At 31.5% G+C, this 108,005-nt stretch overlaps 5 protein-coding genes and 1 long non-coding RNA gene across 10 annotated transcripts; 5 read left to right on the top strand and 1 right to left on the bottom strand.

The window, feature by feature from the left end:
• Nucleotides 1–9,873: 9,873 nt before the first annotated feature.
• LOC141535425 (uncharacterized) lies at nt 9,874–10,872 on the bottom strand. The gene has a single exon (XM_074255349.1). The coding sequence runs from the start codon at nt 10,870–10,872 to the stop codon at nt 9,874–9,876; it is 999 nt and encodes a 332-aa protein (XP_074111450.1).
• A 4,630-nt stretch (nt 10,873–15,502) lies between these two features.
• Nucleotides 15,503–25,530, top strand: LOC141534582 (uncharacterized). The gene is made up of 2 exons (XR_012480441.1): nt 15,503–16,087; nt 25,230–25,530. It is a non-coding gene; the product is annotated as an uncharacterized LOC141534582 (long non-coding RNA).
• On the top strand, nt 22,716–24,746 carry LOC141534581 (uncharacterized). The gene is made up of 2 exons (XM_074254014.1): nt 22,716–24,130; nt 24,283–24,746. Exon 1 carries the CDS (start codon nt 22,723–22,725, stop codon nt 23,695–23,697), a length of 975 nt encoding a protein of 324 aa, XP_074110115.1. The 5' UTR covers nt 22,716–22,722; the 3' UTR covers nt 23,698–24,130; nt 24,283–24,746.
• Nucleotides 25,531–34,557: 9,027 nt separating the features above from the next.
• LOC141535542 (very long chain fatty acid elongase 7) lies at nt 34,558–107,722 on the top strand. 5 transcript variants are annotated; one of them, XM_074255509.1, is made up of 8 exons: nt 34,558–35,077; nt 35,146–35,208; nt 74,559–74,642; nt 74,753–75,024; nt 75,093–75,123; nt 104,625–104,819; nt 104,902–105,112; nt 105,221–107,722. In XM_074255509.1, the coding sequence occupies exons 3-8, from the start codon at nt 74,594–74,596 to the stop codon at nt 105,318–105,320; spliced, it is 858 nt and encodes a 285-aa protein (XP_074111610.1). In that variant the 5' UTR covers nt 34,558–35,077; nt 35,146–35,208; nt 74,559–74,593; the 3' UTR covers nt 105,321–107,722. The 5 variants fall into 5 exon arrangements, 3 of the variants coding, with proteins under 3 accessions (XP_074111610.1, XP_074111609.1, XP_074111611.1); XM_074255508.1 differs by having other exon boundaries at nt 34,558–35,083; XM_074255510.1 differs by lacking the exons at nt 104,625–104,819; nt 104,902–105,112; nt 105,221–107,722 and having other exon boundaries at nt 34,558–35,083; nt 75,093–78,814.
• On the top strand, nt 65,955–67,243 carry LOC141535418 (uncharacterized). The gene is made up of 2 exons (XM_074255339.1): nt 65,955–66,253; nt 66,350–67,243. The coding sequence occupies exon 2, from the start codon at nt 66,566–66,568 to the stop codon at nt 67,241–67,243; it is 678 nt and encodes a 225-aa protein (XP_074111440.1). The 5' UTR covers nt 65,955–66,253; nt 66,350–66,565.
• LOC141535543 (very long chain fatty acid elongase AAEL008004) lies at nt 100,010–101,566 on the top strand. The gene is made up of 5 exons (XM_074255511.1): nt 100,010–100,440; nt 100,515–100,705; nt 100,782–100,862; nt 100,943–101,126; nt 101,211–101,566. The coding sequence occupies exons 1-5, from the start codon at nt 100,380–100,382 to the stop codon at nt 101,537–101,539; spliced, it is 846 nt and encodes a 281-aa protein (XP_074111612.1). The 5' UTR covers nt 100,010–100,379; the 3' UTR covers nt 101,540–101,566.
• Nucleotides 107,723–108,005: the final 283 nt, after the last annotated feature.

Below are 108,005 nucleotides of genomic sequence, written 5' to 3'. Positions count from 1 at the left end.
ACCTGTACATTACGTTTACAGTATTCTTTCATTGACACTTAGCTTTTTATTTTTACCATAATTTTATCTACTTATTTTTCCTTTCCCTATAGTAAACCATATAACTGATATTGAAATCCTCGGAGAATTCCTCACCCAAACAGAAGACATTCAAAAAGAAGTAGTTCCAAGTGTTGGTTTACGTCTTCGGTTAAAAAAAAAATATGACGAATATGTACGTTAGATATTTTTCAGAAAGTCAATTATTAATTTATACTAATCTGATTATGTTTATCGAAATATTTTTATAGTTTACATTACGCAATTTCCATAATACTCATTACTGTTAACATTTTACTGCTTAATATTTTCATTAAACTTGACGCTTAAAATTAATATTACACTAAATTCAGCCAACGTTTTTAATTTTTTGATTTTTTTTTCATTTATTAAATTAAAACAAAAAAATTTTTTGAAAAATTCTACTTATGGTTTTTGAAGTTTTTACAAATGAAATTTTTTTATTTTTCTGTAATAATTTTCAATAAAAACAATTCGAACAATTTTCAGATGTCGGCTAACTTAATTCTTATAAAATATATTTCGAATGTAACTAATTATTAATTCTGTTTTCAGATCTCTGGTAGTCAAAATGATCAAAATGCCCCAAGTTGTCAGATGATTCCACTGATTCAAGTATCGTCAAATGATTTTACTGTTGATAATTTAATACCAGTGGAATTTATAAATTCAAAAAGTAATACAACTGTACTAGAAGAAAATTCTGTTTCCAACAGGAAAAAAAAAAAAAGTATCTAAATTTTTTAATTTCGATTTAAGAAAAGTGCTCAGTGATCACCCTATTGGCAAAGAACTTTTGTTAATTGCTAAAAACGAAAAGATTACCTTGGAAGCTCAATGGATCTCATATTTGTGCGAAATTATAGTGATTGATTGTTTAAAGAAAGGCTTAGTCCTTCAGAATGAAGATATTGAGGAATTAGCTGTAAAAATTGTTGAAGTCTTTCCATCGGAGTGCACTCAAACTTTCTACGTTGCTCCAGTGAAAAAAAAAGATTCCTTACGCCAGGTCAGCATTGTCGCCAAAGGAAAACTAACCGATAAACATCGTAATATTTTAACGCTTGTTAGAACTTTACGAAAATTAGGAGATACTTCTAGTGAATAGACTGAATTTGATGAAAATATTGGAAACAATCATCAAAATTCTGCTCTTGATAGTAAGGAATGGTTGAAGCACCACCGAGATGCAGTGAATGTTTTGTTACATTGAAAGACTTCTTATGAACTACGAAGGAGTGAAGTTTTATCAAATAAATATTCTAGTGCAACGGATATATTAAATGACTGGCCGATATTGAAAGAGTCTGTGTGTGCAGATTTAATAAACACTGATTTTGAAAAAGTTTATCCAGATAATCTGATAAATTTAAGTGATTGCTGGAACGAGATTTTTATCAAGCTCGAGAAGACTTTAAATAATAAAATAAATCCGGAGCATCAAGCTCATTTAGAAATTTTGGAGCAGAAGAGTAAAGATGTTCCATTGCTGAGTCGATTTATTCTTCAACTAGAAATCTTCCTTCATTTGTTGACACCAAAATCACGAAAGAGAACAAAAACGTCTCTTTAGCTGCGGAGTTAGATAAAAATATTAAAAATAAAAATACTCTAGAAAGTGTATGTATGCATGTAAAAATACCCGGCGACATCGAGAAAGCTTGTGCTGCGAAAGTATCTTTAAAAGCAACAGCGAAATCTACTATTCAGCCTTACTTGATAGTGGTGGGTCCAAATGTTTTGGATTTAAAAAAAATTTACGTTCAAGTTGATAGCTTCCGTTTTGAGGCTTCAAGCTTCGCTGCTGGATTTGATTTGTTATTTAAATTTTATGTATTGTTCAAACTTGTGTTACGTCGAAAACGCAACTAAAATTTAATTATTTTTATCCTAGCCGTTAGGCTAATAGATAAGGATCTGAAGCTTTATGGGAAGGGGTTGAAGTTATAATATAAGAAAATGAATTCAATTTAATAAATATATTATAAAATTATCATACAAAGATTTGAATTATTAAAACAAACATAAAAATCTTAATTAAGAACTTACTTAAATGTCATTGTTACCGTTTCTTTACATAATTGAAATTTACTTTACTAACAATTGTTTTTTTTTTAATCTGACGCGTGGTTTCATTAAAACTTATAAAAACTTTTTCGATGTTAACACTAGGACGTCAGGACAACGAGAGAGATATTTTTTTGTTGAAAAATCGTAAAGGTGTCGAATTTTAGGGCGTTACTTATTTTTACTAGATGGGAGAAATAATGTCCAATTATTTTTCTATTTCCTTGAGCCCTTGCCCTCTCTCTTAGATTTTTCTATAATGTTGCATGAGTCCCCTCTACTTGGGTCAGAGTACAATATCGCTTCTCCTTTACTCTTATGCTCTATTATACATCTATGTGTTTGTGTATACGTAAGTGCATTTATGCATAGACAAAGACATACATGTGTACTATTTTACATTAAATTATTTACTGTGACCAAATTTTTATATTAAATTAGTTAGATAAAATTAATTTGTGCATAGATTACAAATTTTCATTAGTTTTTAGATCTAAATTTTTCTTTTTTATTTAAGTCGTTATTTTATTCGAAAATAAAAGAAAACATTTATTTATTTTTTTTTGTTTAAACTTAAATTATAGTTATTAAATTTTGTTCCTTAAATTATCAACATATATATATATATATATATATATATATATATATATATATATATATATATATATATATATATATATATATTTTTTTTTTTTCTGTTGATACTAGAATTATCATAACATTCCTTTTATTTTTTTTTCTTTTATCATTATTTACTTTTATTTTATTCATGCTCACGTTTTGAAACATTTCATAAAAAATCGAAGCAACATGCTCAGGTTGTGAAGTGTCGAATTAATATACTATTTACTCTTGCAAAAAAATTACAGTTAGATTTAAGTAATAAATTTATTAATCGTGAAGGGTTTAAAAATATAGTTGAGTTAGAAAAAGTAACTTCTGACAGACTTAATAAGTTTATAATAAATAAGAATAATTTTAAAACTTTTGAATCCGTAAAAATTAATAAGATTCTGTACAAGCCTTTGTATGCTTTTCATCTATCAAATAATCTTGAAAATAATCCGGTATTTGGTATTATAATTTCGATTATCTCAAATTATCAAACTATTTATTTTTCTTATAGAAAATGTGTAACTGTTGGACTAAACTCTCATATAAAAGCATATCAATTAATACTACCAACAGCAAATGATCCAGAATTTCTTATTCAAATAAGTTTCGAGCAATTTATAAAACCATTAAAAACCCACGTATTATCGAATGGTTTTTATGTTATTTCTCAGCGAAGTTTAATTTAAACTTCATTAAATTAGGTATCATTTACAGAAATGTAAATTGTTTTTTTGTCTTTATGAATTTTCTTCTTTAATAAAATTGACAATTTTACATAATAATGGTTTTCATTATTTACTTCTATATATATATATATATATATATATATATATATATATATATATATATATATATATATATATATATATATATATATATATATATATATATATATATATACATACTTTTACCATTTAACATTTAATATTTATTCATTAATATTTCATAAATTATCTGCTTAACGTGTTATAAAGTAACTTAATTTTCTCAATGTATATATATATTCATGTATATTTAATTATTAACTATTAAAAAATGATTGTTTAATATTAAAAATTATTTCTTGACTAGAAAGAAATGATTTATTAACTATTAAGAAATCATTTCATAAATAATAAGAAATATTTCTTAAATATTAAGAAATGATGTTTAAGAAATGATTTCTTTGTATTTAAGAAATATTTTTTAAATACTGTTAATTAAGAAATGATTTCTTAAATACAAAGAAATCTTTTTAAATGCTAAGAAATCCTTCTATCAGTGTAAGGATGTAAAAATTCTAGTGTCACAGTGGAATGAGTGTAAAGATAAAGACAAAGGTAATCATATTGTTAATCATTCCATTTTGTTTCTCAAACTGGGTATTAATTTAAAATCTTAATTTTTTAATATAGACATAAGAAGTGCTATAACCTTCAGGCTCCTGGTATTATTATTACCAAATCCGTCAACAATTACATCTCCAAACGGATCTTGGTATCCTCGCAAGGATGAAGTTCAACATTACTTTCTATTACATGCAAAGGTAAGAACTGTTAGTTTTAACGGTAAATATTCACTAATCATTTCTTTGATACCAAAATAATACTATACATTAGGGTGGGTCAAAAAAATCGAATAATTTATTTTTGATTTTATACTCTGAAAAATAGGTTCGTAGACACCTAAAAAGAATTCTCTCCAAGTATAAGCTCTTAATTATAACGGGAAGGTCCTCCGCTTTGCGGGTTTCTATTTTTTTCGAATAATCAGATAAAAAAATTTATATCTCGCTTCCAACTGCTTGGAAAAATATTCCGTGGCATAGATTTTGTGAGAAATTGAATGCTTTACAAAAAGGTCTCTTATGACTTTTTCAAAAACTCAACCGATTAAAAGATATTCATAGTTGAAGTTTGGCTATTTTAAGGAAAATATTCGTTTTTATTATGAATTTTATAAGTCGATGAAAAAAATTATTTCGGATTGCGGAACTCATGATTTTGTAGGAAATTTACTGCTCTACAAAAATGGTCTCTTATGATTTTTTGATTAAGTGAAGCCGTTACGAGATATTCATCGTCAAACATTAACGAATATCAATATTTCCAGTTTTTGATCAATAATTCGATAAATTTTAATTTAAACTATGAGTTTCAGGAAAATTTACATAAATTTGAGTTTCGATCGATAAAGAAATGTTATAATAAGTTAGATAAAGAATTATTGGAATTATCATTGATTTTCCTTGGAGAAATGCCTCAAGAAAAGATTTCTTTCAAACGTCCTGGTGCTGTTCATCATGCTAGATGGATGGCTAAGGCCATTTATAGTTTGAAAATGTATCTATTCAGAGATGAATTCAAACTCTCTCAGAAAGAATTGCATGGTCTTCGTCATTTCTGTATTTTTATAGTCACATTGTATTTAAGCTTGGTTTTCATCAACTTCTGCAACAACTGCTGCTTATCATGACTTGCAGTTTATGAAAAATTTATTGAGTACAAACATATCAATCCTTTGATTTCTTCAGCTACGTGTGAAAAAATGATTTCGCACTTATGGTATTTGAGCGATGAACTTGCCATTTTATCACTGTTTGACGATGGCGTTCCATTAGAAGTAAAAAAAGTATTGTTGAAGCTGTTAATACTCGTGAAGGTACAGATTCTAAAGCTAAAAGATTTGTAATTGCTAAAAAAGATTTGAATTCATTGGCGCAGAGAACTCTGAGTGACTTTGTGTCTAAAAAGTCATTAAATCTTTTCAAAATCTTCGATCTACCGTATGACTTTCTTGATGTCGATGTTGAATTATGGCCTACTAATGAGAGTTATCTCGAAAATAAAGAATACTTTCAACAACTAAAAGTTGTCAATGATTCAGCAGAGCGAGCTGTTGCATTAGTCAGTGAATATAATCAATGCTTGACAAAAAATGAAGAACAATTCCAGTACTTATTGCAAGTTGTCAAAGAACATCAAAAACATTCCCAAATTGTAATAAAAGAAATTATTTATAGTAATAGCGTACTGTTATGTTAAAAATATAGACAATTATATTGCAATTGATAATTCAATAAAAAATTTATCTATAAAAAAGTTAAATACTCGTTGTTTCTCACTTGATTCAATACTTTTCATATTAAATTTGACAAAGAAATATGTCATTCACTTCAAATTAAACTAATCATTGGCTATATGTCGAAAAAAATGCTCTAATTTCTTGTTTTAATGCAATCAAACAAGCTCAAGACTGAAAACAATATTAAAAAAATTGTTTATAACATTTCTTTATCGATCGAAACTCAAATTTATGTAAATTTTCCTGAAACTCATAGTTTAAATTAAAATTTATCGAATTATTGATCAAAAACTGGAAATATTGATATTCGTTAATGTTTGACGATGAATATCTCGTAAGGGCTTCACTTAATCAAAAAATCATAAGAGACCATTTTTGTAGAGCAGTAAATTTCCTACAAAATCATGAGTTCCGCAATCCGAAATAATTTTTTTCATCGACTTATAAAATTCATAATAAAAACGAATATTTTCCTTAAAATAGCCAAACTTCAACTATGAATATCTTTTAATCGGTTGAGTTTTTGAAAAAGTCATAAGAGACCTTTTTGTAAAGCATTCAATTTCTCACAAAATCTATGCCACGGAATATTTTTCCAAGCAGTTGGAAGCGAGATATAAATTTTTTTATCTGATTATTCGAAAAAATAGAAACCCGCAAAGCGGAGGACCTTCCCGTTATAATTAAGAGCTTATACTTGGAGAGAATTCTTTTTAGGTGTCTACGAACCTATTTTTCAGAGTATAAAATCAAAAATAAATTATTCGATTTTTTTGACCCACCCTACTATACATAAATACTCAAAATATACATTTAACTATAAAAACTTGAAGTAAAATATCTCATTATGTGCTATTTTACACTTTATGTTACTTGAGTATTTATTTGTTTTTAGTATTAATTGATTTCTACTTATAACAAATAAACAATGAATAAATTATGTTTCAGGATGAAAATGATCTATGTGTGAAACTTGTTGAACGTAAAAATAAATTATTGAAGTATGGTTTAACAGAACAGCCTCTGCCAGTGATAATTGGAACAGAATTAACAACAATTATTAAAAGGCTTGTAATCATAAACGATATTCGATACGAAGCCAATTCGAACATCGAATGTATTGATTACTGCTTCAAAAGTTTTTTCGCGCTTCAACTTGAATACTCCAAAGAATCTTCGTACCCGTGGTTATTTTTACAAAAAGCCATATACAAAATAGATTCCGAAGATTCAGGAACCATTCCAGCTCTTGACACTTTCATTAGAGACTTAAATTTAGGTTAATATTAATGGTCTGAATATTTTTATTTTAACAATGTCCTCCAACAATGTGTCAAAAAATACTTTAGATTGTAATAGTACTGTAATCAATAACTTAAACCATTCACAATTATTTGACTTTACTCGTAAAAACTTAATTGAGTCAATATTCCAACTTCATAGTTCAAAAAATATATCATGGAACTAAATACAAAATTTTTTCGAAATTATGAATAACATAGTTGGTTCTGAGTTTCAAATGATTGAAAAAAGCCTCGAAAATAGTTATCAAAATAATCGTAACGGCAAAGTAGTAGTTTCAGATATTAAAAATCTTTTTAAAACAATCAATAACGTCTTTGGTAGTTTTTCAACTGATCATAATCGATTTCAAATTTTAGAAGAAAGTGGCTTTTATTTTGCTCCGATAGAATTCTTCATAGGTTACAGAAGTCAAACGACTCTGAAACGTTGTTCTGATGGTAGCATCAAAATAAATAAGCAGACTGCTACTGGATATCTGTATCCACTGAGAAATATTTTTAAAAAAGTATTCGAATTACCTAATGTATTTAACACAGTTTTGGATTATGTTAATCAGTTAAAAAATGAACCAGCACTTTCTAACTTTATACAAAGTAATTTATGGAAACATAAAATAAAAACTTCCGTTCCAAGTACGTTTTACCTCTTTTTTTTATTCAGCGATGATTACGAAGTAGGTAATGGTCTTGGTAGTCATGCTGGACAACACAAATTAGCAGGGACATATGTATCTATACCATGCTTACCACCATATTATCAATGTCTAAACTCGATATTTCATGCTGTTATTTATAGATCAAAAGATAGACAGGAATTTGGTAACCATGCAGTATATAGAACATTAATTGAAGAACTAAAATTTATTGAAACATATGGCATTGAACTTGATTTACCTCAAGGAAAAATAAAAATTTATTTTAAGCTAGGCTTAATATTAGGCGACAATTTAGGTCTTCACTCGTTATTAGGATTTGTTGAAAATTTTAATGCGAACTATTGCTGCAGGTTTTGTAAAATGACTAAATTACAACGATCTCTCTCAACCATCGAAGACAAATCGTTATTACGTACACATACTAATTATGAATATGACTTAAATATGAACAATATTAATTTGACTGGAATAAAAAAAAAATGCATCTTTAAATCACTGCCTGGCTATCACGTCACAGAAAATTTTGCCGTAGACATGATGCATGATCTGTTAAAAGGTGTTTTTCATTTTGACCTAATTGCGATAATAAATTACTACATTAACAAATTAAAATTATTTCCTCTAACCGAATTGTCAAGCCGCATGAAAGCGTATGACTACGGAATCTTAGAAACTAAAAACAGACCTCCTGAGATTTTACCTGCTCATTTACAAATTGATAATTTAAAAATGTCAGCGGGAGAATTATTAACTTTTATTCGTCATTTCGGTATAATTGTGGGTGATTTAATTCCTAAAGATGATATAGTTTGGCGAGTGTATTTAAACTTGCGACAAATACTCGACATTGTTTCCAGTAGATTTATTCAAAAAGACTGTAAAAGTATATTGGATAATTTGGTTACTGAACACCATTTATTAGCTCGACGGGTATTAAAACGGCAATTAAAATTTAAAGATCATATTCTCTTACACTATGGGTCTGTGCTTGCTGCATCGGGTCCTATTAATAATACTTCGTGTATACGTTTTGAGGCAAAGCATCAAGAATCAAAGCTAGATGCCAATATTTTTCATTCAAAAGTTAATGTATGCCAGACTCTATCAAAAAAACATCAAATGAAACTCGCTTATCAATTATATTCAAATACATTGTTTTCATCATTACTAACGACTGGTCCCACTTATAAGCAAATACTAAAAAATTTTAATCTTACTTTTGATTGTTCTTTTAAGAAATATCATTTATTATATAACTACATATAATTACATGTAATTTATATATAACTATATGTCATTACATGCATTTGTTTTTAATATTTGATCGAGGTAAATTTTAAAGTATTTTAATTTTAAATTATTAAAATTTAACCAATTAAATAATTGTCTTCGAATAAATTAATTTATTAATAGTTAATAAATCTTTTAATCAGTGTATATTGATAATTAATAATTTACAAACGAAATAAAAAATTTTGTTCATTACGCATTGATCGTGTATACGATTTGCATTACTTGTAGTTGTTAAAAACCCTGATATTCAAGTAATTCTCATCGGTAAACTGGTAAAGAATTAGTCTTTCAAGCGTCAGGTCCCAGATTCGATTCCCGAGCGTAATAGTTGTTTTTTATTTGATTCCACTCTGGCTTTAGTCTGGGTTCACTCTGGTTTCATGCTGGAAAATAGGCACAAAATCACTCTGGAACCATCATGATTCCATAACGTTTCCAGAATTTTTTCAGACTGATTTCAGAATGATTTGAAAGTCGCAAGGGGTATAAATAAGTATACAACTCCCATGCCGGATCATCTGGTGGAACTAAATCTCCAACTAAAATCCCAAAATAAGCAACCAAACACGACATCTCTGCAGCTGTAATAATCATATGTTCATTTTGAATATGATTTTCGCTGATCGAAGAAATTTTATTACCACAATCAATATCCGAATAATCGAAAAATTTTAATCTATTATTTAAATTTTCTAGAGTAAAATATTTTTGTTTAATACAATGTTTTATAATTTTTGCCATGTCATATCTACAGACTCCTAAGTACAAATCATGCATAATGTCAATGGTCAAATTGCTAATATTATGAAAGAATTCTATTTCATTAAAAACACAACTGTTTTTACACCATAATGATGATCTAACAAATCCAATTCGTAGTTTTGTTTAGTTCTTAACAGACATCTATTTTCTACGGTTAGTTTTCGTGCTTCATTTTTAGATGCTCGGCAGAACCGGCAGTAATAGTCACTAATAAAACATTCATTAAAGCCAAGAAGACTATTTAAAGCTAAATTATCACCTAATAAACCAATTAATACAAAATAAATAGTGTGATTTTCACCATCAACTTCAATTGTTATACCTTTTTTTGCTAAATGATTAAATTCGGTTTTTATTTCGGCAAAACACCGTTCAGCTCCGAACTCCTTGTAATCGGAATTGTATATTAATTGGGCTAAAAGAATATTATCAGTAGCTGATGCAAACTTAGGTGGTAATGACGCGATTGAACAATATAAACCTCCAACTTTATGGATTCCAGCTGCCGATGAAAGAGGATTGTTTATTTCAAAATCATCATAGTACAAATAGAGTGGTACAACTGTTTTTCCAGTAAATATTTGAGAAATATTTTTCCATATTGTACCTTGGAATAAACTAGTATAAACTCCTCCAATATCGTTTGTAGCAGATTCATTGCTGATAAAATTCCTCACAACTTTAAAAACGTTCGGCAATTCCAAAAATTTCTTCAGTGTTGCACGTAATGGTATCATTTGTCCATAGCAAGATTTTTTTGTGAAAACAACGGTGTTTCCGACTGTTTTATTGTCATCTATCTCGCCAATTTTGAATTGTTGTGGAGCAATATAATTATCAGAAGCTTTCAATTGCTGTATAGATTTCCAAGTTGACTGAAAATTATCAAAAATATCGCTTTCAAAACAAACTTCTATGAAATCATGGTACTCGACTGGTATTTCTTTCTTTAAATTTTTCAAGATAGCTGCCGATACTCCAGTCATTAACTGCTTAAAATCATTAATCATGTCTTGAGCCATACTTTGAGTAATGGCAGGATAGCCATACATTTTATTGACAAATTTAAAAACATCGTCTTTAATATTACGTTGCGGACTATTCATTTTTTTTTTGATATTATTAAAATAAAAATAAATAATAAATGTATAATATAAATATAATATAAATGATAAATATTTTTAACATGTAACTTTTTTCATTTGCTTATTAATTTTACTTTTGGTTAAGGTTCAATTTATTTAAAATAGTGAACATTGATGGTATGGGCACATCAGAGTCCGTTCGTATTTTATAAATACCACACTGTATGAAATACCAAAAGTGTTGAGTTTCAACAGGATAAGCAAGTGTTATGTCGGACTCAACGTCCGACATTGTTATTTTATAACAAATAGAATTTAATTATTCATAAATAATTTTATGTTCTTACAACTAATTACATACATTTATTTTATTTTTAAAATCTTGTTATCTTCAAATTTATCAATAGCATTTTCAAAAGAAACTTATTTGAAAAATTCAGTTTTAGTTGGGCCTGACCATACTAAGGGATTTGAGCCTGAACAAATACCCTAATGGAATTTTAAACTTTGTCGAGATCCGAAATAGAAGTTTTCGATAACAAAATAAATGTATCTATAAACAATAGTTTAAATAAAATAAAAGTAAATAATGATAAAAGAAAAAAAAATAAAAGGAATGTTATGATAATTCTAGTATCAACAGAAAAAAAAAAATATATATATATATATATATATATATATATGTTGATAATTTAAGGAACAAAATTTAATAACTATAATTTAAGTTTAAACAAAAAAAAAATAAATAAATGTTTTCTTTTATTTTCGAATAAAATAACGACTTAAATAAAAAGAAAAATTTAGATCTAAAAAACTAATGAAAATTTGTAATCTATGCACAAATTAATTTTATCTAACTAATTTAATATAAAAATTTGGTCACAGTAAATAATTAAATGTAAAATAGTACACATGTATGTCTTTGTCTATGCATAAATGCACTTACGTATACACAAACACATAGATGTATAATAGAGCATAAGAGTAAAGGAGAAGCGATATTGTACTCTGACCCAAGTAGAGGGGACTCATGCAACATTATAGAAAAATCTAAGAGAGAGGGCAAGGGCTCAAGGAAATAGAAAAACAATTGGACATTATTTCTCCCATCTAGTAAAAATAAGTAACGCCCTAAAATTCGACACCTTTACGATTTTTCAACAGAAAAATATCTCTCTCGTTGTCCTGACGTCCTAGTGTTAACATCGAAAAAGTTTTTATAAGTTTTAATGAAACCACGCGTCAGATTAAAAAAAAAAAAACAATTGTTAGTAAAGTAAATTTCAATTATGTAAAGAAACGGTAACAATGACATTTAAGTAAGTTCTTAATTAAGATTTTTATGTTTGTTTTAATAATTCAAATCTTTGTATGATAATTTTATAATATATTTATTAAATTGAATTCATTTTCTTATATTATAACTTCAACCCCTTCCCATAAAGCTTCAGATCCTTATCTATTAGCCTAACGGCTAGGATAAAAATAATTAAATTTTAGTTGCGTTTTCGACGTAACACAAGTTTGAACAATACATAAAATTTAAATAACAAATCAAATCCAGCAGCGAAGCTTGAAGCCTCAAAACGGAAGCTATCAACTTGAACGTAAATTTTTTTTAAATCCAAAACATTTGGACCCACCACTATCAAGTAAGGCTGAATAGTAGATTTCGCTGTTGCTTTTAAAGATACTTTCGCAGCACAAGCTTTCTCGATGTCGCCGGGTATTTTTACATTGTAACAGGGTAAATTACCCTAAATCGATAAATCACCTGAGATCGATAATTAGTCGACTCAGCACTGGCGCGCCCCGATCTTCCGGGTCTCCCGTGTAGTAATTAAGAGGGGAGTGGAATGGGTAAGTATTCGGTAGTTGGAGGGTGATAGAATCAGAAGAGGTTTGATAGTCAGCCGCACCGGTCACCACTACGGAATTAACAGGAATATACCAAATTTCAAGACATACCCGGAGTGAAGGATAAGGAAAAGGGAATTTACAACCTGCACCTGGAAGACTCACCACGGCACATAATATTCGTGAAAGGAGTAAAACGATTACCCAGGTACATTATTCATTCCGTGGGTGGAAGATAGACCGCGGTTCATACTCGGTCTATCATTCCTCTTCTTTTCTTTATTAAAATTTAATAAATTAATTGTGGAACATTTGCTAGTTTTTAGATTGAGTGATTTTTATGGGGGTTTATACCCGAGGATCACTTAATCGACCTTGCGGGGGAAAGTTTTAATATCTGGAAGTTTTCAGTTAATTAATTGACATCTGAAGGTTTGTTAAATTTATTTTCACAATATTTAACTTGAAAAATTGATTGATTTTTGTCATTGAAAATAATCGACGGGTTTTTATTCGTGGAATTTCCGTCAAGCGTCAATTTTGTGTGTCGCATAAATTCCAATACCCAAGGTCAAACAAGACTTATCCAGCGAATGTTCTAGCAAATAAAAAATTGACTGTTTCGACTCGTGTCGAATTTTTGTAACTGACAACCGAGAGATTATTATTAAGATTATTTTATTGAGAATTAATTATTAAGATTGTGATATTTAGAATTTATTATTGAAAACAAGATAGCTCGGGAAATTATTAAGATTATTTTGTTGAAAATTAATTATTAAGAATATTTTATTAAAAATTTATTATTAAAAACAATACCGATCGGAAAATTGATAAGAAAATTATATTGAGAAATTTTATTGAAATTATTTTATTATAAAATTATTTTTTTGTCACGTGTAAATTAAATAATTTTGGGGGATTAAGTCCGTAAAGTAATTAAATTAAAATTAATGACACTTGATAATTGTCGGCGTGGATATTAAGCCCAAGTAATCAGTGATATTGCGTCAAGGTCAATGCGAATAAAAGTTTAGTCAGAATTAAATCGTTAAATAAGAATTTTCGTTTCACCGATAGCCAATGATTGAGTAAAATAAATTTGAAAATTGTAATTAAATTAAAATCATTTAAAATTAATTAAACTATTTAAGCGAAGTGTGGGTTATGTGTGTGAAGAATTGAGCGGGTTATGCGTGATAGAGAGTGTTAATAGTGTTAAGTTCGGTAGTCCTGTGGACTTAATTTTAAGTGTGGAGTTAGTTGTGTTAGTCCGGTGGACTTATAGTTTTAAGTTTAGTTCTAAGACAGGTGTGGGAGACCGTTTGTTCGAAAAGCCCAATTAGTTCTAAGACAGGTGTGGGAGACCGTTTGTTCGAAAAAGCCCAATTAGTTTTAAGACAGGTGTGGGAGACCGTTTGTTCGAAAAAGCCCAATTAGTTTTAAGACAGGTGTGGGAGACCGTTTGTTCGAAAAAGCCCGTCTAGTCATCGTATCGTCAATTGGAAGGTTCGTTTGTAAATATCGTTTAGTTCGCAGTTGTTCTCCGCTTCGTTAGATTATAAGTTAATTAAAGTGTGTGTGTGAGCGCTTAAATTTGTTAAGTTTGTTATTTTTTATTGTTAATAAAACTGTACAGATTGTTAATTAAATTTTTATTATTTAGCGGCACCTTCCTCCACTCTCTCTACTCTAAGATTAAGATTTCTCAGCTCTGGACCGGTTCCAGGAACCGTGATTAATAATCCTGGTGGCGCCCTGGTAATTTTTATTGTTGTTAGTTTTGTTAGTTAAATTTAAAATTGATTAGGGTGTGACAGGGAATTTGAATTTCCGCGCGTGGCTAGTGTCACTGTTATCTTGTCGCGGTGAGTAGGGACTACTCCGTACCTTCTGAGGGTGAGTAGCTAGTTGTAAGACTCGTCACCGGGTCGTACGGGTCGCTAAGTCCCCACCGCGGTTCCCCAGAAAATCTAAGCGGGAACGAGATAATGGGAAAATTCGAGAACCTGATAGAGAGGTTATAAAAAAGCCGGTGAGCACCAAAACAGCACCTTTTGGCGGACGAGACTTGTGGTTGTACAGTGCTCAGTGATTTACCATCAAAATAACGTAAGTAGAAATTTGCTCGAGGCTTCACGAAAGAGGAACGAAGCGAGCTGTTATATTTTAATTCCTTGAAAAAAAAATTTCATCCAGTCAGGCCTTTAGGCTGACGAATTTATAATTGATCCATTATTTATTTATCGGCTTTTACAGAAAATTTGTACGAGAAATAACTGTGATCGAATAGACGAGGAAAAGAAATTTACGGACTCGAGAAGCTGAAGGAAGTGCTGTTGGCTAAATTTCACTTGCTCTGGGATAATTCCATCGTTGGCTGAAATAATTGGAACTTCAGGTAAATTGGTTATTTAGGCCCTTGTATTTCAATCAGGCTGAATTGACCAATATAAGTTTTACTGAAATTAAAATTAAGCGTCTCGAATAGTCTATACATAATTTTCAAATTCCAATCGGGTTAAGTTTGCCAAGGTCATTTAGAAATTAAGAAAATAGAATTAAGAATAATTATCAATTAACTGTCATCAAGAAATTAATTAAAATAAATTCGGTCTTTTGTTATAAATATTCAAAATTAGTTGACAATTAGTTTAGAAAATTTGGAAATTTCGGAAAAGTGCGTAGTTCAGAATAAAGGTCATTTATAGTTGTGTGTTAAATTCTTGAAATTGTGAGAATATAAATTAAGGCCGGTTGGCTAAATTTAATGAAACAATTTTAATTATGTAGTTTGATGAAAATTGAGAATAAGTAAATTATTAAGGGAAAATTGTCAAAAGATATTTAGTGAAATTTAATTGAAAAATTTTGATAGAATTTTGGAATTAAGAATTGAATAATTTAGAAAACCGACAAATGTTAAATTTTGTGAGATTGATAAATTGTATATTGAGAATTGTTAGGAAAATTTAATTGTTAATTGAAATTGAGATTGAGAGAATTGGCATATTGAATGAGAGTTAGAGAAATTGAGTTAACGTCCGGTGGACGATTTTGTATGGAATTTAGTGAGTATTTAGAAACGTTGTATAGACGCCCGAGTCGGGGGTACAACGGATTAAGTTAGGAAACCACTGCGTAGACGCCCGAGTCGGGGGCGCAGTCGGGAATAGGTTTTAACTGGTATTCCGTCAGGTTGACGAGGTAAATTATGTTAATTGGTATTCCGTCAGGTTGACGAGGTGATTAGTTGGTATTTTATGGTATTCCGTCAGGTTGACGAGGAAATTAAGATATTGAGATATTCCGTCGGAGTGACGAGGTTAAGAAAATTGGCAAGGGCCAACGTAGGTGAGAGGTTCTCACGATTAAGTTAGTTTAAGTTGTAAGGAAAAATTGGCAAGGGCCATTTAACGTAGGTGAGAGGTTCTCACAATTAAGTTAGTTTTAAGGAAATTGTTAAGTTTATAGATTGATTGAATAAATCATTTATATTTTCTAATAATTTTCTCAGTCTTATTTACAGCCTTTCTCGGACTTCTCACGACCCTGTCCTTTCCTTCTCATGCTCCTCCGGTTTCTGGGACACCGTGTCTAAAATCCCAGTGGCGCCCTTTCTAAAGAGGAAAGGGGTAGCTAACTGGACCTGGGAAAACCCCACGGTTACATTGGCGCCCAACTACTCTAACAACCCCTGAGAAGTTTGGGAAGGGTTACAAATTTTCTGAGAAAAATTTTTGAAAAAACATCTAGTTAGTTGAAAATTAAAGAAAATAAGTAGAAAGAAGAGATTAGAAAATTTTAGTTGTGAATAAAAATAGAAGAGAAAAACCGAATAAGTTAGGGATTAAAGAAAGTAATATTGGTAAAAGTAAAAGTGAAAAATAAAATATTTTAGAGATTAGAAATTTAAAAATAAATTTGGCGACAAATAAAATTAGAATTCAAAGACCGAAAATAAGTATTGGAAAATTTTAGCTACAAGCTTAGAGTAAATCTAGCAAAAGTTTCATTGTGTACTAATCCTCTGAAAAATTTCTTTAGAAAGTAATTTTGAATATAATTTTAAAATTTTCGTCAAGGCAGTATATTCTATCTACTTAAAATACCTTGAGGGATTAAGTTTATTTAATTGCACTCAAAATAGTCGATTGAGAAAATTCAACTTTTGTCAAGCTTTAATAAAATTTGTTTTTGTATTACTTAGTGAGTCAATTATGAGCAATCAAAATAATAATGATACACCGGACAGACGTATACAGTCTGCAGGCTGCGGGCAAGGCCGGTATAATGCCATGGCTAACCCAGGCTCGACAGACATGTACTCACTAACCCCAACGTTGACAACAGCAACAACTACGACCTCGACGATTATAACTACGATGAGTAGTAGAATTGCTGAGAGTTCTATGGGTCAGCACACCTCACAGGCCTATAGTGAGTTACGCCGACAGAGTACTCTGGCTGGAGGCGCTGTCCAGAACAATGAACATTACTTTGAACCTCCAGTGGATCATCGCTCAGACGAAACGGTAGTAACCCCAGATATGCAGAGAATTTTCAACCGTATGGATCGAGCATCAGATGCGGTTAGACAAATGGGCACGGACCAAAGGACAATAAACGAAGAAAATTCTCTTGTCATTGGTCGTTTGTCGCATATGCTGGAGGAGATACTTCAATCCCAACGTGAGCTGATGAACAAGTTTGACAGTCGTGACAATTCGGGGTGGTCACGTTCACCGGTTGATTTCAACGCTACTGATCTTCAGCTGCGTGGTACAACCCTGGCCCCTCCGGGTCAAGGTTTGGCAGGGGGGGAAGGAACGGTTCCACCGCCCAATTTAAGAAATCAATCGGAGAATAACAGGGTCAGGACTGAGGATGTCCAAACAATTCCTTTACCAGAAAGGATCAATTACCTTCAACAACAATTAAATCAGCTTCAACTGTCCCAGGGTCAACAACGAACATACACACGAGGCGACTCTGCGGTTCATAATCAAGACCACTCTGGACGAGGTCCAGGCCAACACTCCCAAGGCCAAAACACAGGGCCGGGGATGGCTCCACCTCCGTTCCAAAGTCAATACCAAAGCCCAAACATTGGCACCAGGTATTTCCTGCACGAAAGAAGGCGGAAGGACATTTTATCAAGCTTGAAGGTGGGTAACTTGATCTTCCCACAAGATGGAATTTCGGCCGAAGAATTTCTCCGAGCAGTGGAGAGCAGAGCACACCGCGAGGGCTGGACAGAGGACGAAATCCTGGGCTCCATGGGATATATGCTACGTGGAACTCCGGCACGCTGGTTTGATAACAACTACGAGCGATGGGGATCTTATATGCAATTCAAAATAGAATTTCGTAAGGCCTTAGGAAGCGCGTCAACAGATTATCAAATCATACACGATATCGGTAAACTGCGGATGAAACCTGGAGAGAACGTTACAGAGTTTGTGTTAAAGGTTCAGCAGAAATATTTGACAATGATGAATCCACCACCTATAGAGGATCAGGTGTCAAATATTAGAAACCACCTAACAGATGAACTACGAAATCTGGTTTTCTCCAGGCCGGTTTTTTCCTATGAAGATCTAGTGAACGCTCTACACGAAGCCACGAGGTGCCTTGGAGAGGCTACGCAGCCTTTTCAGACTCTAAAATCTGTAAAATTCCAGGATAAACCTAGATTTGGGACAATGGAGCAGGAGTTTGAGAAAGATGATTACCAGGAGGAAGAGTCGGAATTACGAGGTTGCAACGCGTTAGCATCACCGACCACATCATACAATAATAAGTATGGGGTTCGAGTAAGAGCTAACCAGAATTATTATCGACAGCCTTATAGGCCCCAGTCCCCGAGATTTCCTAGACCATGTTATAACTGCGGTCGCCTGGGACATTCTTTTGATACCTGTACTAATCCCAGACAGGACATATGTAATAACTGCCTCGAGATTGGTCACACCAGACAAAATTGTCCATTGTTGTCGAACGACATCCGCTCAAAGAGTTCTCAAAATAGTCCAAAACCTAGTGAGCATAAAAGTGAATCTCGGACTGAAGAGGAAGCAAAAAACTGACCTCACCTGTCCCGAATTCCCCGTCGGTCCAGGTCACTAAAAGAGCAACATTGGGGTCTAGTAATGACCAGTTACCGAATGAGACATCTGGCTGCTCAGAACCAGGACAGGCCAATCGGCTACCTCGCTCTGAAGTAGGCCCACCAACATCAACTACGAAAGTGTCTGCTGATACAGGCAGCATTAATCAACTTATCTCCTGGGTTGAAGATGATCTACCAGAAGATCAACCAGAATTTCTTCAGCAGGTTCTGAGGGTATTTGAAGATCCTGGTTTTTCTATAATTAATACTGATGCTAAAATAAATATTAACTGTAATTTATCTTCTTTAGAAGTTCATCAGGAAGACAATGAACCCGAAACCTTATGGGAAGATGAACTGGACCCAGGTTTTGAAGTTGAAGATGACAAGACTCGGCTGTGGTCCCAAAATACAGGCCCTGGTGGCTGGGTTTCGGACCAACAGGCCCCGAATAATACACCAGAAATGACATCTAGAGCAGCTTTCATCCCGAGAATACTTCAGGGTGGATCTTTGATAAATAAGATCAACTATAAGTTGGCAGAGAGAAAAATTTTTATTCCAGGAACAGGTCCTAGGCCTCCAAGTATTACGGCTAGGATCCCTGTGTCCTTGTGGATATTTGGAGTTACTCTGAGCGGTATTTTGGACACTGGCAGTGAAAGATCGTATATCAATAGCAAGATATATGACAATATTCAGGAACTTGCTTCAGGAGAGCTCAGGGCAGACGAGACTCAGAAACGAGGGATTTTATTGGCGAATCGCACTCGGTGTAAAAGTCAAGGTGGAGCGCCATTTATCATCCAGATCGGCTCTGTTGCTGGAGAACAGTATCTGAGTGTCCTAGAAGATCTCAGCCACCCTATAGTCCTGGGTATGGATTTTGTTCTCCAATTTGGAGTGATAATTGACAGCAAGAATAGGACCTGGCAGTTCAGCGGAAGTCCAGAGTTTCACCCATTCCAGTTGGTTTCCTGTAAAGAAGGACTCTCGGTCTGTGTTAGAATTTCCACAGAACCAGATCAGGGTTTCCAGGAGTTTCTTAGATGCGAGTTGGAGAAATTCAAGGACTTACCAACCCAAGGACTTACCAATATTGTTGAGCATGAAATAATATTAAAACCCGAGGCCGTTCCTGTAAGGATCAGGCCATATCGGAGGAGTCCAGTAGTAAATGAAGAACTTAATAAACAGATTGACGAGCTTTTGGAGAAAAAGTTCATCCGACCGAGCTGTAGCTTATGGTCGTGCTCTCCAGTCATGGTATCCAAGGCTAATAACACTTGGAGGTTTTGTGTGGATTATAGGCCTATAAACAAGGTCACCATACCTCCAGCTCATCCGCTACCCAACATGCTGCGGATATTGAGTGCTCTACATGGAGCAATATGGATCAGCACTATGGACTTAAAGGAAGCTTTCCACCAAATCTGCATGGCTCCCGAGTCCATTCCCCTTACCGCTTTTTCTGTGGAAGGACGAGGCCAGTTTGAGTGGCTGCGGATGCCCTATGGTTTGGTTGGAGCCCCTAGTACGTTCCAAAAGGCTATGGATGAGCTGAAGGAACGTTTTCACCGAAAGCTGTTAGAAAGATCTCTACCTATGGACTGGTTGGATAAAGTCTTTGCGTACTTGGATGACTGGATTGTCATCAGTACCACCTTGGAAGAGCATAAAAATATCCTGAGTTTGGTCTTCGAAGTATTCAGAGAGGCCAATTTGCTGATTAACCCGGATAAATCGAAATTCTGCCGCCCAGAGGTTAAGTTTCTAGGATTTATTGTTAACAGGGATGGTCTTCATCCTGACCCGGAGAAGATAGCTCCAGTCGTCAATTTTCCTCGACCAACAAATCGTAAACAGCTACGCAGTTTTCTGGGTCTTGTAAATTGGTATCATCGCCATTTACAAGATGTAGCAAAAGCACAAGGGCCGCTGAATAAACTAACAGGAGCGAACTCAGAGTGGAAATGGGGAGAGCAAGAGGAGCATTCTTTTCAACAGTTGAAGCAGGCCTTGGTGGACGCTCGTCCACTGGCTATTCCTCAGTTGGGACTTCCATACTACCTATATACAGATGCGTGTGACACTGGATTGGGAGCATTCCTGGTGCAAAAGGATCTGGATAGCGGTAAGGAGTACTTGATTATCTGCCTCAGTCGACCACTTCGGGGTGCTGAGACTAGATATACTACTACCGAAAGGAATGCTTGGCGGTAGTTTGGGCAGTGCGCAAACTCGGCTGTTATTTGGAGGGTGCCCCATTTACAGTCGTGACCGATCACGCGTCGTTGAAATGGCTACACTCCTTGCGTGATCCCAATGGTAGGCTTGCAAGATGGGCAATAGAACTCCTCTCTCACCGGATCAACATTGAACATCGCAGGGGACCGAAAACGAAGGTCCAGATGCTTTGTCCCGGATGTATGAGGATCAAGACCCGGAAGACTGGCTGGAGGTGAAGAAAGGCCTCGGTAATACTGGCTGTCTTCAACTCCAGTTAGCGGATTGGTATGAAAGGAAACTCAACAATGTCCGAAGGAACCCAGAAAATTTTCCTGACTGGCGAATAATAGATGACCGTCTGAATTACCATCGCCCAGATCTTTTAAAATCAATTGTCGGGGATGAGATGGCTTGGAAATTGGTCCTGAAGGACTCAGAAGTACCCGATGTTCTGAGAAGGAATCATGAGGATCCTGATGCAGCGCACTTGGGTCGCGATCGGATGTATGAGCGTATCAAAGTACGGTACTACTGGCCCGGGATGTACCAAGATGTCGGCGAGTTTGTTGAAACATGCGAAGTATGCAAAAGAGTAAAATACAAACAAACTTCGTCTAAAGCTCCGATGCAGACCAGACAACCTATCCGGCCCTGGGCCGTAGTAGCTGCGGATATTACAGGCCCGTTTACCAGGTCCCGGAAAGGAAACCAGTATGTATTGGTGATTCAGGATCTGTACACCCGATTTGTGGAACTACACCCATTACGTCGTCATACTGGGGCTACGGTTGTTGATGCGATAAAGCGTACCTTCTCTTTGAGAGGGTATCCGCTATTTTTAATAACGGACAATGGCAGAGAATTCGTTAATGATACGCTTAAGAAATATCTAAGAACTACGGGAGTAAAATTTACTCCCTTAGCAGTCGCTCACCCGCAGGCCAATCCAGTAGAGAGGATAAATAGGACTTTAAAGCCCATGATTCGAGCATACATTAATAAGGATCAGTCCAAGTGGGATGAACACCTGGGGACTTCCAGTTAGCCCATAACAGTTCATATCATGCTGCGCTGAAGCTTTCCCCGTATTTTTTGGTCCATGGCCAAGAACCCCGTCTATCTGGGAATTTGACTGAGTCCGAATTAGGAGACCTTGATTTGGACTAGGATGAATGGAAACAGCGGGTTGCTCGCCTAGATGAGCTTAGGCATAAGATTGAGAGCAATATGCAAAGAGAAAGTGAAAGACAGGCTAGGTATTACAATCAGGCTAGGTCGATACCGGAAGTTCAGGTCGGGGATAAAGTCTACTATCCGAATAGGAAGCTTAGTAATAAAGCTCAGGGTTATAGTGCTAGTCTGGGGAATAAATATCTTGGTCCGGCTACGATTTCTAGGGTAGTTAGTCCATTAGTTGTTGAACTAGTTAACGAATCAGGGAAATCCGCAGGCTTTCATTATACTCCAGATCTGAAAATTCCTCGTAGAAGTGATAGGCTAGCTCAGAAGACGACTAATTAAGAAGTTAAAGTATGCTACATCGGAATTTGCTAACATTAATTTTTTTCCAGATGGAGCGACAAGGACGCCGGTCTAGAGGGGCTGGCAGAGCTGAGGTGATGAGACGATTGGTCAGTCGCCGGGAAGTGCCCCGATTTGGTCGGGCATATGGAGTAGCGCGTCGAGCCATCAGGGTTCGATCTGGTTCGTTCCAGATCGGCGTAATCAGTGAACCTCCAGAGGGAAGAGATGTACTCACTGGCCGGTCAGTCTTTGATAGACTTGGTCCAGTGATTCCTCCGAGCAGATCAATTGCTCCAGGTCCAACTGAGCCGAGAGTGGAACGATTGCCGTTTCGTGATTTGGTAATCACTGTATGCCAGGATTCGGAGCAGGCCGCAAGGCTACCCGATACTCAGGCAGATGCCCCACCGATAAGTTCAGGAACGAGGTCCACTGAGATGCTTGAAGAAAAGTCACCACCGTCGACTCTAGTTCCACTAAAAGAGCCCGTCGCTGGTCCTAGTAAACGGCTTACTAAGGGGCAAAAACATCGCCAATATAGGAAGCGGAAGTTGCAGGAGTGGTTGGAGCGACCCGATGCTAGCCCAGAAAGATTACGAAACTTATGTAGGCATCTAGCTCATGGTACAGTTTCGGCACGAAATTTCTTGAGGAACGGACCATCTCGCCCTGATGCGGAGGGTCCATCTGCGGAGAAGCCTTGTCCAGGGGAGACACCAGAGCGTATTCCAAAATTGGCAGGCTGGCAGGATGAGGCCCGAGCTCTTCCGGTTTCTCCTGAAGCGGAGTCATCAGCGCCAATGCCTATAGCAGAGGGACTGGCTAAAACTTACGTTCAGGCCCCAGGTCCTCCTGCTCCAGGTGGATACACCCAAGGACACCAGGAGAAGAAGAAAAGGAAGCAAAAGAAGAAGAGAAAGAACCGAGAAAGGGGCCCCGATTGGGCCAACATGGAAGTGTTCGGGTTGGACTTGGCCGAGGAGGAGGATGAGTCCGCAGCGGACTCTGGATGGGAGTCAGACGATGTACTGAACATCCATCCTAGCTCGGATGATGACCGATTGTATTAACAGTGGTTGTCTGAATAAAGGGCTGTTTTCTAATTTGTTTCTTCCAGTGATTTTAATCCATGGCTATATCCTATCCTTAGAGGTCAGGCCTTCGCGATGCATACGCCCTTGGTGACAGTCTGGCAGGGGGGAGTGTGACAGGGAATTTGAATTTCCGCGCGTGGCTAGTGTCACTGTTATCTTGTCGCGGTGAGTAGGGACTACTCCGTACCTTCTGAGGGTGAGTAGCTAGTTGTAAGACTCGTCACCGGGTCGTACGGGTCGCTAAGTCCCCACCGCGGTTCCCCAGAAAATCTAAGCGGGAACGAGATAATGGGAAAATTCGAGAACCTGATAGAGAGGTTATAAAAGAGCCGGTGAGCACCAAAACAGCACCTTTTGGCGGACGAGACTTGTGGTTGTACAGTGCTCAGTGATTTACCATCAAAATAACGTAAGTAGAAATTTGCTCGAGGCTTCACGAAAGAGGAACGAAGCGAGCTGTTATATTTTAATTCCTTGAAAAAAAAAAAAAATTTCATCCAGTCAGGCCTTTAGGCTGACGAATTTATAATTGATCCATTATTTATTTATCGGCTTTTACAGAAAATTTGTACGAGAAATAACTGTGATCGAATAGACGAGGAAAAGAAATTTACGGACTCGAGAAGCTGAAGGAAGTGCTGTTGGCTAAATTTCACTTGCTCTGGGATAATTCCATCGTTGGCTGAAATAATTGGAACTTCAGGTAAATTGGTTATTTAGGCCCTTGTATTTCAATCAGGCTGAATTGACCAATATAAGTTTTACTGAAATTAAAATTAAGCGTCTCGAATAGTCTATACATAATTTTCAAATTCCAATCGGGTTAAGTTTGCCAAGGTCATTTAGAAATTAAGAAAATAGAATTAAGAATAATTATCAATTAACTGTCATCAAGAAATTAATTAAAATAAATTCGGTCTTTTGTTATAAATATTCAAAATTAGTTGACAATTAGTTTAGAAAATTTGGAAATTTCGGAAAAGTGCGTAGTTCAGAATAAAGGTCATTTATAGTTGTGTGTTAAATTCTTGAAATTGTGAGAATATAAATTAAGGCCGGTTGGCTAAATTTAATGAAACAATTTTAATTATGTAGTTTGATGAAAATTGAGAATAAGTAAATTATTAAGGGAAAATTGTCAAAAGATATTTAGTGAAATTTAATTGAAAAATTTTGATAGAATTTTGGAATTAAGAATTGAATAATTTAGAAAACCGACAAATGTTAAATTTTGTGAGATTGATAAATTGTATATTGAGAATTGTTAGGAAAATTTAATTGTTAATTGAAATTGAGATTGAGAGAATTGGCATATTGAATGAGAGTTAGAGAAATTGAGTTAACGTCCGGTGGACGATTTTGTATGGAATTTAGTGAGTATTTAGAAACGTTGTATAGACGCCCGAGTCGGGGTACAACGGATTAAGTTAGGAAACCACTGCGTAGACGCCCGAGTCGGGGGCGCAGTCGGGAATAGGTTTTAACTGGTATTCCGTCAGGTTGACGAGGTAAATTATATTAATTGGTATTCCGTCAGGTTGACGAGGTGATTAGTTGGTATTTTATGGTATTCCGTCAGGTTGACGAGGAAATTAAGATATTGAGATATTCCGTCGGAGTGACGAGGTTAAGAAAATTGGCAAGGGCCAACGTAGGTGAGAGGTTCTCACGATTAAGTTAGTTTAAGTTGTAAGGAAAAATTGGCAAGGGCCATTTAACGTAGGTGAGAGGTTCTCACAATTAAGTTAGTTTTAAGGAAATTGTTAAGTTTATAGATTGATTGAATAAATCATTTATATTTTCTAATAATTTTCTCAGTCTTATTTACAGCCTTTCTCGGACTTCTCACGACCCTGTCCTTTCCTTCTCATGCTCCTCCGGTTTCTGGGACACCGTGTCTAAAATCCCAGTGGCGCCCTTTCTAAAGAGGAAAGGGGTAGCTAACTGGACCTGGGAAAACCCCACGGTTACAAGGGGCCAGCCTGAGCAGGTAAAACTGTTACAACATGCATACATACACTTTCTAGAGTATTTTTATTTTTAATATTTTTATCTAACTTCGCAGCTAAAGAGACGTTTTTTGTTCTCTTTCGTGATTTTGGTGTCAACAAATGAAGGAAGATTTCTAGTTGAAGAATAAATCGACTCAGCAATGGAACATCTTTACTCTTCTGCTCCAAAATTTCTAAATGAGCTTGATGCTCCGGATTTATTTTATTATTTAAAGTCTTCTCGAGCTTGATAAAAATCTCGTTCCAGCAATCACTTAAATTTATCAGATTATCTGGATAAACTTTTTCAAAATCAGTGTTTATTAAATCTGCACACACAGACTCTTTCAATATCGGCCAGTCATTTAATATATCCGTTGCACTAGAATATTTATTTGATAAAACTTCACTCCTTCGTAGTTCATAAGAAGTCTTTCAATGTAACAAAACATTCACTACATCTCGGTGGTGCTTCAACCATTCCTTACTATCAAGAGCAGAATTTTGATGATTGTTTCCAATATTTTCATCAAATTCAGTCGATTCACTAGAAGTATCTCCTAATTTTCGTAAAGTTCTAACAAGCGTTAAAATATTACGATGTTTATCGGTTAGTTTTCCTTTGGCGACAATGCTGACCTGGCGTAAGGAATCTTTTTTTTTCACTGGAGCAACGTAGAAAGTTTGAGTGCACTCCGATGGAAAGACTTCAACAATTTTTACAGCTAATTCCTCAATATCTTCATTCTGAAGGACTAAGCCTTTCTTTAAACAATCAATCACTATAATTTCGCACAAATATGAGATCCATTGAGCTTCCAAGGTAATCTTTTCGTTTTTAGCAATTAACAAAAGTTCTTTGCCAATAGGGTGATCACTGAGCACTTTTCTTAAATCGAAATTAAAAAATTTAGATACTTTTTTTTTTTTCTGTTGGAAACAGAATTTTCTTCTAGTACAGTTGTATTACTTTTTGAATTTATAAATTCCACTGGTATTAAATTATCAACAGTAAAATCATTTGACGATACTTGAATCAGTGGAATCATCTGACAACTTGGGGCATTTTGATCATTTTGACTACCAGAGATCTGAAAACAGAATTAATAATTAGTTACATTCGAAATATATTTTATAAGAATTAAGTTAGCCGACATCTGAAAATTGTTCGAATTGTTTTTTATTGAAAATTATTACAGAAAAATAAAAAAAATTTCATTTGTAAAAAACTTCAAAAACCATAAGTAGAATTTTTCAAAAAATTTTTTTTGTTTTAATTTAATAAATGAAAAAAAAAAATCAAAAAAATTAAAAACGTTGGCTGAATTTAGTGTAATATTAATTTTAAGCGTCAAGTTTAATGAAAATATTAAGCAGTAAAATGTTAACAGTAATGAGTATTATGGAAATTGCGTAATGTAAACTATAAAAATATTTCGATAAACATAATCAGATTAGTATAAATTAATAATTGACTTTCTGAAAAATATCTAACGTACATATTCGTCATATTTTTTTTTTAACCGAAGACGTAAACCAACACTTGGAACTACTTCTTTTTGAATGTCTTCTGTTTGGGTGAGGAATTCTCCGAGGATTTCAATATCAGTTATATGGTTTACTATAGGGAAAGGAAAAATAAGTAGATAAAATTATGGTAAAAATAAAAAGCTAAGTGTCAATGAAAGAATACTGTAAACGTAATGTTCAGGTTAAGTATGATAATGCTAAGTATAAATTAAATAAATCAAAAAACTTACCACAAAAAGTTTCATGTAAATCACTTAACTTCCACGATCTCAACAAATCTTCCATAATTTTAATTTCATATTAAAATTCACAGTACTACACAGTATGATCTTTCCGAACAGAATTAATCGACATAATTATGATCAAGCGAGCTCGCCGACAGGAGTTCACTCCGTTATACGGAGTGAACAAAAAAACAACCAAAATAACAAGAATTTTTAATATGTATGTCTTAGATAATAAATTGTTGGTGGTGATTCGGCTTTGTCCACTTGATCATCTTCTTCATCTTGATTATCGGGTGTTTCCTGACTGTTTGACACTAAATCAACAATTTGTTCATCTGTAAGTGTACCAGTTGTGGCTACATCCTCATCTATATTTTCGTACGATTGTAGATCTTCGTTAAAATTGTTTGGTATGTTCAACTGGCTTATCCATTTACTCAGTGGTAGATTGTCTTCACTCCCAAATTGGTTCGTTTCTTGGCTACTACATAATCCAACATGTCGAAAAAAATGTTGGATAGTGGCTGCTCTTACCTCTTGCCAGGCTTTTGATAAGAAGTTCACTGCTTGTAGCAACGTTATAAAGAGTTTACACTGTAGTTTCATATATAATTATATGTAATCATACATGATTATATATGGTGTAACAGTTTTACTTCTGTCTAATTGGTCCCTAATTAATTAATCGATAAAACTAAAAATGAACAAAAAAAGACCAGAATAATTAATAGGGCACCACCAGGTTATTATGACGATTCCTGAAACCGGTCCAGAGCTAAGAAAACTTATCCTAGGGTTAGAGAGGGTGGAGGAAGGTGCTGTTGAATGATAAATAATTAATTAACAATCTGATCAGTATTTATTAACAATAAAAAATCAAAAATTTTAATCACTCATACACTCATACTATAATCACTTAAAACTATAGCCTAACTAATGGCTAACCAGAACAAACCACTTACTAATTACTAACGGAACACCTCACACAAAGACTGCAGTGTACGAGGGCTCGGTATTAACACACAGCTACAAAAGTAACAGCCTAGTGAGGGCAACATAGACCCAGATACTTCTGCAGCTTACACACATGTTCAACAAATGAATTGTATTGTATTGTATTTGTGATTTGTCCGGGCACTCAGCAATGAAGCCATTGTACCCGAGCCCTTTGATGGGCTGTCACATTCTTTCTTAAGGAGACAGTTTGTTTAATTATCAGCTAAATTCATAAGTTATAATTTTTTAACCAATTTACTCAAATTGAATATTTTTTAAAATCTTATTTTGCCTTCAAAATAAATGTAAAGTTAAAAATATCTTTATTTTCTCCTATGAGTTTTGGATGCCTGCATGCGGGTCGCTAGACTCATGTACCTACTTTTATGACTCTCTGGCCGTTGAGGTCGTATAAATGCAACCTCTTGTTCTCTTCGTAACCCGAACGCTCATCTGGTTTACATTCCAATATTTTCCGTTGCGACTTTCCCTCTTTTTTTTTTATATATATGTAATATTTTTGTCAACGCACTTTTCTTAATAATATTTCTCGGAACTATCCCACCAATAATAAAATGAAAAGAGTCTCCGTACTCTTGTGTACACTATATACGTCCAAAAGCGTCAGTCCGAAAGGATCTTTCCTAGCGACAGCTACGTCAATTCCCATCAAGTTCGCAATCCGAAAGTCAACCATAGCAACTCTTAATCAATCAATAAAAGGTTCACACACCAGTTTCCTTTAGCATTCAAATCGTCAAGTGGTTTTGTGTAAGTTCAAACGTGCCAATAACATTCTCGATCTGCAAGCTGACCAAAAGAGATACAATTGTCCATCCATACAACCCGACTAGCAGCCAACGAGCCCACCAGCTTCCAGAAATATCATCAGGCTTTCATCAATCTTTCATCACGGAGCAGTTTCGCTAAACGTAATTTGGTATAGTATTTTTATTGCATAAAAATACTAAAAGGTACGCACTCAATTCATTTATTCATTATTCTGAAATACACGCTATCTCTTTCAAAATCATTGTTTATCTGTAAGTTTATCGTTCAGGCTCTCGAACGTCCTGAACCGCTTACGGAACAATGTATTCAATTATCTATGCACGAGTTATCTGGAAGGTTTCGGTTCAGCAGCCTTCGCTCTGACTGAACCGCCTCTGGAACGCTATTCCTCACTTTCTGAGTCCGCATTGATGATCTGGAAGGTTTTCGTTCAGCAGCCTCCGCTCTGACTGAACCGCCTCTGGAGCAATGCTTCGTACCTACTCTTCAGGACGGAACTGGAAGGTTTTCGTTCAGCAGCCCTTGCTCTGACTGAACCGCCTCTGGAAAGTCCACCTAAACACTACCTGGTCTTTTGGGTCCCTCTGCCTTACAACCAGAGGAACCTCGAGAACTGCTAACTTACTTCTTTCCGGATCATACAGTCTTCTGATACTACAGTATCAAGTCCACTTAATTCTTATCTCTACTATTCAAGACAATTCATGCAAATCAATTACAATGTGAGATTCGATTCCTAGGAAATTATTGAACGAGCATATTAACGCAGTCCAGACCAGAGATCGAGTCAGATACCTCCGAGGAAGAGTTGAACCTCTCTTCATCAGACGTACCAGCCGACGTACCAACCTGATTCATCGACATCCTCAATTCCGAACGAGTTTCCAGTCAATTATACATCAGATCCTGCGGTTATCAGAGCCAGACATTTTTTTTACGATTGTTATAATTTAAAGAAATTTTGTAAAAGTCCAGCCATAATAAACCGGAGCTTAAACAAAACACAGTTGGATTAAGCCCGCTTCTCTAGCAAAGTGAAGCAGTCTTCCTATCCTCGTCTCCAGGAGTTCAGTGATGCTATTTATGTCCACCTTCAGGACTTCTTTGCGAAGTCTCTCCAGCGTCTCACATGAAGAGGTGTCTCATCCTCCTTGCCACATCTGAGGCATTTGGTGTCTTGTGTCAGTCCCAATTTGCCTAGATGCTTTGCTGTTGTCCGGTGTCCCGTGATAAGCCCTACGACTGATTTAAGTCGTGATCTATTTAGGCTGATCAGGCTGGATCCTATGTTACTATTAGGTCCTTGTAGGAAGGCCCTCGTATGATGCATGCCTTCGGCTTTCAGCCATAGATTGGTAACCCTATTACTGGTGTACCCCTCTAAACAGCCGTTAATGTAGCTCGGAGGCACCGGGGTTGTGCAAGTAGGGAGCCCACTGCTTGGGTTGGCACCCTGCTTGGCCAGTTGATCTGCCATCTCGTTGCCATGGATTCCACCGTGACTTGAGACCCATACGAGCTTGACGTGGTTTGTTGCCGCCAGCTGTTCTAGAGCCTCAATGCATTCATAAGTCAGCTTAAAGTTCACAATGATGGATGTCATCGAGTTTATTGCAGCTCGGCTGTCACTGCAGATATATATGTGTCTATTCTTGTGATTATGTTGAATGATATATTCAACACAGGATTTTATAGCATATATCTCTGCCTGTAGGATGGATGCCGTAGGCCCTAGTCTCATTGAGAGTTCTGTTCTAGTCCCTTTGCTCTATACGCCTATTCCTGTACCTGCTTTTGAGCTGGATCCGTCTGTATACCAGACTAATCCTTTAGGTACCAGTAGTTCTTCCGCATTATCTAGCCATTCTCGCCTTGTCGGCGATATTGCCTGATAGAGTTTCCTGAAGTAGTATCTGACCGGGCATCGGTCTCCTCCAAGAGTTAGAGTCTCCTTGAAGTCCTCTACCTCCAAGATGCCTGCATGCCCGTATGATGCCTTTCTCCATAGTCCTCCAAATTGCAGTCTGGGCGCCGTTTTGATCGCCGCTGATTTTGCGTATGGACTCGGGGGCCTTACATTTAGTAATGCTCCCATTGTTAGGGTAAGTGTCGTTTTCATCGACCCCGTTATACCCAGCATGGCTAGTCTGTAGACCTTATTCAGCGCCTTGGTGTTTGTGGCCCGCTTTAGTGCCGGCCACCAAACCACCGAGGCATATATAGTCTGTGGGACTAGAATGGCTTCGTATATCCACTTCATCATTCTAGGTTTCAGACCCCACGTGTTTCCGAACATTCTCCTGCAAACTCCAAAGGTGGCAGTGGCCTTTTGTGCTTGACTGGAGATGTGCGATCTCCAGCTCAGTTTCTGATCTAAGGTGACGCCTAAGTAGCGTATCTCCTCAGTGAATCTGAGCTGTTCATTAGAAAAGAATGGTGCCTTAACAACGAATTTCCTTTTCTTTGTTAATAGTACTAGTCCTGTCTTGCCAGGGTTCACCTTTAAGGCCCTGACTATGCACCATTCTTGGATGTGATCGAGAGCGCGCTGCATCCTCGACCTCAATTCTTCCGGATGAGAGCCTTTAACAAGAATTGCCACATCGTCGGCGTAGCCAACGGCGTGTATCTTCTTGTCATTTAGCTTTTTTGGAAGACTGTTGACTACCAGTAGCCACATTAGAGGTGATGAAATTCCGCCCTGTGGGCAGCCTCTCTTCACCCGTGCCTCAACGTTATTGCTAAGTTCGGTGCTAACCGTCCTGAGCCTGAGCATATTGTGGATCCACCTTGTAATTGAGTCTTCTATTTTGAAGTCCTCTACGGCGTTCCGTATCGATTCGAATGGGGTATTGTCAAAGGCCCCTTCGATATCGATGAATACACCTAGAACGGCTTGTTTTCTATGGAAGGCTTCTTCTACGTATTTTACTACGCTGTGCAGTGCCGTTTCAACGGACTTGCCCGCTTGGTATGCATGTTGAGAGTGGTGTAGTGATTTGTGTACCAGTGCTCCATCTCTTATGTACCTGTCAATCAGTTTTTCTAACGTTTTCAGTAGAAATGATGAGATGCTTATGGGTCTGAAGGATTTTGCTCGGTCATACTCTCTTTTTATTGTTTGTCTTCTTCGGAAGACAGGCAGCCTCGTAGGACCTTAGGATTGAATCCTGTAGGTCTCTGGTTGCCAGCTCTATGCTCTCCTTGGTCCACAGTTCCCTGCTGGTCTCGCTAAGCCTGCTTCCTAGTTCCGCTCTATAACGGTCCCAGTCTGTACGCTTTGGATCCCTGCAAGACCTTGTTTCCCTTTGCGGAGTGTCTCCCAAGATAGAGAACGTTATTTGACGATGGTCTGAGAGGGTGTCCTCTTTACTGACCCGCTATCCTGGTATTGATTGGGCAATCCTGGACTTAATATCCTGATAATTAGTAACAATTAATTCCCAATAGTATAATAAATTAATTTATCTAATAATTCACAAACTTTTCAATTCAATAAATTAATACGCGGATATTAATTCAATTCAAATAAACGATTTTAAGAACTCAATTTTGAATATCCCTTAACTTAATTTTCATAAATAATTCGCGTCATAATATTTATGAATAATTCACAATAAATTGTTTTATAATATAAATTAATCCAAGTAAAATAATTCTCAATATAAATTTCAATAAATTCCGTGTAAAATTATCCAATTATAAGAATCGCCAAAAATTGGCATACGTAAAGTGGACGCCAAATATCCACTAGCTTGTTAGTTTTGATCTTGGGTGTACAGCTTAACTACGACGTAAAATATCTACGTCTACGACTACCCGTGATTAAATTTCTCAAGTACAGTGACAAACTAAAAAGTTGAAGATAGATTTCTCTATGAGAATTCGATTAACAGAAAAATGAGGACATATGCAAATTTTACGCGTGGCAGAACTAAAATTTCTTTGATATTGTAATGTAGAATTGACAATCAAATCGAAAATAAATAGGTTAAATTTTCCAATTTAGTGATATAATTCGATAATTTAATTTAGAGTAAATCAAGAAATCATGCATTCATTGATGATGTAATCATTGCAAAGAAAATTAGGTATAATTTTAGAATATTTGATTGAGTTTAAAAAAATTTCAAGACCGATTTAATTGTTTATAATGAATTTAAATTAAGGTTAATAAGTTTCATAATCAGTATATATTCGTGTGCAAGATTCGATCTTCATATTTTTAATAATCAACAAAATTCTCGAAATTTTTTTTCGATATCGCCAGAGGAAAAATTTCAATTTCTAACAAATATAAAGTTTAAATCTTTTAAGTATGTATGTAAAGGTGTAAACTTTTCATAACTTCCAAACCAGCTAACTAATTAAAATGTATGTTTACGTTTTTCAAAATTGTCCTAGTAAGCTTCGATTCCATAAAAATTTCATTCGGTGCATCCCATTAGATTTTAAAAAACCTAAAAATTAAAATTAGAAATAATTTCTTCGTCTTAGGAATAAAATATACTTTTATACAAGAAATACGATGCTGGATTTATGGCTAGTATTTTAAAATAATTGTGTAAAAGTTTATTTGAAAACATACTATATTACTTTTTGAAAATTCAGTATTCATTTTTTTATTGAATAATTTAAAATCTTTAATAACTAATTCATTGTCTTCGAAGGCGATCAAGGTTTGTAAAACTAAATATTACGGAAGTAATATTTGAATATAAATAAACATTCATTTTTATCGTATATATAAATAATTACAACATTTATGTATCGTTAATGTACTCGATTTTCGATAATTAACCTCTTGTTCACACACTTTAATGTATTTTGAGGTCAGTATTTACATATTTTCATCAATTTGAATAATCAAAAACGTCATAAATTATTTCTTTTGTAAAATATACTAAAAATTTTGCTGCAATCTCATTTTTTATCTTATCGGAGTGAACAAATTGAAATGAAGCAATAACTTTAATTTTAAAGAATAATAATTTCACAAATACTGTTTGCTTTATGAAAATATACGAAATATTTTTTATAACTTTATTTGGAATATTTATAACATTTATTGAGTAAATACATTATATAGATTTTCAAATTCTATTGGTGACGGTAATTATTTATTAAAAATGATAATGCTAAGGTTCATCTAAAACATAATTCCGTGAAAGATGTAAATTAAAAATTAAGAAATATAAATAATTCATGAATATTCAGATATGCAAAAAAATTCAATTTTCGCAAAGTAAATTACTTAATGTTTTATAATTTTAAAGTTATTCGATACCGTATAACGCGGATAGGCGCGTGTGTGCGTGAAAGTCTGTGTCGACAGTAAATAATAAAATATATTTGAATTTGTAAACAATACACCTTAACTTACTACTTTCAGATAAATCTGTTATAATAAAGTACTTTTACCAAAAATTTTTTTGTATTAATAGATGATGAAATTTGTTTTTATTTCTGTAGATTAATTGATTGACATACATTATGAAACTTTATTATTGGTAACATGCAGTTAAATATAGAAATTTAAATACAAATACGATGTTGATTCAGCAACCAATACATCGGAGTAGGGGTGATTGGATTTATCATCATAATTAACGCTATAACCACTAGACTCAGGAAACAAGTATAAGAGGGTGGGAGCGCTCCTACTGAAGATCGTCATTTCATATTACTATCGCTTGACCATGGTTCTCCTTGGCGGTGGCACTGGTAAGGATTCTTCGAGGTTGTTGAGTTAACTTGTAGAGTGCAACACTTTTCTGTTAGTCAGTGGTCCAGTTATTTACCAAGAGTCAAGTTTAAACCGTGAGGGTGATTATAGCTATTAAAGTTTATATTTCTCAAAATTTTTTAATTATTTAAAAATTTTACAGTTTGTACGTTCGGTAAACTCGTCTTAAGATTTTAAATCATCACATAATAAACCACAAAGAAAGGTCAGTACATTTTTCTGTTATATGAAATAAATTCGACATTCTTTAAGAAAATCTATTGGTCACTTACAATCATATTTCACAATTTACAATTCTATCTTTTGTCTTATAAGGTACGACGTTATTATTTAGAAACAAATTACAGTCATTTGAAGTCATATTAAAATAATACCTATTGTTTTGTTTTAGCTCATTTTATTTTTGTAATTACTTAAACCTTCATGACTATAATTTTCACTGTGAGCTTCTCTTAGTTTTTTTTGTTTCCGTAATTTATTATTCATTAATGCGTTTATATCCAAGAATGTATATAAATAACTATATTGATATTTACATAATTAATTGAAAATTTTATTTCTGTGATCGTAAAATTGCGCAGATATTAGTAATTGTAATAGATAAAAAAAACTTAATTATTCAATGCAATTTGCAATTTATAATACATTGCCAATTAATTATTAAAGTAAAACAATAACAAAGTACAATGTTTCAGTAATACAGTTAATGATAAGTATAAATAATCTCTAATGATATGTTTTACAAGTTGCAAGAGTAGATAAACGTTAAAAACAGTTTACAATAATTTTATGTCACTTAATATTACCATATAATGTATACAGCACATTTATTATAGCATATATTATTATTTATCATCATGCGCATTACAAAATTATTATTAGTTGTACTTAATACAAAAATAAAATAGCCGCGTTAGTTTTCAATTTAAAATTTTGCAAAAAAATAAATTCTTGTATAATTTTTATATCTATGATATCTTTAAATATCAGATAAAAAGAATTGAATCAATAATTCATTTTCACAATACCAAAATCGTTTTTCTAATATTTATTATTAAATACGCACATAATAAACATAATCTTTATACCGTCTACATTTCTATAACTACAGCTAAGGCCGTATGCAGTTACTGATCTTAGGTTATTACAAATCAGCAGGCAATAACATTATTTCAATAAACATCATTATTATACTACACTGTTGTCTTATTAGAATTTTGCAATATTCTCCTTGATTGATTAACCGTAGAGAAGGAAAAGTTATTTTTTAAATTCAAATTTTGCTTATTCTTCATAATAACTTGAATTAAAGAAAATACTCAATACATCGATAGATCTGTAAATTGTTAAATTAGTATAAAAAAATATGAATCATGATCAATTTACTTTTTGAATAAAGATATTTGTACACTTCTCACAAAATTTAAGAGAAAAAGAAAAAAAAACGTGTGGTGTCGTAGGATACCAGATAGGAACGACGGAGTCTTTTAAGGTTAAGAGTTTATTAGTTTTTGGAGTTAATCGATAAAGTCGTTAACAAGTTATTCCAAAAAAAAAACAACGTAAAAAAAAATTTTTTTCTTAGTTTTTTTAAGATTTTTCAAAATTTCCCAAAATCTATCGGTCCAAATCGGTTCAAATTTGCAGGAAATCTAAGTTTGAGAGAATTCTTTGGAACGCTGTTTGGTAGGTTCCGATCGGTTTAGTCGTTTAAAAGTTATGAGCGGTTCTCATACTTACACGGAAAGAAAATTATACGAAAAATTATGATAAAAACATCATAAGTTTTTGGAGTTGACAGATAGAGCCGTTTAAAACTTATTCCGAAAAAACCACTTTTAAAAAAAATTTTATAATTTTTTTTTTAGTTTTCTCTAAATTCTTCAAAGTCTATTGGTCCATATCGGTTCAAATTCACAGGAAATCTAAGTTTAAGGAAACTCTCTAGTTTGGTAGATTCTAATCGGCTTAGTTGTTCAAAAGTTATAAGCGGTTCGCATACACTTCGCTGAGAAAATTGAAGATTTTAAAAAATCGCGAAGTTAATAGTTTTACCCCGTTTTGCAAAAATCGAGCTTTCATCAGATCCCGACGTTTAAAGGTCATAGAAAGCTTCTCTGACCATCCTCTCGAGGGTGTGACCATGTGTGTGTGTGTGTGGGGAAGGGGGGGTAAACATCCTACAACTTTTGAATGGCTTGACTGATTTCATCGCGGTTGGCGCCTTTCGAAAGAGTTTGGCCAAACTTAGATTTTGAATACAATTTGGACTAATTTTGACCGATAGATTTCGAGAAATCTCAAATAAACTGTAATAGAAATTTTGTTTAAGAGTGGTTTTGGTGGAATAACTATTAAACGGCTCTATCAATCAACTCTAAAAAAAATCAGCTGTTAACCTTGAAAAACCACGTCGATCACCGCTAATCCGGTCAAAATCGGTTGATTCGTTCGAGAGATATCTTCAACGAAAGAAAACCGAAAAAAGTGTTTTTTCGGAATTAATTGTATAATTAATGTACAAAAACGTATCATGTATGCTTCGAGTAAGATAATAAATAATTTTATTTACCATCATTTACTAATCTATATATACGATATAATCGTTCATGAGGAATAAACTTCAGTCGTGCTTCGGAGCTGACAAACACAATTTTTTTTTTTGGCTGGTTGAATTTTATTTTATAACAATTTTAGGTTGTTACAAGTTTACATTTTGCATCATTTTTATTAATCATAATTTAATTTTATCTTTTTTAATAATCAACTCATTTTATGAACGGCATCATTTTCAGTTTTCAAAATTTTTAGTTTACAACCGTACCAGTTTACAAACGGCTGTTTTCTAATATATTTTAAAACATACTTAAATTAATGTCGACGATTGTATGTGTGGGTCTTATTTTCGGTATTGTAACTGTAATGAAATTATCATTTTATTATAACTACAGGGCTTATGCCAAAAACATACTTTGTTTCTAGCATGTATTAAAAATACTTAATACATAAACACAATTTTCATACATGATAAATATTTCTCTAGACAAAATATGTTTATGTTTGAGATAAACAATGACAGCGAAAGAAGATAAGAAACGAATCAGACTATTTTTGAGATTTTATTCTGGTAAAAGCATTCTTACGAAATATTTTTATTCTATATATTTTATATATCATTTAATGATCTTAAAAAATAAATTAAAATACTATTTTTTGTTTTTACTTGTGTGCACTTTAAATTATTTTAAATTAAAACGATTGAAATGTAAACTTTTATAATAAATATGTTTGCGATATCGACTTTTTGACGGTCTTTGTCGAGGTAATAGTACAACCAAAGTCAACATTCATAGTCGTCAGGAACTTGTTTCAAGGTTAAGCTGTTGAAAAACGACTTAGTGAAGGGCGCGTGCATGATTACCTCAAACTGAATAATAACTTATTGAAATACGCGCAAGTGACGAATTTTTGTACTTTGTTAACAGTGCATAATTGTTTCAATAATGACTAATAAAATTAACGTCATAATGCATATATAGCCAATATTTGGCATTAAACGATATTAGCTTTTAAGAGACATCTTTTTTGATTGATATTACTTTACAGCTTAAAACACGTTCTTTTGATTACATTTTAGCATGACCGGTTCAGATTTTTCCTTCTTGGAGAACTATGATCTTCTGTGAAAGATTATCTTAAAAAAAAAAAAAAAAAAAAACGAATATAATGATGCAGTCTTGTAATTTTTTTTTTTATTTGGTTTCGAAATCACGAAGGTAAAACATTGGTTATCAATTTGTTGCTTCAGAATGTTACAACTTTAATCGATGAAACAATCGATGAAAACTGATACAAGTCGTTTACTATAGAGATTCCCGTAATGATAGAAGAAATGCTCAGGGACGCGCAAAATATAAAACTTAAAGATTATTCGATTAAATAAATTTTTTGCTTTCTTCATTTTTTACTGATAAGCCGTCGAAATCAAGCCAAATATATTAAAACAAAAAGTGCTTGAATTATAAAAAGTACACTACTGCAATCCTGTTTACCTTGATTTACGTTCTCTTAATATTACTGTCCTTCATAATCTCTAGACCCCTAAATGTTATAATTATACTATAAATTTAAAAAAACAAATTATGAAGATAACAATTATCATTAGAAAAAAAAATGAAATTAATTCAATATCCATTCGTATCTAGAATTTATGACATGTTGTTTAATTTTTGATAACTAAATAATTGTATTCAAATTTCTATACGATGATAAATTTTAGATTTATTATTTTAGAGGTCAGTTGCAGAGAAAAATATATTTAAAAATAACATATAATTTTAAATCATTGTCTACACGGAAAAAAGTAAACTGTAATAAATAACAGTCGATTTATAATAAGTAATGATCAACTGCTAAAAATTATCACTTCAAACAATAAAATCATGATTCTACTATTCATATTGTCATATTTACAATTTAAACCTTACAATTTACTCTTTACATAGAAGAAAATACTATTTCAAACAGTAATATCCGTCATGTAAATGTCTAAAATGTTAAAGTATAATAATTAAGAATTCAGACTTTAATATTTATCATTTCGTACCTAAAAAATGATGTTATGATATGTAAAAAGTATAGAATAAAGTAAGTAAATTTCGAATACAAGCAACGTCAATATTTACAAAGTAAAATGGTAAATTTTAAACGCAACGCTAAAAATCAAACTGTAATTATTGACTTGCTTAGACTGGTAAAATGTATATATTAAAAGTATAATTTTTAATGTTTGAAATATTAAATTCTCCCAGAGTGAGACCCCCTTCTCTTTTATCTGAGTTCCCCTTCTCTTCATAATATGGACTATATATTAAAATGGCAATTTTTACTGTTTGAAACTGTAATTTTTGAAGATAAAAGAGTCGTTATTAATTATAGTGACAACTACTAATTACTTATTTTGGATATTAAATTATAAATTGTGGCTTTTATACTTTCTACATTAAGTTCTGTAATATTTACATTTTTGCCACCCCGATGTCCGCTTTACTGTTTGAAACTATAAAAACTAACTGGAATCCGAGTGAATATTACAGTTTACTTTTTTCCGTGTATCTAATAAAAATCAAGCACTTGTATGATATATTGATACGAGAAAAAAAATTAACTCTTCAAGGTTAAGAAAATTATAATTACTTTCCGTATTAGTTGCATGCAATTACTATTACAAAAAATAATTTCTTTCTTATGATATTAGAAATAAACAAATAACTTCATTGCTGATAGAAAACGTGATTACAAGAAAAAGAAAAAAGGTAGGAATATAAATTATTTAGATTCTATACTAATCGTAGTAACTTCAAATTATAATGCAAAAAAATATAGTTCTTCCTAAAATGAAAGAAATTGTACATATTGTTATTTGTCATAATGTACGTAGTGTACCTTTGTGAATTGACACAAATAATGTGAGGCGCAAAATGTGCTCATCTATTAGTCCAGTCGGCCTGGAAATAAAAAGGAGGTTGTTGGCAACTTTTCAACAAATGGTCCGATTTTTTATTTTTTTTTTCTTTTTTTAATTCTCAGAATAATATTCTGAACATTTGTGTGTATGTGGCAAGTGTTGTTTTTTTTTGTTTAGAAATTGCGTTTTAGCGTTGAGCTTTAAATTACAATATCTCGGAAACAACGCAAAAGTAGTCCAGACATGTTGTGTGTGAAATTTAGAAAATTGAATAAGAAATAAAATGAGCCAAATCCGATGTCTCTACAACCAATAGTTTACGAGATATTAATTTTTTAATGAAAAAATAATGCGGTTCTGCTGAAGCGCTTCTAAACAAATAGCTGTAACACCGTGAAAAATTAATCGATTTACTTTTTTTTTTTTTTTTAATTAAAGCTTTTTTTGTCTTCTATCAGCAAAAAATCAGGTAAGCTCAAAAAATTTTTTTTGAATTTATATAAACAATTTCCAATTTTTCGAATGTCTGCATTAAAAAATAGTTAAAATAAAGCAAAAATTATTTTGTTTGTATGAAAAAATTTTTTCGGCAATAAAGAATCGACATGAGAAAAAGAATTTTGAAAGAAAAATTTTTTTAACACAAAAATACAGGTAACAAGTTTAAAAAAATATTAGCTCTACGGGGATTCGATGTCCGGATCCGAAACATAGCGCGTGCGCCATTCCCTTCAAACCGCTGTCGGAGGAAGATGGGGGAAATAATCATAATGTGAGAGAAATAATAACAATTGTAATAGTCTAGTCAACAAGTGCCTTTTAGGTCAAAATTTTTTCGAAGGCTCGAAAAAATATGATTGAGGTGTCATTCGATTTGTTATCACATCTAGAAAGTTTTTGAAAAATTTGAAGATGCGCTCGCAAAAATTACAAAAGTTATAAACAATTAACTAAAAAAAAAAAAAGGGGGTTTAGTTTTTTACTTATATCTCAAAAACTTTCTGAGATATCCAAAATTTGAAAAAAGTTCCAAAAAGAGGAGGAAATTTCCTAAAAAAAGTCTCGACTCCCGGAATTTCAGGATTAATATTTATAATTTTTACAGAGGGCTGAAAATACGCCCGAAAACGGGCGCTCAGATATCCCGAAGCCACGCCCCCTTGGTACCTTTTAACAAAAAATATTATTTAAACATATAAAATATTAAAATTAAAAATTGAAAAAATTCAGGCACTTACAGAATAGACAAATAAATAATAATGTGTCATCAAAAATTTTTTATCGCGATTTTTCATTAATTTATGCATTAGTTAATTAACAATTTCGTATAGCTTGTACATCAACATTGCAAGTGAGATAATTATTAAACTATGAATCTCAAATTTTTTTCACCTCGCTGAGCTGTTTTTCTATGACTACAGAATGAATTCCTATCGGTAGAACTCAATAATCGTTAATCCCCACATTGTTATTAACAATTTACGTCGGTGACAAATTAAAAATTTAAATAAATCCTGTAAAAAAATTTTTTTTTTTCAGACAATCACTTTGATTCGTTTTCCTATTAACATAAGCGACTTAAAAATGAATTTTTATAATTTTTATCATTTATTGTTTAAAAAATTGTTATAAACAAATGTGTTAATTATTAGTAATTTGAAAAATTCTTTTTGGATTCATAATCTTCAATGCAAATTATGATTTAAAAAAAAAATCGTTTCTTAAAAAAATTTTTTTGTTGCTTAAAAACGCTTTTGTTAATTAACAATTTTTTTTTATTACTTGCATTCAATATTGAGGAACCATTTTTTTTTTAAATCATAATTTCTGTTTCTCTTTGATAACTAAAAAAAAAATCTGATTTTTTAAAAATTTTCATTGTTTATTAAATAAATAATTTGTTATAAACAATTAAATTTTTTCGGTATATTTTTTTTCTTACTATACACTATGAAACACAAACAACTAACTACTTTTTTTTCATAAAAAAAATTTATTTATATTTTTTATTGAATTTTAAAAATTATTGCCTTCTATACTCCATTAGCCTCATCTAATTTTTCATGTTTAAACTAATTATATCTTGTTAACTAATTGCAATACGATAAAAAAAGTTAAGACTTACTTGTTCTTTATTAATCAAGGAATAAATTAAGCCCAAAATTCATGATCTTAACGAATTATTTAATTAAGTCTTTGCATTTTTTAACGTATTGCAATTAGTTTACAAGATAATTAAACATAACATAAAAAAAAATTTTTTTTTCAGCACTTGTTTTTATAAAAAAAGGTATAAATTAATTAAATTAATCAATCGATTTCGAATTCTATGAATCGTAAATATATCTTATTGCGTGGAGAACTTTTTATTACAAAATTTTTTCTATTTGTTTAAACAAATCATTATCTGACGAAAAGAAAATCGTTTCTACAATATAGGTATCAAACGATTCGGAATTTCATGTTTAAGCGAATAGAAAAAATTAAAAAAAAAAAGTATAAGATATCTTATATAAAAGTATAAGCTATGATAAGATTTCTTTACGATTCATAAAATTCCGAATCGTTTGATACCTATGTTATGAAAACAATTTTTGTTTTGTTCATAAACTATTTTTATAAACAAAAGAAAAAAATTAAAAATAAAAAAGTTCTCCAAAAGATATGATATCTTTACGATTCATGAAATTTGGAATCGTTTAATACCTATATTGTGAAAAGGATTTTTTTTTGTTAACTGATGATTTGTTAAATAAATGGAAAAAATTTTTTAATAAAAAGTTCTCCACGCGATAGGATATCTTTACGATTCATCAAATTCTGAATCGATTGAAACATATGTTGTGCAATCAATTTTTTAAAAGTCAATTAAGACTTAGTAAAAAAACAAAAAATTACCAAGAAAATAAGAAGAGAAATAACTTCGAGTTCCTGAGCGGCCGCTTACTATTGTTATTATTTCCCTGGTATTATGATTATTTCCCCCATCTTCCTCCGACAGCGGTTTGAGGGGAATGGCGCACGCGCAATGTCTCGGATCCGGACAGCGAATTCCCGTAGAGCCAATATATTTTTTTGAACTAGTTACCTGTATTTTGTATTAAAAAAATTTTTTTTTTTTAAATTGTTTTTCTCATGTTGATTCTTCATTGCCGAAAAAATTTTTTCATGCAAAAAAGATAATTTTTGCATCATTTTAACTATTTTTTAATGCAGAAATTCGAAAAACTGGAAATTGTACATATAAATTCAAAAAAATTTTTTTGAGCTTAGCTGATTTTTTGCTTATAGAAGACAATAAAAGCTTTAATTAAAAAAAAAAAAGAAAAGTAAATCGATTGATTTTTCACGGAGTTACAGCTATTTGTTTATAAGCGCTTGAGCGGAACCGCGTTTTTTTTTTTCATTGAAAAATTAATAGCTCGTAAACTATTGGTCGTAGAGACAGCGGGTTTGGCTCATTTTATTCCTTATTTAATTTTCTAAATTTCATACGCAGCATGTCTTGACTACTTTTGCGTAGTCTCCGAGATATTGTAATTTAAAGCTCAACGCTAAAACGCTATTTTTTAAACAAAAAAAAAACAACACTTCTTACATACATACAAATGTTCAGAATCTTTTCTGAGTATTTAAAGAAAAAATCCAAAATCAGACTATTTTGTGGAAAAGTTGCCAACAAACCCCGTTTAATTTCCAGACCGACTGGACTATATTGCGTGTCATGTGACTTCAATCGACAAGCTCCAAAAGTAACCGACGGTCGTTTTTTGAATCCAGTAGCGACCAAAAATGAACTGTAAATGCTTTTAAGAAAGGTTTACACTTTCTTCTTTCTCACCCTCTATTGGATAAACGCAAGTATCTCTGTCATAGTTGTACAAAAAATTGAATCATAAAAACCATTTTATGCATAAATAAATGAAAATTCTTCAAAAAAGCGCTTCGCTCTTCAATAGATAATTTAATTATTTATCGACGAACGAAGCGTTTTTTTTTAAATTACATTTTATACATGAACAAAACATGTTTCAAAATCAACTATCAACCTCTCTTAGGGTCATTCTCTACCTGGTTCATTGCACAAAACATATTGATTGTTAAGCTTGCTAAATTTCTAACAAAATTTGATATTTTTAACGATATAAATATATCATACTTTTCGATATTGTACACTGAGAAAAAAAAATACTTTTATTAAAAAAATTTGCTTGATACAAAAATATATGTTCTTGAAAATTTTCAAGAATATATGTTCATAGCTCAAGAACTTGTTAAGTTGATTGAAATAATTTCTACTTAATTTAAATAAAGCTATTCTCTTGTTTACCTACTATCCAAAAATAAATATTGATGCTCTTCTCTTCAGAAATTAATAATCATTAATAATAGAATATTTGATCGGCATTAAGTTTCTTGAACCAAGAAAATGTAGCAGTGCATTTTGTATATACTCGTGCTCGTGAAGAAACCATGTGTACCGGTCTTCGTCAGTTTTATTGTTAGGCACTTGCGGCGCTGTCGGTCCGAGTTCCCGGGTAAAAAAAGTTATATATAATTAGATATAATTATATACAATACCATATATAAAACCATATATAATTATATATGGAAAATAGCTCTATATAATTATATATAATGATATAGAATTATTTCCATAGAAAAAAAACCGTCACGCGCGGAAACCAAACCTGGGATCTGACGCTCGAAAGACGAATCCTTTACCTGTTTACCTATGAGACTTACTTGATTAACAGAGTTTTTAACAACTACAAGTAATGTAAATCGTATGCATGATCGATGCGTAATGAACTAAATTTTTTATTTTGTTTTTAAATTATTAATTATCAATATACACTGATAGAAACATTTATTGACTGTTAATACATTAATTTATTCGAAGACAATTATTTAATTGGTTAAATTTAAATAAATCCTCTAAATTAAAATACATGAAAGTCTTGAAGCTAATAACTTAAAAATTATTCAAGGTGTATGTTTAATTATCAGCTAAATTCATAAGTTATAATTTTTTAACCAATTTACTCAAATTGAATATTTTCTAAAATATTCTTTTGCCTTCAAAATAAATGTAAAGTTAAAAACATCTTTATTTTCTCCTATGAGTTTTGGATGCCTGCATGCGGGTCGCTAGACTCAAGTACCTACTTTTATGACTCTCTGGCCGTTGAGGTCGTATAAATGCAACATCTTGTTCTCTTCGTAACCCGAACGCTCATCTGGTTCACATTCGAATATTTTCTGTTGCGACTTTCCCTCTTTTTTATATATGTAATATTTTTGTCAACGTACTTATCTTAATAATATTTCTCGGAACTATCCCACCAATAATAAAATGAAAAGAGTCTCCGTACTCTCGTGTACACAATATACGTCCAAAAGCGTCAGTCCAAAAGGATCTTTCCTAGCGACAGCTACGTCAATTCCCACCAAGCTCGCAATCCGAAAGTCAACCATAGCAACTCTTAATCAATCAATAAAAGGTTCACACACCAGTTTCCTTTATCGTTCAAATCGTCAAGTCGTTTTGTGTAAGTTCAAACGTGCCAATAACATTCTCGATCTGCAAGCTGACCAAAAGAGATACAATTGTCCATCCATACAACCCGACTAGCAGCCAACGAGCCCACCAGCTTCCAGAAATATCATCCGGCTCTCATCAATCTTTCATCAAGGAGCAGTTTCACTAAACGTAATTTGGTATAGTATTTTTATTGCATAAAAATACTAAAAGGTACGCACTCAATTCATTTATTCATTATTCTGAAATGCACGCTATCTCTTTCAAAATCATTGTTTATCTGTAAGTTTATCGTTCCGGCTCTCGAACGTCCTGAACCGCTTACGGAACAATGTATTCAATCATCTATGCACGAGTTATCAGGAAGGTTTTCATTCAGCAGCCTCCGCTCTGACTGAACCGCCTCTGGAGCAATGCTTCGTACATATAATACAGAGTTATCTGGAAGGTTTTCGTTCAGCAGCCTCCGCTCTGACTGAACCGCCCCTGGAGCAATGCTTCGTACCTACTCTTCAGGACGGAACTGGAAGGTTTTCGTTCAGCAGCCCTCGCTCTGACTGAACCACCTCTGGAAAGTCCACCTAAACACTACCTGGCCTTTTGGGTTCCTCTGCCTTACAACCAGAGGAACCTCGAGAACTGATAACTTACTTCTTTCCATATCATACAGTCCACTCGATTCTTATCTCTACTCTTCAAGATAATTCATGCAAATCAATTACAATGTGAGATTCGATTCCTAGGAAATTATTGAACGAGCATATTAAGCCAGTCCAGACCAGAGATCGAGTCAGATACCTCCGAGGAAGAGCTGAACCTCCCTTCATCAGACCTACCAGCCGACGTACCTAACTGAGTCATCAACATCCTCAATTCTGAACGAGTTTCCAGTCAACTACACTTCAGATCCTGCGGTTATCAGAGCCTGACATTTTTTCTACGATTATTATAATTTAAAGAAATTTTGTAAAAGCCCATTAGTCGGGAAATCCAATTAATTATGAAGCCCACGAAAATTATCGCTTTTTGATTATATCCGAAGGTTTTTTTGATGAGAACTTGAATATTTATGCTCGAGCAAATATTAAAAACGAATAGATTTCTTTAGTAATCTAACTATTGCATTTGTTCTCAAGGGGAAATTTTATACCTGATTTTGCTATCATATGTTATAATTAGTCGAGTAGGTTCTAAAAATACTATTGGTTTAAAAATTTATATATATATATATATATATATATATATATATATATATATATATATATATATATATATATATTAGGGTGGGTCAAAAAAATCGAATAATTTATTTTTGACTTTATACTCTGAAAAATAGGTTCGTAGACACCTAAAAAGAATTCTCTCCAAGTATAAGCTCTTAATTATAACGGGAAGGTCCTCCGCTTTGCGGGTTTCTAATTTTTTCGAATAATCAGATAAAAAAATTTATATCTCGCTTCCAACTGCTTGGAAAAATATTCCGTGGCATAGATTTTGTGAGAAATTGAATGCTTTACAAAAAAGGTCTCTTATGACTTTTTCAAAAACTCAACCGATTAAAAGATATTCATAGTTGAAGTTTGGCTATTTTAAGGAAAATATTCGTTTTTATTATGAATTTTATAAGTCGATGAAAAAAAATTATTTCGGATTGCGGAACTCATGATTTTGTAGGAAATTTACTGCTCTACAAAAATGGTCTCTTATGATTTTTTGATTAAGTGAAGCCGTTACGAGATATTCATCGTCAAACATTAACGAATATCAATATTTCCAGTTTTTGATCAATAATTCGATAAATTTTAATTTAAACTATGAGTTTCAGGAAAATTTACATAAATTTGAGTTTCGATCGATAAAGAAATGTTATAAACAATTTTTTAATATTGTTTTCAGTCTTGAGCTTGTTTGATTGCATTAAAACAAGAAATTAGAGCATTTTTTCGACATATAGCCAATGATTAGTTTAATTTGAAGTGAATGACATATTTCTTTGTCAAATCATTAATATGAAAAGTATTGAATCAAGTGAGAAACAACCAGTATTTAACTTTTTTATAGATAAATTTTTTATTGAATTATCAATTGCAATATAATTGTCTATATTTTTAACATAACAGTACGCTATTACTATAAATAATTTCTTTTATTACAATTTGGGAATGTTTTTTGATGTTCTTTGACAACTTGCAATAAGTACTGGAATTGTTCTTCATTTTTGTCAAGCATTGATTATATTCACTGACTAATGCAACAGCTCGCTCTGCTGAATCATTGACAACTTTTAGTTGTTGAAAGTATTCTTTATTTTCGAGATAACTCTCATTAGTAGGCCATAATTCAACATCGACATCAAGAAAGTCATACGGTAGATCGAAGATTTTGAAAAGATTTAATGACTTTTTAGACACAAAGTCACTCAGAGTTCTCTGCGCCAATGAATTCAAATCTTTTTAGCAATTACAAATCTTTTAGCTTTAGAATCTGTACCTTCACGAGTATTAACAGCTTCAACAATACTTTTTTTACTTCTAATGGAACGCCATCGTCAAACAGTGATAAAATGGCAAGTTCATCGCTCAAATACCATAAGTGCGAAATCATTTTTTCACACGTAGCTGAAGAAATCAAAGGATTGATATGTTTGTACTCCAATAAATTTTTCATAAACTGCAAGTCATGATAAGCAGCAGTTGTTGCAGAAGTTGATGAAAACCAAGCTTTTAAATACAATGTGACTATAAAAATACAGAAATGACGAAGACCATGCAATTCTTTCTGAGAGAGTTTGAATTCATCTCTGAATAGATACATTTTCAAACTATAAATGGCCTTAGCCATCCATCTAGCATGATGAACAGCACCAGGACGTTTGAAAGAAATCTTTTCTTGAGGCATTTCTCCAAGGAAAATCAATGATAATTCCAATAATTCTTTATCTAACTTATTATAACATTTCTTTATCGATCGAAACTCAAATTTATGTAAATTTTCCTGAACTCATAGTTTAAATTAAAATTTATCGAATTATTGATCAAAAACTGGAAATATTGATATTCGTTAATGTTTGACGATGAATATCTCGTAACGGCTTCACTTAATCAAAAAATCATAAGAGACCATTTTTGTAGAGCAGTAAATTTCCTACAAAATCATGAGTTCCGCAATCCGAAATAATTTTTTTCATCGACTTATAAAATTCATAATAAAAACGAATATTTTCCTTAAAATAGCCAAACTTCAACTATGAATATCTTTTAATCGGTTGAGTTTTTGAAAAAGTCATAAGAGACCTTTTTTGTAAAGCATTCAATTTCTCACAAAATCTATGCCACGGAATATTTTTCCAAGCAGTTGGAAGCGAGATATAAATTTTTTTATCTGATTATTCGAAAAAAATAGAAACCCGCAAAGCGGAGGACCTTCCCGTTATAATTAAGAGCTTATACTTGGAGAGAATTCTTTTTAGGTGTCTACGAACCTATTTTTCAGAGTATAAAATCAAAAATAAATTATTCGATTTTTTTGACCCACCCTAATGAGGATCTTTTTCTCGATCGAATTGGAAGCTTTGGAGGGTCATTTTAGGGTTCTGTAATACTAATTTCAACCTAAACTTGGTAAAAGCGGACAAAAATACCAAGTTTAGGCTGAAATTAAGGTTTCGCTGTACAGCTTGGGTTAATCCAAAAAACTGATGTCAGCCTCTTTACCCTCGAGTAGAATTTGGAGACTAGAATTAGTTTTTTAATTTTGACTCGGGTTACTTCAATCTTCTGAAATTCTTAAGAAAAAATAATGAAAGAAAAGTGTAATTCAGTGAAAATATTAGAAAAACAAACTTTTTCAACTCTATTTGAATATAAATACATTGTGACTTTGCAGAAGGGTTTAATATTTCGTCGTGCTCTCACACGACTTCCCTGTGCTCTATCTGGGCGTGGTCCTGAGTCTGGTTGGGGATCGTGTAAGACAGATTACTTACACCTAACTAAAAATAACTAAACACTAATGCAGAATGGAAATATAAAGTTAAATCTATTCATAGAAGATAATAAACTGTTCCAGCTTATTATTACAAACCAAGATACAACCGTGCAACACCCAATGCAGGAATCCCCCAGAGTTGACAAAGGGGCCAGGCTTGGGCCAGTACTGGGAAACTTAGCATCGGCGTACCGGTATTCGCCCAGGCCAATTATTTACCCAAGGATTAGCCAAGACTGGGAAACCTAGCCATGGCCGTTGAATATCAACTCAGACTTGAGCCAGAATTGAGTAACCTAGCCTTTGCCATTCAATGGGAGATTCAATCTTTATTAATCATCAAGTAATAGAATTTTAAACAGTAAATATTTATTGTTCAACGAATATTTGTTAGCAAATTCTAAAATTGAAAATTTATTATTTAACCAAGATAATTGCATACCGTCAAAATTGATATAGTCTCAAAAAAATTAAAATATAATAATTTACAGTTGAATTTGTGATATTGATAATTTTAAACCTCAATATTTATAATAAAATATTAAAAGCGGCATGATGGCTTTTTTGTTTGAAAAGATTATTTTTATTTTTCCTTAATACAATGTTGGTTACTTAAGCATAAAAATACATAAAAAAATTTAATCTTCTATTCTTAAATTAAAGATAATTAACAACTGGCTAGTACTTGCTAGATCTCGTTGCTTATATAAACTTTTTTATAGCTAAAACTAAAATATTTTGATATGTCTTTGTTGTTTTGATTTAACACTTAATAGTTAGCACTAGTAGATTAGAAGATGTTAAAAATTAGGAATTTAAAAAAGACATCTGCGAAGCGGCATGATAGGCGAGCGGACTAAGTTATTATCCCATTAGTTCGTTCGCACATCATGTCGTGAGGTGAGGGTTCGAGCCCCGACGGTTGTTCGAATAGTTCCAACACCAACCGTCGGGGGTCACTCCAGTAGCCGAACTGTACTATAAGTCTATATATGATCAGATCTGAAAATATATAGGTCTAACTATAATGTAATATGGTCAGACTTGCATAGTTAAATGTTATGAAAATTTTTTTTAGAAAAAAAAAAAAAAAATTCTTTCTCGTGTAAAAAAAACTTGTCATAAAATTGTCATAAAAGAGTCATAAGCTTATGGTCTTAAACGTGACACAATTTAGTACACTTTTATGACAACTTTATGACACCAAACCGAAATTAGGATTAGATTTTAGAAAAATATTGTCGCATATTTTATGACAACGCTGGGACAGTTTTAGGATACTTTTATGATAACTTTAGGACAATTTTACAACAAATTTAGGACAATTTTATAACAACTTTATGACAATTTAGGACGCTTTAATAACAACTTTATGACAATTTTAGGATACTTTAATGACAATCTTATGACAATTTCAGGACAATTTTATGAATTATATGATACTATTATGAAAATTTTATGACAACTTTCTGACAATTTTAGGATAACTTCCATAACAATTTAAGATCAATTTTATGAATATAAGGATACTTTTATGACAATTTAATGACACTTTCATGACAACTTTAGAATAATTTTATGACCACTCTACACGGAAAAAAATACGTTGCAAAAATCCCTATGTCAGTATAGCCTGTAGGCCTATGTAAAAAAAGTATCTGTAATATTGCTATATTACATCGCCATAAGTCCTATGAGTATAGAATTATCTACTATACTGTATGGTAACAAAATCTTTGCGTCTATTAAACGGACGCATAGTAGGTTTGACGAGACAGCATTGCCGTCAGCCCCATACTATATCGCAGATCTCGCAATACTATCTACAGATTCGGTAGAATCTGGCGCCAAGTTCCGTTCAAAAATTCCGTTGTAAACGGAGCGCCAGACTACCGAATGTGTTTACCGTAAGCAGAACGATATTTTTAGGTTGTAAAATTTTATTAATTCTACAGAACTTTTTTTTCTCCAATATTACTCTATAATTATACATTATATGTTATATTATCAATATTAATTGATAATGGTCATTGAAAATAATAAATTCTATTTAAAATTAATTAAATTCTCTAGCACAAACTATAGCGACCCAGATTTTTAGATTTTGACTTTTTCTTATGGAGAAAGTGACATGCCACAGACTAAATAATTCGAGAATGTATGGTAACTCTCTACTAGATGGGAGACTACAGTTAAAAAAAAAAGTTATGAGCTTGCGTCGATGCTCACTAGGGCTCGTCAATGTTACTCTAACACAAACTGTAGTTAGAAAGTTCGAAATCGAAAATAAAAGAAATAGTAACAATCATCAATATTACAAAAGCCATGGAAATTTATTTTACGATTTTATAAAATATAAATATTATGATTGATAATTTGTCTATCAATCTAAACCAAAAGATATACTTGATGGAATTTTATTAATGCTTATTAGTTACTCTACGAGAAATAAAAGTTTAACGTGATTTTATTGTTATTTTATTTAATTGTTTGTGCACTAATTTTCTGCGGCAAAAGTACATAATTTGAATTGAAAATTTTTTCAATCACATAAAATGTTGAAATTTTTTTTTAAAATAAAATCTCTAGAATTTACTATCTATCAACTTTACATATGAATTTTTTTAAAATTAAGTATTATTTATTAACTAGAGTCAATATCTACAAGAGCTCACATTGTTTGGGTTTAGTTTCTATGTAATAGTCAGCTGATCATTGCCTAAGTAATTCTGGTCGAGTGTTTTACAGATATAGGTGGCACTGCTATACTGCGACCGAACTGCGCGGACATTCAAAACGACAATATTCTGTACATCATGCTTATATTCATTATGAGTTTGGTGAAACGTATTATTTACTAACAACATAATTATGATAATAATAATATGTAATAAAAATGATCATGCTGATAATAACAATAAAAATGAAGATAATACTGATAGTTATTATAATGATAACAATAGATTGATGTTAAAAATAATTGCATTCATAATATTGAACAATACGATTATTTTATTAAATTATTAAGGATTGTGGTATTAAATCCAAATTCACAATTTCCTAAAATACAAAAAATATAAAAAATTTTTCCTACGATTTTATAAAATATAAATATTATGATTGATAATTCAAGTCTATCAATCTCATCCAAAAGATATACGCGACTAATTTTCATGAAATTTTATCGATGCTACTAGTTTCTATACGGAAAATAAAAGTTTAATTTATTTTTATAATAATTTTATGAACATTTCATATCCGTGGGAAAAGTACAAACTTTAAATTAAGAATGTAAAAAAATTTCTTATGAATACAAAAAAATTTACAGAGTAAACTACTAACTAAACTATCCAACAACCTATGTGTATGTTGTTAAACATATTGTTCTAATTTAATTTAATTTATTAACCAGACCAAATAGATAATACGCTAAACATTGTTTGAGTTTTACTTTCTTCGGATATACCAGCTGTTCAGGGTCTCGAGAATTCTCATTAAGCAGTGTGTATATTCTATGATCTTTTGGTCATTTCCTGTAGGTGGCATTGTTATTCGATTGAGCGGGTTTCAAATAATCATAATTTTTAGATAATTCGTATTGTAATTATGCGTTTGATGCATTGTATTATTTACTAGCAACAATATCATAATAATAATAAATGATAATTTAGGAGCTGATTTTTAAAATGGTATCTTTTCATTTTTGATTAATCAAGACGTAGAACTGATTATCTCCAATTCTAAATATTTTTATCGAACTTTTTTAAATTTGCTATAAAGTGCTATCGGTTATGAAGCTACAATTTGATTTTGATTTAGGAATCTTCATAATTGATGAAGTAATAAATATTTAAGAATTCAAAAAACTGCTTTTTTAAAATATGAAAAGATTCCCTTTTGAAAATCAGCTCCTCAATTGTAATCATATCATAATAACAAATAAAAATGATAATAGTAATATTTATAATAATGGTAATATCGACAAAGCTAAAAATAATAATAGTTACAATATATTAAAAGTAATTATATCGGTAATAATAAATTGATGTTACAAATAATAGTAATATTAATATTTATTATTATTATTATTACTATAATAATTATTGTTATTATTTAATTATTGTGCATTGACGTATTTAATCTAAATTAACCAATTTTTTGATTTAAAAAAAGCGTTAAAAATTTCTTTATGTATATAAAAATTTTAAATTCCCATTGATCATCTGATTTATTGATTAAAACTGAAGATTAAACGATTCTTAGTCATATTAAGTTCTTTAATGCTACTAGTACTATAAAAAAAAAAACTAATTTTTTAATCAGGATTTGAGCTCTTTAATTAACGAACATACGACCTTTTATATAATAATATCTTTGCCGGCAATAATCCATTTATTTGTGACTTTTTAATTTTGCGCGGGAAAAATACAAACCTTAAATTAATAATGTTAAAATTTTTATATGAATACAAAATTTTTCGTATAAACTACTAAACATTCTTATCCACAGATTCGGTAGAATCTGGCGCCAAGTTCCGTTCAAAAATTCCGTTGTAAACGGAGCGCCAGACTACCGACTGTGTTTACTGTAAGCAGAATGGTATTTCGAGGTTGCAAAATTTTATTTAATTATATGGTACTCCTTTTTCCAAAATGATATATCATAAAAGTAAGTCACACTCTATTTTACTGATATTAATTAATTATAATCAATTATAACATTTAATTCACTTAAAATTATTAACTTTTATCAGCATAAACTATAGTAAGCCCAGAAATTTCGATCCTGACATTTTTTCATCGAGAAAAGTCACCGCCACAGACTAGATAAAATAAAAATGTGTAGTAATCTTACTATCGATACGCAACTACACTGAAAAAAGTTAATTCACAGCTTGCATCTACAACCGCCAGAGTGCACTGGAATTATTTCTACATAAACTGTAGATTTAACGGGATAGCTCACTGAAGTTAGAACCCCAAATTTTTTTCTTTTAATTTTTGATTATTTTTTCTATCACGTTTTCAGCTTTTCGTTTGTTCTTTATTATTCACTCTCAACATTTGATCGTTCTCCATTTATTTATTTTAAAAAGAATTTATTAATAATGTACCGTTAAGTTAGCCCCCCTGTCGCATTTTTTAATATTTTGGTAGCAATTTGGGTCATCAAGCCTCTATTTTTGATTGTTCATGTATATTTAACATTTGTTCCTACTTCACATTTTTTATTTGTTGTTTAATTAACATTTTTAATTAGCTGTATGTATGCATTCTAAATATTTGCACTGCGCATGCGTCAACTTTACGTATATAGACTTTTAGCGCGGTCTTTTGAAAATTATAGTAACAAGCACATCTCATGTGTAAAAATTAAAAAATTTACGAGTGTAATTTTTTAGGAATTACTATTTAATTAATTCAAATAATTAAAAAAATTGTTAGACGTCAGCCAATATCAATGTTATTAAGTAAATAAATAAATAACTAATAAATATTCATTTCATTCTAAATTTTTAAAAATATCGAGAGAATTGTTAATCAATGCATGTACATTTTTTTTTATTTTCATCAATTCTATTTTCATGAATACTACGAACTATTAAAAAAAAAAAAAAAAAAAAAAAAAAAAGAAATCCATAACAATTAACAAAAATTTCAATACTTTATTAAAATAAAACTTATTATAAAATTATTAAAAACTACACGTTGCCCTTTTGTCCTGTGACCTCTATAATTGAAATTACAAGAAAAATACACTTACTCTAATCACTGTGCTGGTCAATATAATTTTCAAAAGTCCGCGCTGAAAGTCTAAACGTAAAGTTGACGCATGCGCAATGCAAATATTTAGAATACAAATATTCAGCTTATTAAAAATGTTAATTAAACAAGAAATAAACAATTTGAAGTTGGAACAAAGGTTTTTTGTACTTGAACAATCATAATCAGAGGTTATTCCCATTGGATAGTGTACCATTCTATGATTTTGTGGTCGTTGCCGATAGGTTGCATTGTTATCCAATCAAGTGGATTTCAAATAATTGTAATCTTTAGGTGAAAAGTCTTACAATTATGCGCATGGTATATTGTGTCATTTACTTACTATAATGTCATAATAACAATAACACTAATAATAAAAATTATGAGACTGAAATTAATTATATCGGTAATACCAAATTGAGGTTAAAAATATCATTATCATTATTATTACTGAATGAATTATTGTTATTATTAAATTAATGTGTATTAGAGTATTAAATCCAAACCAACAACTTTTTTAATTCAAAAAACTGTTAAAGTTTTTACTGTATATAAATAAAAATGTAAAATCCCTATTAATAAGATAGTTAATCGCTTTTAACCGCGGAGTTTACGCGGATCAGTCACGTTAAGTTTTTTAATGCTACTCGCTACTATGAGAGAAACAGAATTTCAATTTTTTTATTAAGATTTGATTATCAAAATTAACGAATAAACAACCTATCATATTAGAATAGCTTTGCCTGCATTAATTTATTAATTTATGAATTTTCAATTTTGCGCGGGAAAAATTTAATTTTGAAATTAAGAATGTTAAAATACTTTATAAATACAAAATTTCTAGAACAAACTATCAAACAACTTCATATGTGGATGGTTTTCAAACCTATTCTTTCTATTGAATTTCATTTATTAAGATTTTACACGGATCAGTCACGTTAAGTTTTTTAATGCTACTAGCTACTATGAGAGAAACAGAATTTTAATTTTTTTGTTAGGATTTGATTTTCAAAATTAACGAACAAATAACCTTTTATATGATAATAGCTTTACCTGCATTAATTAATTTATTTACATATTTCTAATTTTGAGCGGGAAAAGTTTATTTTTAAAATTAAGAATGTATTAAGAGGCGAGCAAAAAATTACACTTAACAAAAAGATATGAAATCCGAACAAAAACAGTTTCACTGTTAAAAATTGCGCCAAGTCCACGTTCATAAAACTCATCTCAATAATATCTGCACTTTACAAAAAAAATAAGACTCGTTACAATAATTTTCATTCTATACAAAAAAAAAGTTAAATACAAACAAATATCAAGAAACCGTCATAATGTTGAAAAAATTGAAAAAAATTTGTTGAAAATTTAAAAATTAAGAAAAAATTTTTTTATCGTACTTAGCGCGCGTCATTGAGTACCCCAAATTTTTTCGAACGAATTTCAACCCGAAAAAAAACGATTTCGCTTGAGTTTATGTAATGTAAATATGTATAATTATATAATATATGATTTCATACATTGTTATGTTTATAGATTCACATCATTGAAGTATACTCAACGAATTAAAAACACTGCTTACTGGATTAATATCAGTTTCAGTGAAAAAATCCGTTTCCAAAATTTTTTTCAGATTTTTAGTGAAAATAACTGTCACTATGGTAGTCTGGTGAAGATATCTGAAATAACACAAAATTTTTTAATTCAATTTTTTTCAGTTCCGTCATTTAGCTTTCATGAAGAAACTTGATCGTGCTTCGTTTAATTGTAATTAACACATTTTGATTGGCAATCACACCGCAATTTCTCAATTTAGTCGGCCATATGTTTTATTTTTTAGTCAACTCAATTTTCGCAGTGATTCCATTACAGAGTCAACGTATGCAGGCGTATTCACTTGTAAGCAAATTGCATAACCGAACAGGAGAGGGCGTTTTATTGAAATCATAAACGATGTGCGGAGAATTTAAAAATTTCAAATAAAATACGTATCCCATGTTGATTTTACCTAACTTTTGTTAAACGTATCATAAAATAATATTTCATTAATTACATTTATGCATTTTATAGGTTGACTTACTTATAAATGTTGAAACATTAAAAGGATGTTCATGTATCCTGAAAAAATTTGGGGTACTCAATGACGCGCGCCAAGTACGATAAAAAAATTTTTTCTTAATTTTTAAATTTTCAACAAATTTTTTTCAATTTTTTCAACATTATGACGGTTTTTTGGTATTTTTTTGTATTTAACTTTTTTTTGTATAGAATGAAAATTATTGTAACGAGTCTTATTTTTTTTGTAAAGTGCAAATGTTATTAAGATGAGTTTTATGAACGTGGACTTGGCGCAATTTTTAACAGTGAAACTGTTTTTGTTCAGATTAGTTTTTCCCGCGATACTATTTGGCATGACAATCAATAACTCTATCGAATTATGGTCAATATTCCATGGGTACAACTACTATAGCAACATAAAAATTCATAAATTAATAAAAATAAAATAAACGTGTGTTTTCAAGTGCTACAAGCATAAATATAACGCGATTAATGTTCAGAATTTTTTATAATAATAAATTAAAAACTAGTGATGATTCTGTTTTTTGTCAAAAATTAAATACAAAATAAATTTTTTAAATTCTGGGTTAAATACTTGAGATACAAAAAAATGATACGAGAATCTTTTTTGTAGGAAATTTCATTTTCTACATCTTTATTTATAGACTATATCTATAAATTAGCTCTAACTTCGACTATAATTTTCTTGAACAATTTCGGTATCGGGATTCGTTTGAATTCGGGAGACATCATAGGCGACAAGTTGCGGTGGACGCGCAGAATGTTATAGCGCAGAACGAGGCCGTATAGGAAAAGCCGAATTTGCTCGTGCGATGGCCAGCATCACCAGTTGCTCTGAGGCCCTTGTATCAGTAGTAACTTTCACGTAATCGCTCTCACATATTACGCATTATACAATATAATTGAGACCTTCTCAAAAATCACATCGTTCATCCGATCATATCCGAAGCATCGAGTGTAATCTATTTAAAATTCCTATCCATCTACACTAATAATAAAAATCAAATTTTGAAAAACTGAAACACGAAATCTCGGCGATTTGACGAGGTTTTAACAAAACAAATTATTATGCATTAATTTTTTTTAAGACCATATCAATTTTGACGATACGTACACAATTGTGAACAAATAATAAATTTTCAATTGCACACATCATAAGCGAAGCGGAAAATGTTTGAAAAAATTATTCCGTGGACATCCGGCTGACAAATGTACGTATGGAAACCGGCGTGGTGAAGGTGACTGCCAAAAAACTTAACTGATCAAGTCCATTTATTTCTTATACGTTTCAGTATGATTTAAAACTAAGTTCTTTCGAAGATCACGGTCTAATTCAATGTAGTTTATTTATAATTAGAAATAAATTAAAAATCCACTAACCGTTTGTATATCTACATCTAAGCAAATAAGGTTCTTTTAAAATACATGCGCAGTACCTTTTGTTTTTCCTACGCGGACAATGGCACAAAAGATTTAAAATCATTATATCTGTATTTTAATTAATTTCATTATGGAAAATGAGATTATAAGGCGCGCACTTGTGGATTTTCCAAACTTTTGCACGACTCATGGTGCGAAGCATCACAAAGTGCTTTACGATCGAAAAATTCGTTTTGCCTCGATTTCGCAACTATTTATTTAATTTCACGATTGATCATCTACGTAATCTACTTAATGTGCGCAACATTCAGTAGATAATTTAATGGAGATTAATTCTGTCACTGGTAAAAATCAATTTTAGATAATAAAACCAGAAAAAAAATATCAATATTCGATCAGTTTTTTTTGTTAGCTTGGCATTCCCTTTGCGGTGATCGGGATCTTCCATTGGAAAGGGTCATCTTAATTAATGTTGTTTAAATATTATTAGTGAAAAACTAAAATCAATGAAAAAAAAATTATGTAAACTGTGAACTCTGAGGGCCATCCCTGCAACTTCCCCTTTAAATCCGTACCTAGGCGCTTGAAATTTTATTGATGATGTTTTTGAGGTTTTCAAGCTCAAAAATACAATTGATGTATTATTTTGAGCTCTCCGAGATCAAAAGAAAACATGTATTTTTGTCCTTTTCTAACTCATGAGGACTTCTGAAAAGATCTCAAAGATCAGGCCTGAAATTGGACATGATCATGCCTGTTCATGTCTGAAGGGTTAAATACGCTCAAGTCTGAATAGGCCTGTTCATGTTTGAAGCATTAAATATGCTCAGGCTAGTTCATGCCTGTCCATGCCTGCCTATGACTAGAAAAGTTAATCAAATTTATCCTACGGTAGGTTTTTAATGATAATCAAAATACTCTTAGTAATTGAATAATAAAATATACCGTTTATTGATAATTTACTAATTCATTAATGGAAATTAATGTACATACACTGAACATATTCAGAAATTTTTTCTGAGCATATTTGGTCCTTAGCATGAATACGTATGGACAGGTATGATGATTTTTTTCCGGATAGATCTGATCAAACTTGCATAGTCAGAGATGTGATAAAAATTTTTTCGTTGACAAAATAGTATATTACGCGCCAAGGGAGGAAATTAGAATATTTCAACCCGCTTTCGAGCCGAAGGCGAGGGTGACAAAAGCGTGGGTTGAGATGTCCTACTTTCCTCCCGTGGCGCGTATAATATTTTTTATTGTTCCAGGACCGAAAGTTTGATAGTAATTTGAGAAACTATAAAGTATGAGGAAGGGTGGGGCATGGCAGCCCACATGGGGCACAACGGCCCTCCTCAAAAATTGGGTAAAATTTTTTTTTTTTAATTTTTCGTCAAATTATGACCTCTATGATGTTTTTATGATATTTTGGGCCAATTTTCCCAACTATATTAACAACATTACATATGTTGAAACCCTTATAACATAGTAGGTGATAAAGTTTATAATATATTCAAATAACAGAAACTTAATTAACCTCATAATGTAATAACTTAATTAATCATTTCGATTTTCTTTATCGCTTTTATGGCAATGAAGATTAATTTCAAAATTGTAGTTTTAAAACTTTATCTGAGTATGATCTGAAACAGACTTAAAAATATTTTGATTATTTCTTTGTTAGCAAACTCTTCGTTTACGTTTTAAATCTGACGGCTTAGTAGGTTCTCAATTCAATCTTTTAGGTCCAGACATCAATGTTGATTTTAAAGTAGGTTTTACATTTGGATAATCCATTGCAAATTCAAGATCAATATCAGACATTGAATCTTGGATTTCTGAAACAGACTTGGAAGTCTTCGCTGTTGTAAAAGTTGGCACTGTTACTTTTGTCGTTGTTATTGTTCGAGTGAATACTCGTGTTGAAAAATCTGATTTTGAAGTTTTTGTAATAGTAGATGTTACTGTGTGAGTTGTTGTTGGAGGAGAGCAGGTTGAATTAGAAGAAATATTCATGTTAGATATTAATGTGTAAGTTGATGTCGGTAAAGAACGATCTGCACTAATTATTTGATTGAAAATTTTTCGCTTGTTTACCAAGGAATTTTCTACATATCCGGTAGCAACGGCGTCCGATTTCCAACCTCCGTGCTATTTGATAGTAAGTAGAGAAGCTCCGGAATCGGCCAACAGCATTGTAGATGTACGACGAAGATAGTGGCTAGTGTATTTCTTAGCATCTGGTAGTCTTAATAAGAGAACTATGGTTTTAGGAGCTTGAGCAATCAAGTTTTTCTCCATGACTTGACGTTTGCATGCACCGCGATGATATTGTAAGAAAAATCTGTCTATTCTTGTCTTTAGGTCTGAGAGTCTGGGATTGACGAATTTTCTCGCGAAATTCAGGGCCAATCATAAACGTCTGAGGATATGTACTCTTCGTTTTAAGGACAGTTACCATCAGCTGGGTGCCCGTATCTTCGACGTCTTGTACTGCTAAGTCACAAATTTCTTGACCTCTCATTGCTCCAGATACTCCGAAAATTGCAATAACCTGAAATAGAATTTCAATAAAAACTTGTAATTATAGTAATTTTACGTGAAGATATAAATAGTTATATAATATTTACCTTCGTGGTTAAATGAATATAATTAGGAGCTTCATTAATAAACTTTTTAAATTGACTCCATGAAAGTACTTTGGATTTCTGGAAAAATTTTTAATTGTAGTTTTTAATTTGGCGTACTTATTGATGTCAATGTTGTGGTTCATGCTGATCATTGTATTTAACATAGACTAGCAACTCCAGATTGTATTAGATGTTTCCATCAAGTCCGTAAAATATACTAACAAAACATTTCCATTGAGTGCATCTCCTGCGTTAGCATTTTTCCAACTCATGAAATTATTGTAGCAAGTACGGTATCTTTGAACTGATTCTGAAGGTGATAGATTGTTTGTAATTTCTCGAGCTTCTGCTTCTATATCACATCGCATTTTCAGCGTTTCAGCATTATCTGAATCGTCAGATGAATCAGATGAACACATTTTTGTTCTTAAACTATCATCACTTATATTATTTACTTTTGAATTTACAATGAATTTACAATGGATGATCCAAATGTAGAACCTACTTCAAAATCAACATCGATGTCTGGTCCGAAAAGATTGAATGAAGAACCTACTCAGCCGTCAGATTCAAAACGCAAACGAAGAGTTTGCTTACAAAGAAACGATCTTCAGAATATTTTTAAGTCTGTTCCAGATCATGCTCAGATAAAGTTTAAAAACTATAATTTTGAAATTAATCTTCATTGCCATGAAAGCGATAAGGAAAATCATAATGATTAATTAAGTTATTACATTATGAGATTAATTAAGTTTCTGTTATTTGAATATATTATAAACTTTATCACCTACTATGTTATAATGGTTTCAACATATGTAATGTTGTTAATATAGTTGAGAAAATTGGCCCAAAACATCATAAAAACATCATAGAGGTCATAATTTGACGAAAAATTAAAAAAAAAAAATTTACCTAATTTTTGAGGTGGGCCGTTGTGCCCCATGTGGGCCGCCATTCCCCACCCTTCCCTATACTTTTACAGTTTCTCAAATTACTATCAAACTTTCGGTCCTGGAACAATAAAAAATAGTATACGCGCCACGGGAGGAAAGTAGGACATCTCAACCCGCACTTTTGTCACCCTCTCCTTCGGCTCGAAAACGGGTTGAAATGTCCAACTTTCCCACCTTGGTGCATACTACACCATTTCGTCAAAGAAATAGTATTTTACACATCTAGGGCAGTAAAATCAGAAATGTCTCAGATCATATGTAATTGTTGTCCGAGGCGAAGCCGAGGTCAATAAACATGTGATCTGAGGCTTTCTCATTTACTGCCCTAGATGTGTAAAATACTATTATCACATCTCTGACTATGCAAGTCTGATTAGATCCTACCGGAAAAAAATCATCAGACCTGACCATGCCTGTTCATGTATGATCAGGCCTAAAATTCGACATGGTCATGCCTGTTCATGTCTGAAGTATTAAATACGCTCAGGCCTGATTATACCTGTTCATGTTTGAAGCGTTAAATACGCTCAGGCCCAATCATACCTGGCCATACCTATTCAGCTTGTGTACACGATGCACCTAAAATTCTTAACGGATTGAGATGAGACTTGGTACACATATTTTTTGGATAACAGCCTTGATTGAGTTCGAAGATGAGCAAAACCCGTCGAAGATAAGCAAAATCAGTTTAGAAATAGTAGCTCTTCAAATTATCAAAATAGTAAAAATCACATTGTCGGTGACTTCATTGATTTATAACTTTTGATTTAAAAGGGTTAGCTAATTTTTGATGAATCCACGTAGAAGCTCATGAAATTACCTATAATTTGACTATATACTATTGATATTTTGATCATTTTTAGTTATTTTATCAAAGTTATGAGTTCAATTAAACCATTTTCTGGCAATGTCGAATAGTACAACCGACTTATGAATGTTATTCTATCGAAAATTTTCAACAAATTAGTTCGAAATTGTCTTTTATTTTAAGGGGTTATATCCACTTGCGAGGCAGAAAAAACGCGTTTTTTTGTGAATTTTTTCCAAAGAGGCATTTTATTTTATACATTAATGGAGAAAATGTACTTAAACAGAATTTAATGTACTTTAACAATCAGCGGTTTATTTAAAAAAATATTGGATCCCCTAGCTCCTATAGATGATCCTGTAGATGATCTGCGGAGAGACCTCCAAAAAAAAGTGCTTGGCGGTGAACAAGATATCTCTGGTCCAAATTATCTGAAAACCAAAAACCAAAAATATTTAGTTTTGTAATAAATAAGTACAGGTAATGATCGAAGGTCTAGTCAAAATTTTGATTTTTGACAAAATGGCGGCCGTTCAAAAAAAAACTTCAGTTTTTCATGAAAGTTTTTCACTTCAAAGTGGCTTAAAAAATCGAAATTATTGTCCAAAACCTTTCCTTCGATCATTACCTGAAAAATATATCTGAGTAAGTCGTGTGAAAATTTCAAACCGATCGGTTTAGCGGTTTCGGAGAAATTTTGTTCACCGACTCTGAAAACACGGTTTTGAGATAAACCCGTTTAAAGTTTCGGGAACGATTTACACTAAATTAAAAATTTTTTTTTCAACTTACATCGTGTCATTTATTCCAGCACCATAAGAGGAACCCTCTGCTTCGTCGTTTGCCTCCAAAATATTTAGTTGTTGTTGTCTACGAGCCATTCTCCCCTCGCGCGTCGACCCTTGCGCTCTTGCGTCCGAAATTGAGATGCGCTCTGCGTCCTCTTTACTCACGTAGGAATGAGTATTGGGTCCAAGTGATAATCCCATAGCACTCATATAATAAAGAAGAGATGTTTTACCTTCATTAAAGACCCCGGCTGCAATGTTTGCAGCTATTTCCACAATTTTAGAGTCAGCTGGAATAATTTTTGGAGTTATTTTCCATATCGGCTGATTATAACTTTCATTATTGTTCTGGGTAAAACCACCAACGCATCGTTCCAATAATTTTTTGTTACTTAGATCTTCGTAAATTGGAAAAATAGCTGTTGCAACATCAGGTGGTAAGGCCTCATAATCATGTTTATAGCTGGGCAAAGTTCCCAAGGCTCGCGCTTTTTGCCACGAACACCACGAGTTTTCTCCTATAGGACAATTATCATGCTGAGAAATACATAAACTGAGCACAAACACAACTTGTCCACGTGAAAGATCACTTCTAACTGATGAGTTCACATATTTTTAACCTAAAATTCCTCAACATAGGTTTCAGGTATAAACTAGATCTTTTGTATTATTATATTAGGGTCCCAAACACAATATAAGGGGGATAGCCACTGTAAAATTTCGGAAAAAAAATTTTTTTTTTTTTTTCATTAAACTGAAGTTTATATATTCAAAATTATGTATTTCAAATTTTATAGAAAAATTCCGAATAGTTTTCGAGTTATAGTCATTTTTATAAGAGCGCGTCGATTGACCGTTTTACGCGCGGCGCTTCGACGAAAACGTCGCCTGCTCGCTCCGTCTTTGATTCGTACGGGTTGGCGATTGTTTTCCCTCACGATTGTCAACCGTTACAATTATTTGACTTTTAACGTATATTTTTTCTTATTGTTGAGATACTGTACCTCATAGTTTAGTTGTTTTGTATGAATACACACTCGTTCTTTAATTTATTGAGTTTCTTAGTGTACTCGTTATTGTTTACTTACTTATTTTTTTAAATCTTCTGATCTTTTTTTTTTGTTTATTTAACAAAAAAATTTGTTAAATAATGGATCGTAAGCAAAGTAAAGTTATTAAAAACGAAAGAAAACTGCCAAACGACAGGAAAAATTTAATCGACCGCTCAACAGATATGAAACTGAAAAAATACTGGCTCTCAACGACGTGATAGTGTTTCCAAGAGGAAATTATCACAAAAATCTGATTGTACAATTGATTCGAGTATTAGCTACAAAATTATAAATTTTTTTCGATATTTAATTTACTAAGTGGCTGTGTATCGTGTAAAAAGTGTGGTGGTGATGTAAACTTTACTGAGACAAGTATTCGAGGATTAGGTTTTAAACTAGTTGTGAATTGCAAAAATGTGATCCAGTTTTGATAAATTCATGTCCACTCATCAAGAATGCGTATGAAATTAATCGCCGTTTCATCTTTGCAATGCGGATAATTGGTATTGGGTTATCTGGAGCTGAAAGATTTTGTGCTTTCATGGATTTACCACGACCAATGTTCCATAGCTTTTACGATCGTCTGGTCACACAAATCAGAAATGCAGCTAGAAACTGTTGTGATTTAGTGTTGAAAAAAGCTGCTAAAGAAGAAATCCAAGAAACCTGCAAGCATTTAAAATCCAATGACATTCCTGGAATTTCTGTCTCCGGTGACGGTAGTTGGAAGAAAAGAGGGTTTAAATCTTCATTTGGTATATCTTCTCTAATTGGTTACTTCACTGGCAAAATCGTAGATGTAAGTATGAAATCCAGTTATTGTAAGATGTGTGCGCTAATGAGCTCAAAAAAGGAACAGCTGAATACGATCAATTTATGCAAGACCATGCTCTAGACTGTCCAATAAACCATGAAAATTCTTCTGGACAAATGGAGGTAGATGGAATAAAAGAGATGTTTATGCGATCAGAGTTATTACATAACGTTAAGTATGTAAACTATATAGGTGATGGTGACACTAAAACGTATAAAAATATTTGTGATGCTAAACCGTATGGGGACATGGTGAAGATAAAAAAAAAAGGAATGTATTAATCACGTGCAAAAACGAATGGGCAGTCGACTAAGGGCTTTGAAGAAGCAACGAACTAACAAGAAGACAAAAACAGGAAAAGAAGAAAATACACAGAAAAGTTTAGGTGGGAAAGGTCGATTAACGGACAAAGCAATTAATGAATTTACAAAGTATTATGGTTTAGCAATCAGACGTCATTCTAATGATGTTGATGAGATGTATAATGCTATTTGGCAAACATTTTATCACAAGTTTTCATCACCCGAAGATCCGCAGCATTTTCTTTGTCCTGAAGGTGCAAATTCGTGGTGTCAATTTCAAAAAGCTGTGGCAACAAATACTTTGGACTCATTAGTTGAAAAACCACCACTTCCTGCAGATATTGCGGAAGCTTTAATACCGATTTATGAAGATCTATCGAATCCAGAGTTATTGGAACGATGTGTCGGTGGGTTTACACAAAATAATAATGAAAGCTTCAATGCATTAGTGTGGCAGCTCGCCCCAAAAACAAATTCTTCTTATTCCCTTATTGTTGAAATAGCTTTATATATTTCAACAATTACATTCAATGATGGGGCTCTAGCAACTCTGAAGATATTAGAGAATCTCGATGTTAAAGTAGGACCAACACTCTACTCATACTGCGCTGAGCGCGACGCTACTCGGGTTAAAGCTGCTGAAAGCCGCATGGAAACGGCCAGTAAAAAATAAAAAAGTCAAGGTCAATACTAAAGATAAGGAGGAAGAACCCTCATATGGCCCAGGACTTGATAGTTTGATGTGAGTATGAATATTTTGTGAAAGACTAGATTTTAAAGTTGCGAGAATCTTCTTAAAACTTTACTCGCGTTTTTCTCAAAACGACTTTTTCAAACTTTCCGGTACTGTAACTTTCGTAAATATGAACCGATTCTCAATTTTTTTGTTTCCCCGTATTCGTCTACTTAGTGGCTATTGTCGCACGTAGGGGATTTTGAAAATTTTAATTTTTAAGATTTTTTAAGGCTGTTTGAGTCCAAAAAATGAGGAAAAAAGACGAAAAAATTTTCAATATGGCGCCATTTTTTCTCAAATCAAAATTTTCAAAATCCCCTACGTGCGACGATAGCGACATTCCTATAGATTAAAATGCCGTTTGGTTTTTTTGTTTCAGATAATCCGTTTTTGAGTTACAGTACCGGCAATGGAGGGGGAAATTTTTTTGGTGCTCTACAAAAATGTTTATAACTTTGTGATAACAAAATATTTTTGAATAAAAATTTAGGAGAATTATCCTCAACATATACTTTATAAAACAAAAAAAACCCGATCCCCAAATTCCTTTATTATCCTAGTAAAAAAAATTCCCGAAAATTGCCTATTTTTTCCAGCGTCACAGTGGCTATCCCCCATAAGTCGAGAACCAAAGGATAGAAGCTACCAGAAACAGCTGCTACTCCGGCTCGTGCTCCGCCTACTTTCGAACGCTCGGAGACGTTCTTACTAATACGCTCATATCTCCGAAACTAATTGTCGGATCGATTTGAAATTTTCAGAGAATATTCTTGAATATATGTACATTCAAAAAATGAAAAAAAAATCGATTTTTTGAAAATCACAAGTGGATATAACCCCTTAAAAAAATGTTGAATTCTGTATATTTTATGGAAATAATTTTCCAAATGTTAAAGATAGATAAAATCTATTAAATGTATCACAAACTTCATTCAATTATCTCCGATCTAAGCTATTATTCATCTAGTTTTTATGATTTTTCTAATTAATTTGAAAATTTGAAAAATTTTTCAACGAACGTATTTCGGTTCATTTTCTTTGAATAATTCTTAAGCCATAAAAGTTAGCTACTACTTTCATGTTACTTACCACACATTTATAGCTTTTCTTTTTTTTTTTCTTCATATCACCTAATCTAAATATAGCGACGCTGTTCCGTTGTTATTTCCTCATTCATTTATTTTGTGTTGAAGAAACTACACGTTTGAGCATAATTGTGTAATTTTACTTAATTTATTGATTTTATTTTAATTTTGGGTTATTATGGGGCATAAGAATAAACATTCGAGGAGTCGTGATATATCTAGTGAAGAAAGGTATACGAAAAGGTTGAAGAAGGTCGAAGAAAGAGTGGATGATATCCTTGCGAGTATTTCATCGCTTCGAGACTTATTTTCATCAAAGGGAGTAAATAAAGAGTCTATAGATCCTATCCAAAGTCCTGGAGGTAATTTCTATTTTGTCGATATTGATTAAGTCCGGGAGGCTTTAATCATTAATTAAGCATGAGATACATAATTATATGACAAGCCCGAGAAGCATAAATTAAAGAATTATTTATTTATTTCTCTCTCTTTCAAAGTTTTTTGTCTAAGTGACAGTCATTCAAATTTTATTGTTTTACCCGAAAGGTATAAAAAATTTGTTTTTGTGCGAAATATTTTGATCTTACCTGAGAGGTTTATTATAAACATGAGAGAAAATATAAAAAAAAATGCCATTAGGCCTCACCGGAAATGGAAGGTAGATTTCATGTTATATGAGATTCTCTTTGTTTCTGTTATTTAATTTATTAAATAACAGAATTTTATGTAAACTTTTGAATAAATCAACCGATTATCACGCAGTTGATAACAATCAATGCAGTTTTTTGAATTCTATGATGAATTTCAAACCATGAATTGATCAGATAAAAAATTTCGGATTTTGTTTGAAAAAAACGCATTTTTCGATTTTTATCGTCAACGATATCTCACAAACGCATCAAGCGATTTTGTCCGGCCCGGAGGCGATCGACGTAGTTTTCTAATGTTAAGAGCTGATTAGTTTGTGCAATCAGTCGGTAAAGCTGTTTAAAAGTCATTTTAAGAAAACCACATTTGAAAAAAAGTTTTCATTATGTAAAAATTTTTGAATGGCCTATAAAATTAATAAGAATTTTCATAAAGTATAAGTGTCATAAGTCAAATTGAAGGTAATATAATCAGCTTCACCATGAAGTTTCCAGAAATGAGCTTTTTTCTATCAGTAAAAAGTTATTCACATTTAAAGTTACAAAACTTGAAATTTACAAAATTTTGGAAATTTTAAATGGCCGCCATTTCTAAATTAATCAACCGTTTCTGCTCATCTTCGAACTCGACCACGTTAATTTCTCAAGGAATATGTGTACCAAGTTTCATCAAGATCGGTTGGAAACTTTTCGAGATATCCTGATGACAAGGCTGGTTATATTACATATATATATTAGGGTGGGTCAAAAAAATCGAATAATTTATTTTTGATTTTATACTCTGAAAAATAGGTTCGTAGACACCTAAAAAGAATTCTCTCCAAGTATAAGCTCTTAATTATAACGGGAAGGTCCTCCGCTTTCCGGGTTTCTATTTTTTTCGAATAATCAGATAAAAAAATTTATATCTCGCTTCCAACTGCTTGGAAAAATATTCCGTGGCATAGATTTTGTGAGAAATTGAATGCTTTACAAAAAAGGTCTCTTATGACTTTTTCAAAAACTCAACCGATTAAAAGATATTCATAGTTGAAGTTTGGCTATTTTAAGGAAAATATTCGTTTTTATTATGAATTTTATAAGTCGATGAAAAAAAATTATTTCGGATTGCGGAACTCATGATTTTGTAGGAAATTTACTGCTCTACAAAAATAGTCTCTTATGATTTTTTGATTAAGTGAAGCCGTTACGAGATATTCATCGTCAAACATTAACGAATATCAATATTTCCAGTTTTTGATCAATAATTCGATAAATTTTAATTTAAACTATGAGTTTCAGGAAAATTTACATAAATTTGAGTTTCGATCGATAAAGAAATGTTATAATAAGTTAGATAAAGAATTATTGGAATTATCATTGATTTTCCTTGGAGAAATGCCTCAAGAAAAGATTTCTTTCAAACGTCCTGGTGCTGTTCATCATGCTAGATGGATGGCTAAGGCCATTTATAGTTTGAAAATGTATCTATTCAGAGATGAATTCAAACTCTCTCAGAAAGAATTGCATGGTCTTCGTCATTTCTGTATTTTTATAGTCACATTGTATTTAAAAGCTTGGTTTTCATCAACTTCTGCAACAACTGCTGCTTATCATGACTTGCAGTTTATGAAAAATTTATTGGAGTACAAACATATCAATCCTTTGATTTCTTCAGCTACGTGTGAAAAAATGATTTCGCACTTATGGTATTTGAGCGATGAACTTGCCATTTTATCACTGTTTGACGATGGCGTTCCATTAGAAGTAAAAAAAGTATTGTTGAAGCTGTTAATACTCGTGAAGGTACAGATTCTAAAGCTAAAAGATTTGTAATTGCTAAAAAGATTTGAATTCATTGGCGCAGAGAACTCTGAGTGACTTTGTGTCTAAAAAGTCATTAAATCTTTTCAAAATCTTCGATCTACCGTATGACTTTCTTGATGTCGATGTTGAATTATGGCCTACTAATGAGAGTTATCTCGAAAATAAAGAATACTTTCAACAACTAAAAGTTGTCAATGATTCAGCAGAGCGAGCTGTTGCATTAGTCAGTGAATATAATCAATGCTTGACAAAAATGAAGAACAATTCCAGTACTTATTGCAAGTTGTCAAAGAACATCAAAAACATTCCCAAATTGTAATAAAAGAAATTATTTATAGTAATAGCGTACTGTTATGTTAAAAATATAGACAATTATATTGCAATTGATAATTCAATAAAAAATTTATCTATAAAAAAGTTAAATTTATGTAAATTTTCCTGAAACTCATAGTTTAAATTAAAATTTATCGAATTATTGATCAAAAACTGGAAATATTGATATTCGTTAATGTTTGACGATGAATATCTCGTAACGGCTTCACTTAATCAAAAATCATAAGAGACCATTTTTGTAGAGCAGTAAATTTCCTACAAAATCATGAGTTCCGCAATCTGAAATAATTTTTTTCATCGACTTATAAAATTCATAATAAAAACGAATATTTTCCTTAAAATAGCCAAACTTCAACTATGAATATCTTTTAATCGGTTGAGTTTTTGAAAAAGTCATAAGAGACCTTTTTTGTAAAGCATTCAATTTCTCACAAAATCTATGCCACGGAATATTTTTCCAAGCAGTTGGAAGCGAGATATAAATTTTTTTATCTGATTATTCGAAAAAATTAGAAACCCGCAAAGCGGAGGACCTTCCCGTTATAATTAAGAGCTTATACTTGGAGAGAATTCTTTTTAGGTGTCTACGAACCTATTTTTCAGAGTATAAAGTCAAAAATAAATTATTCGATTTTTTTGACCCACCCTAATCCTCATTGGTTCATATGAAATAAGTGAGAGGAAAGAAGGAAAAGGAGAAAGAATTTAAATCAAAATGGCTGTCAGAGCGGGAAAAATTTAAAATTAAAAAATAATTTTTTTATTTATTAATTAAAATTTATTATTCTCATAATTTATAAAATTCGCTATGTGAACTAACAAATAATTGGCAATAAAAAAACATTTGAAAAAAATGTTTTCTTTATTTTATTTTTTTTTGTCTTTTGTAGTTTTTCTTTTCGATTTTGATTTTTACTTTTTTTTTTTGGAGTTTTTTAAAGGAGTTGGAAGATGGGGGGTAAGATTTCACATCACATTTACATTCATTCATCTTAATTAAGTTTAACGCTTGCCTTATAAATAATTTTATAAAAACTTCTATCGCTCTAACCGAGATTCGAACAGTAGACCTAACGCACGCGAGACTATAACCTAACCGCAACGCTATACGAACGCTGGAGAAATTGTAATGTCACGAGTTTCATTAACCAAATGTATAGATCTAAAATACTGATTTCAGTCTCCTTGCCCTTGAGTAGAATTTGGAGACTGAAATGAGTTTTCTAACTTTGACTCAGGCGAGCAGTAGCTTCACAAATGAGGAGAAGAAGGAGTCCCACACATCATGCAATCATTTTTTAAGTACGAAATGATAAATATCAAAGTCTAAATTTACAATTATTATACTTTAACATTTTCGACATTCACATAGCGAATATTACTGTTTGGAATAGTATTTTCGCCACGTAAATAATAAATTCCATAGTATTTAAATTCTATAGTATTAAAATCACGATTTTACTGTTTGAAATGATATTTTTTTCAGTTGATCATTACTTATTATAAATCGAATAATGTAAAAGTCCCAATTATTGACAGGGGTCTAAATATTGACACCCTCAATTATTCTTAAATGTATTTAAATATCTGTAATAAAAATAGCTATCATATAAATTTTTATTTAATTGTAATTTATTAAAAAATTGAAAAAAAATTACTAGTTCAAAATATTAAATATTAATGATTAAAAAAAATAAAGTCAGTACCAGTTCATCAAACTAGTTTACGAGCGTCTATTTTCTTAACAACTTTGGTTAGAAAATCATTTTTTTTAAATGCTGAGTTTTAAATAATTTCTTTATCTAATTATTAAGATCTTTTTTTTTTTAATTGACAATATATGAAAAATTTATAAAATTAAATAATCGAAATTAATTGCATGCTTTACAATATTTTAATAATGGGTGTCAATAACTAGTTCATAATTTTTAAGTTGAATCTCATATTGACAGCCAGTCGACAGCGTTATATGACCCTTTTTTTACTTTAATCTAAAAAATTTGCTGTAAGAGCTTGAACTCTTCTGATTCAATGAATTATTTTTGAATTAATTTTTACCTTTTTAATAGTAATTAATCATTTATAGGAATTATTATTAATAAAATTTAATAATATTGATTATTTAATAATAAGTCGATAAATAAAAATAAGCCGATAATTTGACACATGCACATTATAGGTGTCATTAATTGGGGCTAAGGTATGTCAATAATTAGATTAATCAGTTTTTTAACCTGTCAATAATTGGTGTATCCGGATAATCTAATTAATGATTTAAAATTAATTAGTAGATATCACTGATTATCATTTTTAAAAAATAAAATTGATTAGTAACAACATTACTTGAGACATTACCACAAATAAAATTCAACGATATTGACATTTGATTGCTTAAAAAAAAAATGAAATCATAATTGTCTCTTATAGTGTCAATAGTTGGGGCTTTTACCTTATTATTTATTACAGTTTACTTATTTGTGTGTAAAAAATGAGTATTGCTATTAACCCTGATTAAAGAACCGAATTAAACCGAATTAACAACACTGGAAACAGAATTAAACAGAATTGGAAAACCAATTCTGTTTAATTCTGTTTCCATTGTTGTTAATTCGGTTTTTTAATCAGGGAATATATAATATTTTAACCAAATTTTGAAACTTCAGTTTTTTACATTCAAAGTTAAAGTAAAATCTTCGAAAATTTTATTGAGACCAAAACTGGACTTAGTTAATGTTTTCAACTGTAAACTGACGAAATTCTATGTTCCATGAAATCGTAAAATTAACCTACTCTTAGTAGGCTGAAGTACCGCAAAAAATGTGTTCAAAGCGATCCTAGGTTTTGGAGGTTGAAAATATTATTTTAAAACACTAATTTTGGCCTCCATACCCTATTTTGAATACATTGAGGGTCGAAATAGTATTTCTCATTCAGCGGTAGGCACATCATCAAAAGAAAGTAGGCTTTTGAGACTCGAATTAGTGTTTTAATTTTGACTCGGGTTGACTTCTAAACATAAAATTATCGTGAATTATACATGTACACGATTCACGGTGAAATATATTAAATTTAAACCTCCTAAATTGAACACGACATTTGGTAAAATTTTTACACGAAAATTGTAACACCGACTCACTTACACTACACCATTATTGCTTTATTTGGTTAAAAAAATAAACGACGTTTATCAATTCTTGAATTTGTTAGGTTACTAGAAAATAATAATGATGAGCTTAAATAATTATCTAAGTGAGAAGTCATTTGCGATACAACTTGACTGCAGTTCTAATAAATTTTTTATACGTTCCAAATATCAATTCGGAAATTTATACATGTACTTTTGAAAATTATTTTTAATAATCATGATATTTATATTTGCAGGTTTTACTGTTGAAAAGCATCAAAACGCTTACAATATGCCCGGAATCGTTGATTGGTACCGTGACCTTATGCAAAATAAAATTGGTAATTATGCTTATTAAACCTATTTATTATTCAATGTTAGTGGAAGAAATGAAAATTCACGTTATAATTATTATTATTTTAATTATTTATTTATGGACTTTTTTTTCTAGATAAACGAACTGAAGATTGGTTTCTCGTTACCGGGCCTGGTCCATTATTAATGATTTTTGTAACTTACATTTACTTTAGCACATCAGCGGGTCCAAAGTATATGAGAGATAAGAAACCGTACTCTCTTAAACATGTTTTAATAATCTATAATTTCATTCAAGTAGTTTTAAGTTGTACATTAGTTTATGAAGGTCTTGCAAGTGGTTGGTGGAATGATTATAGTTTCGGATGTCAACCAGTGGATAGGTCAATGAGTCCAAAAGCTTTAAGGGTGAGAATATAAGTTTTATTTATTAATATCTAAAATTGCATGAATTGAAATAACGAATTTTCTTTTAGATGGCCCGAGCTGTTTGGCTGTATTATATTTGTAAGCTTATTGAACTTGCCGACACAGTATTTTTTGTTCTTCGTAAGAAGCAACGACAGATATCATTTCTTCACGTATGGCATCATTCTATTATGATAGTGACAGCTTGGATTGGAGTAAGATTTTTCCCAGGTGGTCATGCTACTCTCCTTGGTGTCATTAACTCTTTCATTCATATTCTTATGTATTCATATTATATGTTGTCGGCATTTGGCCCACATATGGAAAAATATCTTTGGTGGAAAAGACATCTCACGACATTGCAACTTGTGCAATTTTTCCTTATATTCATACATAATTTTCAACAATTTACGTTGGGGTGTGATTTTCCGAAAACACTTACAGGATTACTGTGTTTTAATGCAGGATTCTTTACGTATTTGTTCGGCTCGTTTTACGTTAAGACTTACTTATCGTCAAGATCCAAAAAAACTAAAAGAATAAGTAACGCTCAATTAACTTCCAATGACAAAAACGACTGATCAAAATGTGACTAAGTAAGAATAGTACGTACTTTTATTATTATAATTATTATTAACAATTAATAATAATAATAACAAAAAAATAAAAATAAAAAAAAAAAAATAATAATAATAATAATAATAATAATAATAATAACATCCGGAGACGCTTATGCACCTTTTGTCGGCATGTCCAGTGCTGGCGAGAGGTGCATATATCCAGCGTCACAATGCTGCCCTGAGAGTACTGTACTACTATCTTCGTCATTGCTACGGTATTGACGTGACACCAGTGCTGCCTTATCTGCCAGGAGATATTCCCCAGGTTGTTGAGAATGACAGTTGCAAAATTTATTGGAACATGCCATTTGCAACAACCCGGCGGATAGATCACAACAAACCTGATATTGTGCTCTTCGACAAGGCAACTCGTGACATTTATGTCATTGAGTTCTCGGCCCCGGCTGAATACAACATCTCAGCCAAAGAAGATCACAAAAGACAAATATATCAGGATCTCCTGTTTGAAATTGGCAAACTTTACCCAGGTCACCGTGTCAAGCTTGTCGTCCTGATTGTTGGCGTCCTAGGAGGGATGAAACAGTCTTTTGTATCCTCACTTGCCAAAGTTCCAGCTTGCTCATCAAAAGCTGAGTTCTTGGCAGTCAGGATGCAGAAGGCTGTTATACTAGGCTCCCTCCGTCTACTTAGGGAAATGACTTTGGCCTGCTGTGATCACTAACCGCCTTGTTGTGCGGAGTGGTCCAGCAGTAACGGATGGAGCTCAGGCTGGGCCCTCGGAGAATCGGACTCCGGGGATAACCCCCCTGAGCATTTAATAACAAAATAATAATAATAATAATAATAATAATAATAATAATAATAATAAATGTAGTGATTATACTCTCCAAAATATCAATCGTAGATAACTTAACAATCGATTCGATAATTAAATTGAGTGAATTCGAAAATATTTTATACGTATTTCATGTGTTTAGCTGTTAACTTAATTAACAATTAAATTGATTTAATTAGAAGCATTACTATAAATATAGTTTTTCATAATACTTAGTTATCAGATTGAAACGAAAGAATTCTCAGAATGAAGTCTGTTTAAATTTAATCTTTTGTAATCGACAAGATATCTTGATTGAATATTAACGTAGCAAAAAATTTGAATAATTAGTTATTGTCGATAAGAATTATAACTGTGTAAAATGGAATAGTGTTTAATTTATATTTCAATGTTTTTTCACTCCATTCAAGCCAAAAAAAGTCAAATTTATATTTTCACGATAGAATAAAATTACAATTCGATTTGTAATACAGAAGCCACTGTTATTGATACCAAACTGAAAAAATTACTGATTCAAATCATTTTTTTATCATTTATAATAATTCTTATTATCTTAAAGATGATTTTCAATTTAAAGAATTATTGATATCTTAAAGAAATTGATTGGATAAGCAATGATCAATAAACTCAACCGAAAATGTTAATTTTCGTGACTAAGTTTAACGAATAAGAAAAAATGTTATTGAAAAATTAATACATGAATTGCACCTATTAAGAGTTCATTCAAACTGAAAAGTATATTGTGTTTGACTTATTTTTATCAAATTGCATTATCTACAAGATTAAACGTAAAGTAGAAATCGATGTTATCTTTTGAAAGCAATAGAAACATTTCTTATTACAATAAAATAGATCTAAAAACACTAGAAGCTATAAATAAATGAGAATTTGAAAAATATTACCGTTACTCGTCAAAGTTAACTATTGACATAATCTGTTAAAATTTATAAATACATTTATAGATAATTCATTGAATTTTCAATAATTCATTCGTTTAACAATTTTTATGAAGAAAATAATTGATTTTTCACAACTGTGACTGCAATGATTTCGTTATGTTTATACATGAACTCATATTCGAATTGTTATTATCTGTAGGAATAGCCTGGCAAAGTTGTCTATTGGCTTCCTTATGGAAGCATTTATATTGAAATAATGAAAAGGCAATTAATTATACATTTTTATGATTATTTAATTTACAACTAAACAAATTCGTTTAAAACTTCAGGTTGAAAGTTCAGAACTTCTAAACTTAAAAATTTCAACAATTACCTGCAAAATTAAGTAATATCATTCAATTTAAGTATATGACATAAAAAAATCATTAATAATTGATATTTTAATTGTAGTTCGACAATTTTTGTAAGGTATTTCAATTTATCATTTTTAATTAAGTTTTGAGATAATTCCTTACTAGTCGACGAATTACAATATATTCATATAAATATATATACACGAAAATAAAATTATAGGAATTTTTCCTATACATCATAAGAATGATTCTCTAAATGTTATAGGAGTTGTTCCTATACTATTATGGGAATGGTTTTCATAAGAATACAAGAATAGTTCCCATGATTGATGGAAAGTATCCCCGTACTATTAAGAAATGAATATTTTTTATGTTCATGAAAAAAAAAAATTTCAGCAAATGAAACTTATTTTCGCCAAACAAAAATAATTTACACTAATGTCTGAATAAATATTTCTATGATATTATAGGAACCATTCTTGTAATTGTGAGTACAATTTCCATAATAAATGATTGTAATTCCTATACGAGTATACGAAAAAATTTCATAAAAATATGAGGAGTTCCTATATTTTTCTTTTCGTAGATATAATTTTAATAAACAATTTATTCAAACACAATTGTCGTAGAGTTCCAGAAAAAAAATTTACCGAATTGCAGTTTCACTGCAACTCAACTGTATTTTTTTTCGTGTGACTCAATTATTTATTAAGTTAAATTTTATGCATATTATTTATGTGACTATGATTAATAATATAAGTATTGAAACTCATTAGTACATTCAATTTGGATGATTTTAGTTGGACAGAATAATTTTGATCGGTTCAAAAAATAATACCCGAACTTTACATTTCCGTATAATTACAATGCGGAAACATATAATTTGATTATTAAAAAAGCAATATGCTTTACAAGCCAAAATAGAATTGCCTTAGCAAAAGAGAAGTTATCTATCTTACTTATAACGTTATAAATAGTTTTGATTTTAGAACAACTTAAATCCGAAAAACTAAGTATACAATCGTAATTATTTTAATTTTTTTTACCCTTTTTTTTATAAATATACTATTTTTAATTAATTTGTATTCAAAAAATAGAATATTTAACCAATTTAATTAAAAAGAGTTGTGACAGCTTATGAAAAAATGTATCTGATATTATTTTAAAAAAATATGCATTCACTAATATGTTTAATATTAATAAATATTTATCTTTTTACAAAATGAAACTAACATTTGTACAATTATTTCAAAACTTTTTATGTTTATGGGTATGGGGGAAAGAAAGATCAATTTATTTTCATCTATATAGAATAAAATAAAAATATATTTTTGGTATCTGATATATTATATTCTTTATATAAATGTGTAATGTACTACACTAATGCATAAAATTTAGTAGAAAATCGACATGAAAAATTTATTGAGCTCGTAACTCTTTAAGCTCATTAACTATGTAATAAGTCAAAAATATAGTTTTTGTTTGTTTTATTTTTTTTTGTCAAGCTTTCCAAGCTCTGAGATTTTTGACGGTAAAAATTTGGAAGTTGTTCTAAAAAACCTCTTATTCAAAACCTTTCCTTCAAGAACCTAATTTTCTAAGCAATCCTTTAATTTTATCGCAGTTTAAATAATTAGCCGATTCTAATTTTATTATAAGCAAATCTAAGTTGAGTCAAACTTTGTCAAATGTATTAGACTGTATTTCATTAAAAAAAATTCTATCAAAATTTCGGTGGGGCTTACATTTACACCCCTACTAGGTGTGTGCCAACATTTGACTGAAAATAGAAAGAATAACTTATCAAGACTTACAACCATCGAGGTTTCGTAGAAACTCACTGTTCATCAATTGACCTGAAGCAAATACCATCTTGATTTTCTTTAAAATTTCCAACTTTCATTTCGGGAAATTAGAAGGTAAGTATATTTACATTCTATATTTATTAGTAAAGAATGTCAATATCGTATTATCTACACGATAAATATGCTAATTGCCAATTCGTCGAATTTATCGAATCACGGTGCGTCGCATATTCACTGTCGTGGTCGATCGCTATAAGGTCAGGACTGTGAGACCCGAGCAGTCATCACTTCCGGTAATTCTTATTAGTTATAAACTCCTTTTTGCAACACTTTATTACAATATATAAAACATTACAGAAATAATCACTATTTTTAAATGAATATTTTATTCATACCTGGTTACAAATAATTAATTGATTATTAGTCTTGAGTATAGTAATTAGTAATGATAATCATAATTTCTGCTGTTACTCTGGCTGATATCTAATTGTTTAAAAAGTTATTGTTTCTAGTCTGATTTTCAGGACAAGAGTTTTGAGATGAAGTCGAGCGACTTGTGTATCTCCATGCATAGTACTCGAGTGGATATTTTTGATGATAAGAGTTGAAAACACAGTGCTGGCATAGAGTGATTGACGGAGAGATGTTACAAGACGTAAGAATACAATTAGTTTAATTAGAACCTTGCCTTTATTAGAAGTTATGCGTCTGTACAGAAAAGATATTGCATATTTTTGTTGAATACAGTCTGTGTTAAAAATTTTTTGTCTTAGAACAACATAAAGTGTGTTACTTTTGTTGTTAAGTTTCAACACAAATTTTATGTTGACCTTATTCAACACAGAAATTGTTTTGATTTTACCCAATTTTTTTTTTTTTTTTTTTTTGTGTTGGTGATTTAATATGGCTTTAGACACTTTTATGTTAGAATAAAAACGAAAGATTTTAGGCCCAAAAATAAGTATTTATTATATTATAAAACTAACATTAAATATACATTTAAGTTCTTCACTTTTAAAAACATTCAAAAGTATTTTTACTACAAAATTACGAGATTATAATTTTTCGTTACTTATCGGAGTGTCTTTTATAAAATTATCAGCTCCTCAATTTTACTCAATCCCTCCAAACCCTCAAGTTGGTTCTCCATAGAACGTAATTGATTTTTCACTGATTCCTCATTTGTAAATTTTAATTCTCTCTTAACATTTTGCATTTGTAATTTCAAATCTTTTTTTTGTAATAATTTTTTCTTTTTTTCATTAAACTCTCGCTTCATATAAAGCTTATGATCTCATATCTTTTTTTTAGCTCTATTAACTTGTTTTCGATTCTTTTTTTTTATAAAGCTTCCAGTATATCATCAACAGTGCTGCAGATTGGAGTATTTTCATCACATTGCATTTTACGTTTTCTTTTTCTTACGTTGCTGAAGCAAGATTTTTGAAAAGCTTTTTCGAACTCATCAGAGATTCATTTTTTAGATGGGGAACCAGTTAATCTTTTTTCTGAGTCGATAAGTTTCGTTTCAGTAACAGAGTGTAGTGATAAGTCAATGACTCTAAAATTTAATTATTATTTGATTATGCAATAATAATAATTGCTGAATAGATTGATATTTACAAAACTCCACTGTCATTTAAAATATCTTGTATATTTTGTATAATATATTAAATCAAGATAAAAAATTAAACTTACCATTAGTCATGGACTCAGTTGACAAAATAACAACATTTGGAACGAAAAATTGATTACTAACTTCATCGTAATCATTAACTAACTTGTTAAAGGTCTGTAGCAGGTCTTTTTATCCTAAGTCATCAGTACTTTATAAATTTAAATTAGAATCTAATAGTAAGTCCAATAAAATTGTGTTATTGTCTTCCAAATTCTTGCTCAAAAAACTATTTTCGTGAACATCTTCTAAATATTTTTCACGGCCTACGTATGCTAAATTATAAGAATATTGATTAATAAATAACATAAAGAAAAAATTTATTTCTGTCATAAACGCTAAACTTAGATTTAGTAATCTATACTACCACACCGTTGCTTCAATTTGTTTCCACGAATCAAAAAGTCCTTGTAGTTCGATATCACCATCCCATGAACCATTTACTTCTATTCTCTTGAGCAACTCTAAAGTATCTGAAGATATCAAATCAGATTCAAATTCTTTCAATCAATCTTGTTTTTTTTTGTTTCTCAAAATCAGCATTCTCATTTGTGTGGAATTTTCATCATTCGATTCAGAAAAACTCTTCTTTTTAATAGTCCCGTGAAAAAATATTCTGATCAGACCTGATATGGCCTGATATGGACCGTTCATATCAGGCCTGATATAGAAATTGACCATATCAGACATGATATGGCCTGATCAGGGCTGATATGGCTATATTAAGATGTAGACAAACCTGAAGCATAAATAATATTTATCATTTCTGATTTTATTTTGTTGCTTAGAAAATATGAATGTCACTAATTCGTAATAAATACAAAATTTATTTTAGTTGCAAGTACAACTTTATTCAAAAACAGATACGTTCTGTCATAGAGTATCAAAGACTTTTAATACTAGTTTCAACAGTACGGAACATGTGATTGCTCCATGGTGATGTCTTTGTAACTAACTAATATGGTGTCAGATTTATAAATATTTAATGGGTGTTTTAAATTTGTTTTTAATTAGATTTCATAATAAATATGTAAATTATACACAAAAGATTTTTTCATTTGGCATAATATTGCATGAAAAATAATAACAATTTCAATTTCATATTGTATTTGAAAAAAAAAAATTTACTTTATGTAAATTATAAACCGGGTAAAAAATGGTAACCAATTGGTTCTACGATAACAGTAATTTTTTTTTTTAAGTTTGTTAAAAATGTTGAGTAATTCGAAAAATATTTAAAATTTATTTATTCTTACTCAATTAATAAAAAAATTAATTTTATAAATAAAAAATTCTAAAATATCAATTTCTCAATTAAAAAAAAAATTTTGTGAAAAAAATGAACAGTACACCATTAATTGAAGAGTTTTTAGAGCAACTTTGAAAATTTTTTTCTAAATTTATACATTTTACCATTTTTATAATTTATACCGTAAATCTGCCATAAAATATGTTAATTAAAAAAATTAAAAATGTAAATTTTCCGATTCTTAGACTTAAAAAACCTAGTGACCATGTAACAGAAATATCACTCAGACTTGGCTTTATTTGATAATACTGTCAAATCCGGCCTAATAAAATCATATCAGAACATGTAACAAAATTATAAATTTTTATGTGCAAAAATTGACGGGCATATCAAATTATATCAGGCCATATCAGAATATATCAACAAATCATATATTGATATATCAAAAAAGTTTGGAAAATCCAAAAATGCACGACTCATCATGCTCATTTAATTATGAAATATTAATAAAATAAAATAGCTATCCAATTATTTGTCAATAAATAACGAAAATAATGAAAAAAAAAAAAAAACACGAGTCGTGCAAAATAAAAAGAAAAAAAAAATTTTTACAATAACAACTGTACTAGGAAAGTGATGCACAGGCGCCCCTGGTGGAATAAAATGTACATAATATTTATAGATATAGGTATATCACCATCCATGTTAATTTTACACGGATATATATAGATATACAGTCTTGTAGTTTTCGTTTTTTATTAATTGCAATTAAACGACACTGAATTAATTAATCATTCGCATTTAGTGACTTACAATCGTCGATTAGAATTTAAAAAAAAAATTTAACTCAAATAATGGATTTTTTCACAAGTTACAGTGTTTCCGGGTTTCACACATGACGGACAGGAAAATTTTTTGACCTATTTTGGTGTTTTTTTCAAATTCTATTGCTGTAAATCAATTTTTAAAAAGTATGGAATTAATCTCCATTAAATTATCTCGATAATAGTATGCAAAATATCTTGATTCCGTGAACTAACAAGGCTATAATAATAAAAATAGCCGCCAAAATGAGGCGAAAAAAATTTTTCGATCGTAAAGCACTCTCTGATGCTTCGCATCATGAGTCGTGCAATTATATCAACACAGATCAAATTATATCAGGCCAGATCAAATCATATCAAGCCTGATCAAGCTATGTCAGGCCTGATATGGCCAATTTCCATATCAGGTCATATCAGGACCTATCAAAAATTATATATGGACATATCAAATCATATCAAGTCTGATATAATTATATCAAAAATTTTGATATAGTCATGTCAGGACATATCAAGTCTGATTAGAATATTTTTTCACGGGATCTTATTTACAATATTATAATCGACTGAATTGGCATTAAAGGGATATAACCCGGCAGCACGAAATCCGTTTTTAATAATAGTTTTGAAATCAATAGACCTTCTAAAGCTTGTTTGAGGACCGGAGCAAACATCCATTTTTTAAAATCGACTATATTATTATCAATTTAGTGTTTTCTTACTTCTTTGGCATATGCCGCTTTCAAAGGTCGAAATAATAAAACATTCAAAGGCTGAATGATGTGTGTTGCATTGGGATAAAGCGATATTAATTCTATGTCATTGTTCTTGCAAAATTTTATAACTGGCAAAGTACAATGTGACGAATGCCCATCGACGTAAAGGACTACAGGAAATATACAATTTTTTTCTTTAAGCCATTTGACAAAAACATTTTTTATGAAATCATAAAATCTTTCAGAAGACATCCATCCACTCTCTGTATGCCCTACAGCCCATACTTTCGGTATATTATTTAAAACATTTTTCCATGGAGTAGTTTTACAGTCGAACATTACCATCGGAGAAGCCATTTCACCGGATACCGATACTGTAATTAAAATTGTGACAGGCTTTGTCCCTAGCGCTAACGACTTGATACAGGGCTTTTGCTTCCATTTTTTGATAACACTGTATTATCTTTTGGGACTAACATAAACGCACTTTCATCTAAATTAAATATTCTTTCAGGTTCAATAGAAAATAATTTTTTTTTTCAATAAAGTTACTGGGGTACACGATTTTTTAGTTCTTTTAATTAATTTTTTTATTTTACTACTCTTTTGGCACAACTTTTTATTATTTTTATTACAGTGAGATGTAGATTGATTATCAGAAATCTTTATCCTGGGCTTAGGCATTGTTCAATAGTATGAATTAAAATATTTTAATCTTTTATCTTTGAGATTCTTAATAACTACTATGATATCATTACATGTTATGGGACTTAGAAATATTGTTTTGCTATTTTTATTAATTACTTCATCACTTCTACCAACAGGTTTCTTGATTTTTTTTTGTTAGATTAGTTCCAATATCATTAAAAAATTTTACAGAACTATTTGCTATATCGTCCTTACGTATCTTTTTTACTTTAATTTCCATTAGGTATTCAATGTCATCACTTTCTTTTGGTTTCTTACCTATTTTATTGTTAACATATTACCATAGCTTCTTTGTGTCATTTTTATTTTTAGTTACTATTTTGCACTCGAATAATTTTTTACAGTATGCTCTATATTCATTTTTTAATTTACAGTTTTTTTTATCAAGTTGCCAAGTTTTAAATAATCTTTCCTCGGTATTACAAGACTTAATGAGACTTAGTGTTATCCAATTTTTACGTTGTTTTGTTAGCTTTCTGATCCTAGGTTTTAATTTAGACTTATCAATTATATTTTTGATTTCATTTATAATTAATCTAGGATTAAACTTATTGTGGATTTGCACCTGTAGTCCAAGTATTGCCAGTGAATTTTTGAGAACCGGTATGTTGGCGCTAGTGGCGGATACTTTAACTGCATTTTCCTTAGTTCTAACGAATCTATCTACTTTCACTTGTGACTCTACCAGGTTGACATTTTCCATGATACATTGTTTTATATGGTCTGCAGTCTTGAAGCATTCCATTGTTTCCTGTGTTAGTCTAACTGTCAGGTCGGTATTGTTCTTGATTTGAATGATTTTCCCATCCCTCAATTTGACTGTGTTAGAAGATGGCGGTTGAACAGTTAATACAGTAGAATAGGATGGCTTTGTAGTCACAACTATATTTTATTTTAGTATCTGTACTTAAGAAGAAATTTCTTCTCTTACAGTTTCACTAACTATTGATGATATTGATTCATTTATCAACTTCTTTATTTCATCATTTATCTGCTGCGACACTGTATTCAAAATGTCCTGCATTAAATTTTTAATCTGGTTATACTGATGTTCAATCACATATTCTAGTCGATCCGTTAAGCCTTGTTTTATATATCTCTTATTTAGTAGGTGTGAGTAAGCTGTGTTCATTCTATTGTATTTAACCATAACATCAACCATAGCAGATACTATTTGGGATGTTTTTTGTGTGGATCCTCTTATATTGGCAAAAATATTCTCTATAAATATTCATGGTGACATCTCACTTTGAGGTCCATCTGATTAACATTTTCAAGACTCAGAAGAGGTCCTGTAAAAAATCTTTTTGGTGGGGACTTTGCTTTCCGTTTTCTATTGTCATTATCTTCTGCATTCAACTCCGTACCTGGAGTTTGTAGTAGACCCTGAGTGGGAATTGGGTGTACAGTAAAATTCATTTTATCCTGCAGAAACAAACCGTAGAGAGTTATATTTTAGTACGTAGAAATATATTATAGTCAGTAATTGATGCTATGTTTACATATATTTACACTTAGGGTATCATTTTTATGTTATCATGTTTATTTGTTTGTTTGTTTGTTTGTTTTTTTTTTTTTTTAATTATTAAAAATAATATAGAGTACCAGGCGTTGGTTTGAACCAATATAGCCAACGTTTACATATTAGTGATTGACATTATACGTAATCATTGCGTTTGTACATAACAATTATATAAATTGAAGTAGAAATATCTGTGGGCAAACTAGATAAATACATTATCACACTACGGTCATTTTTAAATATTTTAAAAATTACGAATAAGACGTACTATAGTTTCAATATTTTGTTATCATGTAAAAGATGACCCAACAGGTGCAGCCACCTACCGGGAGGTATTCGCACTTACAACGTTCTATAACTAATTAACCTCTTCTTTTAACAACTTTTGTTTTGCATAAAAAATTCCACTAATTTGCTGTTGTCATTAAGATTTTTATATCACATATTACCCTCAGAGCTGTTATCACAGCATCAACTTAACTACGAAAATTTTTATTACACTATAGTTCATTAGAAAACTCATAATATCGGAGCACATAAAAACGCGATGCTACTCGTGCAACATATACTATATACTTAAATATTACTATATACTTTTATCATAAAACAGATTAAATTTTTTGACCCGGGTATTAGGTTTGCTATTTGCACTCGAAACCATGGCTTAAAAGAGTTGAACGATAATGACTGTACAATTCCCTTGAATGAAATTAAATTTCTTATTATGTTTAAACATTTATGCTAATTTGTGACAATATTATTTTATTTTCGAATGTCTCACAATACCAACATTTATGAACGTGAATGTACCGGTATGTGAAACACTTTACACCGCGTATCACTCAATACGGGCATGACGTCTTATGATTGTGCCCATTTAATGAGACAGTGTATTGTTATGGATTTTCAAATAAAATAACAAGAATTTTTACTACGAAAAAAGTGAAATCATTAAATATAAGACATTATTTAACCGGTGAGAGCCGAGCGGTCTAAGGCGCATGGATTATAGAGCGCTCGGACTGGCTCACCGGCTAGGCGTGGGTTCGAATCCCAAGCTGGTCTTAGAAATCATCTTGGTTCATATTCGACCCTTGCCGCGTAGATTAAGATTTCACAACCCAAAAGACCCCAACGTACCACTCCCAACAGTTGAAGTCGGCGATATGACCACATCAATTAAAACCGACTCTAAATAAAAATTAATAAAAAAAAAAAAAAAAGACATTATTTATCAACACAACTCCAAATAATTATCTTTGAGTAAATTTAATAACGTTAAGTTCGAAACATGACCTAAAATCAAAACATTAATTTTGCAAGTTCTTGATTTTTTATTTGTATTTATTGAAATATTTAAAATAAGTTTTGTTATTTTTATTAATTTGTGAAATATTTTAGGTTACGTGTCAACAGTGAACAGTAAAAATAGTATTTTACACATCTAGGGCAGTAAAATAAGAAATGTCTCAGATCATATGTAATTGTTGTCCGAGGCAAAGCCGAGGCGTTTTTATTTACTGCCCGTGGTGTGTATACTATTTTTCTCCTCGACGGAGGCGGAAAGCGGCATTTTCGTTTAGCGTAGCGGGAGCAAAATTGACGCTTTCCGCCCGGAGGTCAGAAAAAAAATTTTATCGAAAATTTTAAAAATGGAAAAATGACAATAGTCTCAATCAGCAAAAAAAAACGTTGCGTTCAAAAGTGACTGATAAAAAAAAAGATTCGGAAACTTAAGTATGATTCAATTGATGTAGAAAATGCTTCAAAAGTCATGAAAGATACTGGGTTGCGATTACGGAAAGCAGCCGTTACTTTCAGAGTGCCTTTGGCTATTCTAGGAAGGAAAAAAAGTATTAGGTCAGACGAGATAAAAAGAAAATCCGGACCAGAAACAGTCTTATCGTCTCAAGAAGAAGATCATATTGTCAAATGGGTGGTGGACAGGGCTGCAATGGAAGTACCTGTAACAAAAATTGAGTTTTTGGATTGTGTTCAAAAATATGTCCAAAAATTAGCAAAAAAAAAAACTTGAGAGGTGTCAAGGGACACCCGGGTGGAACGAAGTTTACAATAGCTTACTATAGCTTACAATAGTTTACTATAGCAAAAAGTGTCGTTACAACTTTTCGTCTTAATTTTTTCCGTCTAGCCCCCTTTCGCAACGCGCGATGAAGAACTTCGTTCCAAAAACTCCGTTTACAGATAATCGTGCAAGTCGCCATTGATATGAAAGGTACAGAAAACGTTATCTGAAGGAAACTCCAAAATTTGAGTATTAGTAAATCAGCTGTCAGCTGTGAAGAACCGCAAGAGTGGGTTAAAAACTCTGAAGCGTATTTAGAAAGTAAAAATTTATCTAATATTTCTCCAACAACAAATTTTAACTGCGATAAAAGCAGCTTACTTCTGTGTCCTGATGCAGAGAGCGTGTTGGCAGAAAAAGGACCACGTGTAGTTGATAAAATTATTGATGGTGGTAAAGAAGCTCTGACGGTTCTTTTCATGTATAGGGCTGATGGGGTTCATGGTCCTCCAATGTTAATGTACTCTTTTAAAAAAACTGTCCCTAAGAAAATAGTGGGTAATACTCCCAAAGGATAGGGTATTAGAATACCGGACAATGATTGGATGACCACAAAAACTTTTTATGAATATATCACAAATGCATTCCACCCATGGCTTGTAGAACAGCAGACAGAGTTTCTTGTTATTTTATACATGGATAATCATTCGTTGAAAAAAAGGGATTATTCTAATACTGGCTCACAATTTCGAAAACTACTACGTATGTTTCAAGTAAACAATTGAGTAGTATTGATAAATAAGAAAAATCCAATGACAATTTCTTATTTAAAATTTTACACTTAAATTTTGTATTTAAAATTTTATATCCATAGTTTTAGAATAAGATTTTTATAATTTATTACATAAAAAAGCAAATTTCAAATTAATTCAGGCTTTTTTAATCGAATTATTGCTATTTAAATTAATACTAAATTTATTATTTAGTTAACTCGTTTGATAAGGGCTCACACCCTTAGGGAGTGGATAATCCAAGTTTTATCCGGTTACAGAATATAATTAAACTAATTAATTACTGTTTAGTTTGAGGAAGAGACTCGGTTGTTACAAATAATTGGCCAAAATATAACAATAATCAATTTTATTATAAATGACTCGACGATTAACTATTTAGATAATTTATGAATAGGAGGAGGCTCGCAAGGAACCCCTCAGATCAACTCCTCCTTGTGAACCATGTGACGAATTTATTCTAATTAATGAGAATGATTTTATTGCAATTTGATTCATGAATTTAGCAACTATATCAAAACCCACTAAATGACTTTAACGATAATAAGACAGCTTACGTCGCGGTTCCGTGAAATTACGTCTTCCTCGATGGGTAAGCCTTCCATGAAACTCCTGAATAAAATTTGGACTGGTCTTCGTTTTGGCAGGTTCACACACAACAGAATAAATTTTGAATGCTAACCAGTAGCTCGCAGACCAAAGACTAACTCCCAAAACGCTCGACTGACTGGAGCGAGGCCCCAAGCTCTCCAGTCCGAAACCCAAGACCACCAACTCGGACTGACAGCGCTGCAAGTGCCTAACAATCAAACTGACGAAGGCCGGTACACAAGGTTCCTTTACGAGCACGAGTATATACAAAATGCATTGTTATCAATGGACAAAGTAAAAGAACTGCAAAAAAAATCAAAGAAGAAAAATGAATTAAATATGTTAATAATTTTCATTTATTACTCATTTAATTTATAAAAGACTAATTATTTATTATTACAGACGTAAGTTTATTATCTATTTTACAAGTAATGTGATCTAAAATTTATAAATAATTAATTTAAAATGAGTCTTGTTGATTTTTGAACTGCCTCATGAATAGGGTTATAAAGGTTCTTCTCATAAAAGGTTATTTATATTATTTTCATATATAAACATTTATTGAAAACTATTTATATTTATCAACTAATTATAAAATAAGTGTATGATACAACTTTTATTGTATATTAGTCCAAAACAGATTATATAATTGTACGATCAAACGAGCGGCCGCCGAAGGCGGCCGCTCATTTGATCGAGATTATATGAAGTGTCTCGTTCGAAGATGATAGTTTCATGTAGTCATGCTTGTCATGCTTCAATCCACAACGTTCAACGCTTAAATTCAAAATATTTTGGCGCTTTCCGCCATCTTGTCTCGACATGCGCCCTCTTTACTCATATTGTTTTGTGTGACGACTATCTGAATTATCACGACTTACCTTGAAGATGATAGTGGGCATAGTCTTCTGTAATTTTTAATATTACTTTTGGGTCAGAACAGGGCGGGAGGCTATCATCTTCGAACGAGACACTTCATATAATCTCGATCAACCTTCGCGGCCGCCTTCGGCGGCCGCTCGTTTGATCGGACAATTATATTATGTGTCTCGTTCTCGATGATAGTTTCATGTAGTTCTTTAAAGCTCGAGTGATAATTCTTAATTCTTGCACTTTATTTTATTTTTAACCACAATACATTTATATTATTATTATTTTTATCTTACATCTATTCTAAAATTGCCTTAGCAAACTGATCGTTTGTAGTCAATACTGGACGATTGTAAAACTTAAAGAAGATCTGAGAACTTGAAGACCATCCAGCGCAGGACTTTATAACTGATATGTCGACCCCACGCTTATGAGCAGTTGACACTGCAGCGTGTCTCGTGCTGTACGTCGTAAACTTTTCGACATCAACTCCTGCTTTACCTAGTAAGGCCTTGATCCAGTGGCTAATAGTCTGCGATGAGGCCTCTTTAAAAGGTTTTATAGTCGACAGAAACAAATTCTTTGTTTCTTTCTGTCTTCGCTCCTTCGTATAGTCCAGGTAGTCTAAGACTGCCGATGCTACACAGAGACCTGGTTTATTCTTAAAAAATGGCAAAACTAGTTCTGGTTGAAAAACGCCAGGCTTGGTAGTTTTTATTTGATCTGGAATCTTTATTTTTATGCCAGATTTTGATGTCTCAATATTATCTATATTTATTAGGGCTAAAGTTTGAAGTCTTTGGCCCGTTGTCAGTGCCAGTAAAGTTGCAACTTTTTCTGCTGCATCTTTAATTTTTAAGTCCTTCAGAGGATGTTTCTTCTCCATGTACTCAAGAACTGGTGTGACATCCCATGTCGTGTTGTACCTAGGTTTTGTAGGCCTCTGTTTAAAAACCCCTTTCAAAAATCGTGTAATTAAACCATCTTCATTAATATTATAAGCTGATATTAATGCTACTGTAGACCGAGTTGTGTTTAATGTGCTATATTGAGCTCCTTTTTCAAAGATTTCTGATAGAAAACTGATAATGTCTGTCGTTTTAGCATTATACATGTTGATGTTGTTGCGGTGTGTAAAAAACCACCAGCGCTTCAAGCTGCAATTGTATTGTTTTAAAGTTGACTCAGTTATGGCACCCACCATGACATCCGCTGCTTCTTCTGGAACTCCTTTATTTATGTATGCCGTCCTGATAATTTTCCTGCCACCAATGAAAGGTGGGACGCTAGCGGACGACTCTCCTGTCTGTAAGGAGAAATTAATAATTTAATATCAGGTTTAAAAACTATTGTTGGCTCGATTAATAGTGATGTGAAGAGTGGATACCACGGTTGTGTAGGCCACATTGGTACTACTATTGTGCCTATAGCTTGGTCATTTATAATCTTTCTCAACGTACGCGTAATAAGCGCAAAAGGTGGGAAAGTATAAAAGTTTTCACCTTTCCATGAAACCGTGAACGCATCAACAGAGCTGGCTTGCGGATCCGGAAATCTCGAATAAAATTTTTTACACTTCCTATTCAACCGAGAAGCAAACAAATCAACTGAAAAAGGACCTGACTGTTTTTCAATTTTTGAGAAAGCATGTCCTGACAGTTCCCACTCGGAATCAAAATTTAGATTGCGTGATGCACTATCGGCTTCAGTGTTCTCTGCAGATGGAATATAAGACGCTTTCAGCCATAAACCTCATTCTTCGCACCATTTCCAAATCTTTTTTGATAACATACTTAGGTGTCGAAATCTTACTCCACCCTTTAATTGCAAAAAAGGCTGCCAATACTTCAAGATAATTTATATGCTTCTTTCGTTCATTCTCGTCCCAAAAACCGAAAGTTTTTACCCCATCACAGTAGCAGCCCCAGCCCGTCAAGGAAGAGTCAGAGAAGATCTCCATCGCGTAACTTTGAGTTCTGATCGGATTGGTTCCAATTGCTGCATTTACTTTCCACCAATTTAGATCCTTCGACATGTTCTCATTAATAATTATATTGCCTTCATAATTACCACCATTGAATTTTAAGGCCAGATATTTCCGTCTTTCCAATTGCTTGCAGTGTATGAAACCGTACGCTACTGCTGGGCAAGCTGATGTTAATATCCCGAGAAACTCTGCGAATTTCCTAATCTTAACCGATCTACCAACCTTAAACTCATTTACTAACTTGACAATAGTTTCTTTCTTTTTATTTGTTAGATTTAAGGAAAATTTCGCTGAATCAATGACAAATCCCAGATATTTACAGGTCTGTGAAGCTACAAGTGAACTCTTTTGGAAATTTATAATGAAACCCAGCTTCTCCAAAAGTTGTATTGACTTTCTCATGTTTTTCTTACAGGTAACTTTCGATTTATTTATAAACAAAAAATCATCCAGGTATAATACTAATAATATCCCCCATGATCGAAGTGTATAAACTACTGGTTTAGTTATTTTAGTAACTACATAAGGACTAGAGCATAGTCCAAAAGGCAGACACTAATATTGATACAATTTTCCCTTAAATCTAAATCTTAAAAATTTTTTGTGCCCTGGATAGATCGGAACAATTAAATATGCATCTTAGAGATCCATACTTCCAAGATAGTCACCTGGAGATATTAGTCCTAGAGCGGACCTAATATCTTCTAATTTAAAATGCGGAGGATCAATGAATTAATTTAATTCTTTTAAATTAAATATAAAACGATTTGTGCCATCGGGCTTTGGAACTAGAAAATACGGAGATATAAATTGATCATAACACTCTTCACATCTTTCAATCGCGCCTTTTATAATTAATTTATCTATTTCTAATTGAATTTTTTCTGTTTCTTCAACAGATAAATTTCTTTCCTTTGGGGAAATTTTTTGCGTCGGTGTTTGTGTAAATGGAATTTTATATCCATTTATATAATTTAAAACAACTTTATCAGTTGTAATCTCTTTCCAATTGTTTATAAAATAACGCAAACGACCGGCTATTTTCTTTACCTTTTTTATTTCTTCAACGATGACTGGTTCGTCGTCTTCGATGTTGTCTTGGACTGCTGTGTGTACGGCTGCTGTTGATAGGACCTGTGTGTCCTCGGTTTGAACCTCAACGCACGGGATCTTTGGTTGTAGCCCACCTGACGGTATTCCGCCGGTGGGCGTCTCCCATTTCCCTGACTCTGATGTTTAGTTGGCAACTTTGGTGTCGGTTTGTCTTTAATACTAGCACAAGCCTTCTCTATCTCCTTGACATCTTTGACCTTTTCCTTAAGGTCATCACCATAAAGCCATTCCTTTGATAACATTGTGTCCACCATCGGTTTGATGTTTTTGTTTAACTGAAGAGTAATGTACGACTTCCTCGCCACCGATTGTTGGTAAAACACATCTGTAAGGATCTGGCCGGCATGACTTATGTAATTAGTCAGAGCGTCCTCGTCAACACCTTCTTCTGGTTGATCTAATAACAGAGATACTGCAGCACCTAAAGCACATAATGCCGTGCCTACGCAATTTTGAGTTTCGGCAAAATGTTCATCTCTTTTCTTAGCTATGTCGCTAAGAAGAGGAATTATTTCCAAGTTTAATTTTGGTGCTTCAGCATAAAAATCACCTTTTCTCTTGTATGACTTTAAGATCTCTTTTTTATTCTTCTCTGGAAGACCCTCGATCTTCCATTTTCTGCACGTATCATTTACTTGTGGATGATACTTGATGTTCTTAAGATTGCCTTCATTTGTATCCAAACCTAGAATTTTTAAAGCATCCTCTTTTACCACTTCTAACTGATCCGATGCTTTAGATTCAGACTCAGATTCCGTCACCGCTTTTTCCGGTGTTTCAGTCATGATTTTCCCAGAGTCAGACTCGATGTTTTTATCTTTCTCAGCATCTGAGAAATAATTTAAAAAATAAATAAATAAATCAGCAATTTTCTAGGGAGAAAAGACACTTATTGTGTTCTTGTGATATTTATGTTCTTATTGAACTTTATCACTAAATTAGCGATGGTCGTATGGACCTGGTACTGTCGTGTGGACAGACCCCTCAATCTTCGTATGGAAAGTTGAGGATATTTGTGTATAAATAATTAGTGTAATTTACCTGATGTAACAATAGGCGGGTCTGAATCTACATGAGAAATAACTGTTGATCTTTGTTCTTGTTGAACATTTGCCAGCATTTCAACCACCTTTGTCAGGTTATCCACCTGAGCTTGTAATTTCTCCCATTTATCTTCTTTTTTACGTCTCGATTCTTTTGAACGAGATCGTGAGCGAGATCTAGAGCGTTTCTTGCCCATGTCGAGAATTTAATTTTTATTATAAATATAAATTTTTATTTTTTATTTCAACAGTTGCGTATAAAAACGTGTTGATATCTCAGCACAACGAAACAATATGAGTAAAGAGGGCGCATGTCGAGACAAGATGGCGGAAAGCGCCAAAATATTTTGAATTTAAGCGTTGAACGTTGTGGATTGAAGCATGACAAGCATGACTACATGAAATTATCATCGAGAACGAGACACACAATATAATAGCAGATTATATAATAATCTACGACTAACCTGAAAAATTGTCTCATAATATGAACTTTTACCTTAATAGTTGAGCTACTACAGTTGAAATTCTCGAAAGGTGATGATATGGAAAAGCACATCGATAAGACTCAAGAATTAATTGATAATTACGGCTCTTGGAAATATAAGCGCCCAAGAATTCGGATCATGGATTATTTTACGAAGTATGCCTGCCTCGTATCCCTTGTGGAAATAATTCTCTGAAAAAACTCTTGACAAGTCTTTATAACTCTGAATAAGACTTTTTGAAATTCTTCACATCCCTAACTAAGTGAAGGAAAGACTTAATAAGTCTTCAAAACTCTGCAATACTCTTCAAAAGTCAAATTTTCCCTGCAATTTCGGAATTTCTCAAAGAGTTATTAACACTTGATAAGACTTGTTCAGTTTTACAGGAAAAGAAGAAAATATTTCTTTTCAAAAAAATTACGTATCAGAATTAAATAAAACTATAAAAAAGAATTAATGCATGTTTTAAAAAAATTTTTTTTAAATAATATTTTCATCACGAAAATACTTTGATGGGCATCGAATCACTCATAGTTGAGCAAGTCAAAACATCAACAGCAAATGAAGTGCACTTGCTGTTGGAAACAGATATTACTCAAAGAGTAAATCCAATCGGTATTTAATTTGGACTATCAAATATTAAAGTCAACTTTCTAGGTAGGAAAGAATTTTCTAACCACATGCCACCTATTAGAAACTAAGAACACTCAAAGATTCTAACTGTAAATTCGTAAACTAAAATATGTTAGGTATCAATTAATTCCAGCAGATAGCGTGTGGATAGAAAATTCTTTCCTACCTAGAAAGTTGACTTTAATATTTGATAGTCCAAATTAAATACCGATTGGATTTACTCTTTGAGTAGTATCTGTTTCCAACATCAAGTGCACTTCATTTGCTGTTGATGTTTTGACTTGCTCAACTATGAGTGATTCGATGCCCATCAAAGTATTTTCGTGATGAAAATATTATTTAAAAAAAATTTTTTTAAATTATTCATTAATTCTTTTTTATAGTTTTATTTAATTCTGATAAGTAATTTTTTTGAAAAGAAATATTTTCTTCTTTTCCTGTAAAACTGAACAAGTCTTATCAAGTCTGAATAACTCTTTGAGAAATTCCGAAATTGCAGGGAAAATTTGACTTTTGAAGAGTATTGCAGAGTTTTGAAGACTTATTAAGTCTTTCCTTTACTTAGTTAGGGATGTGAAGACTTTCGAAAAGTCTTATTCAGAGTTATAAAGACTTTTCAAGAGTTTTTTCAGAGAATTATTTCCACAAGGGATCATACTTTAGTTTCTTTGCTAGCTTCAAGACTGGAAGACGAACTGAGAATAGATGTTGTAAAAGCAACTCCATTGAGTGAACATAAGAGGCGTGAGAGCTTAAGGGGTTATGGGTAGTCAGAGACACGAAAAAATGAGAATTTTCAGTAATTTTTTTTTTTGCTATGAAATCATGTTATTTTACAAAAGTAATAAATGGCATTATTACACAATGTTTTGACTTAAAGTCACGAAAATTTGAAAAAAAGAAACTTATGATTTCCAAAATTATAGCTGTTTGTGTTGACCCAGTTCCAGAAAAAGGTCCTTGCGGTGATTATCATAAGTCCTTGGAGATTCATCTAAAATCAATCGGATAGAAAAATTTGGTTTTTTTTTTCAAAAATTTCGATTTTTTATAACCAATTTAACTGTTGATTTTTCCCGGAAAATCTAGAAAAAAATTTCCTGAGGCCGCCACTTTGTTAATTTTTGAAAAAAAAAAAAAAAAAAAAAAAAATTAGAAAAACGGTAGACCCTGAAGGCCATCCGTGCAACTTCCCGCTAATTTTATATCAGGTGCTTAAAACTGCACAAATGATGTTTTTGAGCTCTCAAAAATACAATTTATGGGTTATTTTAAGCTCTCAGAGCTTAGAGGGACAACTTTTCTATGTTTTTGAGTTTTTCGAGCTCAAAAGTCTGATAAAACTTCGATAAAACACAATTTTTCAAATTTTCAAACTGCAGTAACTTTTGAATAAATGAATTGATTTTTTTGCGGTTGGCAGCATTCGGCGCAATTTTTCAAGCCCCATAAAGAATCTGTAAGTTTAATTTGATCGAACCAAGAATTTCGGAATAATTCTGGAAAAACACTTTTATCGGTTTTCTTTCATTCACACTATCCTCGAACGAATCAACCGATTTTGACCGGATTAGCGGTGATCGACGTAGTTTTTTAAGCTTAAAGGCGGATTAGTTTTTGAAGTTGATCGATGAAGCCGTTTAAAAGTTATTCCGAAAAAAACACTTTCAAAAAACAATTTTTTCCGATTTTTTAAAATTTCTCAAAATCTAACGGTCTGAATCGATTCAAATTCATGAGAAATCTAAGTTTGAGGGAACTCTTAAGAACGCCATTAGGTTGGTTCCGATCGGCTTAGTCGTTCAAACGGTATAAGCGGTTCACACACACACACACACACACACACACACACACACACACACACACTACTTACATACATACATTCATACATACATACAGACAGCATCACGGGAATAGTTAGGGAAGCTTCGTGTGACTTTCAAACGTCGAGATCTGATGAAAACTCGATTTTTGCGAAACGGGGTGGGTACAATAACTTCCCGATTTTTAATAATCTTCGATTTTCTTAGCAGGAATTTAAAAATGCCATTCTAATAAGGCGTATACCACATTTAGAAAATTTTCCAAAGACAAGAAACTGTTTATTCTCTCGGTTTACTTCGCAGGAAACTAACTAAGCCCGGCTGCGGTAGGTTTGAGGTCCCTCAGGTGAGTCAGGTACGAAAATTAAGTAAATTTTTAAAGTAGTTTACGGCGCCTGCCGTTTTAATATGTTATAATGTACCTCTAGAAAATTTGAAGAATAACAATGGCTGCTGATTTTAAAGGTTGCAAAATCCTGGCAGCCACCTTTCAAAATTAAAAAAAAAAATCTTTTTGAGTATTTTATATCATCTGCTATTTTAATATATTATTTATTATACTCTTTTGAGCTAATATTAAAAATGGCTGACATTTTTTCCGATTATAACTATCCGATTTACAGCGAAGCATTACCTGCAGTTCGTGCATGCGTATGTCCACAGTTGTAATTTTCACATTCGTAGAATTTATATAACATTGAAATTTCATTAGTAAATGTGAAAATATTTTTAAATATACAATTAAATGAAAATATCTACTACTCTGAATGTGCATGATAAGGAAAAAAAGTCCATTATAAGGATGTTAAAAATTTTAAATTATTATGAAGATGTAAAAAAAAACCAAACATTAATTAATTGTATGGGTCATTTCACTAAATAAGTCAGTTTGACGGGGCGACACTCGCAGATTTTGTTTAAAATTTGTGCAGGTATTCTTTATAATAAGAAAAAAATTCCCTTTAAGTTTCAGCCCTTAATATAAAGCAATTCTGGAGTCATGATTTTTTAAAATTTTGAAATAAAATTTTTTTTAACTTTTTTAATAGTTTTTAACGATTTTCAAAAATTCAAAATTTAGCAAATTTGACATATTTCAAAATGTTTTTTTTTCTTTTCAATAGTCCCAAGTGTCCCCTTTCAAACAAATGAAAGGCCATTTCTGTATCTATAATAGCGTTCGATATATAACAAAAATAAAATTGAAAAACTGGAAACATTTTTTTTGAAAAATTTGGCGTTTAAACTTGTTTTAGACAAATAAAAATTTAAATATAAATCCAATCCGATTTTAATCCCGATTTTTTGTGCACTACATTGTGCTACAGCTGCTTTTAGTTTATTTAGAAATGTATTCATGGTAACGCAGATTGTTAATTTTCTTAATATTTTTTACTAGCTTAGATAGTAGCTATTATTATTACTGATGGTTATTGCAACCATCAGGTTATATTAGGAATTAAAATTTTGATAATAAGAGTAACTAATTAAAATAATAGAAGTTATTATCATTGATTACTATCATAATACGCAGTAATTACCATCAGGATGGTAACTACTACAATTCAGACGATTTACGTAATTATTTAAATAATCTTTACTACTATCGAATTCAGTTAATAGTTTTTACTATAACCAGATAATAAACTCTGCTATAAAATTTTTTCTGTGTAGATTTTCGACAAATAGAAAGCTCGATAAGGTATTTGCTGGGCTATTTGAGCAGTAAGTTCTCGAGCATAATCATGAATGAACATTTAGCAAGGTCTTGAAATTTCTTGAGCTAGCTAACTAACCATGCCATTCCATGTCAAATCGACCAATAGTTAGAATCAGCCCATTTGGATTTGGATGAATTTTGGTTAGACATTTTTTTTATCACGAAATAAAATTCTTCTGAAAGACTAAAATTGAAAAATTTTTGTCAGAAATTTCACTATTTTTCACGATTTATAGATAAATAGCTGATTAGAATATGGAAGTAATCGGTACAACAGTTTCATAAGTATTGTTAAAAAAATTGTTTATTCAAATTTTATTTATAAGATTTTTTTACCGAGCCAATATTGTTCAGATTTACGTAGAATTTAATTGAAAAAAATTTTACCATAAATTTAGATAAATCCGCATACCGTTTGTTTTTACTTCGTTAATATAATCTCTGCAACTGCATTTTGATATTATGGATAATATGAAAGTATTTACAATAAAACATTTTTCCTCTTTATCATTTCTAACATACTATCAAAATCCTTTAAATTTGAACCAGTAAAATTTAAATAAACAAGTTGTAAATTATTGTTGGTGAGCATCAGTTAGTTTTAGTAATTATCATACGACACTGGTTATTTTGAGACCATTAAACCATTACGATATACACAAACACACCTATGATCCCGTACTAACATTATGATAACAATACAATGCTTACGCAAATTATTCGCAATGAAAATTTCCTTCAGTCAGTTGCGATATTTCACGGTAGTTGTGTGAACCGGAGGGTGTCTCATTCGTATTTAAAATATTAGTGCTATATGTAATGTTGATGTTTTTTTTGTAATTAATTATAAAATCTATTTAATATTTTCAAACGATATCAAACAATCAACAAATAAAATTTTTTCAAACAAAATCAAACAATCAACGAATGAAATATACAGTTTAGTTTTACTTTTCACAACACTTATGTTCAAAGTTACAAGTTTTTACGATTATCATAAATCAAATAAAATACTTTAAATTTGACTGAAAAAAAAAAAAAACGTATGACATACTCAACGCTCGTATTTCTGAGTTTTGAAGCGATACTTTCGTCAGTGACTAAAAAGTATGGCAACAATTATTAGATCTCTTGTAAGATTATATCATTATATTAATGATGAAGTATCAGGTAACTGAGATTTTTTTTTTAATTTTCATTTAATATTTGTGGAAATTACAACGTTACTTATTTTATTTATAAAGATCCAAGGACAAAGGATTGGTTTTTAATGTCTTCACCATGGCCAGGTTTTGCAATACTTGCATTTTATTTATACTTCGTATTTACTTTAGGGCCAAGACTTATGGCAAATAGGCCGCCAATGAAATTAGATAGAATAATGCAGGTTTATAATGTTATTCAAATATATTTAAGTGGCTATCTTGTGTATAAGGTAATTTAATCAACAACTGACAAGTGTACTATGTAGATTAATTTAACGAAAAATTGTTTTCTTTTTTTTTTTTTAGGCTTTATCCCTTGCGTGGCTTAATGAATATAGTTTTGTTTGTCAACCAGTTGATTATTCAAACTCTCCGCGAGCAGTGGAGGTAATTTTTCATTTTTATGCTTGCATATTTAAACATTTCAATATTTTAATTATTTATTGTAATAATTGCTGATTGTCTAGATTGCGGGAGCTGTATGGTTTTATTTTATGGTTAAATTATTCGATTTGATGGACACAGTGTTTTTTGTTTTAAGAAAAAAACAAAATCAAGTATCTTTTCTTCACGTCTATCATCACGCCGGAATGGTAATGGGCGCGTGGGGTGGAGTTAAATTTTTACCAGGCGGCCACGTCACATTTTTAGGCAAATAAAGTTTTATTTTTATTGAAATTTTAATAATATTTTTTATCATACTAAACGACTGAATTTAAATCATTTCCGTTTCAGGTTTAGTCAACTCTTTTGTACACGTCATAATGTATAGTCATTATTTAGCTACATCATTAAAAATAAGTAAACCCTGGTGGAAAAAATACATCACTCAGCTTCAACTCACTCAATTTTTTCTACTTCTGGTTCACTTTTCTCAATTAATCTGGACAAAAGATTGTGGTTTTCCTCTCTGGCCTGCGGCAATATTTATACCACAAAACCTTTTCATGATGGTGTTATTTGGAGATTTCTACTATAAGGCGTATATAAAAAAACCAACGCCGAAAACTAATCAAAATGGTATTACGCAAAATATAGCTAATGGAAGTACAAAAAGACAATAGCGATAATAATAATAATAAAACAGATAACATAGTTATTTAACTTTAAGCCGATTTTTAATCCACTTAAGTTCAAAAAAACTCAAATAATAATAATAATAATAATAATAATAATAATAATAATAATAATAATAATAATAATAATAATAATAATAATAATAATAATAATAATAATAATAATAATAATAATAATAATAATAATAATAATAATAATAATAATAATAATAATAATAATAATAATAATAATAATAATAATAATAATAATAATAATAATAATAATAATAATAATAATAATAATAATAATAATAATAATAATAATAATAATAATAATAATAATAATAATAATAATAATAATAATAATAATAATAATAATAATAATAATAATAATAATAATAATAATAATAATAATAATAATAATAATAATAATGAGCATAGAATAATCTACAGCTATGATAAATTGGTAATAGATTATCAGTATCATTAAATAACTAATTCACATGATTTCAACGAAATTTAGATAAAAATTATTACCTCATATTTAAAGTTGGACCCAAAATATAAAAACTAATCAAGATAGATTAATTTGTCATTATATATGATCATTCATGAAATATGTCGTAAAATACAAAACATATTACTCGATTATTGGCGATATAATTTATTTCACCATACTTCATTTTTGTCCTAATAATATTTTTAAGAAATGCAAATGTTTCACATATTTTACATAGTTATTTCATCAATCTTAATGGAAGAAAATTGATTAAGCAAGTGTACATATAAGTTTATTGTAACTTGGAAATTTTTGTTTTCTATAAAGTTTATTTATCAATTCACGTAATGTTTTTTACACTGTAGAATAATTAAAGTGATAATGTGTTTAGAAAGTTAAATATTATGGCTCAAAGAAAATAATTTGGACAGTCCGGATGAGGATTTGAACTCGGATTACCCTTATGCGTTAAAGGCTTTTCTTCTAACGATCTCAGGAATTTTACGAAAATGCAGTTAGTTAATATACATATGAATGAATGTGTTTATATTCAAGGTTAAAAAATTTCATTATCATTTGAAATGTAACAGCCGATTGAGGTTATCAGCAATTTGATTGCCAGTTTTAATAAAATTCAAGAAATTACGCGATTTTTCTCTTGAACCAAATTAATCTAATTTCAACGTTATATTTACAAAAAAAAAAAAAGGTCCACGATATTTCTCCAACCAATTAACCGATTTTCACGTTTTTGGCGGCAATCAACGCGTTTTTTTGAGCTCTAATGATTATTTGATCTTATCAAAAACGATCTGAAAAGAAATATCTAAGTTATGTAGATAAACACTTTTTTCGGATTTCTTTCGTTCACGATCTCTCCCGAACAAATCAACCGATTTTGACCGGATAAGCGGCGATCAGCGTGGTTTTTTAATCTTAAAAGCGAATTAGTTTTTGGATTTGATCAATAGAATCGTTTAAAAGTTATACCAAAAAAACCACTTTCACAAAAAATTTTTAATTTCCCGCTAAAAAAATTGAAAATCTTTAAACATCGGGAAGTTATTGGTTTTACCCCGTTTTGCAAAGATCGATTTCAAAAACTAGTCAGCTCTCAACTTCAGAAAACAACGTCGATTGCCGTCATCCTGGTCAAAATCGGTTAATTTGTTCGTGAGATATCGTTGTTGGAAGAAAACCAAAACAAGTGTTTCTTCACAATTACTTCATAATTCTTTGCTTGATCAATTTAAACTTAAAAATCCTTTATGAGGCTTCATAAACTGCGTCGAATGCCGCCAACCATGTGGAAATCAGTTAATTCATTCAAAAGTTATTGCGGTTTGAAAATTCAAAAAATAGTGTTTTATTAAACTTCTATCAGACTTTTGAGCTCGGAGAGTTAAAAATGACACGAAAATTATGTTTTTGAGCTCTACGAGCTCAAAAACGTGATAAGTGTGATTTTGAATGCTTAAGCATGGAATTACCGGGAAGTTGTAGGGATGGCCTTCAGAGTCAACCGTTTGTGTAATTTTTTTCTTATTTTTTTTTAGTTTTCTCAAAATTTCTCAAAATCTATCCGTCCGAATCAGTTCAAATTCTAAGTTTGAGGGAACTCTTCAGAACGCCGTTGGGTAGGTTTCGATCGGCTTAGTTGTTCAAACGGTATAAGCGGTTCACATATTCACACACACACACACACACACACACACACACACACACACACACACACACATACAGTGACAACATTGCGGGGGTCATCAGGGAAGCATCCTGTGGCCTTAAAACGTCGAGATCTGATGAAAATTCGATTTTTGCAAAACGAGGTGAAAAAAATAACTTCCCGATTTTTGATAATCTTTGATTTTTTTAGAGGGAAGTTAAAAAGTATTGATTTAAAATTTTTCATTAGCGTTCACACACATTTTATTCGTTCTTATATAAGTTGACGTCAGAGAAGATGGAATCGCATTGTCACTCTACTATGTCAATGCTTCCGCTGTTTATTTGTAGCGTAAGAGAATAGAAGAATTTATTGAAAAGTCATTGACCCTCACAACCTATTATGGCTTCTTATGCCATTATGTGTAAAATTGATAGGTTATTTGATAATTACTAAATGAAATGCTCCATAGGCTAAATTTGTGAAGGTTTTAAGATATTTTTTCATGAATATTTTGATGCAATTTATTGAAATGTTTAACAAGCATTCATATGTTTAATCTCAAATTTGAATAAAGAGAAAGCGCCAACTTCCTGCCCCTAATTATAATACATCAGATATATTTGATCTGTATCTCACAATATAAAGAGAAATTGTATATGTATTTTGATTTATATAAATCGATTGTCACCGAAATAAGTAAATTAATGACTCAAAAAAAAAGTCATTCTTAACACAAGTCGGTAACATCTTCACTCAATGTTATCGCCTATCTTTAACCAAAAGACAAAAATTCTTGAAAGAAATATATCTATATCTAGTTTCACGAGTTCAAATTTTGAAGAATAAAAGTGTCTTGCATCAAAGATTGTTTTGCTATCAGTGCATTTACGTTCATAACTGGGTTATTGATGTTAAATCTATTGCAGATGAATTATGGTGTCATAAATCTAATTTTTCAACAAGCTTGAAACAAATTGTCGTAGAGGAAATTTTTCGGTTAGCAAGTGTTTTTCAGATAAAGTGTACGAAATGTAATAAAATTAACTCAGTAAATACAAGTAGTTATCAAATAGATACTAAAAATCACAAGCAATTTGAAAGGAATTCGAGATTAGCTTTTGGTAATTATTAATTTGATAAATCAATATACACAATTGAATGTTTTGACTTGTTAACACTTATTTTTCAAAATAAAAATTTCAGCTTTCATTGATCCCAGGATCGGAAAAACTCAGATCAATACAATTTTTTCTGCATTAAATACACCAATAATAAATAGTGCATTGCTGAAAAGATATGAAAAGATTGTCGGAGTTGCTATTGAAAAAGTGGCCAAGGATAGCTGTCGAGATTTTATACACCTGGAGAAAGAATTGAGAATAGATGCTTCTAAAAAACAATCCTCTGATACGACGTACGTAAAGTTTACTCAAATCATTTGTAACAGTTTTACCTGCTCAGGTTGGCCCCTAATCAATTTTATAAATGAATAAACAAAACTAACAACCAATATAATTATTAGGGCGCCACCAGGATTTTTAATCACGGTTCCTGGAACCGGTCCAGAGCGGAGAAAACTTAATCTTAGGGTAGAGAGAGTGGAGGAAGGTGCTGTTGAATAATAAATAATTAATTAACAAGATCGATCGATATTTATTAACAATAAAAAATTAACAAACTTAACAAGGTTTGACTTAAAAGTAGGTAACAAAATTCACTCACGTACACACTAACCACACTTAACAATATCTTAATCTCGACGAGCCCCTCCTGGCGTCTACCCGTCAATTTCTAACTTATTCTTGACGAGCCCCTCCCGGCATCTACCCGTCAATTTCTAACACGTGCCCCTCCCGGCGTCTACACGTGACGGGCCCCTCCCGGCGTCTACCCGATTTCTAAACCTACAATCACCCGCACAGAGACGAATCATATACTGGGCTCGTTGACTCGGCTCACAGGAGTAACAGCCCAGCGACGAAACATAGACCTAGATACTCCTGCAGCTTATACACACTTTACTACAGAACAACAGCCCAGCGACGAAACATAGACCTAGATACTCTGTAACTCACACATAACCCACACTTGTCTCACACTCACACTACTAACTGACTCTAATTGAATTTTACTTTATAAATTCCATTTCAATAAAATCTTGACTGTAACTAATTCTAATTAAATATTTTAAATCAACTTATTCAATCATTAGTAATTAATAAAACGACAATTTTCAATTAACAATCAACTTCCAAATAGCTATTACAATTCTCAAATTCCAATTGTTAATCTTCCTTGGTTTAAAATATTAAACAGCTTAAAATTCTTAAGTCATTATTTCGAACGAGAGGCTTAATACCTTGAATTGACTTTTGTTAATTAAATTAATCACAAATATAAATCTTTACAATCACCTCAAAATTATTAACACAAGCTTCATTAACTAATTCTGACTAAACCTTCCTGTGACAAATTTTGACTCACTTAACTGAACTCTCGGACTTAATGTCCACGCCGATAATGATCAAATTGGAATAAAACTAATTTAATTAATTCACGGACTCAATCCCAAAATTATTAAATTCACACTTGACGGAACAATTTTATAATATAATATTCTCAATAAATAATTCCTAACATAATATTCTTAATTGTTTTTCACTCTATAATACTCTCAATTAATAATTTTCCTAATATAAAATATTCAATAATTTTCCAATCTATATTATCCTCAATAATTAATTCTCAATATAGAATTCTTACTAATTAATTCCCAATATAAAATATTATCAACAATTTTCTGATCGTTGTATCAATTATAAAAAATTCGACACAAGTCGAAATATTTAAATCTACAGATTCGGTAGAATCTGGCGCCAAGTTCCGTTCAAAAATTCCGTTGTAAACGGAGCGCCAGACTACCGAATGTGTTTACCGTAAGCAGAACGATATTTTTAGGTTGTAAAATTTTATTAATTCTACAGAACTTTTTTTTCTCCAATATTACTCTATAATTATACATTATATGTTATATTATCAATATTAATTGATAATGGTCATTGAAAATAATAAATTCTATTTAAAATTAATTAAATTCTCTAGCACAAACTATAGCGACCCAGATTTTTAGATTTTGACTTTTTTCTTATGGAGAAAGTGACATGCCACAGACTAAATAATTCGAGAATGTATGGTAACTCTCTACTAGATGGGAGACTACAGTTAAAAAAAAAAGTTATGAGCTTGCGTCGATGCTCACTAGGGCTCGTCAATGTTACTCTAACACAAACTGTAGTTAGAAAGTTCGAAATCGAAAATAAAAGAAATAGTAACAATCATCAATATTACAAAAGCCATGGAAATTTATTTTACGATTTTATAAAATATAAATATTATGATTGATAATTTGTCTATCAATCTAAACCAAAAGATATACTTGATGGAATTTTATTAATGCTTATTAGTTACTCTACGAGAAATAAAAGTTTAACGTGATTTTATTGTTATTTTATTTAATTGTTTGTGCACTAATTTTCTGCGGCAAAAGTACATAATTTGAATTGAAAATTTTTTCAATCACATAAAATGTTGAAATTTTTTTTTTAAAATAAAATCTCTAGAATTTACTATCTATCAACTTTACATATGAATTTTTTTAAATTAAGTATTATTTATTAACTAGAGTCAATATCTACAAGAGCTCACATTGTTTGGGTTTAGTTTCTATGTAATAGTCAGCTGATCATTGCCTAAGTAATTCTGGTCGAGTGTTTTACAGATATAGGTGGCACTGCTATACTGCGACCGAACTGCGCGGACATTCAAAACGACAATATTCTGTACATCATGCTTATATTCATTATGAGTTTGGTGAAACGTATTATTTACTAACAACATAATTATGATAATAATAATATGTAATAAAAATGATCATGCTAATAATAACAATAAAAATGAAGATAATACTGATAGTTATTATAATGATAACAATAGATTGATGTTAAAAATAATTGCATTCATAATATTGAACAATACGATTATTTTATTAAATTATTAAGGATTGTGGTATTAAATCCAAATTCACAATTTCCTAAAATACAAAAAATATAAAAAATTTTTCCTACGATTTTATAAAATATAAATATTATGATTGATAATTCAAGTCTATCAATCTCATCCAAAAGATATACGCGACTAATTTTCATGAAATTTTATCGATGCTACTAGTTTCTATACGGAAAATAAAAGTTTAATTTATTTTTATAATAATTTTATGAACATTTCATATCCGTGGGAAAAGTACAAAC

Source organism: Cotesia typhae, unplaced genomic scaffold (assembly GCF_013202065.1).
Source record: "Cotesia typhae breed Kobodo isofemale line unplaced genomic scaffold, CoteBio_Ctyphae scaffold_13, whole genome shotgun sequence".
Taxonomy (NCBI): domain Eukaryota; kingdom Metazoa; phylum Arthropoda; class Insecta; order Hymenoptera; family Braconidae; genus Cotesia; species Cotesia typhae.
Note: the sequence above shows the minus strand (reverse complement) of the source record. Positions and strands in the feature narration are given on the sequence as shown.

Coding starts and splice junctions, on each gene's coding strand:
- LOC141535425 (XM_074255349.1), bottom strand. CDS start 10,872: ATGTATGGCTATCCTGCCATTACTCAAAGTATGGCTCAAGACATGATT.
- LOC141534581 (XM_074254014.1), top strand. CDS start 22,723: ATGAGACGATTGGTCAGTCGCCGGGAAGTGCCCCGATTTGGTCGGGCA.
- LOC141535418 (XM_074255339.1), top strand. CDS start 66,566: ATGGGCAGTCGACTAAGGGCTTTGAAGAAGCAACGAACTAACAAGAAG.
- LOC141535542 (XM_074255509.1), top strand. CDS start 74,594: ATGCCCGGAATCGTTGATTGGTACCGTGACCTTATGCAAAATAAAATT. Junction 75,025..75,092: donor TGAGTCCAAAAGCTTTAAGG/GTGAGAATATAA, acceptor ATTTTCTTTTAG/ATGGCCCGAGCTGTTTGGCT. Junction 75,124..104,624: donor TGTTTGGCTGTATTATATTT/GTAAGCTTATTG, acceptor AATCTATTGCAG/ATGAATTATGGTGTCATAAA.
- LOC141535543 (XM_074255511.1), top strand. CDS start 100,380: ATGGCAACAATTATTAGATCTCTTGTAAGATTATATCATTATATTAAT. Junction 100,441..100,514: donor TATTAATGATGAAGTATCAG/GTAACTGAGATT, acceptor TTATTTATAAAG/ATCCAAGGACAAAGGATTGG. Junction 101,127..101,210: donor CGGCCACGTCACATTTTTAG/GCAAATAAAGTT, acceptor TTTCCGTTTCAG/GTTTAGTCAACTCTTTTGTA.